Source organism: Erpetoichthys calabaricus, chromosome 7 (assembly GCF_900747795.2).
Source record: "Erpetoichthys calabaricus chromosome 7, fErpCal1.3, whole genome shotgun sequence".
In the NCBI taxonomy this organism is placed as follows: Eukaryota; Metazoa; Chordata; class Cladistia; order Polypteriformes; family Polypteridae; genus Erpetoichthys; species Erpetoichthys calabaricus.
In genome coordinates this window covers 82,378,997-82,523,175 of record NC_041400.2, presented here as the reverse complement: position 1 = coordinate 82,523,175, position 144,179 = coordinate 82,378,997, and the positions used below count along the sequence as shown (strand labels likewise).

At 39.5% G+C, this 144,179-nt stretch overlaps 3 protein-coding genes across 4 annotated transcripts in view; 1 reads left to right on the top strand and 2 right to left on the bottom strand.

Moving 5' to 3' along the window:
• The window catches only part of rusc2 (RUN and SH3 domain containing 2), a 329,699-nt gene extending 292,054 nt beyond the window's left edge, over nucleotides 1-37,645 (top strand). The window contains exons 12-13 of the mRNA XM_051929450.1: nucleotides 15,018-15,173; nucleotides 33,601-37,645. Of these exons, the coding sequence (XP_051785410.1) occupies nucleotides 15,018-15,173; nucleotides 33,601-33,781 (337 nt within the window). The 3' untranslated portion in view covers nucleotides 33,782-37,645. The remainder of the gene's footprint in view (nucleotides 1-15,017; nucleotides 15,174-33,600) is intronic.
• Nucleotides 37,646-43,215: 5,570 nt separating this feature from the next.
• Nucleotides 43,216-104,799, bottom strand: fam166b (family with sequence similarity 166 member B). Of its 2 annotated transcripts, none has more exons than XM_028804612.2 (6): nucleotides 104,646-104,799; nucleotides 77,552-77,775; nucleotides 58,618-58,760; nucleotides 57,116-57,251; nucleotides 46,636-46,857; nucleotides 43,216-43,637 (listed from the first exon to the last, which is right to left on the bottom strand). In XM_028804612.2, the coding sequence occupies exons 1-6, from the start codon at nucleotides 104,711-104,713 to the stop codon at nucleotides 43,549-43,551; spliced, it is 882 nt and encodes a 293-aa protein (XP_028660445.1). In that variant the 5' UTR covers nucleotides 104,714-104,799; the 3' UTR covers nucleotides 43,216-43,548. The 2 variants fall into 2 exon arrangements, with proteins under 2 accessions (XP_028660445.1, XP_051786111.1); XM_051930151.1 differs by lacking the exon at nucleotides 43,216-43,637 and adding an exon at nucleotides 43,827-44,681 and having other exon boundaries at nucleotides 46,613-46,857.
• Nucleotides 104,800-120,816: 16,017 nt separating this feature from the next.
• LOC114655036 (uncharacterized protein F54H12.2-like) lies at nucleotides 120,817-122,118 on the bottom strand. Its single transcript, XM_028805945.2, has one exon. The coding sequence runs from the start codon at nucleotides 122,116-122,118 to the stop codon at nucleotides 120,817-120,819; it is 1,302 nt and encodes a 433-aa protein (XP_028661778.1).
• Nucleotides 122,119-144,179: the final 22,061 nt, after the last annotated feature.

The window sequence follows — 144,179 nt, the reverse complement described above, 5'->3', positions numbered from 1 at the left end:
ATTGCTGACTTAATCAGCTTGACACAAGTAGTCTGCAAAGCATCCTTTTTTCTCACTCTCACAGTGTCATAGGTCATGTCCACCAATGTTAGAATACTTTTAGTTTTGGTAAACTTGTTTGATATACAGTATTCTAATTTCAGAGCAGTAGTAAGTGGCAAACTATTGGAAAATATACAATTAGGAAGAAACACATTAATTTCAGTTGCTAATGTTCAGTAACACTCATCCTTCCTTTAAAAATAAATACAGGAACAGGCTGAACACAGAAGCAGAACTGGGAAGACAGTGAGCCAGCTCTGTCTTTACATTGACTTTTAACTATTTGAGTTATTTTTCTTGTATTTTGATCATAAGTTCTTTGTAACTTGTGAGTAACTTTTATCTTGCTCTTGATCTAGTTTTAAAATGTAGCTCTATACTTTTTATAAACATAAGGTATTAACAGGCCTGCTGTTTTTATATTAAAAATAGTTAATTAAAATGCATTTAGGATATACATGAAAAAAACTATCAAAAATCCCTTTTTAAAATTCCAAAATGCAATGGTTGAGTACCTGAGCCTAGAGCTATCACATGATATTTTAAAACATTAGAACAATTAAGATGAAAACAGGCCAGGCCGTTCATCCCAACAAAGTTCGGCAGTCGTATCCACTTAATTCTTCCAAAATAACATACATTTTAAAAGTCACTAAAGTCCTACATTCTACCACACTACTTGGTAGCTTATTCTATGTGTCTGTGGGTCTCCATGTGAAGAAAAGCTTCCTAATGTTTTTGTGAAATTTGTCCTTAACAAGTGTCCAACTTTACCCCCATGTTCTTGATGAACTCATTTTAAAGTTACAGTCTCTATCGACTGTGCTAAGTCCCTTCCTAATTTCAGATACTTAAGTCATTTCTCCTAATAATTTTCTTTGCTTAAATTGATAAAGCTCAGCTCTTTTAATATTTCCTTTTAACACATCCCCTGTACCTCTGGAGTCAGCCTTGTCATTCTTCTCTGGACTTTTCCCAGCTATTCTATGTCCTTATTTTAACCTCGAGACTAAAGCTCTACACATTACTCCAGGTGAGGTCTAAGCAGGGCATTATAGGCATAGGCATTATATCCTCCTTCGACTTACACTTAACACATCATGCTATATAACCTAACATTTTGTTAGCCTTCTTAGTGGCTTCTGAATGCTGCCTGGAAGATGATTTTCAGACCTCCCATTGTGTATTCAAAGCTAACATTTTTACTTCCAATGTGTAATACTTCACATTTACTTACATTAAATTTCATCTGCCACAAATCTGCCAGAGCCTGTATGTTGTCCAAGTCCCTCTGTAATGATTCAATGGATTCTAGATAAGGTTGGTATCATCTGTAAATTTAACCAGCTTGTTACTTATATTCCTTTCCAAATCATTTATAAATATTAAAAATAGCAGCTCCCTAACACTGACACATGTGGAACACCACTCTTAACAATTCTGATAGGGTTCCTTACACCATAAGCCTCCAGGGTTCCTTACACCATAAGCCTCTTCTTCCTGTGTGTGAGACAATTTTGCAGATATCTACAAACAACACCATGAGTTCTCACTTCTTTTAGTTGATTGGCCAACCTCTCATGTGGCACCTTGCCAAATGCTTTTGAAAGTCAAGATAAATTATACAGTATCATATGCTTTTTTTTATTATATCCTTTTCTTGATTCTTCACAGAATTCCAGCATGTTGGTACAACATGAAATTCCTCTTTTGAACCCATGTTGACTGTTCAATAAAAACCTGGTTCTTGCCATGTGTTGCTCAATCTTTCCCTTAATAATTTCCTTAGCGTTGCATTTAATTCCAAAAAAAATGTATAAAGCGTTGCATTTATTTTGCCATGTAAAATTGCATTTTTATTAAATCTCAAAAGTATAATAATGATACAAATAATAATAGTAATGGTGAATGAAAATAATAATATGAAATAAACAATAATAACAAAAAGAATCATAACAGTAATAATAGTACTACTAATGCCAAAACACTGTGTAATCTCAAAATGAGTCCTTTGTGTGGTAAATCTTAAAGCAAGGTGAAAGACACATTCCATCATCACAGTTGGGACAATAACACTGTTGTTTCGTTTTGGATTTTCTTTCCAGATTTATCAGTTTTTGAACAGCACACTGCACAGGTACAAGTTGGATTCTGTTTTTTTTCTGTTAGAGGTATATAATCAATAAAATGTCTACCAATAAGACCTTCTGGATTTATCCATGATGTGCTGGGTCGACCGCGTGTCTTTAGCGGCAGTGTGGACGGTGGATGTATGGCAGTGATTTGTTCTACAATTTGGCATGTAAAGTTTGCATTAGATACAGTCTTGCAGGCTTTTTGTTTGTATAAGACAAATGTATTCCAAATGTACTGTTCCAACAGATGACGAAATAAGATGTCAAATAGTTCTGGTGAAGTATAAAAATTGTCTATGGTTACATAGTAACCTTGATCCAGCAGAGCATATATCAAAGTCAGCACCAATGATGTAGCAACGCCATACTGATTGTATTTTGGACCTAACATTGTCCCTTTCCCTATGTACAGAACTAAATTCCAAATGTATCCCATTTTAGATTCACAAAGCTCATAAAACTTTCAGCCAAATCTTGCTGTTTTTGACGCGATGTACTGTATCTATGACAGTCTGTCCTTATAAGCTACAAGACTTTAATCGATGCTGACATCATAGTCCAGAATTTAAATGTTCCGAAATTTTGCTACAGTGGCCTGGTATATCTCCCAAGTTTTCTTCAGTGTGAGTGCTGGATGGGTATTCTGAAAAGTCTTCATTGTTGGTATAGTGCAGACATTTCATAAGTAATGAAAACCTACACTCAGACGTAATTTATCCATAGAAAAGCAGCACTAACAGCACTTTTACAGCCCGAGTGATTCTCGGTTGTAAAGCTTATGCAAGACGCATCTGTGCAGTTGCTTGACTGACACGCTTTTAGCACGGTTTTCGCAGCCCAAGTAACGCTCAGGTCTAAAGCTAAGGAGGTTAATTTACCTTTGATGTATTTGAAGCTTATTGGCCTATAGTTGCTTGGATTTGCTTGATCACCCTTTTTATATAACAGAATATATGCCATTTTCTGTCCTTTAGAATTTTCCCAGTACACAGTGACTTCCTAAAAAGTCTGTCAATGGTTTACAGTATATATGTTCTCACTAACCTCCTAGAACTCAAGGATAAATATAATCTGGTCCTGGTGATGTATTTAATCTAAACAGTACTTCTCCCTCTACAATTTACAAATCACTCAGTACCTCCTTAGTAGTCCCATTCACCACTGGGAGGTTATCTGCTTCTTCACATGAGAAGACCACAAAAAAATGAGAGATTAGAGCATTTGCTGTTTCACTGTATTTTTTAAAATACCCTTTCCTATTGTAACAATTCCCCTAAAGTCAAAGAGAGAAATACTACATTGACAATTAACTTGTTAACAGTAGAATTACCAAAGCCTACGAAAAAAACTCGTAATTCCGGCACACCTTAAATTCCTCCGGACCTCTCCGTCAGTGTCTTTTGTCTTGTAAATGTGTCAATAAGCACAAACAGCCTGCTATACCATCACCTCCACCGCCGCAGAAAGGGCAAGAAGTTCTCCCAGTTCAACCCTTGATTATCTTGGAGTGAACTGATGGAGTTTTAGAGGGGAAATAATAGATCGTTATTTGGAACACATGCATTTCATGTGTGTTCCTTGTCTACAACAATCTATGTAAACACATCGTTAAAACAGAAACGTTTTTCATGTTTTAGTAATAAATGACAACATGTAGACATAAACTGTATAATGTTTGAAGGCTGAAGTCCAAATATCAAATAAACACTTTCACAAAAGGTACACATGCAATACTAGCTTCCGTGGTGCAGTAGTAAGAACTGCTGACTTTGTAATCCAGAGGCCAAGGATTTGATCCTCGGTGCCGTGCAAATTCACCATCTTGAATAGTGAGCTGCTCTTATTGTTAATATCACACAATAAAAACATACATTTGATTTGCGTCTGTAATGGCCAGTGTAAATTTATAGTGCTTGTAAAAGTTTTTTCTTCCACTTTTATTTTCTCAGTCTCGATCGCGATACAGCTGCTCCATACCCCCTAACCCCCCACCATCACCCCAGATCTGACGCTGTTAGTTTTTATTTGAAACTGAGAATAACTATAGATGTGAGTGGTGATTTGAGACAATGGAACTGGAAATTCTCTGATCTGGGGGGATAAAAGCTGACACACAAATGCTGGTATATCATGCCTTCTTCATATCTCATTGTTAACAAACAGCGTCAGATCAGGTGTAACTTTATTGTACTTGTAAAAGTTAGTTTTTTTTCAGTTTTATTCTCTCAGTCAAGATTATGCTCTCCCTCCCTCACCCCCCTCCTGATCTGACCCTAACTAATAGCGCCAGCATAAATTTACACCCAATCTGATGCTGTTCGTTTTCAAATAATATCGCATTAGTGCGATGATGTTTTCTGATTGGTACTATTCAGGTCATAAAATGATTTCTTCAAAATGTCACATATATTTGTCTCTGTCTTTTTTTCCCTGGTGTTGCAGTGACATCATGCACCAGAAGGTGTGAGCTTATTCAGTGCAAGCAGGAGCATGCAGGTAGCTGGTTGCTGTGTGCTACAACATGCTTGACCTGGCAGCGATCAATGCACATGTACTGTGCAAGGTATGCACGGGTCCACTAAGAAAAGAAGAGTGCTCTTTGCTCACCTTGCAGAGGAACTTCGTTGTCACTTCTTACAAGAAAAAGCGATAGAAAAAGAAAAAGAGGCTGCAACATCGACAAGTTTCTATTCCAAGACAGCCTCTTCCCACAGGAAAGCAATCTCAGTCAGTGTCAGGCACCCCTTCAATGTATTAGGTACCACAGCATAGACAGAAGTGTGTACATTGCAACAGGTACACATGTCGTAAATGTAGGAAGGATGGTCCTTGGGTGTGTGGGAACTGTAACCATTTGAATTTGATGATTGTATATAGCACAAAACTGACCTCTCTGTACTATTCTTTCCTCTGCATGTCCTGGAGTAGAAAAAAACCACCATGCACCAAAATGTGGAGACTGGGCAAGATCGGAAAAAAAAACCCGGTCACTGACTACAACCGCAGGAAAGTTTGCGAATGAATATGAATAATATGAATAATGTTGCATCAGTGCCAAAATGTTTTCTGATATATAACTATACAGTACAAGTCATAAAATGAATAATTCCTAATATCATATATACCTATGCCTCTGTTTTTTGTCAATGTGGCTTTGACACTAATTCAGCGTGAGCAGGAACACTTAATAAAACTGAATAAAAAAAATTCAAGTGACAGTGACATACCAAAAAAGGCATGACACACCAGTGTTTGTGTGTCAGCTTTTATCCCCCCAGATCAGAGAATTTCCAGTTCCATTGTCTCAAAACACCACTCACATCTACAGTTATTCCCAGTTTCAAATAAAAACTAACAGCGTCACATCTGTGATGGTGGTGGTGGTGGTGGTGGGGGGTGTATCACGATTGTGACTGAGAGAATAAAAGTGGAAAAAAAAATGCTAACTTTTACAAGTACTATTAATTTACACCGGCTGTTACAGATGCAAATTAAATGTATGTTTTTATTGTATGATATTAACAATAACAGCAGCTCACTACTCAAAATGGTGAATTTGTGCAGCACCCAGGATTGAACCCTTGGCGTCTTGATTACAAGTCAGCAGATCTTACCACTGCACCACAGAACCTGTCGTGTTGCATTTGCACCTTTTGTGAAAGTGTTTATTTGATATTTGGACTTCAGCCTTCACACATTATACAGTTCATGTCTATATTTTGTCATTTATTACTAAAACATGAAAAATGTTTCTGTTTTAACGATGTGTTTACATAGATTGGTGTAGACACGGAACACACATGAAATGCCTGTGTTCCAAATAACAATCTATTATTTCCCCTCTAAAACTCCATCAGTTCACTCCAAGATAATCAAGGCTTGAACTGGGAGAACATCTTGCCCTTTCTGCGGTGGTGGGGGTGATGGTATAGCAGGCTACTTGTGCTTATCGACACATTTACAAGACAAAAGGTCCAGGTTTACAAGTTTTTTCGTAGGCTTTGGTAATTCTAGTGTTAAACTCTTGTTAGCACATTAGACTTGGTTTTTCTGCCACTCCTCCTTCCAAAGCCTGTGATTAAGCAAAGACAGAAAAGAAAAGGAAACAGTTATGGAACACCATATAAAGGAAAGATTTACATACATAGATATATTTTAACTTAACAAGTACAAACGTTTACTTCTTGCAAATGCACCAACCGAATACAGTCCCCTTTAGCTGTCTCTTGAGCAAATTCCCACCCCATATACATAGAAAAAACCCTCAAAACATACCAAATTCCCACTTTTAACTAGAAAGAATGGTCCGTCCCAGCAACACCCCATCCACACACACATATATATATATACATAAATATAAACAACACCCTCAATACAACTTATGGAACAAAAGACCCCACCCTCAGATCAGGTAAAACACATATTTATCTCTCTATTATAAAAAAAAAAAGCTTGGAAGGAGACAATACGTGATCTTCTTGGAAAATAATTTGACATCCCGCAAGACACATTTTAACATCATGTGAGACAAGGCAATGAGACAAAAGGACAGCTGTTGTACAGGCTTTTAAATGATCGATGGACAGCGTGACAAGCAGAACACGCAGCTCAGCAGCAGAAAGACAGCAGCTGATCAGACCGCATCTCCTCAGCGTGCGTTCAGCTCCCCCCTTGACAATGCGAGCACCCGAGACGAGAATTGGCTGGAGCGTAGAGTGCCCAGGGGGGGATGGGAGGGGGTGGGCAAGAGAAGCGTGCAGGGGGCAACACCCTCTTGTACACAAATATAAACAAAATACTAGAGCGAGATGTATATCCACTCGAGTCCGGCTTCAACAATCCAATGCATTATTGTCCGTGAGGACAGGAGGAACATGGGAAGATGGGAGGAAGATTTGAACAGATGAAAGGAAAATTGATGACAGTGCTATCCCGAAATAAAAATATGTCTCAAATCTCACACTGTGAAATTGGCAAGCCAGAACGTATGGACAGTCTTAAGAAAGAAAAAAAGGCATGTAGGTGGCCACCTCACTAACTTTGTCCAGGCATCAGTGTGAGTTGTTTCTACCATTTTCTTCGGTTTTGATAGTGTTTGTCACTCCTTCCCTTGGTTTAAGTTTCAACTGCCATGCAGATCGACCATTCCTGATTAATTACTTCTTGCTGGTTTTGATTTCAATGCCCTGACCCTTCGTTGGCAACAGTTTCTGATGGACCTTTCCAGATCCTGCCCATGAAGGCAATGCCGTCATTTACCGCCTCGCGGCTCACAGTCCTGAAATTTTGAAAGGTTCCTCTACCTGAAACTTTGTGGAAGCCCCCCTGCCAGTGATGAGCAGCACACAAAAACAGACAAGGTATAATACTTAATAATATAATTTGTGAATTTCCCCTTGGGATTAATAAAGTATCTATCTATCTATCTATCTATCTATCTATCTATCTATCTATCTATCTATCTATCTATCTATCTATCTATCTACAATGCACATAAGAAGTTTATAGTAGTAATATTTTACTTATGTGGCAGTGTTACACTATTCCTGATGCACATTCACCTCCTCCTTGATTGTTGTTTTACTACTAAAATACCAAAAGAATCTATTTGGGTCATCTTCTGTCTCATCTGCTGTATTCCTCTCAAACTGCCATTTAGCCTCCCTAATACCCTTCTTATTGGTTGCCCTCATTTTCTCATGGTCCCTACAATTCACATTGGTGTTATTAATCTTATACACCTTATACAGCTGTTGTTTCCTTTGCAGCTTCTCTTTGAGCTCTTTATGAGCAGTTTATTTTTTTAATTTCCTAGTAATTCCAAATTTATGTATATTCCTGTCATGCATTATATGTACAATATTTTAAAACAATGTTTTTCCACTGCTTCTCAACTGTCCCCACACTTAAAAGCTTATCCCATTCCATCCTCCTTAGATTTTGCCTCCTCAGGGTGGCACTTAACTCTTAGTTTGGATTGCAGAACTGAGAGACTATCCTTATGTATGTCATTTGTTCCAACATGGACAATGGCAACTGGGTCCACCCCCTACTCTGACCAAGGGCCTATCAACCCTTCCAGTGAGGTTTCTCACCTACGCACCTGGAATGCAATACACTTTGCAAGACTCTCTGTCTCTGGAGCCAACCTGCACTGCAGTCTCCTAATGAATGAGTCCCCAACTATTGCTACCTTTTTCTTTCTGGGAACTGGTTTTGATAAACCATCCAGCTCCACAAGGACCTGAAAACGGTTTGACAGTTCGAATTCTGGAGTTGATGCCCCTGGACAGTTTGCACCCATTACCTTCAGCCTTGTGACCATGACCCAGCTATCTCTACCTGTCCAATCTGGAGTCTCTTCTCGTGTCACCTTAAGGGTGCACACTATGTAAAGGACACCTGGGCCAGGTCTGCCAGTTTTCCACTACAATGCATGTCAGTCAACTCCTCCTCCAGTTCAGCGACCCTGAGCTCGAAGTGCTGGATCAGCTAGCATTTCTTGCAGATGCATCCCTCATGGAAAACTGATTCCTCCAATCCATCTTCTAAAGAGTCCAACATCCAACAGGACTTCCATTGCACTGGCCTCATTATTAAAATTTGGCTTTGTATTACTAAAACTACTTTTTATAATTAAAATTAAATGACTTAGCTTAAATAATAAAACTAAAAAATTTAAGCCAAAAAAATTAAAGAACTGATGCAGTTATATGTTCCTCCTTTTGGCCCCTTAAGCTCCTGACTGTAATATTCTTCCCCTTGACTTCCTGCTGTTTGTCTTTCTATGAAGTTTACTTTTCTGTGTCTGTTCTCCTAACCTTGCACCCCTCTTACTCGTTACTTAAAAGTTCACCACTCACACCATTTGTAATCCTTCGTATTAACCTCCTTAGCGTTAGTCATTTGGGCAGTATTATAGACGCTTCTCATGCAAGACCTGAGGTTTTGTCAGGCTTCAAAGGTGCCAACAGCATTAGTGGCTAGTGTTACTCGGGCAACGGTATAGGCATGTCTTGCGTAAGCATCAGGCCCAAGCGTTACCCAGGCAATGGTATAGACGTGTCTTCTCCTAGCCTCATTATGGTGTCTCATAAGAAACGTCTCTCATCAGCAGTGAAGACAAAGTTAATCTGTCTTCAGGCAGTGAAATTGAATCAGTCAGTGAAGCCAAAAGTGTTTCTGGGAATCTGAAAGTGACACTTGTGTCACTCGCATATGTTCAGTGTGCTGTTCATATAATTATTATGATTATTATTATACATTCAACACTTCTATGTACTTTTACTGTTTTGTAAATTTTACAGTAGAAAGATGACATTTAATAAAAGTGTAGTTTTTCAAGCCAAGAAATGCAATTCTTTTTACATGTTTTTTGAGAAAAAATGTTAACACTAAAGAGGTTAATGAACCCTTAACTCTGCTACCCTATTAATTGTTATACTGTACTTTCCTGGCTGCGAAGACCTGTTCAGTCTAATTAATTTTTTTACACACGTTTTCACTCTTCTGACACCAGTTTGAATACAAATAACAAACTCAAATAAAAGTACAAGTAACAAGTTAATTTTTGAGGGCATTGGCTTAAAACATTTGGGACAGGATTCTTGACCAATGAAAGAGGGAGAGAGAGGTCTCCAATTTAATAAGAAGCCTCCCATAATGCTTTACTTTCTTCTTTATATGTGCTGAATATTCTAGAAGTTTAAAATATTTTAGCAAAAAAGCATGTATTTTGTATGTTTTGTGCATACAACTGGATAAACTGTCATATAGATTATGAGATATGGATGTTTTTCACATTGTTTGCCATTGTGCAGCATTAGTTGCTAATGGCTTTCATTACATCATAAACATTTTTCTGTACATTATGCATTAAAATATGAGATTACAATTTTTTGTCACTCACCAAAAGAATGTGCTTGCAATAAGTATCAGGTCATGTCAGGCTGGGGAGCATGCACTAGTACAGCGCGTTGCCGCACCTACCACACAATGAAACAGCTCAGAATCCTGGTTGGCAACCCCCCAGGCAAACACGTGTTCCAGTCCCACCCTCCGGAAATGATCCTCTTTCTGCCGCAGTCAAGGGTTTCGTGAGCATCCCCTTGGCCTAGTCCAGCCACTGGGGTCCTCAACTATGAGGATCCTGTGAGCTGGATAACCCTCGGGGAATTGCGACACATGGCTGTAGTGCCGTAACTGACGCTTTCTCATAATACAGGTTAAGTGCCTCATTCGGGATTCTATGAGCGACCGCTCATTAGACACAAAGTCAAACCATTGGAACCCAAGGATTCTCCGAAGAGACACAATACCAAAGGAGTTCAGTCTTCATGTCAGATCAATGGATAACGTCCATGTCTCGCAACCATATAGCAAGACAGGAAGCACCAGAACTCGAGACTTGGACCTTTGACCTTTTGCATAGATATCAGGAGTGCCACACACCCCTTTCCAGCGACCCCATTACCCTCCCATTCTCTCCCAATCCGTCTACTGACTTCATAGGAACAGTCACCAGAGACATGAATGTCACTGCTGAGGTAAGTAAACCTCTCAACAAGGTCGACACTTTCTCCACAGACAGACACACTGCTGATGGCTGTGTCCAAGAGGTCATTAAAGGCCTGGATCATGATTTTATCCAGGACACTTGCAAACCAAGACACTCAGACTCCTCGCTCACCCTCTCGAGAGCCCTGATCAGAACCTCCATTGTCTCTGCGAAGATCACAGCATCATCAACAAAGTCAAGATCAGTGAATCTTTCTTCACCAATAGATGCCTCAGAGCCAGTGGACCCCTTGCCCAACACCCAGTCCATGCAAGCATTGAACAGAGTAGGAGCAAGAACACACCCTTGATGAACCCCAGAATCAACTGGGAAAAACACAAAGGTTTTGCCTCCACTCTGCACAGCATTCACATTACCAGTGTACAGGCCGGCCATGATATCCCGGAACCTTGAGTGGATCCCGCGAACCCTCTTATGTCCCACAGGGCAACTCGATCAACTGAGTCAAGTGCTTTACGAAAATTGACAAAGGATGCAAAGAAACTGCTAATATCCGCGTTTGCGCTCCATGAGAACCCTCAGTGCCAGGATGCGGTCGATGGTAGACTTCTTTGGCGTAAAACCAGACTGTTTCAGTTGCTGGTTGGTGAGCAAGTGATCACAGATCAAATTGAGGATGATCCTAGCAAGGACCTTACCCGGCACCGAGAACAGTGTTATCCCCCTGTAGTTTCCGCAATCCAGGTGATCACCCTTCCCTTTTCAGATAGGGAAGACAAGTCCCGTTTTCCAGTAATTTGGGATGATGCCAGTCTCCCAAATGGAAATAACGATTGCTTGCAATGCCAGGAGGACAGCCTGGAGAAGTTCACCACCTGTGCAATCTCAGTAAGACAGGGTGGTTCACTGCTAATTGGAGGATCAGCTTTGAACAGATGCTCAAAGTAGCCAACCCAGTGGGTCACAACTAGTGTCATCCTTAAGGACCATTCCATCAGCTTACGGGGTGGGGTGGTGGGCGTGAGGTAAGTAACATATAAAAAAAATATATTTTTGGTTGGAGTATTTCTTTAACATAAACTCTCAAAGTAACCTGACCAAACAGAAATCCCCACAACATAAAATAATAACAAATATATGGTTCATTCAGAAAAGTGTTTAGACCCATTCATGTTTTTGTCATTTTCTTATGTTGAAGTCGTATACTAAAAACATCTGCATTATTTTTTTTCCCTCATCAAACAATACCCAATATCCTAGAATGACAATGTGAAAATAAAATTTTAGACATTTTTGTAAATTTATTAAAAATAAAAAGCTGAAATATCACACTGACTCAAATATTCATACACTTTGCTATGACACTTCAAATGTATAATCAGGTTCATCCCATTTTATTGATTATCGTTGAGATGTTTGTTCACCTTGAAGTCCACCAGTGATTACGTCAGTTGATTGCTCATGATTAGGAAAGACATGCACCTGTCTATATACAGTAAGATCCCACAGTTGATAATATGTTTCAGTGCAAAAACTAAGCTGTGCGTTTGAAGTAAATGGGCAAGGCTATGCAAAATTTCTCAAGTTCCCAAGAACATATCGGTCCCCTAAATTCTTAAGTGGAAAGTGTTTGGAACAACCATGACTCTTTTTAAAGCTGGCTACCCAGCCAAACTGAGCAACCAGAGGAAAAGGGCTTTGGTAAAAAAAAAGGCTACAAAGAGCCTGATGCTCATTCTGGCTGAGCTCCAGAAAACCTGTGTTGAGATGGATGAAATTTCCAGAATTACAACCACCATTACAACAACTCCACTAATCTGGTCTTTATGACAGAATGGGTAAATAGCACATGAAAGCACATGTGGAGTTTGCAAAAATGTACCTTATGGACTCTCAGACTGTGAGAAACAAGATTTTCTGCTCTGATGAGATCAAGATTGGCCTCAGTTCTAGGAGGTTTGTCTGGAGGAAACCAGAGACCACTCTTCACCTGTGCAATACAATTCCAGTGGTGATGCATGATGGTGGCTTGTTTTTCAGTGTCAGTGATGGTGAGGCAAGTCAGGATTGAGGGAAAGCTTAATGAAGCAAAGTACTTAGATATTATAAATGAAAACTCTGGATCACCAAAGGTTCACCTTCCAGTATGTTACTGATAGATGTACTGTATATCACTTGCTTCTCTCTGCATGATACACTTCCAACAGTACCCTTTGGTCAGATATATGATCATCACTCCTTACCCGGTACATCTCCTGATTGCGGAGCAGGGGCATAAATGTCTCCCTGCCACCCAATGCAGCTGGCCTTTGGGTGAAATGTCACCAGCCCAGCTCCTATCCTTCCTCCTGACCCACAGCCACCCACCCTTCTCTGCCTCTTCTGCCAACTCTCTCCTGTCAGCCTCGTTGCACTTGGCGGTCAGCACAGAATACTTGGCCTCTATTTTTTCCTCTTATGAGTGGTTTCTGCTCCCTCCACCATGGAACAGTTAGCTCTATGAAATATACTGCTTTGGTAATAGTTAATAAGGCCTGATCACAAACATAATATGAATATATCCCTGGGGGAACTGGAGTTGAAGCCCATGTTTGACTCTCATCTTCCACTCCTTACAAGGAGTCATGTTCGAGCTTTTGAAGTATTGCCTTCATCTCTTCTCCTGCCTCAAGAACTGGATGTGCTGTCCTGATGATGGTTGCATACCTCTATTTGCCTCCTACCTACTTGTCTTCAGTACTTCAGCCAACTTCTTCAGAACATGGTTGTGTCACCACCTGTACCATGCCTGTGATAACACAGTCTTACAGCCTGTGCGCACGTGTTGGAGCCTTGTGTTTGGGACTTCACAGGAGCAGCCATTTTCTGAACCAAAGCAGTGGTACAAGTTGTGTGGACAAGGTTGTAGGTGGATCTTATTAGAAAGCTGAGCCAGGTTTGTGGGATTTCTCACAGGTGAGACCAACTAACTGACCAATTAGCAATGGATTCCCAAAGGACAATGACCTTAAGCACAAATCATAGACAACACAGGAGTGGCTTAGGGACAAACCTAGCAAAGTTCTTGTGCTGAGCCAGAGCCCAGACTTGAATCCAATCGAACATCCCAGGAGAGACCTGAAAAAATCTGTCCACTGACAGTCTTCATCCAGCTCTTGAGAGGATTTGCAGAGAAATATGGCAGTAAATAGCCAAATCCAGGGGTGTGAATCTTGTTAAGTCATACTCAGGGAGACTCCAGGCCATAATCACTGTCAAAGGGTGCTTCAGCAAAGTCCTGAGTAAAGTCTGAATACTTATGTCAATGTGTTATTTCAGTTTATTTTTAATAAGTTTGTAAACATTTCTAAAATCTTGTTTTTGCTGTTTTTTCTGGCTGCAACGTAGGCTGTAGCATAACAAAGTGTGAAGAAGGTGAGGGGGTCTGAATACTTTCTAAAGGCACTGTATATAAAAGCCCAGCATATTTACAAAAGGCACATCTTCCCTCATAGTCCCACAGAATATTGTACAGCACAGAAGCAAATTAAGGAAAAAGTGCCTTTTTTTCCTAAATATCATGGAGCACACTGCATGTTTTTGTATCCGTGTTTTAGGTATCCTTTATCAGAAACTAGACAAAGAGCCCATTTCAACAACGTAAGATGAAACGGGCACGAGTGGAATAGTAGTAAGTATAAGCACCACAAACCTGATATAGGTGTATTGAATTAATGCATAATTGAATCAGAATGCGTAATTAGGCCTTGAGCTGTAGTCGAAATCGCCTTTCAGGCCTCTAGAGCTTTAATCGAAGTGGCCTTTCTCTTTGAATTTTTGCGGCCGTAAATCCGCCGCCTGCCGCGATGTCGGTCTCATAAGGTTTTTCGGGCAGCTGCGCAGAAGGCGACTGCGCATTCGGCTTCGGACGTTCTCAGAAGGCGACTGTGCATTCGGCTTCGGGCGGACGTGAGTGAGTGAGTGAGGAGGCTGGCGAATTATGTATTAAGATGTTCTCAAATGGAGCAGACATAGGATAATGTCAGTTATTTCAGAACACAAACCAAATTTAACAGGTTCATTATTTGGGATGACACTTCCACTACAAGGCACATTAAGTGTCACCATATTGACTGAGATTGACTCAGTATTGGGCAATCGACACTCTTCAGTTTTAACTAAAGCATATTATGCGAATGGCACAGTCACATTTTTCCACAGGTAAAATCAACTATTATAGCAAAAATATGTGAATTTTTTTAAAATCCTATTTACTTTGGAATGATGGCAGCTTCCTTTAATGTTTGTTTATGCCTATAATTAATATTTCCTGTGTTTTCTAGGTTACCTTCTGGATGGCTCAACCTGGAGAAATCTGTATTAGATTTCATGACAATAACAGTGGGGACAGGGAAACAAAAGAATAAGACATTTCCATGTTCAGAGGCACAACACTATGTGGAGCTACAAGACCATGTTGCAAAGCAAGAGATTTACTGGTGAGTGGGCCCTGTGGTTACATACTTAGATCTGGGAATGATAATAAGTCAGTGTGTAGTTATATTGTTTATGTCTTCTGCTATATCTTCTGAAACTTGCTAGCTTGTAGTCTTTTTACTTTGTTTCAAAATTCACAAAATACCAAAATATTAGTTGAGATGTTTTTGTTAAGTCAGTTTTTATTTCATGTAGTGCTTTTTACAGGGATCAGCATTATGATACTTAAAAGTCAAAACAGTATTCACTACTAAATCTTAAGGTGCCTCAAACTGTATCATATTTACCAGTCATGCTAATTAGTTGACATGTTGAGCGATTAGGTCTATGTGTAAGCAGTAAACTACTTGCCATATAGTGTTGCGTGTGCATACCTGATTTTGGTCAGGGAAAATAACTTGGCAGGAGCTTTGAAGGATTAGGGTTTTGTAGAAGAAAGCTGCTTCTTACCTTTTCATATTTATTATGAGAAAATATTTTTCAAAATATGCACCATTTTACTTAATCTTAACGCTGTGATACTGTTGTCAATATTTTTCTCAATTAACATGTTGGCATTATACAAATATTTTGTTTATTGCACTGTTTTCTGAAAATGATTACATATCTTCTGTAGGCACTAATTTACTTATAGTGCATAGTAACACAAAGCAGTGTAAAAATATCATTTTCGCTTTGTTTATCCTGATGAAAGTCACAGTAGCAACATGTTAGAATGGGCTGACAAAGCAACTTCATAGTAGCTTCTTCCTACAGCACCTGGAAAATTCCCAAGTGATTTCATTTCGGCTGATGGATATACAGTAATTGCTCCAGCATTTAATATGTCTGCACCTAGGCCTTCTCCTAATTGACCATGCCTTACACACCACATGAAGGGTATTCAAACTTCAAGCTCAAACCACCTTAATTGGCTTGCCTTTTTCTTGTGGTTCTACTACAAGTTCTTTCTACTTGTGGCTGAGTTATTCAGCCTATCATAGAGAATGAGCCCACCAGCCCTGAGTGGGAACTTCATTAAAACTGCTTTATGATATCATTCCTTCATTTACAACCTAAAGCGCCTGACCATAAGAAATGAGGATGCAGACCGACTGATAAATTGAAAGTTTACATTTTAACTTTATCTCACCACTGTGGTCCAGTACAATAGCTGCAAAACTGAGGCCACTGCATTTTTTCTTTTTTTATATATTTATTTATTGTATTAAGAAAATAACATTCAAAACAATCAAGTTGAACTTGTACCACAAATAACTTCATGGGCAAAAAAAGAACAAAATAATTCAGTAAGTTTAAAAAGGAAGCAGGAAGAAAAAAGACTAATAGGGAAATAAAGGGGAAAATGTCCTTTTCTCCTGATGTGAATGCTTATTCTAAAATTTTAGTAATTAAATCTTGCCATATTTTAAAAATGTTTTGAATAGATCTCCTAAGCGAGAATTTGATTTTCTCCAGTTTCAAATAATATGGAACATCAGTTACCCACTAACTTAAAAGAGGTGAATTTAGATTCTTTCAGTTAAGCAAAATAAATCTATGTGCTTGCACTGTGGTATAGGCTATTACAATCAAATTGTCCTTCTCCACTGTAAGTCCATTTGGATATTGTGAAGAAGGGGGCTGAACGCACCCCAAGAAGATGCAGTCGCTCCTCCAAAACCCCCTATTAAACGCTGATACAATGGAAACAAATACAGTGGGTACAGAAAGTATTCAGACCCCCTTCAATTTTTCACTCTTTGTTATATTGCAGCCATTTGCTAAAATCATTTAAGTTAATTTTTTTCCTCATTAATGTACACACAGCACCACATATTGACAGACAAAAAAAAGAATTTTTGTAATTGTTGCAGATTTATTAAAAAAGAAAAACTGAAATATCACATGGTCCTAAGTATTCAGACCCTTTGCTCAGTATTTAGTAGAAGCACCCTTTTGAGCTAATACAGCCATGAGTCTTCTTGGGAAAGATGCAACAAGTTTTTCACACCTGGATTTGGGGATCCTCTGCCATTCCTCCTTGCAGATCCTCTCCAGTTCTGTCAGGTTGGATGGTAAACGTTGGTGGACAGCCATTTTTAGGTCTCTCCAGAGATGCTCAATTGGGTTTAAGTCAGAGCCCTGGCTGGGCCATTCAAGAACAGTCACAGAGTTGTTGTGAAGCCACTCCTTCGTTATTTTAGCTGTGTGCTTAGGGTCATTGTCTTGTTGGAAGGTAAACCTTCGTCCCAGTCTGAGGTCCTTAGCACTCTGGAGAAGGTTTTTGTCCAGGATATCCCTGTACTTGGCCGCATTCATCTTTCCCTCGATTGCAACCAGTCGTCCTGTCCCTGCAGCTGAAAAACAGCATGATGCTGCCACCGCCATGCTTCACTGTGGGGACTGTATTGGACAAGTGATGAGCAGTGCCTGGTTGTCTCCACACATACCGCTTAGAATTAAGGCCAAAAAGTTCTATCTTGGTCTCATCAGACCAGAGAATCTTATTTCTCACCATCTCAGAGTCCTTCAGGTGTCTTTTAGCAAACTCCATGTGGTCTGTCATGTGTCTTGCACTGAGGAGAGGCTTCCGACAGGCCACTCTGCCATAAAGCCCTGACTGGTGGAGGGCTTCAGTGATGGTTGACTTTCTACAACTTTCTCCCATCTCCTGACTGCATCTCTGGAGCTCAGCCAAAGTGATGTTTGGGTTCTTCTTTACCTCTCTCACCAAGGCTCTTCTCCCTCAGTAGCTCAGCTTGGCCGGACGGCCAGCTCTAGGAAGGGTTCTGGTCGTCCCAAACGTCTTCCATTTAAGGATTATGAAGGCCACTGTGCTCTTGGGAACCTTAAGTGCAGCAGAAATTTTTTTGTAACCTTGGCCAGATCTGTGCCTTGCCACAATTCTGTCTCTGAGCTCTTCAGGCAGTTCCTTTGACCTCATGATTCTCATTTGCTCTGACATGCATTGTGAGCTGTAAGGTCTTATATAGACAGGTGTGTGGCTTTCCTAATCAAGTCCAATCAGTATAATCAAACACAGCTGGACTCAAATGAAGGTAATCTCAAGGATGATCAGAAGAAATGGAAAGCACCTGAGTTAAATATATGAGTGTCACAGCAAAGGGTCTGAATACTTAGGACCATGTGATATTTCAGTTTTTCTTTTTTAATAAATCTGCAACAATTTCAAAAATTCTTTTTTTTGTCTGTCAATATGGGGTGCTGTGTGTACATTAATGAGGAAAAAAATTAATTTAAATGATTTTAGCAAATGGCTGCAATATAACAAAGAGTGAAAAATTGAAGGGGGTCTGAATACTTTCCGTACCCACTGTATAGTTTTTTTTTTACCTCCTCTTTGCTTCGTTAGCTGCTGGCCTGCTGCTGCTGTGTCGCGTGATATGCTTCTCGCGCAACACTTCATACATTTAAAAGCCTGTACAGCACCTGTCCTTCTTGCTCATTGCTTTGTCTCTCTCTCCTCCACCAGACATCCTCTGCTGCTACTGGGGGTCCCGCTCCCGATGCGCACCCCTATGAAGGAGGAGATGTTTTTCTATTCTTTTAATTGAGAGACAGAACTGTCCCCTCTGTCTATACACGGAGCTCGTTTTACTTCTGAAAGAAGCATATGTTTGTTTGAAGTGTTTGAATAAAGTATCTGTCTCTACAGTCTCCTGTGTTTCTGTGCAATTCTGTGACCCAAGCATGACAATATACACTAAACACACCTCTTACTAGGTTAGGAAGCAAGGTTATTATAGTTAACGAAAACTAAAATCAAAACTGAAACTATTATTAAAAAAACATTTTCGTAAACTGAAATAAAATAATTAACAGAACTTAAATGGAAAACTAAACAAAACTATTAAAGTAGCTGGAAAGACTAACTGAAATAAAATAACTGAAATAAAATAATAATTTACTAAAACTATTTTTAGTTTTCGTTTAGAATGAATATTCTTGCCGTTAGTCTTTAACCCTTATAACTTTAAACTGTAAAACAGAAAGTAATCCACCACGAGCCGCCCACATACATTGAACCAGTGAACAGAGGCTGGTGAAGGATGGTGTTCACACAGCATTTGTGGTGATAGAGTAAGCTGAATACGAGCATGTAAAGCTTGTGAATTAGAAAGCAATTTACTTTGCCGCCTTTCTTCGTGCTTGTTGTATATCAAGATGTAATTTAAAACCCTGAAATCAGAATGTGGTGGTCAAAACCTTTACCATATGGACAGAAAAATCACAAGTGAATAATGTTTCAGTTTACTTCACAGGTGCCTGCGATTTGTTGACAATAATTCACCTGCCAATTCGTACAGGAGAAATCCTTTTTGAAAATAAAACTGCACTGATCGAGAGACTGAGTAGGTCATCGTATAAGATCAGCATATTGTTAATGTGTTTTTGGGTTTATTCATTTACCTTTTTTTAGTTTACATTCACAGCTCAAAATACTTGATATTGTGAAAATAATCCAGTAGCAGAATTGTGTTTTTAAATATATGTCCCCCTTTTTACAGCTTCTCTCTCTCTCTCTCAAAATAGATAGTTGAAATATCATAACATCAGCCATATCATGCATATGTACATATTGCATACCAGGGATTTTTCCTGCCTTGCATCTAAACCTGCTGGGGTAGACTCCAGGTTTTCTGTGATCCTGCTCTGTATAAACAGGTTTAGATCATGGATATATTATTGTTCCTAATCTCAAATGCTGTCTCTGTCGTTTTGTGCCTGTCCATACACCTATTACCTACTCTTGCTCTGCTCATTATACGTTCACTGTTCTTATGCATGGGCTATTCCAGTCTCACTGTTTCTAACCTTGACACTACATGCTTGTTTTTATTGTTTCCCTCAATACAGCTAGGTGGGGTCTGCACAGTGATTCAAGTTTAAGAACCCTGTTCTTCCTAAGCCCCCATGATTTTCATGATCACACCAGTCAGAACACAGTAAACTCTGTTTTCTGATCTTTCCAGTCCTGCAGGTGGCAACATTCTGTCTATAAATTTTATGTACCTGAGACGGAATCAGAGATCAGTATGGCTGGTAGATAAATAACAAAGTGCAGTATGGGAGATTTTTGAATGCAATATTGAAGGCATTTATTATAAGCACATTGTTTTGTGTGCTGTAGACATTTAAGAGTAAAAAACCCACAAACCTTAAAACTCACCTAAATTTCATTACAAATTGGCCCATTCTGGGCAATAAAAGGAAAAGAAGAAAAGTGTCGAAGTCAACGCACATTTGTTCAGCACAAATGACAGAAAATATTTTAAAAAAGGTAAAATTGTATAAAATTATTCATACTCAGTATCTGGTTTTGATTATGCTTGTTTTAATTAGACAAAAACAAAATCAGATAGTAAACCATGTAGTAGTAAGCTTCCACAAACATTAAACTATTATATCCAGAACCATCAAGTGTACAGTTCTGATTGATTCATAATTACTAAAACTAAAACTGAAACTAATAGAAATAAAAATAAAATAGAAATTTTTTTGTGAAATAAAAACTAAATTAAAAGTGAAAATATATGATGAAGAAAAATGAAAACTAAACTGAACTTCCAAGTAAGGTCAGAAAAAATATAGAAATAAAAACTAATATATTAAAGCAGAACTATAATAACCTTGGTTAGGAGTGATTGTAACAACAAGGCTGTTTGATAAAAAATCAAAGTTTGAGTGCAATGATTGCTGAAATGATTGTTTTGCTTACCAATACATGTCAAACTTAACCTTTGTGGTAGATGGCCAGAACTTTTACCTGGCCGGGATGCTTTCATGAAGGACGGACCAGGGCAGAGAACAGCCCCCCTGAGTTGCAGCGGTGCCTCAGATTTGCACAGAGCTCCATGGGAGATGGAGTTCAACACAGCCGCCAGAGGGTGCTGCAGGGACTGGAGCTCTACTTTTTTGGGCTCCCACCTCACCTGGAAGTGTTTCCGGACCACGCTAACAGGTCAACAGAAGAACACATTGGTGCAGGGTAAAAGAAGCCCACTGCCACTGTTCCAGAATCCAGAGTCAAAAGGTGGAGGACCAAGCTTGCTGCAGCAGAAGTGGAGGCAGAGAACAAAGAGAGAGAGAAGAGAAGGCAAAGACAAAGTGCTTGTTGCTTTACTATTGTGCTTATTTGTGCATTGTACTGTGCTGGAAGGTGGGAAATGGTTGAAAAGCGTTTCCCACAAGAAAATAAAAAAATGTGTGCTGCTGAACTTGTCTCCTGTGTCTATCTTTGTCGGGTTTGGCCCTGCAGGCCACACTTTCTGAATTGTATGAATTTTGTGCAAAGAAATCCAACAGCCTCTCTGCAGCTTTGCTACCATTCTCTGCAGAGTCTATCCAACATAAGCAGTGGAATGATGACTCTTTGAAGCATGCACAGTTGTCTTCATAAACAGGCAGCCTACTGATAGCTCCACAGTCCTCATGCCTCACTTCTTTCTTGACAATGATCTTTTGTACCAGGTGATAAATTACCTGGGTAAGACACTTAGCCAACTCCTCTTCCCGCAGTTCCCACAAATCTGTGAGATCTGTGATCTGGCTCATGCCTACCTGCTAGGGGAACACTTGTGCACAGAAAAAACCCTGGAGCAGATTACTGCCGATTTTATTGTCCCAGTGTGCACAAGGAAATGTGTTGCTTTTGCAGGTCCTGTCCAGAGTATCAGTTGGACCACACACCCCTTGTCCTGCTTCCACTCATTGATACTCCCTTTGAGCAGATTGGAAAGGAAATCATTGGCACACTTGATCCTTCTGCCTGGGAGAATAAATATATTCCAATCCTGATGGATTATGTTACCCAGTACCCAGAGGATATATACGTATACCTGAAGAAGGTAATCCGGGCAGATGGAAGATACTGGGACCAGTTACTACCACTAATCTTGTCTGCATTCCTGGAGGCGCCACAAGCTTCAACTGTGTTTTCTCCCTTTGAGTTGCTATATGGCCGGCAGCACATAGGTTTGCTCGATCTGATCCAAGAGGGATGGGAGGAAGAACCAGCCCCTCCCTCTCATAAGATACTGGATTGCATCGGTGGACTGTGCAAACGGTTTGCGCAGCTCTGCCACTTTGTGAAGGAACATCTTCATGGTGCACAGCAGACACAGCCCCAGCTGTACAACAGTGGCTTCCGCCTTCGAGAGTTCCTTACGGGTGACAGGGTTATGGTCCTAATTCCCACATCCCACTCTAAGCTCCTGGCACACTGGCAGGGGTCCTATGAAGTTTGAGAGTGTAAGGGGCTTATGGACTATCTGGTCTACCAACCCAGCCGACGTCCGAGAGAGCTTGTGTACCACATCAACCTCCTGAAACCATGGACTGATCATTATCCCAGGATCACAGTGGTCACTCCCACTCTGTTGGCTGCTAGACAGCTAAACCTTGGGGATACCCTTAGCCTCTGGTAGAGTAATGAGTTGGGAGCTGTCTTTGCCTCCGTCACTGTGCTCTTGGTGCTCAGGTTAGGCCATACGTTGTAGTTTGCAAATGGCCATATTGCCTCCCGGAGGCAAATAAGGCGGAGGTTGTGTTAGAAATATGTCAGATGCTGGAGCACTGAGTAATTGAGGATAGTCACAGCCTCTGATTCAGTCTGATCGGGTTAGTCCCAAAGCCGAACGAAGGTTGGTCCTTTTGCAGTGACTTCAGTCCGGCTAAACCAGGTCTTTCAATTCGACGCCTATCCCATGCCCAGTGTGGACGACCTCTTAGAACATCTGGGTAATGCTTGGTATCTGCCCTCCCTTGACGTAACAAAGAGCTACTTGCAAATCCCCCTGACAGATGCAAAGAAAAAAACTGCGTTCAGCACCCCTTGCGGTCACTGGCAGTATCGTGTCTTACCCTTCGGGCTACATGCAGCCCCACCGAACTTCAGACATCTGGTGGACAGACTGGTATGGCCCCATAATGTATATATTGCTGTTTATCTGGATGACATGGGCTGAACACATATGCCATGTTTCGTATGTCCTCCAAACCATCTGCAATGCCGGCCTCCGGATCATCCCCCAAAAAATGCTATTTCGGGCTGACCGAGGCTAAATATCTAGGGTACTTAGTGAACATTACAAACTCCAGTGCTCCAAACTTGCTGCCATATGCGTCTTGCCCTGACTGCAAACCAAGAGACAGGTACAGGCCTTTTCAGATTAGCAGGCTACAATTCTCCACTTCTTGAAAAGGGCCACACCTCTCACAACCACTGACAAAGAAGAAGGCATCCAATATGGTGACATAGGATCCCCTTAACTGAAGCCTCATTTACAGGCAGGTTTAAGCTGAAAGGGGGGTGGGTGGGGCATGACATGCACGCGTGTCAGAGGACCTCCTCATGGGTTCAGTCGAGGTATGTGATAATATGCCAGGGCGATCGGCGGCTCAGCCACTAGCATTGTCGTCTTCTTCTCTCTCTGCAGCTCAGAGAAACTGCCCACCTCAGGCACTTAGCCCAGCCCCTTCTGGCATGGTCATGTATTGAAGCAGAGAGCTTCTGTTGTTTTTTGCCCATGTGGCTAATTTTCTTTTGGCCTTAAAGGTGCATTTTGAGTTTGGACTTCATACAGTTAAACAGGACGACCCAGTTTCAGTGTTGTCCTCCTGTCATTTATGCACTCAGCCACTATATATATATATATATATATATATATATATATATATATGGTGTTATATTAAAATGATATCTGTGTAGACTTTATGCATGCTTTTGTTTTTTGCTTAACCTGTGCAGTACTCTGCAATTCCTATTATATGGGTTGCTATTCAGTATAATTTTTTTTATTGTTTTTTACTTTATGTTTGTGTTGTTTTTAGATTTTTCTAATATAAGCACTATTTTATCATTATTTAAATTAAGTCTTGAATGTCATTCTTTTTTATGATCACCCATCATAAACTAAAGCAGTATGAGTGAAAATTAACATTGTTTTCTAATGATATATCCCAGTAGAAACATGTAAAGTGAAAACAGTAAAGGTCCCAGTACTGAACCTTTCGGGACACCATATCTCATTTCTTTGTATAATGATGGAGTACTGTCAGTACATTTCTGTACGTACTGGAATCGATTTGGTAAATTATAACTAAATCAGGCAAGGACATTTGCCTGTAAGACCAACATCATTTTCCAGGCTGTGCAGTAAAGCAGAGTGGTCAATAGTGTCAAACGCTGCACTTAAGTCTAACAACATAATTACATTTGATATTATTTCATAAGAAGATATCAGAATGTAGTTTACAACACACGTTAGTGCTGTTTCTGTACTATGACCAGTGTGGAGGCCAGACAGGAATTTCTCAAATAAATTGTGATATTAGTTGATATTAATAGGATATTAATTGTAGCTTACTAAAGAGATTAATGGAAACAACAGTTAAGGAAAACAGGTCTTATTTTTTTTTACTTAAAACTGAAGTAAAATAACAAAAAACATTAAAATGACCACAGTATTACAGAGATCAAACCAGTGCAAATATGAGTAAGCCATTTCAAAGTGGTCTACAGGATTTACACATCAAACTGCACTAAGACCAAAAAAACTGTCTTAATGAGAGCATTTTAAACAGACACTTAACCTTAATGTCAACAAGATATGAATCCAAAGGAAATAAAATTCTAATCATAATTGAACTACATGGTATGAACATTATAGTCTGGATGAACATAAACTGCTTTGCTATAAGGTGAATTATGCAGCATACAAGTGAGAACAAAAATCTAACATATTACACTGTAGTGTAAAAATCCAAGGTTCTGTTAAATACTGCACAGACTCATTCAAACTTCTTTTAATGCACTTCAGTCACAGAGATCCCTTTAAATACTGCATAACATACTCAAAGTCACTTAAACTGTCTTTTAACACATTTAAACTCATTCAAGTTTTATTTTTTCTAGTATTCACTATTTAAAGCATTTACACACTCCTTTCTCTCATGCTTACATTTACTTTCTCTTAATTCTCTGAACATTAAGATATCTATCTGCTCACACACAGTATTTGGAAACAAATCAATGCACAAAAAGAAACTGAAAAAATAAACTGTGAAGACTACTTTACCTTTATACTCCACTCACACTCACATTACCGATCAAGACAAACAAACACCCGACAACCTCTAATGATGCAACCCCTGATTGCTGCTAGTGAACACAGCGGCAAGATCTACTGAAATACGCTCAGCTCCACACGGTGCTGGTCTCCCAGTCAAGGAAACTGTGCTGGAAAACTGAGTCTGTGATAACATGGAAGAAATTTAACCACTAGGAAACCACACACCAAGAAAGCATTCCCAGGAAATCCTGCATAGATGCAGAGTGAACATACAAACTCTTACACAGAAAATATTCAGACATTTATTTTTTATTGCCAAGCAGTAGTGCTAATCACTGTGCCACCATACTACTCCTTAATAATTCTCATGTTGGAACTATCCATCCATCCATCCATTTTCCAACCCGCTGAATCCGAACACAGGGTCACGGGGGTCTGCTGGAGCCAATCCCAGCCAACACAGGGCACAAGGCAGGAACCAATCCCGGGCAGGGTGCCAACCCACCGCAGGACACACACAAACACACCAAGCATACACTAGGGCCAATTTAGAATTGCCAACCACCTAACCAGCATGTCTTTGGACTGTGGGAGGAAACCGGAGTGCCCGGTAGAAATCCACGCAGACACGGGGAGAACATGCAAACTCCACGCAGGGGGGACCCGGGAAGCGAACCCAGGTCCCCAGGTCTCACAACTGCGAGGCAGCAGTGCTACCAACTGCGCCACCGTGCCGCCCATGTTGAAACTATTTAAAACAATATCAATATCCTATCAATAATATATCAATAGCGCGTGAAGCGTCCTTCACTTTTGGGTCCTATTTAATTAGTCCACAGACACACACTCAACTCATATTATCTATGCTCAATACACATTCTGCATTCTCTAAAAGCATCACAGTATACTCAACCACACACACATACACCAGTAGTATTTTTACTCTTGAAAGAAATTGTCTCATTTGTATTTTATAATTATTAAGTTTTTACTTAAAACTTGATCAGGGTTTGAAGGAAAGATGTTTTGCATGTTTATAAACATTTTTATAAGCAGAAGTGGAGCATTTTCATTTTACCAAATAGTACACATTTTCAAGACTCATATTTTAACCCATATTAGCTCTGAGCTCTGGAAAGCTATACTAGATATTATAAAATTTGTGTGCACCATACATATTTTGAGCAAATGTTTGAACAATCAGTTTAATACTAGTATGTTTAATACAAATATCCCATTCGCACATCATTTCTTAGGCATAATACAAAATTTTCAGACAAACTAAGCATTTCTTTAACACATTTTAACCACTCGCAACATTTTTCCTCAAACATGTCACCCTATAAAACAAAGCATTATACAACTTTCATTCTTTTCAAACATCTTCTCAACACTCAGTCCCACACTTGTGCTTTTTTTTCTCGCTAATACAACTTCGCAGTGCATTTATTCTGTTATAAGTGTTCAGCTGGTCAATCCAATAACAGATCTCCCCTGCTTTATCCTCAGTAGATTCTGCTCTTTTGATGCGTAGTAATTGTCATTTTCAGTAGCTCCTGGTTGTATTATTATGAGGATGTTTTTCCCTTGAATTGTATTTTTTTTTTCTTTATCTGAGCACTCTGTTAACATTGGGTACTGTCCTTACTAAGTAGAATTCTCTGGAAGCCCTTGATTTCCAGATTAAACCAAAACTATGGGTTTGTTGGTCCAAAAGCAGGCTGCTGCTGGTACTGATTTTCCTGGTTCCACTTTTGGGAAAACTGTCCACTATTCTGTGCTGACTGATTACAACCTTGATGCCGTGCGTTTAATAAACAGTTTCTTGTGATATGTCCTGGCTGACCACATCCACAACACACTCCAAGTGAATTCACTGCCACTCCAAGTGAATTTTTTGGTGTCAAATTATTTCTACCTTTTTTCATATCTTTTCAACTGTCCTTTATTCCAATTTAGTTGCTTGACATATACACATGCTGTAATCCATTTCCCTCCATCCTCATGTATGTTGGGGATACTAGCTGCTAGGCCCTCTTGCATCTTCCATGGAACATATTGTGCTCTTTTCCCCATAATGTTATTATCTCCTCTAAACTTGCACTCTCTGGTCTTTTTTTTAACAGTTATTACACTCTTTGAGTGACCTGTTAATTCAACCCTCCCTAATTAGATGCGTCCTTGGTATTTCTGTCAATTCTGCTTTCCACCAAGACCATTCAGCGCTTCACTTAGAGCATCCTAGGGATAACCCGCCAAAGTGATCTGGTTCATTTGAAGTAAAATCTCAACCCCAGGCCAGTATCTGCTATACTGGAATAATGGAGCCCTTCCTAGATAATCTACAATATGCAATAGCCATTCACCAAAATTAACCTAATGACTCAAGACCTTTGTGTCAGAGCAGTATTACAGGATTTTCACCTGCTCTTCACTCAATCCGATGAAAGTACTTGGTATAATTCACTAAGGCCTTCCAACTTGGCTAGGTGTGGAGTTATTCCAAAGTGATCAGTTCAAAATCACCTCACCAAGGGCTTGGCTTAATACTAGAATCCCTGAAGCCTAAGAAAAACCTTGTAATCCCGGGCCACTTTAAATTCCTTCGCATTTCTCCATTAGCGTCTTTTGTTTTGCAAATGTGTTGATCAGCACAATTAGCAAGCAGACTGCTATCCCATCCCCCCCATCGCCGCAGCTCAAGTTGGACAAAACTTTCTGTTTATCTGGGTGTGAGGTGCCTGGAGTTGTATAGGTAAATAATATATTGTTATTTGGAACACATGCGTGTTCATGTGTGTTCCGTGTCTACAACGATCTGGGTAAATGTAGGATGACAGGAAATGCGAGGCAAGAAATATTGAATACATACCTAAAACAGAAACTTTTTTCATGTTATAGTACCGATGACAAAATTTTGACATGAAGTGTATAATGTGTGAAGACTGAAGTCCAAATAAGCACGCTGACAAAGTACATGTGCAATGCCACTCCTTATTTAGGAAAAGATCAGTAACAAAAAGTTAAATGGCAATTTCCACCTGTAGCTATAGACACTTCATGTACTGAAGTGTCAGCATGGCACTGCCAGATCTAAACACTAGCATGGAGAGTTGCTTGTGAACTGAAAAACCAGATCATGTCTGTAACTCTGAGAGTGAGTGTTAGTAGTAGGTTGTTCAGACCGTTCCTGCTTTTCTGCTTTAGACTTGAGTAAGTGAAGCCTTTGTAGGATTCTGTCAAGTTCTGGCTATTCAAGTGTAACTGTTGATGAAGATGCTGGTGCCGCAACACTTAGCTGTGATGACAAGATGCTTTTACTATCGAGAACACGCTTCATCTGAGAGATTGGCGGAACTCAGGATTCTGTGAGATCTCGATCTTAAAGTTTCATGTCTCTGAATTGATTAACAAATTGTTTGTTAGGTTGACTTGTTAGAAAATGCTTAGTATCAGTAAGCCAAGCTGATGTAGTATGACTAAATTCGTTCTAAATGTTAAGAGTTTTCTGCAAGCACCGTTTTCTGTTTTTTAATTGTGCTTTTTTTACTTAGCATAGATGTTACTCTTTCATACAGCAGCTCAGCCTGGCTACACGTCTTGCGAAAAGTTTCAATCAGCAGTGCTGTGTCGGTGAAATTTTCAGGAGTGTCTTTAAGGCTTTTGATTTCAGCCATAAGTCAATCATAAGTTGAAAGTCAATCTTGCCTTTTCGTCATATGATCTTTAAGATCCTTAAGCACATTCCCTGGATTTGAGTCTGTACTCTGATCACTCCCTGTAACTCCACTTGAGCTATGCTTGGACATTAACATCTTCTCAACAGCACGAGATAGCATGTACCCAGGCAGGTTGCTTGTTAGCAACAGGTATATCACAATTGAAACGCTCCAACAATACGGATGAGTCAGGCTTTCTTAACTCAGGCAAAAGCACAAGCGATCATCCATGATGCATTTATATTTTATCACAGTTTCTTAAATCTTCTGAAATTCAGATACAGCGACCTTGCTTTTAGCAGTTGCTCAGCTATTTTTCTTTCATTGATGGGTCCTGGAGCACAAGTGTCCATTCCTTTCGTTTCGTTTCAGATGAGTTTTCTGAAAAAAAATTGTAGCAGCTTTAGTTTGATTCAGGCAATAACTTGAAATGTTGAAATGATTCCACAGACAAAATATCCTCGTTTTCAAAAGCTTTAGTAAAACTTCAAAATAAAAAAATTCACACAAAAATAGAGAAAAATTGATATAGTAAAGAAAACAAAGTTCTTGTTTAAGAAAAGTTCTGTTTATATATCTTGTTTCATTCTTTAAGTTTGCTCATACAGTTGAACCATTTCTAAATAGTGTAGCGTGCAGGCGGGGCCTTTTCCCGGCTGGGATGCCTCCATGCTGGAATGACCGGGGGAGCAAGCATGGCCAGAGTGTTATCTCCCCAGGGACACAACATGGCAGCCTCTTTGGGTTGCAGCGGTACCTCCCTCAGGGCTATCCACGGGCGCCACCAGAAGAATCTGCTAAACCCGTTTTGGCAGTTCTTCCACCACACATGGAAGTGCTCCCGGAATCTAGCACCTGGAGCACTTCTGGGTGCCATGTAAAAGGAGCCAGCAACCACTACTCGAGGAGCCAGAGTCAGGAGGAGGAAGATGAAGCTTGACAAGAAGAGTGGAGGAGAAGGAAGAGAAAGAGAGAAGGAAGAGTATTGTTTTGCATTGTGCTTGTGAGATTGTGCTGTACTCGTGGGAAACAGGGGAAGGCATTTCCCACGAGGTAAAAGGGATGATAAAAGTTACGTGTGTGCCTTGAACTTGTGTCTCACGCTTGTCTGTGTCAGGTTGAGGCGGCAGTGCCAGCCTTGTGGTCCACTATGGTCAGAAAACTGGAACATCCAACTGAAAGATATCACAGCTACAGTTCAGAAAAACATTATAAAAAAATCAAAAACAAGACATACTGAGATTAATAAGGATCACCCCCCAATGTCAATACATAGTATTGTTGAACCACCTTTTGCTTTACTGACAGCCTTGAGTCTGTTGGGATACTTCTGTATCAGCTATGTACATCTAGATTGAGCAATATTTGCCCACTCTTCTTTACAGAACTTTTCAAGTTCGGTCAAATTGGATGGTGAGCATTGGACTGCTATCTTCAAATCTTTCCACAGATTTTCAATGAGATTTAGGTCTGGGCTCTAACTGGGCCACATGAGGACATTCACTTTTTTCTCCTTCAGCCACTGTGTGGCCAATTTTGCTATGTGCTTCGAGTCGTAGTCGTGTTAAAAGGAAAACATTCTGCCCATCTTCAACTTTCTGGCAAAGGGTAGAAGGTTTTCCTCAAGAATGTGACGGTATTTTGTCCCATCCATTTTTCCTTCTACCCTAACGATAGCCCCAGGCCCTGCAGCAGAGAAACACCCCCACAACAGGATGCTGACACCTCCATTCTTTACTGTAGGTATGATATGTTGTGGATGGTGAGCTGCATTGGATTTCCGCCAGGTGTACCGTTTGGTATTGAGGCCAGATAGTTTGATTTTGGTCTCATCTGACCATAAGACCTTTTTCCAATTGGCATCAGAATCTTGAAGGTGCATTTTGGTAAAGCTCAAACAAACCTTAATATGGCCTTTCTATCTTTTTCCTTGCGACACTCCCGAACAAGCCAGAATTGTGGAGCACTTATGAAATTGTTGTCACATGCACACAATGACCTATAACTCCTTCAAAATGGCCATTGGCCGTTTGGAGGGACAGCCAGATCCAGGGAGGGTCCTAGTAGTACCAAATACTTGTCACTTCTTTATTATGGACTTTACTGTGCTCCTTGGGATTCATAAAGCCTTTGAGATTTTTTTGTATCCATCTCCTGCCTTATGTATGTCAACAACTCTATCCCTGAGATCTTTTGAAAGTGGCTTGCCACCCATAGCCAGTTGTTTGCTGTCAGTTGCACTACCAAGCAAGGGAATGCTCCAGGAACAGCTGTTTTTATGCTTCACTAGTCACACTGATTACAATTGATCACAAGCCAGTAACCATGGTCTATAATTGAAATGGTGGTTACTTACACCTGATTGAGTTTACAAATATTGTTTAAGAGGGGGGTGATCCTTTATTAATCTCAGTATTTCTTGTTTTTTATTTTTTAAAATTCTTCTGAACTAGCTGTGATATCTTTCACTTGGACGTTATAGATTGCATTGAGTAAGTAAAGCTGGAAAAAATATTGGTTTGTGTGTTTTCATTTAAGGCTGTAAAGCAAAAAAATGGGAATATTTCGAGGGGGGGTGATTGTTTTCTTTACCCACTGTATATGCCTGCATATTATCACAGTGACTGTAAAAGCCAAGTCACAAGTTTTCTTTATTTTTCATTTTTTTCTTTTTAGTCATTTGGATGTGTGTTTAGACCATATTGTGTGTGCATATTTATTTATTTATTTAAAGAGCTTCTGGAAAAAGCACATTTCCCACTAGAGACCAATAAAGTTCCAGTTAGAGCAGTGAAAACATGATAGCGTCCAGAGTTTAAAAAATGTGATTAGATTTTGGTGGTTGTTCTACATAAATTATTGGAAATTAAATATGTAATAGTATAACCCTATAAATAAGTGAATAACAGAGGATTGTTGAAAGCTGGAATGAGGTTGAGGTTATGCAAGTGTTTCATTATGCAGTGATGAGGACAACTGGCAAAATGAGAATACTGTGGGTAGAGGTGGAAACCATTCTACTCTTTTTTAGGCAAAACCAATAATAAATCTTTATAAATATGTAAAGCATGTTTAAATGCATTAGTAGCATTTCGAAGTGTAGCCACCATCATAAAACAAGACTTTTTGTCTTATACATTGGAAGTCTTAAGTACAGAGCAGATACATCTTAAATGAAGGAACTGTGATATAGGTAAATTTTAAGCAACATGTCCAGGATGAAAACTCTACATGTAATAGTGTATTTCTGCTGTTGGTTTGCAAAATGGAGTACATTGAAATGTATTATTTTTCACAATAGTAGAAATAACTAGAATCATTTGAGGTAATGATAGATAAGAGTGGCAGTTATTTAAATATTGATGAAAAGCCAGTAACGACAAGGAATCACCATATCAAACCGTGAAAATACCAACAGTACATTTACACCATTTAATAATATGTGTATAAAACTGAATTTGTTTCGTTAATACAATAAGTACAGTATTTTAAAATTTCAAAGTTTACAAAATTAGCAGCTCTCTGGCTAAAAGCAGCTCCAATTGCAACTGCTTCATGTTAGTAATAAAAACCATTATTAAACACAAAGTAATTACAGTTAAGACACTTCTTTATATGTGAAAAGCATTTTAATTACACAGGTGAGTTTCTATAGCTACGAATTTTGATATTACAAACTGTGGAGTCACCAGTTATGTATGAGCTGTTTATCTTCAGCAACAGCAGAGTTCTTAAAACCTATTGAGAGTCCAGATTTTATGATTTGCAATCTTTATTTTTTGCCTAAGGAATCTAGATCTGCTGTTAGTTTTTTCAGTCCCTGCCTTATTTTAAAGTTAATTTTTAACATCATTTTCTGTTTCATTAAAGAACGTCGCCATTATTGAAGTTTACCATACTGTGTTATCATGGCAATTTCCCATGATCCTTTGGGGTATGTCCAATTCATGATGGCATGTTGAAGAACAGTATAATGGATCAACACAGGACTTTACTCACTATACAGGACTGGATAAAAACTTAATAGATTCAGGAAATTTTCTTTCTCTGCGGTGGGTTGGCACTCTGCCCAGGATTGGTTCCTGCCTTGTGCCCTGTGTTGGCTGGGATTGGCTCCAGCAGACCCCCGTGACCCTGTGTTCGGATTCAGCGGGTTGGAAAATGGATGGATGGAATTTTCTTTCTGACTATTACTGACCTCTGTAACTCTCTTTTGATTACTATTCTTTCCATTTGCGTTTTGGTTTTGACAATCATTTTTCTTTGATCTTACAGTATCAACCTTTGTTCTCCTAACTACAGTTATCTCCTGGTCCTTTAATAAAAAAATAATAGTGACGAGCTGCTAAGTCAGTACAGCAATACAACTTCAAAGTGCATAATGCAAGCTTAATTTTAAAGTATAATAATAACCTAGTGAGTCAGAAGGGTATAAAAAAACATCTGTATCACCATCATTGTTCCCTGATAACGTTTAATAACAATAGGTAAACATTTTAGGTCATGAGGGAAAGTGAGATCCGGATTAAGAATGCATACACATGAAAACTAAAGAAGTTGCAGTGGATTGATATGCTTTGGTTAGTAACAGGATACCACTTTTTTGATCATTATTGTATTCTTTCTTTCCACAGGGAGGTAAGGGCTCTTTGTCATCACATTGCCACTGAACCAGGACAGCTGAGCTTCAAAAAAGGAGATGTGCTACAAGTTCTGGGCAAAGCAGACCATGAATGGCTCCATTGCAGGCTGGGAAGTCTTTCTGGTTTAGTACCCATAATCTATGTAACATTACCGGAAGAGCAGGACAGCTGAAAACAGACAAGAGCTGGAGATGTGAATGGAGGAGGGGACTTTGTCAGGTCTGCACTGCTATATAAGTGAATTTCATACAAGGGTTGTTGCACATCGGCAAGACTTCACATAACTTAGAGTAAACTATCACGAAGGAAGCAGACACTTACAGATTAGAATACCCAAAAGAGCTATTGCTCCTTCAACTAAACTTCAACTTCACAACACTTGCACTTTGGATAAGTTTGCCTTTGGTGGCCCAGATTTGAATATAAAAGGATGCATAATGTTAATTTGCTGAACAGCATTCTTTGCAACAGGAGCTGTACACTACTTACCACACAAAACTTAAGCTTTTAACACAAAATGATCACGAGCACATAATACTTGGTGGAGAATATCAACTTCAATCTAATAGAAACATCTATATTGTTATCAATGAAGTCTAACCTGAAGCCACTTGCTTTTATTCATTTCAAAGGGAGTACAAATGTAAAACTGAAAAAATAAAATGAAGGAAACTGTGACAAATGGTCTCCTGTGCACATATTCGAGGCTATTTGCATTCTCCATTTCAAGATCAGAGCAGATGGAGTGGATCTACAACATGAAGAGCATATATTATTGATGTGGAAATCCTCAAAAGCTGAACTTGGATTTATCACTGAAAAACTTAATAGGAACCTTGTGCATGTGTCCATGCTTCCTGCATCCCATTATTGCTATAATGAGGACTTACACACTCTGCTTGGGGGTTCAAGGAAAAGTAGCAAATACACAAAATTGTGTGTTGCATTTACAGTATTAATTCCTTAACAAAGTGTAGTTATGAGCAATACAAAAGTCAAGGTTGTAAACAAAGATGTCAAGCAAAGGTTTGTTAATCTTAGGGCAGAGAAATTATACAATAAATAATAATAATACAAGGCAAGTAACAGGTAATGAACTTCACTAAATGATTGGATGGATAGATATATACACTGATCAACTACAAAATTAAGACCACAAATATTGTGACAGTCCACCTTGTGCTGCCAAAACAGCTCTGACCCATCAAGACATGGACTATACATGATCTCTGATGGTGTCCTGTGGTATCTGGCACCAAGATGTTAGCACCAGATCACTTAATGTAATGAATTATTATTATTATTAAGTCCTCTGAGTTGTGTAGTGGGTGCTCCATTGTTTAGACTTGTTTTTACAGCACATCCCATAGTTGCTCAATCGGATTGAGATCTGGGGAATCTGGAGGCAAAGTTAACACCTCTGTCATGTTTCTCAAACCATTCTTAATCAATTTTTGCAGTGTGGCAGGACATATTATACTGCTGAACTAGGCATCTACCATTAGGGAATACCATTGCCATGAACGGGTTTATGTTATCTGCAGCAATCTATAGGTAGGTAGTATATGTCAAAGTAACATCCAAATGAATGGTAGGACCCAAGGTTTTCCAGCAGAACATTGCCCACAGCATCACACTGCCTCCACCGACTTGCCTTCCTCCCATAGTGCATCCTGCTGCCATCTCTTCTCCATGTAAATGACTACCACATATCTTCTTCCATTGCTCCTTAGTCCACATTAGATGCTCACATGCACATTGTAGGTGCTTTTGGTGGTGGAAAGGAGTCAACATGAACACTCTGACCAGTCTGTGGCTATACAGCCCCATGCACAGCAAGCTGCAATGCATTGTGTGTTCTGACATCTTTCTTTCATGCCCAGGATTACATGTTTCATCAGTTTGTCCTATAGTAGATCATCTGTGGGATCGGTCCAGACAGTCTAGCCTTTGCTACCCACAAGCATCAGAGAGCCCAATTTTCTTGCTTCTAATACATCACCTTCAAGAAGTGACTTTTCACTTGTTGGCTAATATGTCCCACCACTTGTCAGTTGCCATTGTAACGAGGTAATAATTGTTATTCATTGCACCTCTCAGTGGTTTTAATGTTGTGGCTGATCAGTGGAAACAGATTGCACTTCAATTATCCTCTAGGGGAAATTAAGACTTTACAGAAGCTCAAGTAAAATATAATTATTATGGCAAACCTCATCCCATCAAACACACACCAAACACACAGAAGAACTTTTCTTTTTGAGTAAGGATGAGAGCTGTTCCCTTCTAACATTAAGCTAACAAGTAAGAATAAGATGGATCAGGTTGTGGTCAGATCATGGAAGCTTGTCCTTGTTCCATCCAAAACAATGGTTGAAATCGTCCCCATTCCAGGGCCATAATGATTCATCATTAAGGCATTGGTAACAGAGTGAATCATGTCTGTTGCTGAGAGGAAGGAATACAAACATTAATTGGGGTGATGTAAACTTTCTTCCTAGGCAGTAGCATGTACAAATTTGGACAAACAGTATTTCAAAGTCTGGAATATATAATTTACTTATAATTGTAATGTGCTTGCTTTTGCACCACTGCTCATTCACAGAGATGGTCAGTCCCTCTCCTGCCTTTTTCCACTGAATTTGATCATAGATGATGATATCCATCCAGCATTAAAATAGCATCTGCAGTAATTTGTTTAAACTAGTTCTCCGCAATACACAAAATGCAACAGTACTTGAAAATTTTGTGACTCGCCATGAGATCTTATAGGTTATCCAACTTTTTTGAAAGTGATTGAACATTCATCGTTACATGGAAGCAGGCCAGATCTGAAACCTTTCCTTCTTACATTTGTCCTCGTTTGTGGCTGTTCGCCCTTTCCATTTTCAGATAAGCAGTTCTTCTAATAAAGTGCAACAAGAGTTTCTTACACACTAGCAATCTCAGTGCTACTAGTTGGCTAAAGGAATACATAACATACCCCACTTTACTTCTCAGAGTCTCTTACTTTCTAAAATGTTTCAAACATAAGGTAGTCTTCAAAGCCCCTTTACTCTCCCTGTGACTTCTCCCAAGTTTGCAGCTTTTCCAAAAGCTAGTTGATAAGGCGATGCTCGGATTTGTGATGACAGCGGCATATCTTCAATTTAATATGCCCTTCTAAATTTATAATGACAAGCTGGATGCCAGATTACATCTAATCTTAACTTTAAATAGTGTTAAATGAAAATGTGTATCATAAGCTAGCAAGTACAAAGGAAAACAGAGCTTCTGTAAATGCTGCTGTTTGTATGGCTCCCAGAAGTGAGAATGAAGAATGATTGTGTAAGAATGACCCTTGAGTTTATCCTGAAGGGAAGAAGGTTACAGGTTATGAATTTTAGCAGACTCAAGCACAGACTAATGTATCACCCACGTTTGTGTGGTATGGCCTTCGCATTGTTGTTTAAATTAAGTAAATTCTTACGCTGTTGACAAATATATCAGAACTCTAACCAGGTGGTGGATGTCAGTATTTACGAACATAGGTGGCAATACTTTAGTCTTTAAGTACAAGCTGTATAGTCACTTAATTAAAATATATAGCAAAGCAGGTTCCAATAGCAAACTGTTTACTTTGTCTGTTGCACATACATTAGTGACACCCCAGTGGATTTCAGTTTTAGGTAGGAAATTGAATTTTGCACAGCTTTTATTGTATTCAAAAGTAGGAAATAGAACTTGGGTCTGTTGTTTAAAATTTATTGTTGTAAAATATTGGACATACTGTTTAGTCAAGTCATTTGAAGGCCGAGGATATTTACCTTTCCAGATTGTACAAGTAATGTTGAGTGAGAGCTTCTTGGTGATTTTTTGTTTTCCTATTACATTCTTGGCAGTTATGACAGGCAGTGTTAGACAAAAAGAACTGATAATTATTGGTGCCTTTTGGAAGAACAGTTCTTTTGAGATGGATTACTGCCTAGACCTGCACATACACAAAATCAGCCCTATATGGATTACAGCACTTAGTCAAGATGTTTCAATTCTATATGTTTTGTAAACAAATATATACAGCAACAGTAAATCATGTCTTTGCACATACAGAGAGAGTACCTCAGAATGCACTTTTGTAATGTGTCTTTCAGCTGAAAATAACACAATAGGATGTGATGTGATTCATTTGGCCATGCTCACAAGAAAACATTTGTTTCTGCTGTTTTTTTTTTTTCACGTTAAAACTTTAGTATTCAAAATTTTGACTTCTCTGCATTGTACAATAGTTCATTATGCCATTTGAAGGAAATGAAAACCACTTCATTTTTTTATTTTTGCTGTTAAGAATTTTGTATTAAGATATAATTTACAGGCTAAGTATACTAAAATATCAGGAGGGTTAACCTTTCTTAGTATTATTGAAACTAAAGCATCATGAAAAAGTTAATTGAAAGACAATGGAAGGTACAGTGCTGAGATCAATATTGGTAGTACTAACTAGACAAAGAGCTCACCTTTGGTTGTTTATAAACATTTTTATCAAATATAAAATAGGACATAGAGTATGTAAAGTTATTAATTTAGCAGTGAGTAAAACACACAGAAACACTTAGTCTGGTTTTATCAAACTAGACATGTCAACATTCAGGCATTTGTAGTTTCAGCTTCAAACTGAAAGTCATTGAAATATTTCTGACTGGTCTTGAGACAAACCTTAAGTGACCCGAGTATGAATACATTTCACAAAATATGCCTTTTCACAGCTGGAGTTGTGAGATGGATTAGCATACATATGCAGAAGAAATTAATAGTTCCAACAATGAATGTATTATTGTTATATACTGTTAGGTCCATAAATATTTGGACAGAGACAACTTTTTTCTAATTTTGGTTCTGTCCATTACCACAATGAATTTTAAATGAAATAACTCAGATGCAGTTGAAGTGCAGACTTTCAGCTTTAATTCAGTGGGGTGAACAAAACGATTGCATAAAAATGTGAGGCAACTAAAGCATTTTTTTAACATAATCCCTTCATTTCAGGGGCTCAACACTAATTCGACAAATTAAGTAACTGGAAATAAAATGTTCATTTCTAATACTTGGTTGAAAACCCTTTGCTGGCAATGACAGCCTGAAGTCTTGAACTCATGGACATCACCAGATGCTGGGTTTCCTCCTTTTTAGATAGATAGATAGATACTTTATTAATCCCAATGGGAAATTCAAATTTATTTTTTTTTTTATTTTTTTTTAGATTAGATTTAGATTTTAATGCTCTGCCAGGCCTTTACTGCAGTGGCTTTCAGTTGCTGCTTGTTTGTGGGCCTTTCTGTCCGAAGTTTAGTCTTCAACAAGTGAAATGCATGCTCAATTGGGTGAAGATCAGGTGACTGACTTGGCCATTCAAGAATTTTCCACTTCTTTGCTTTAATAAACTCCTGGGTTGCTTTGGCTGTATGTTTTGGGTCATTGTCCATCTGTATCATGAAACGCCGCCCAATCAATTTGACTGCATTTAGCTGGATTTGAGCAGATAGTATGTCTCTGAACACCTCAGAATTCATTCGGCTGCTTCTGTCCTGTGTCACATCATCAATAAACACTAGTGTCCCAGTGCCACTGGTAGCCATGCACGCCCAAGCCATCGCACTGCCTCCACCGTGTTTTACAGATGATGTGGAATGCTTTGGATAATGAGCTGTTCTACACCTTCTCCATACTTTTTTCTTGCCATCATTCTGGTAGAGGTTGATCTTGGTTTCATCTGTCCAAAGGATGTTTTTCCAGAACTGTGCTAGCTTTTTTAGATGTTCCTTAGCAAAGTCCAATCTAGCCTTTCTATTCTTGAGGCTTATGAGTGGCTTGCATCTTGCAGTGCACCCTCTGTATTTACTTTCATGCAGTCTTCTCTTTATGGCAGACTTGGATATCGATACGCCTACCCCATGGAGAGTATTGTTCACTTGGTTGGCTGTTGTGAAGGGGTTTCTCTTCACCATGGAAATGATTCTGCGATCATCCACCACTGTTGTCTTCCGTGGATGTCCAGGTCTTTTTGCGTTGCTAAGTTCACCAGTGCTTGCTTTCTTTCTCAGGATGTACCATACTGTAGATTTTGCCACTCGTAATATTGTAGCAATTTTTCGGATAGGTTTTTTCTGTTTTCGCAGCTTAAGGATGGCTTGTTTCACCTGCATGGAGAGCTCCTTTGACTGCATGTTGTCTGTTCACAGCAAAATCTTCCACATGCAAGCACCAAACCTCAAATCAACTCCAGGCCTTTTATCTGCTTAATTGATAATGACATAATGACGGACTTGCTCACAGCTGCCCATGAAATAGCCTTTGAGTCAATTGTCCAATTACTTTTGAGCCCCTGAAATGAAGGGATTGTGTTAAAAAAATGCTTTAGTTGCCTCATATTTTTATGCAATCGTTTTGTTCACCCCACTGAATTAAAGCTGAAAGTCTGCACTTCAAATGCATCTGAGTTGTTTCGATTAAAATTCATTGTGGTAATGTACAGAACCAAAATTAGAAAAAAGTTGTCTCTGTCCAAATATTTATGGACCTAACTGTATGCCACAAATGACTGCAGTTTTTTTATTTATTAGAATAATTCATTTAGTTACTTTAAAATGTAAAGTCTGATTTACAGCTTGGTTGACTTATTACAAAATAATCAACTTGTTTTTTAAATACGTTGGCATTAATCTAGAAATTAATTATATGTATTTCACAATTTGTTTAACTTCTATGTAAGGAAAACTTTAACCTTTGATACACATAAGTCTACTTGACTGAGAAAACTGTAGATAAGTAAGTTGTACAGTGAGCCCTTTTAGCATGTTTTACTCCTAGATGTTTTCAGTAAGAAAAGACAGTAAAAAAAAAACTGCATTCACACATTTGATAATGTTTGCAGTTTATTACTAAGTTTACCACAATAGGAATAACTCACCTATATTCACCTATATAACGTCTCTGAATTATAGCACGAGTTGGAAGCGTGCCACAGTGGGTTTTAGTGCTATATCTTGCTAAGATGTAATGGGTTCATTTCATTGTTCTACTCTTTAATAAATGTGTATATACAGTGACACAGATGGACACTTGTTATATGTAAATTTCACACAAACGTTAGAAGGTTTTACATCAGACATCAGACAGAGAATCATAGAGAAGTGGAATAAGTTAAATTGCCAAGTAGAATGGAAGAGCATAGGATTTCAGAAACGTTCAAAACTTGACTTGGTATTATTTTGTCAAATTAGGTGAATAGTTTTGTTCAGTTGAATGGCCTGTTCTCAAAATATGTTGTGGTGTTTTAAAAATAAAATTCAACAACCACGATAAGATCACTTCCAACCGAAAGTATACATTAAACTTTTTGTTTTCAAAACATTTGTTGATTTGTGTTGGCAGAAAGTGCTGCTTCAGATTTTTGTCTGGGCTTTTGATTTCAGATTAAACAAAATCCGTAATCTTAATAAAATTGACTTAATTTTACAGAGGCAGTGCAAAATATATGCATATTCATTATAAATGTCTAATATAAATGTCTGATTTACAGCTTGTTGACTTACGAAAAAATAAACAACTTGTTTTTTTAATACTTTGGCATCATTGAAAAAAATACACTCTCATGGGGCTATTATTTTAAGATATACTCTAGGTTTGTTCTTGGTCCTTATCATGTCCCTGTATATTACTAGCCTTGTTTTACTGGTAACTCAAAAATACGCTACTTTGGTTTAGGTCTTATGTGTCTAAGTATGTTATTCAACAAAATATTATGTAAACTCTTTTTTACCACACTGAAATGTTGCTATGCAGAAACATAGATAAAACAATCTATATTTCTTAGTTATTAGGGCCTTTATTACACTCATTCCTTCCAGATCTCTTCTCTTCAAAATATGTACAAAGCCAAATTAGGCATAAATTAGGTGTTTCCCCTTCTGCCTACAGAAAAAAAAACAATTGCTGCAAAAGTTTAAAGTTTGTTAAAAAAACACGTGACTTGTCTGGTAAGTTTATTTTAATGTAGCAGTTTACAAATAACCTTAAAGTTTGCTTGAAGTGATTCAAATGTTTTTTTTTTTTAATTTCCACAATAAGCAACCAATTTATCTAATTGTTTTGTCACTCAACTGTTGGGACAGTTGTATATGAAGTCCGAAGACTAAAGGAGAACATTAAGGCAGAAAGCCCCTGCTTTGTCCCGAAAATCAGTATGCTAAATAGGCTGGACAGTGATTAGCATTTACCAAAAAAATAAAATTTTAAAATAATGTCTACTATATTTAGACTATCACATTACAAAATGTTTTTTTACAATGTAAAAGAAGTATTATACTAGTGACTAGGGTGTATTTTACTAAACTATAAACTTTTAAAAGTGTACTTTTCTTTGTATCTTGCAAATCTGTCTAATCTGAAGTGGTGGCCATGTGTTCAAGGCTATTATTTAACTTGCCAGTAGTTAATCATGAACTATTAAACCAGGAGCTTTACAACAATTCAGTTAATTTTTAGGTTTGATCTATAAAATAATGACAGATATACATCATTGACATTCATGATCACACACTAAAACAGCAATTTACAGCACAGTAAATTCATTTGTGTTCTGTTGTCAGAAGGATAATGTATTTTGTAGCACTGCTATTAGGAGATGGACATTGATGTTGGTAAAAGAGTGACTGAGAGAACTAAGTGCAACACATATTAAATTGTTTGTGGCGCCAAGGCAATGATTAAAAATGTTTTTTTTTCTATGGAACCTCCGTGTGGCATAATAACACATGCATTCTGAAGTGCTGAAGCATCTGTATGTATTTTTATAAAATACAAACACACACTACAAATGAACTAATCTCATGTTGTACCCGTTTTGTATGTTTATGGCTTAAATTTTTGTTTTATCCATTCTGTATATTAATGCCTTGATCTATTGTTTTACCCATTACATATATTTATGAGAATTACATGGTGCTTATGTGAACATTGAAAATGCCTTACTGTGTCTGATTTTATCGTGTATTTTTTGTCTTTGAATGCAGTGAAGTGCAACTCCATGGTTATTTTCCAAATAAGCAAAACTGCCCCTTCAACAATGTATATTACTGCAGCCTCTGTAACTATACCTACTCAGAATGTGGAAGGCTGAAAGACCCTGGACAGAATTTAGCAGCTTTAATTTACCATTATATATAATACATACTTTGTCTGCCAGTTTTCCACATTTTTTACCAATAATATTGTATTATTTATATTTACCCCTAAAACATGCTGATGAAAAATGCACTGCTTAATTAATACAAGGCCACAGATACATTATTGATGTGGATTACAAGAGGAGACTGGAAACAATTTTTTGGCATCATTATTGGACATGAATACAATGGAACAACTGGGAGACACTTTATTGAATAACTAGCTATGCTATCAGTCTAAGACAGGTTGAAATCTAAGTAACCAATGTTAATGTTTGCAGTGCACCATGTGCAGTACATGTGTCTCTGTTATATACCATTTGGTATTAAATTCAGAAAAGTAATGTTATGTTTATGATGCACCATCTTTTGGAATGACGGAGACATAGCAACCAGATGGACACACAAATAGGCACTCATCCTTTTATTATATTGAATAATATTTATAGCAGCATAAACACACATCTACCTAGATATAATATGATTTATGTCCATATAAATTTAATGTTATTAAACAGTAACTCACTTCATATAATTTCTTATCTCCTGTAAGTTAATAAACATTTGATCAGATAAACTAACAAAACTTTAATAATCTCATAATTATGTTGGCACTGGGGTAAAATCTTGAGCCGAGCCTCTGCTGCCTGTTCGTCATGAAACACAGGCACATGCTTCATTTCCCATTTTTCATCCATAAATCAGATTGCATGCTTTTTTGTGCATTTTGTGGTTCCTTTCTTCATGCAGCCATTTGTTTCTCATTATTACTTCTCCCAAGAGAATTGTGGGTGAGCTGACCAAATGTATGTCCATACTGGTATTTATAACCTAAAATGAAAAGATTAATCAGAACTTTACAAATGTAGATAATTTGGTAGTATCAGTTTCTAATGCACTTGATTTTAGAAGAAAATCCTTTTTGTTTTATAACTACTGTAATGGCCCCCATTATCATGTCATTTTAAGTGGCTCTAAATGTTGAACAACCAAATGATACACTACAATTTTCATTCACAGTTGCCTGGTCACAATAACAGTATAATCATTTATTTCCAGTAATGTACTCTTTTATAATAATACAAACTGTATTTTTTTTGGCATTTACTATATCTTTTGTATCAGTGGGGTAAGACAGAGTAAGGTTAGTCTTGTGATTTTCAAGTATTTGAAGTGGACCCAAAGTGTCACCAAAGGCAAAAACCACATGGATCATGTATTGTGAAACTGTTAATACTTCTTCAAAAATATTGAGACCACTCAGACATTGATATTAGGAGTTGCACAAGTAAACATCCCACTAGTAAGAGCTATAGCAGAACATGAATATTCAACCTCACATAAAGAACTACTAAAAGATTTTAAGCCCTTGCAGACTAGAAATATATAATGCATTAGATCAGAAGAAAGAGATATATCTCTCAACTTTATCTCTTCACTTAATAAAGGTGCAACTGAGGTGTCCAACCATTTTTTTTTACATCAACGCAAAACATGTTCAGTGTTTTATTATTTTATTGTCAGGACTCTTGGGACATGAAACAATGGTTTACCAACTTGTAAAATGCCGTCTAAATGGCAATTGCACATCAAAAGTAATAATGGAACGTAATCATTGGAGTCATAAATATATCCTTGCTTAAATGCACTTAATCTAATTGAAGGTCATGGGGGACCAATGCAAAGCAATACGAGCCTATCACAGAGCTTGCCTCGCACTTTGACATCCAGTCAGAGTGAAGACAATTTAGTGTCACTTATAGCACTAACATATACATTTGTAGGGATTTAAAACACATATTGTACAGAACACAAGTAGGTAGTATAGGAATCAAGCCCTGGGACACTGCCTATGTGAAGCAACTACATTAACCTCTGCACCACCCTGCCACCCCAAGTCTTAATTCAAGCAACATTGTTATCCTAGTAATTGTGCATCATCATTTAGATTAGATTATATTGACTTAATCTTAAAGAGTAATTTAGATTTTATCCTATTATTGAAGAACTGACTTTTTCTATCTTTTTACACTGTGCTGATTATTATTCATTGTTGTATATTCCCTTTGTAAGAAATATAAAGTGAATATTAAGAATCTGGGAAGAAAATACTGTATTAAGAATGCCCATTTGATAATAAAGTGCACAAATCTACTTTATCTCTTAAACTGTACATTAGCAACTAATAAAGCTTCCAAGCAAAACAGAAAAAAAATCCTTGAAAACTTTTAAAAATCTCATATTTCAGAGAAAAAACAGGAAGGGGCAGAGTGTTTTTCCATTATGTCTGCTAAACAATCAAATATTGTATTTGAGTAAAAAGGGTGCCATGGAAGACAGATTGAAATACAAGATTATTAGATGCCAGTAGTATTAATAAACATGAATAAATACATTAGGCAGGAGTCAAGTAATGGGTCAGATTTTGTATATCATATGAACCTTTAGCATGGGAGTGTAAAGTATTGCATTAAGGAGGACTTGGACCAGTGTTAGGAGAAAGTGGACCATCTAGTATAGATCTGTATGAATGAATACACTTGACGACTGAAAACTGTCTTTACTAACATTTCGAGACATTACACTATGTAGTTAAGCAGTGTAGAGAGTGCCGTCTTACTTTCTTTTCTGCACGGTAACAATGCTGGCATGTTTAAAAGTTGTGTCATAACAGATAATAACTATTTAAAGAGTTAGTTTTTTTTAAAAAAGAGTTCTTAAGTTGGTCTTTTTTTAGAGTTACAAGTATCTAACAAGCTCAGTTGACTTCAGCTTCTCTGGGGGTGAAGGATTACTGAATTTTGAAAACTGGTGTCAAGAATTTCATTTTAAATGTTAAATAAACTCAGGCTTGTCATTGATTTTTTTAATGTAAAGAACTCAGTAAGTTATTAAACAGTAATGTTCTTTACTGTCCTCATTACAGTCTCCTTAGTTACATATTTTAAGAGCTCTTCTGTTCAGAAAGATTGTAGTTACATAGACACTGCAAATCCCAGGGACTAACCCCAAGTGGCATCGATTTTCAAAGCAATAACCAAAAAGATCAGTTTGCTCAGTGCTACATGCACTAGCATGGCACACACTTTGCTGTCAGCACTATTTAAATTGATGTACACTCTCTGCCCTGGTGTTTTTACATATGCCAACACTCTTTCAAAGAGAGTGCCAGTAGTGAATAGGCTTTATGCATAATAGCAGATACACGCTTCATATGAATGTTGTAATGTACAGTTCATCATTTAAAATTTCTAGGTTGTCCCCAAAGTGTGATTAGTTATGCAATGAATGTATAATTTGAGAGTTGTGAAAATACACCAAAAAAAATAATACTTGTTTTGTGTCCCATACAAATGTTTGTACAATGGGGAAGTAAAGACAACTGGAAAAATAAAGAATATAATGCCAGCATTCTAATTATAAATACTAACTTGCCAAATTACCAACATAACAATGTTACTATAATTCAGGGTTTACTATTCATTATCTATTTTGTGTGTGTTTGCTATTCAGAAAACAGCCCCTATTAAAAACCTGTGTGCTATTGTTAACTGTGCCAAGAGACATGACATTCCCAAAACATGGTGATACAGACACTTACTGTCACTCAGTGCAAGTGTGCTTGAACAGAAGCAGTTCACTATGCACCACACTCTTGCACTGAAAATGCTGCCATAATCATGTGACATCATAGTAAGGTTTGGAAGGTGAGGACTTCACAAAAATCAAGAAAAAACAGCATACCCTCAAAACCCAACACTTGAGATAAAAAAAAAAACTGACCACTGAATGAAAGGCCTGTTAACTTGATCTTAATAAACGTGCTCACCTGGTACATGGCCAGTGTAGTTGGGCAAGAGCCCTAGGTTGTTTGGGTAAATACAGGAGATACAGGGAAAGCTTTGATCCACTTTGCAATTGCTTTGATGTCCACTTTCTTCTAACTCACCTTGTTGTATTTCTTTATTTAAAAGAATAAGGGCATGATTGGTGGTTGCAGGATAGCCACTGCCTATGAGAAAACGAGCTCTGGGGACATAGCCTGTGTAACCTGTTAGACAGTAAAAGATTATTAATGCTTGAATCCCAAATTTTTATATAGCTCCCAGAATATGATCAAATTCTGGGTATTAAGCTAAAATGTACAGTTCAAATTAACAAAATAATATAATCTCGGGGCAGCACGGTGGCGCAGTGGTAGCGCTGCTGCCTCGCAGTTAGGAGACCTGGGTTCACTTCCCGGGTCCTCCCTGCGTGGAGTTTGCATGTTCTCCCCGTGTCTGCGTGGGTTTCCTCCCTCAGTCCAAAGACATGCAGGTTAGGTGGATTGGCGATTCTAAATTGGCCCTAGGGTGTGCTTGGTGTGTGGATGTGTTTGTGTGTGTCCTGTGGTGGGTTGGCTCCCTGCCCGGGATTGGTTCCTGCCTTGTGCCCTGTGTTGGCTGGGATTGGCTCCAGCAGACCCCCGTGACCCTGTGTTTGGATTCAGCGGGTTGGAAAATGGATGGATGGATATAATCTCATACAGAAAATGCATAAGTGAAATGGTGAGTTTTATATTAGGATTTACTTATTCCACGAATAGAGTATCACAAACAAACAGTGAGGGAAATAAGTATTGAACGTACCAACATTTTCTAGTAAATATATTTTCAATTGGGCTCTTCATATGAAATTCTCACCAGACGTTGGTATTAACTCAAGAAATCCAGAAATATAAAGAATTCACAACATTAAACACCATAAATAAAGAAATGTGTGTGCAATGACTTGGAATGACACAGGGAAAAAGTATTGTACACACTAATTTAGTAGAGAAGCCTTTGTTCATAACGACAGCTTTAAGACACTCCCTGTATGAACAAACAATTGCCTGCCCATTCTTCTAAAGTGATTCTCTTTAAATCTTGAAGAATCTGGGGAACCCTACTGTGCACCCTGATCTTTAGTTCCTTCCACAAAATGTTCTATTGGATTTAAGTCAGGTGACTGACTGGGCCATTCTATCAACTTGATTTTCTTCCTTTGAAACCAACTGAGTTTCCTTTGCCCAATGTTTTTGATCATTGTCCAGCTGGAAGATCCACCCACATCTCATCCTCATCATCCTGGTGGATGGCAGCAGATTCATTTCAAGAATCTCTCGGTATATTACCCCATTCATCATCCTTTCAACTTAATAATAATAATAATAAAAATAACTTGCAGTCTACCAGTACCATAACATGAGAAACAGCCCCACACCATGATGCTTCATTGTTGGTAATAGTGTTTTTTGGGTGATGTGCCATGCCATTTCTCTTCCAAACATGGTTTGTAGAATGACAGACAAAAAGTTCAGGTTTGGTCCAAATATTGTGTAGCAAATTTTAAACAAGCTTCAACATACCTTTTCTACAGTAATGGAGTCTTGCAGGTTGAGTGTGCATAGAGGCCATGCCGGTGGAGCGCATTGCCTATTTTCTCTGCAACAATTGTACTGCTGCCTCCATGTCTTTCTGGAGTTCTTACCGAATGGTCCTTGGCTCTTCAGCACCCTTCATACTATACTTCTGACTCCCTGGTCAGAAATATTGCAAGGAGCTCCTGTGCATGGCTGGTTGATGGTAGAGTGATGTTCCTTATACTTGTGGGTAATGGTCCCAATGGTGTTTACTGGAAGATTCAGAAGTTTTGAAATACATCTGTAACCAGTTCCATTGATAGGGTGTGCAACAATGACGTTGCGAAGGTCTTGGGAGAGCTCTTTGCTTTTACCCATCATGAAATGTTTTTTTGTATGACATCTTAGTAACACAACACATTTTATAGCCCATCAATATGTACTAATCCAGATTATATCAATTTGCACAGATAGCAGATAGAATTACTTCGTAACTACTTACGGATTTTAGCTGGTTCCTTGCCTTTCCTTGCCTTGGTGTAGTGCTTTTTCTTAGTGTGTTCAACAGATTTTCCCTATATCATTCCACTTTATTACACATATATTTATTTATGGTCTTTAATGTTGTGAATTCTTTAGATCTGTGGGTTTCTTGAGTTAATAACAATGTCTAGTAAGAATTTCATGTGAATAGCCTTGTTGGAAATACATCTCTCTATTATAAAAAAAAATCTTGGGAGGGAGACTAGGGAGATGAGATGTGATCTTCTTGGAAGACGATTTGATGTCTCGCGAGAGACATTTTTAACGTCACACGAGACATGGCAGTGAGACAACATTTAAAACAAGTTCACAGACATCTAACCTAGCAGTTGTTGGAATGCTTTTGGCAGACACACTTCATATGCTCCCAGCTCAGCAGCAGCAAGCCAGCAGATGATCTGACCACTTACCCTTAGCGTGCGATCAGCCCTCCACACTATCCAAACTAACGCCACCAAACCCCCACCCCCACTCACAATGTAAGTGGCAGAGACACGCAGTGGCAAAAGGACAGCTGCTGTACAGGCTTTTAAATGATCGACGCGCATCAAACAGAACACGCAGCTCGGCAGCAGACAGCTGCTGATCCAATGGCATCTCTTTAGCGTGCGTTCAGCCCCCACCTTCACAACACGAGTAGCGTTATACGTCCTGCGAGAAAGAGATTTAACCGCGTCCAGGGCCAGAAATAGAGGACAAGTATTGTTTTTACAAACGTTTTAAAGTAAAAGTGAAAATAATGCATATGTAACAATTCCCATGAAAATAACAATCTCTTTAAATTGTATATCCAGTAAACCAAACCTGGAGGTGGGTGAGTAGAGCTACTGAAAAAAATGTTTATGTATTCAATAATTATTTCCCCCACTGTGTATAGGTAGAGACTTCCTATAATTAAATATGGATTGGCTAAGATATGCTTCAAGTGATAAGGGAGTGAAATATCATTGGCATTCAGAAAGTTATTTGAAAAGTTAAACACTCTTCTGTAGTGCACTGTGTTAAGCCTATTATCTGCAAACTTCACTGATAAGCATAATCCACACATCAGTTATTCAACATGATTGCCAGATTTTGACAGGTTTAAAAAGTGGTAAACTTAATGCCAGAGACACTTGTCTAGACTAATTAATATCTAGTAAAAGGTTGTAAATCCAACATGACAGTCAAATAATTCTGGTATTCTTTAAAAGCAAAATTTTAGGATAATGTGGTTCAGATTTACTTGGTAAAAGTATTAGATACACATTTACAAGTAAACGTTTTTGTTTAACATGAGCGGAACATCTGCATATTTGCTTTTTAGATTCTCTGGAAGGAATAATGGTGGAGTCCAGTGCAGTCAGTCCATGCAGTTATGTTGTTCAGACTATAAAGATCCTAGACAGGTAGTTGACTTTGCATTCACAAAGCTTTTCACATTTTTTGAAACTGAAGCACAATCTCACCAATCTGAACAGATACATTGGTGTGAACAAGAAAGAAAACCTGACAGTTTAAATAAAAATGCTGTGCACAATAACATAATATCAATTAAAGCATTGTGTTTCAAATGTATCTGAAGACAAAAATGAAGAATCTGTGTGCTTACTTTTTTCCTTTTACCGCAGTTAATCCTTAAGTCAGTTAAGCCCTCCACCCCCTGGCTTTCATAAGTAAATTAAAGATATTTTTATTGTGGCCATTATACCTTTGACTCGGTTAGCCGTCAAACCATCTACAAAGGATCTACAAATAAGAGCAAACAGTACTTAAAGATTTTATTTCTTTAGACCCATAACACTCATAATAACTCATATCAGCCTAATGAAACCAGCAACTCATGCAATGTGAAAGTCGTTTAAGAGAAAGCCCACACAAACCTAGGTAGAATGTAGAGCTGCCACATATATTAAGAAAAATATGTGTGGTGGGTCATTCAGAGTGTAAAGGCGACCTACATTTTTCTCCACAGAATCTGTATCAAAGAATAGGCGACCATTATCTCCATCAATAGTTTTGTTATTATCCTGGCTAACTTGTGCAATTGAACTACTTGACTTGATGGCGTGTTTCACATTGCCATAGTGGCTGTTTTGTGTAAGGTAGCTCTTCTTGGTTTGAATCTTTAACACACTTCCCAACAAATTTCAACAATATACTAACAATGTGCACTGACCAGCCACTTTATTAGGTACACCTTGCTAGTACCAGGTTTGACCCCTTTTTGCCTTCAGAACTGCTGTATTTCTGTGGCATAGACTCAACAAGGTGCTAGAAACATTCCTAGGGAATTTTGGTATATACTGACATGATTGCATCATGCAGTTGCTGCAGATTTGTCAGCTGCACTTCCATGATGCAAATCTCCTGTCCCACCACATCCCAAAGGTGGTCTATTGGATTGAGATCTTTTGAATGTGGAGGCCATTTGAGTACAGTGAACCCATTGTCATCTTCAAGAAACCAGTTCGAGATGATTTAAGCTTTGTAACATGGCACGTTATCCTGCTGGAAGTAGCCATCAGAAGATGTGTGCACTGTGGTCATAAGAGGATGGACATGGTCAACAACAATACTCGGGTCGGCTATGGCATTTAAAACGATGCTCAATTGGTACTAAGGGGCCAAAAGTGTGCCAAGAAAATATCCACCACACCATTACATCACCACCACCAGCCTGAACCAACAGAACAGCAGAAAATTAGAACAATCTAGATGAGAACAGGCCATTCAGCCAAACAAAGCTTGCCAGTCCTATCCACTTAATTCTTCTAAAAAACAACATGTCTAGTTTTGAATGTTCCTAAATTCTTACTATCTACCACGCTATTCGGTAGCTTATTCCAAGTGTCTATGGTTCTCTGTGTAAAGAAAAACTTCCTAATGTTTGTGTGAAATTTTATCCTTAACAAGTTTCCAACTGTGTCCCCATGTTCTTGATGAACTTGTTTTAAAATAACAGTCTCAATCCACTGTACTAAAACCCTTCATAATTTTAAACGTCATGTCACCTCTTAATCTTCTTTTGCTTAAACTGAAAAGGCTCAGCTCTTTTAATCTTTTTTCATATTTCATCCCCTTTAGCCCTGGAATCAGCCTAGTTGCTCTTAACCTTACATTTTTACTTCCTATGTGTAATACTTTATATTTACTGACATTAAATTTCATATGTCACAAATCTGCCCAGCCTGTATACTGCCCAAGTCCTTCTGTAATAATTTAACGGATTCCAAGTTATCGGCCAATCCACCTATCTTGGTATCATCTGCAAATTTAACTAGCTTGTTAGTTATAGTCAGGGTTGGGGCGGCTAGTGCGCCCCCTGGTGGTCCGCACTATCCCTCTTAAAAAATGCGTACTCCTCTATGTTACACTCATCCCCATCTTTGTTATTTAGCCAGATTTCTGTTACAGTGATCCCTCGCTATATCGCGCTTCGCCTTTCGCGGCTTCACTCTATCGCGGATTTTATATGTAAGCATATTTAAATATATATCGCGGATTTTTTGCTGGTTCGCGGATTTCTGAGGACAATGGGTCTTTTAATTTCTGGTACATGCTTCCTCAGTTGGTTTGCCCAGTTGATTTCATACAAGGGACGCTATTGGCAGATGGCTGAGAAGCTACCCAACTTACTTTTCTTTCTCTCTCTCTTGCGCTGACTATCTGTGATCCTGACGTAGGGGGTGTGAGCAGGGGGGCTGTTCGCACACCTAGACGATACGATATGGACGCTCGTCTAAAAATGCTGAAAGATTATCTTCACGTTGCTACCTTCTGTGTGCAGCTTTTAAGTATGCTGCACGGTGCTTCGCATACTTAAAAGCTCAAAGGGCACGTATTGATTTTTGACTTTGTTTCTCTCTCTCTCTCTCTCTCCCCCTGCTCCTGACGGAGGGGGTGTGAGCTGCCGCCTTCAACAGCTTTGTACCGGCGGTGCTTCGCATACTTAAAAGCAGCCCTATTGATTTGTTTGCTTTACTCTCTGTTTCCTTTGAAGAGGAAGATATGTTTGCATTCTTTTAATTGTGAGACAGAACTGTCATCTCTGTCTTGTCATGAAGCACAGTTTAAACTTTTGAAAAAGAGACAAATGTTTGTTTGCAGTGTTTGAATAACGTTCCTGTCTCTCTACAACCTCCTGTGTTTCTGCGCAAATCTGTGACCCAAGCATGACAATATAAAAATAACCATATAAACATATGGTTTCTACTTCGCGGATTTTCTTATTTCGCGGGTGGCTCTGGAACGTAACCCCCGCGATGGAGGAGGGATTACTGTATTGCTATAATATCATAATTATGCTGTGCTACATACAGTTCCAACTTCCCTTATTTTTGATACTTCTTGCATTAAGGCAATCTATTTTTAATGTGTTACTCCTTCTATATTTAAATGTTGGGTTAGAATTTATATTACTACACAATTTTAATTTTACAGTGTTGTTTGCTCCTCCACGTATAGTTCTAAACCTGGCCTGTCCTAAACTCCCTGCCCCCCAATTCCTTTGTTTAAACAATTTGACTAGTCTACTCATATGCCTCCCCAACACACCGTTGCCTTTCCGGTTCAGATGTAACCCGTCACAGCGGACCAGGTCCCATCTGTTCCAAAAGGAACCTCAATGCCCCATAAACCTATAACCTTGTACCCTACACTTAAGATTTGAGCCACAGTTCTAATCTCCTCGATCTCACCTGACTGGTGTGTGGCACAAGCAGAACTTCGGAGATGACTAACTCGTCAGTTCTGCTCCTCATCCTGGCACCTAACTCTTTGAATTTGGATCACAGAACTAACAGACTACCCTTATCTATGTCGGTTGTTCCAACATGGACAACAACAACAGGATCCGTCCCCACTCTGGCCAAGAGCCTATCCACCCTTCCAGGGAAGTCCCCTACCTATATACCCAGAAGGCAACACACTGTGTAAGACTCTGTCTCTACAGCAATTCAATTCCCCCTTATGATTGAGTCCCCAACTATCACTAGCTCTTTATTTCTCTGAACTGGTTTTGAGGTGGCCCGTTGGGGCTCCTCATCCCTGCCTAACGCATCAGAATTTTCACCATCCAGCCCCACATGGACCTGAAAACAGTTTGACACTTCTGATTCTGAAGTTGATGCCCCCCGACAGTGTGCACCCTTTATCTTACGCCTTATGACCATTACCCACCTATCTCTACGTGTCTGGTCTGGAATCTCCTCCCATGCCACCTTAGGGGTGCACATGAACTCTCTAAAGGACACCTGGACCATGTCCATGAATTTTCTATTACAACACAGGCCAGACAACGCCTCCTCCTGTTCAGCAACCCTGAGCTCAAGGTACTGGATCAGTTGGCATCTCCTGCAAATGTAGCTCTCACAGATGACTGGCTCCTCCAAGCAATCATCTGAAAAAATCCAGCATTCAACAGGACCTGCATTGCACTGGCCTCATTGTTAAAATTTGATTCAGCGTTATTAAAACTACCTTAACTTTTTTATTTAAAATTAAAATGATTTAACTTAAATGGTAAAACTAAACAGTTTAACCAAATAAAACAGATTATAGAACTGCTACAGCTATTTTACACCTTCTGTATCCTTAAGCTCCTGTACTATTCTCCCTCTCAACTGCCTGCTGCTTGTCCTTCTATGAGGTTAACTTTACTTTTCTCTGTCTGGTTTTCTAACTTTGTGCTCCTCTTATTCCTTACATACTCCTTATTCCACTTATACTGTTTGCATTCCCCCATATTAATGAACCCTTACGCTGTTGCCCACTCAACTGTTCTACCTCAGGACCACTAACAACTGTTCAATTTAAAATAAATAAAACTTGCTTAGTGAATATCGTCTGCTAGTTAACTTATTACTACAGTAATCCCTCTTCCATCGTGGGGGTTGTGTTCCAGAACCTCCCGCGAAAGGTGAAAATCCGCGAAGTAGAAGCCATATGTTCATATGGTTCTTTTTATATATTTTAATCCCTTATAAACTCTCCCACACTATTATAAACATTTCCGCACAATTATACAGCATAAACCCTTTGTATTCTCTTAGATATTAGGTAAGATTCATTGAAATTATGTATGTAAACACAGTTTATATACAGTAAAACCTAAATATTATTTTAAAGATATCAAGCGTCTCCGATATCACATATGTTACAGCCATTACGACAGACAGGCCACCAGCAATAAATACGTACAATGCAAGAAAAATTGTATACAGTAAAATGTGTGTACAGTGACACTAAACTATGTACATGTAATAAGTACTGTACGTAGATAATTAATTATGGTTACTCACCAACAATGACACAACGACTTGTCCGATAACGATGAGTTTAATTTTACTGCACAACAAAGGATAGCGTTACAGCTCTTCTTAAAGGATCCTCTTCAGGCGACTGTGTAGCACCGCCGTTGTTCTTCTTCCGGCAGTCTTCAATCCAAATCCCTAAAGCAGATTCCATCCAGACTACTGCCTTATCACGTCCACTTGCAACTCGTTTTGCGCCCTGGTTAAAGGACACTGTGGCCGTAGATCTTATATGCTTTTCCTCCTTTTTTAAATAAAAACAATCGAGGACTCATTGATGCCGTAATGGTGTCCTGCAGCGGTGTAGCTGTTCCCTTCCTTCAACATATCTAAAACTTTTACCTTTTCTGCAATCATTTGCATCTTCTGTTGGCGCTTGGACACGGCCCCTGAAGCAGTAGCAGGAGCACATTAATGCTGAATGAGTGAGATGAGACTTCCTGGTTAATGCAGCACTCCGTCGCTGAGCCAATCAGCACACAGGAACTTAACTGTGTGCTCTGATTAGGTAGCTTCTCAGCCATCCGCCAATAGCGTCCCTTGTATGAAATCAACTGGGCAAACCAACTGAGGAAGCATGTACCAGAAGTAAAAAGACCCATTGTCCGCAGAAACCCGCGAAGCAGTGAAAAATCTGCGTTATATATTTAGATATGTTTACATATAAAATCCGCGATAGAGTGAAGCCGCGAAACTCGAAGCGCGATATAGCGAGGGATTACTGTATCTCATCTGCTTCTGCAGCCCCTTGTGCCTGATCTGGCTGCTTACCTACACACTGCTGAGCCTTAGCCTTTATTGCTTTGAAGTCAGCTGTGGCCTTTTTTAAACTAAGGAAACCGTTGATACAAGGCAGTACGGATCCATGCTTTCATGTTGTTGACATCCAAATTCTGACCCTACCATCCTAATGTTGCAGCAGAAAACATTTTTTTCAATTTCTGTTAGTCTATGCGAATTGTAGCCTCAGTTTCCTATTCTTAACTGACTGTTGTGGCACCCGGTGTGTTCTCCTGGTTCTGTAGCCCATCTGCTTCAAGGTTCGATGTGTTGTGCATTCGGAGATGTTCCTCTGCATAATTTGTTTGTAACGAGTGGTTATTTGAGTTACTGTTGCCTTTCTTTTAGCTTGAACCAGTCTGGTCATTCTCCTCTGACCTCTGGCATCAACAAAGCATTTTCACCCACAGAACTACCACTCACTGGATATTTTCCCTTTTTTGGGCCATTCTCTGCAAACCCTAGAGATGGTTGTGCATGAATGCAGCCGTTTCTGAAATACTCAGACTAGCCCGTCTTGCACCAACAACCGTGCTACATTCAAAATCACTTAAATCACCTTTCTTCCCATTTGTGATGCTCGATCTGAACTTCAGCAGGTCATCTTGACAATGTGTACATGCCTAAATACAAGGAATTGCTTAATTGTGATTGGCTGATTAGATATTTGTATTAACACCCAGTGGAACAGATGTACCTAATAAAGTGGCTGGTGAATGTATCTTTCACTATTCAGCTGAAAGAATTTTTGCCTTTGAATTTTTTGAAGAAATGAATTAAATCTTTTATGAACTTCTCTGTTTAAAATGAAAGATTTATTCACTTTTGTCTGTCAGTGTAAGATATGCACCTTAATTCACTGTATCTCATGGTTGGTATCCTCTGCATAGCTTCTTGTGTTCCTACACTAAGATTGTTTTGTTTTGTAATGAACAAAAGTGCAACTACTGTTTAAAATATTTTTATGGATACTTTAATGAAAAGTAACTTGGAAATAAGAAACTAATGCATATTCTCATATTTCTATAGTCATAGCATTTTGCAAAATTCATAATCTCATGGTCTACACTTTCATACTCTGGCCACAAAATTATACTGCCACAAAGAAATGTGATCTATGATGACATGAGTCCATAACCTCTCACTAATTAACCCTTCCAGAGAATGTAAAAATGTGCAATTTATCCTTGTAAAATAAACAAAATACCGCCCAGCAATGAATTTGAATGATTTTTCAAAGAAATAATATGTAGCCACCATTAAAACAATTCCAGTTAAATGCTTTGTACCTTCTACCTTTGTATATTTACCTGATACAAAGTATTTATTTGGGTCTTCATCATCCATGAAGTAAGGAGATCGCTGTGCATACCATTCCTTAAGAGAACGGTAAGGATGAACATTCTTCTGAATGGAAGCCAATGAGCTGTCATGCTGATCCAACTGCTATGAGGAGATCAATCACTTATTAATACAACCATTTATTACTAGTCATGTGACTTATACATTCTTGTCAACGCATACTCATTAAAATATTTAGACATGATTTGAAAACATGACATAGCACATTAATCTGTTCTTTGATATCACTTGCATGTACAATGTCACTGACTGAAGAATGATATCACTGTGTTTTCATCATCTTAAGACACAACTCCTCATACAATTCTACAGATGCCAAGCCAACTGTTGTTGTTTTTAAGGCTGAGAAATCCTGATCAGCCAGAGCATCATAATTACTTCAGTTTTTCATCGGTGCTATACAGGCTATGTTCTTCCAATGTCTCAATCAACATGAATTATTCTAAGAGGTTAGTTGGATTTCTTTTAGAGTTCTGATTTCCTTATAAAATGCAAAGGAATGTCTGTTATATTAGCCACCATATACTGTACTGTTGCAGAAAATGTTATCAGATGCATCCCTTCGTAATGCTCTAAGCTTTGCCTCAATTTTACAGTATTTGTCAGGATTGATAATACAGTATATATACCTGGGATTGCCTTTCAGCCTCAAAAATTTCACTACAGTGCTCAGATCCTGTGTCACGACATATGACACTTTCCTCCCCTCTTCCTCAGACTCTGCTTTCTACAAGACATTGTCCTTATACACAAAGTGGCAATCTAATCTCACATCTTTCATTGCTCTGTCTGGGAACACCATCTTTAAGAATGTCACTCTGCCCTCTAGGAACCTCAATCATCAGCACAATCAGTTTCATTTGTCCTTTGCTTGAAGCTAAATGATTTTTTTGTTTTGTAATGGGTTTATCTACTGACATCCTTTGTCACATATACTCCTTAAATTTTTCCAAAACCACATTCTACATGTTGGGGTACTTTCCCACTGTCACTCCCTATCCCTCTCTTCCATCCTGTCTGTCTAAATTCCTCTCTCACTTCCTATTTTCCTTCTTCTGAACCTTTCCAAACTCTCTCAGTCCAGTTCAGCAGAGGTTTTTCTCTCTGGGTACTATTACTGCCAAACTTGCACTGCCCTCTCACTGAAAAGACCCATTTTCTCTCTCTGTAGACTCTTGAAACTCTTTGTATAACATGATTTTTCTTCAGCTCTCGAGATTGAGGGTAAACGGAGTTTCAGTTCCCAATATCAGGAAAAGTAATTTTCCTTTAAGTCAGGCTCCATTTTCTCATTTCTCAATGTTTGTATATTATTGTTACTCACAGGGTTGGGGTGTAGGTGGGATGAGGGGGTTCATGCTATTTCACACATTCCATTTCTTAATGTTTTTACATAAGTAAAATTTAAAATTAAGTAAAACAGCAAAACTGAAAAAAGAAAATTACGTACTTGGAGGCTTTGCTGAGAGGCATTTCTAATAGCAGAATTCGTCTCATTTCTCCGATGTCGATCCTTCTCAAATTCCATTAGAGCATCCCGGCAGGTTTCCGCATATGTTTTGGAAAAATGGTTTTGGCTTTTAGGAACAAAACCTGTATTTTAGACACCAAAGCATAAAGAAAACAGCTCAGTGTTTTAGGTTCAAAATGTTTCTACATTAAGGTGTAAGATGAAAAATGAACATTACTAGAAACTGGATCTGAGCTGATGCTCAATATATAGCACAGCAGTCTAGAACAGAGATTTTCAACTGGGGGACCACAGCCCACTGCGAAATTGTAAAAATTTAGACTGCGGTCGAGCGGTGGAAGGACAGATTGGAAACAGTCGAAATGCTGGGACGCCAACTGGGTCATCCCTTTTAATTGTCACGAGACGAATCAAGCAAAATAAAGAAAGTTAACGAAAAACAGTGCCACTGTGCTATCCTGATCAGGGATTTCTTCCTTCTAAAGGATTTTTCGAAAGTCACATGCTCCACCGTGTGGCTCGTTCCAGTCTCCTGGCAAAAGATGCCTTTTTCTTCGCCAGTGCAACTATCGGAATTGGCGCGGTTAAGTGCCCTTACCAGGCAGCTTCTCATTGCTGTGAGGGAAGAAGAACAACAGGACAAAGTCAGCGGTAGCCCCCACTCTCGTCTCGGTGGGTTATTGCGTACCTTTCCACGGCCCTTAGAGGAGTTCTCCGACGCCCATGTGTGACAAGATGAATGAAAATAATTTAAAACATTAAATATAGTAAACATTTAGACAAATCAGTTTGGGGACCAAAGTAGCATTAAGATCTGGGTTATATTCAGGGAAACCTAAATGTTGTTCATGCCAAAGACAATAAGTCCCCATGTGAATTACTAATTTGACTGGCATTGTAGGCATCACTGATACATTCAAAAATTCTGGGAATTGTTAAAAAAAAAAGTTCTGTACTTACAGCAGTTCCATTTTAGAAACTGTTAAAATACTCCCTTTGAGATGCAATACACTTGTCCCAATGTTTCTGCCACATTGATTTTGGTCATAAATTTTTTCACTGACAACGAGGTGTGTGCAGGTGCACTGTCATGGTGCAAATGAAGCTTTATATGCAGAAGCTTCAGCAAATCAGTGTAATATTGCTAATTAACAGTCTGTGTACAGGAAAGAATCATTGTTGTCTTGATGTTCAATATGACATGACATGCTTTTTTATGCTTGTAGAAAAAAAATGCAGAAGTCACATGCACAATTGTAGAATGTCAGAAATACACACTTGATTAACTCAGCATGATGCCTACAACACCTAGTGGCATACAATAACTATACAATATTTCTGTGCTTTTGACTAATTACAGGAATTTTTGGTCCCTCCCCCAGTGTTTGAAGTGCAACCAAAGTACTGGTGGCATTCTGTTTATGGCAATACACTAGCATTCAATCGAAGAGCAGGGTTTTTTCCCCTCGAGTACCGCGGTATAGTAACATTTGTTTGAAGGGCCTGGTAGGGCTGGTTAAGTTTAGGGCACATCAAAATGCCCCGTTTAACATATAAAGCCTTAAATGGCCAAGGTCTGGCTTACTTGTCTGAACTTATCATGACTTGCAAACCAAAACATACATTAAGATGTCAAGATGCTGGTCTGCTTATTATTCCAAGGATTAATAAAATAACAGTGGGAGGTTGTCCTTTTAGTTACAGGACCCCTAAACTATGGAATGGTCTGCCTGCTACTATAAGAGTTGCCCCTTCAGTCTCTTCTTTCAAATCCTGGCTGAAGACTCACTACTTCAGTTTAGCATATCCTGACTAGAGCTGCTGATTAACTGTACAGACTGCATCTTTGTTAGTCATTAGCACTAAAGCATAAGTAATATGATAGTTATAATTAGTTACTAACCCTTACCTATTCTGTTTCTCTTCTCTGTACTCAAATGTGGCACTTGGGTGCCACTGCCCACCTGCCAAGTTGTTTTGCCTGCCTAAGGAAAAGTCATCTCTGATGGAGGATCGCTGGAATCATTGGGCAGATGGCTTCTTTCATTGGATTGGCTTGTCCCACACCTAGCTGTGGAATGACCAATATGGGGAGGCAGCCTGATGGCCAAGATCTCCAGGACTCTAAACAAGTCCAAATCGTATTATATGATATCATCTACTGTTGAATTCTGCACTGTACTTGTAATATTTTTATTGCACTATTATATTGAGGATTACTTGTGTTATGTGTATTGTATTGTATTGTACTTACCCCCTTTTTTTTTTTTTTAATATTTTTATTTTATTAATTTTCATTGTAATCATTCCATACAAACAGATCAATTTATAACCCAACAAATTTGAAGACAAATCAAACCCCACCCCTGAGAAGGAGAGCTTAGCTAAAGGAAAATTTCTTTAAGCTTTTTAATAAGGCAACATTAGACAAAAGAAGGGGAGAAGTAAATATCTATATAAATAAGAGATGGAGAAGGGAGTTAAATGCAATAATAGTTAATTCTCTTATTCTAAAATAATATTGATTAAATCCTGCCATGTTTTGAAAAAATTTTGTACAGATCCTCTAACTGAAAATTTGATTTTTTCCAATTTCAAATAATATAAAACATCGGTTTCCCACTGACTTATAAGAGGAGAATTAGGATTCTTCCAATTTAACAAAATAAGTCTGCGTGCCAAGAGTGTAGTGAATGCAATCACCGTTTGCTTGTCCTTCTCCAATTCCAGTCCTTCTGGAAGGACACCAAACACAGCTGTTAATGGGTTAGGAGGGATTGTGATACTAAGGCTGTCCGAGAGGCACTTAAAAATTTTTGTCCCAAATGATGTTAGTTTGGTGCAGGCCCAGAACATGTGACCCAGTGAGGCAGGAGCTTGGTTGCAGCGCTCGCAGGTTGGATCCTGGCCTGGAAACATTTTGGACAGTTTTAAGCGAGACAGATGAGCTCGATATATAATTTTTAGTTGAATAATTCTATGCTTTGCGCATATAGAACTTGAGTGAATTCTCTGCTTTGCTACCTTCCACTCCTTTTCTGATATATTGATTAAGAGATCTTCTTCCCAATGTCCTCTTGGATCTTTGAAAGGTAGGGACTCTAATAAGATTTTATATATTGCGGAAATAGTGTTTGTTTCCTCGGAATTGAGCAGTATTTTTTCCAGCATTGTGGAGGGTGCAAGGTGGGGGAAATCGGGCAATTTATGTTTAACAAAATTTCTAATTTGAAGATAGTAAAAGAAATGTGTAGCTGGGAGGTTAAATTTTGAACGTAATTGTTCAAAAGATGTAAATATGTTGTCTATATAAAGATCTCTGAGCATTTTAATCCCAAAACTTTTCCAGGTATTAAAAACTGGATATACTTGCGAAGGTTGAAAGAGGTGGTTCTCTTGCAGAGGTGCCACTGATAAAAGATTTTCCATCTTAAAATGCTTCCTAATTTGGTTCCATATTCTGAGTGAGTAAAGCACAATTGGGTTATTAGTATATTTGCGATAACTTTCATTTATTGGAGAGCAGAGCAGGGAATATAAAGAAGTACTACAGGATTTTACTTCTATTGCGGACCAAGCCTGTGTATGTTCATTTATTTGTGTCCAGGTTTTTATGGCTTGTATGTTTGCTGCCCAGTAATAAAACTGAAAATTAGGTAAAGCCATGCCACCTTCTGCCTGAGGTCTTTGTAGGGTCGCTCTTCGGATACGTGGGTGTTTTGAGTTCCAAATGAATGAGGTTATTATTGAATCTAACTGTTTAAAAAACGATTTATTGATATATATTGAAATGTTTTGAAATAAAAAGAGAAGTTTAGGAAGGATATTCATCTTAACAATGTTAATTCTTCCGGCTAGAGTGAGATGAAGGGTTGACCATCTATGCAAGTCTTGCTTAATTTTTTCCATACAGACGCCAAAATTTTGTTGATAAAGAGCTTTATGTTTACTTGTGATATTTACCCCTAGGTATTTAAACTGATCTGCTATGGTAAAAGGTAGGGTGTCTAATCTAATATTATATGCTTGTGAATTCACTGGAAAGAGTATACTTTTATTCAGATTAATTCTAAGACCAGATATCTTTTGAAATTCTGTTAGAGCTGTTAAAACAGCAGGGACAGTGTTTTCTGGGTCCGATATATATAAGACCATATCATCTGCATATAGAGAAATTTTCTGTTCCAGTCCTTCTCTGACAATCCCCTTTATCTGATAAGAATTTCGGCAGTGAACCGCCAGTGGTTCAATAGCGATTGCAAACAACAGTGGCGACAAGGGACATCCTTGTCTGGTACCACGTTCTAGTTTAAAGTAGTCTGAGCAAATGTTATTAATACAAACTGAAGCTTCTGGACTGGTATACAGTAGTTTGATCCAAGCACAAATATTCGGGCCAAACCCAAATTTCTCCAATGCAGTGAAAAGGTAATTCCATTCGATCATGTCAAATGCCTTTTCTGCGTCTAATGATAGTAATATCTCTGGGGTGTTTGATTTTGCTGGTGAATATATAACATTAAACAAGCGTCGGAGATTTGAAGATAGATGTCGGCCTTTAATAAATCCAGTTTGATCTTGTGATATTACCGAGGGCAGCACTTTCTCCATCCTTCTAGCTAGGATTTTTGAGAGTATCTTAACATCATTATTCAGGAGTGAAATTGGTCTATATGATGCACATTGTAACAAGTCCTTATTTTGTTTAGGAAAGACGGTGATTAATGCTTGTCGAAATGTTTGAGGTAGTATTTGGTGGTCTTTAGCTTCTGTAAATGTTGCCAATAAGAGTGGAGCTAGCTGAGTGGAGAATTTCTTATAAAACTCTACGGGGTAACCATCAGGGCCTGATGATTTCCCGCTTTGTAGTGACTTTATAGCGTCTAGTAATTCTGTTAGCGTTAGAGGTTTATCCAGTTCCTCAGCACTTAAAGCATCTATTTGTGGTATTTGTGAATTATCCAGAAATGCATTAGATTGCGTGTTGTCTTCTTTGGGCTCAGTGGAATATAAAGACTTATAGTAATCTCTAAATGTGTGCATTATTTTATTATGGTCGATGATTTCTTCTCCATTCTTGTTGGTGATTACTGGTATTGCATTGTGAACTTCTTGTTTATGAATTTGTTGAGCTAAAAGCTTATTAGCTTTTTCTCCGTGTTCATAGTAATGCTGTCTAGACTTATAAATAAGTTGTTCAGTTTCTTTAGTTGTTAAGATGTTAAGTTCTGTATGCAGGGCCTGCCTTTTCCTGTGAAGAGCTTCACTTGGACGCCTGGCTTGTTCTTCACCCCCTTTTTTTGACACCCACTGCACGCCCAACCTACCTGGAAAGTTGTCTGTCTTTGAACTGCCTTTCCCAAGGTTTTTTCCATTTTTTCCTACAAGGATTTATTTTTGGGAGTTTTTCCTTGTCTTCTTAGAAAGTCAAGGCTGGGGGCTGTCAAAAGGCAGGGACTGTTAAAGCCCATTGGGGCAATTCTTGTGTGATTTCTGGGCTATATAAAATAAATTGTATTGTATAGAATTTTATGAATAGGCCGTGAAGCTTTGAGCGCCGCAGGCATAGTGTACCATGTCACACATGTCCGCATGGGGAGGCAGCTAAAGGGCTTGAATTATATGCCAGACCAGAGGGTGGCGGAGTGCACTAACTCTCTCACTTCTCTGCAGACCAGTTACAGGAAATTTCGCCTGGCCCCGATAACATCACTTCTGATCCCGGCCTCAATGACACCACTTCCGGTTCCAGAAACCCATGATGATGTCTCTTCCTCCACTCTCCTTTAAAGACACCATCTTTGTGTCAGCAAATCAGTTCTGTCTTGGACTCAAACCTGTACACAACTGTACACTATTTAAACTTAATTTTGCACCCAGTAAAAAATATAATGATAGCTACGCCAAAACTTTTTATGACTCCAGTCAATTCTTGCGACACTGGCATAGTCGGCAGAATGGATGACTCCCAGAAGAACCAGGAGCAGGACCTGATATATAACCAGGTGGGAAAGTACTGAGTGCTGAGTTTCCAAGTGAGGAGTTCATCCTGTGGTTCGGAAAGACCCAGTGCAGGCTCCGCTGTTCAGGAGGGTCATACAGGATTGGGCTGGTCCAGACGGGGGAAGCAAACAGGCTTATTATATGCTCTCTCGGAGGAGAGTGCCTTTCTCCCCACCAAGGCTGAGACCTTGGCTAAACGCAGGAGTGCCCTGGACCAGCAGGTGAGAAAAATAAAAGAGTGGAGTTAGGACCCAGAGCGGCCAACCCACAAGCAGGGCTTCTCCTTGTGGGCAAAAATAGGGCACTGGCTAAGGCCTGATAAAAATACCGCCCTGCAAATAGTGGAGCAGGTTGCCTGCTACATACTATTACTGAACCTTCCTGAATACGTCACCCTCATGGAGCTGACTGAAACAACTAGGACAGCCTCACAATCTGGGATGGCAGAACGGTTGTTTAGTCAAACCCAGATGGATTATGTCCCAAAATTTTGACCCCGAGTCCATGGATGTGCAACCTAGTCGGGAATGAGGAGGAATGCAGATGGAGAGTGAAGGAAGGATGGTGTGCACTTACAAATCCCCTGGATTTACTGCATACAGGAGTGGTAATTATAAATGGATTTAAAACCGAGGCCTTATTTCATTCTGACAGCAACATTTACATTGTTGCCCACCAATATGTGCTACAGCAACAATGGCTAAAAATTAAGACTAGTCTAACCTGCGTCCATAGAGAAACCCGCTGGTACAGGTCCGCCACCTGTGTCATCAGTTGCAAAGGATCGCTAAAAAGGTCCTCCGAATCCACCATTCCCGGTGATACTGGGGCAGGATTTGGGCCTAATTATACATGGAGATGATCAGTCCCCAGCTGCCTCCACACCGTGTAACTAGCCGGCAGAGAGAGACGATGCGGCCAATCAGTGTGACATGGCAATTCCTGGGCCGTTGCGGACAGAAACGTCATCAACCAACGCCACAACAAAACGGGAAGAAACCATGCCCTTTGAGGTCAGTCCTGTCCCTCTCTCTGTCTGTGTTACAGTATCAGTTTAAAGAGACAATGGCTTCTTTTAAAAGGGAACAGTGGAATGATGATTCCCTTAACTTTGCAAAAAATGCAGTTGTTTTTGTTAATGGCCAACGTACTCATCAACCCATGCCACAGGGTCATCACTTTGTTTTAGAAAACGACCTTTTGTATTGGGTAGTACAGCATGAGGTAGAGGTGCGCAAGTTGCTGCTAATACCATGGACCTTCCGGCAGCAGGTTTGTGAATTAGCACACGGCCACCTCTTAAGAGGCCATTTGGGCCCCGAAAAACTTAGGAGCGAATTGAGCTTTGATTTCATTGGCTGGGAATTAATGAGGAGGTACATGGCTTTTGCACGTCTTGCCCAGAGTTTGCGACAAATTCCTAGGAGGGACCGAGCTCCTTTCATTCCCATTTCTCTAATTGATGTCCTGTTTGAAAAAATTCGGGTGGACTTAGTGGGACCCCTGGAACCCTCTGCTATAGGACATATATTTTAGTCCTCATGGATTATGCTATCCAATATCCAGAAGCTATTCCATTGTGCCCAGCCATGTCTAAAGCCATCGCACGGGAATTGGTAGTGGTCTTTGCTCGTGTCGGTATCCCTAAGGAAGTCCTGATGGATCAAGGGACACCTTTCACCTCTGAGACATTCAGGTAATTGGCCAGGTTACTTAAAATAAAGCATCTAAAGACTAATGTGCATCATCCTCAAAATGATGGTCTAGTGGAGAGGTTTAATCAGACTCTCAAACAAATCTTCATAAGGTGGTCAGGGAGGACAGAAGGAACTGGGATCAGATCCTCCCCCTCGTCCTTTTTGCATATCGAGAAGACCCACAAGCCTCTCCGGGGTTGTCACCTTTTGAATTATTGTACGGACAACAACCCCGGGGCATGTTAGATATCTTAAAAGAAGGATGGGAAGAAGAGGCTCTTCCCTCTACAAACAAATTAGAATACATTGCGCAATAGATTTGGGAAAATTCGTCCCCTACTTAAAAGTCACATGGAAGAGGCAAAGCAGCACAGGCCCGATATTACGACCGAGGCACATCTCTCCGTTAACTCCACCAAGGAGATCAGGTCATGGTTCTTGTTCCTACCTCCCATTCTAAGTTACTATCCCACTCGCAAGGTCCATATGAAGTTAAGGAGAGGAAAAGACTCTTCGACTATTTGATGAAACAACCCAATCATTGGCCAAGAGAGCGGGTATATTATGTAAATCTGCTGAAGCTGTGGAAGGATAGGGATCCCGGTCCCTCCTCCGGTCAGCCCCTCTCACTCTTTGCTCACAAGAATAACCTTAACCCTTAAACTGCCACATACAGGTAAAATTCAGTTACAACAAACTGCCAGCGACTAAAAAAATATTTTGTTGTAATGAAAATTTCGTAGTAATGAGATTCTGTATTTGTCACTATAGTGCATTCTTTAACTTGCGCCCAGGCCTTTGCAATCATTTCAATAGCTTCTTTCGTGTTAGTTTTAATCTCCTCCTGTCTACAAGTTATGCTGATGAGAATTTTTCTCAGCATTTCCTTGTGATAATACAATTTCAGTGTGAGAATGATGCCCAAATCCAATGGCTGAAGCACTGCTGTGCAACTGGGTGGGAGGAATTCAACACAAACATTATCTAAATGTAGAAGCATGTTGTGGGTAGCACAGTTATCAATCAGAAGCCAAATCCTTTTCTTCTTCTTTATATTGTGAGGTTTCTGAACTTTTTTGGGATCCCCCACCCAACAGGAACAACACATTGAAGTGCATCCCGAAGCACAGTTGCCGCTACTGCGGAAGATTGTTTGTCTGTTGCAGTGAAGCACCACAGAAGTAAATCCTAAAAGATCATGGTTGCGCTATAAGTCCCTGTATTGCACCCCCAAACACGAAGCTGAGTCTCAGTACTTTAGCAAAACCAGCTTTATTCAGCTTGAAACAGGAACAGCATGGTTATTTCTTGTAGCATGATCTGCCACTCTCCTATACACAGACACAGCAGTCAGGCAGGGTTGTGGCTAGGTTAGTAGCCAAGCAATGCTGTTCCCTGCATTTACAATGTTCCTTGCATCACCCATCAAGATCTTTTCTGTTTGCTTCAGTGAAGAGCCACAGCAGAGCTGTGAGCCTGCTGTTGCCCCGGCAATGGATAAACAGTCTTCCACAGACGCAGACTCTTCAGCGCGTTGTCCTGTTGGGGGAGGTTCCAAGAGAGTTTAGAAACCTCACATTTTCTTCAATGAGTGGCGCATTAATAGGAATGTTTCTTAAACGAGCATCACTGAACCGCATAAAAACTGCTTTATCTACGTCTTCAAATGCAGCAGTTCGCATACGTTTGCAACCCGATATTTTTCTTCTTTTTTTGCTCGGTCTTTCAAGATAGTTGACAGAGTCAATGGCGAAATTCCAAATTCACTGGCAGCATCTTTTTTCTTTTTGCTGGAATCGAGAGCCATAAAAATGTAAAGTTTTTTATTCTAATATGAACTGTTATCGTTTTTGCGTCTCTGCCGTTTCTATAGGAGGGTGACAATAAGATAAATTCCAATGGATGTTTTTCAAATGTTCATGAGCAATAAGCAAAAGGAATCATTGAAAACAACAGGAAATAAAAACAGCAAAAAAACAGTACAAGGAAAGTTTGAAGAAAGAAAAAAAATTTACAATATTTCTGTTTGTGGGATCATTGTGTACAACTGAGTTGCGACCACAGAACTAACTGCTGTGTGGATGATTCATTCAGGCATTTCAAGGTCTTTTGGGCGCTTTGTTGTAATGAAAGTATCTGCTGAATGTATTTCGTAGTAACGAGATTTCGATAGATAGATAGATAGATAGATAGATAGATAGATAGATAGATAGATAGATAGATAGATAGATAGATAGATAGATAGATAGATAGATAGATAGATAGATAGATAGATAGATAGATAGATACTTTATTAATCCCAAGGGGAAATTCAGACTCATATATATATATACAGTGGTGTGAAAAACTATTTGCCCCCTTCCTGATTTCTTATTCTTTTGCATGTTTGTCACACAAAATGTTTCTGATCATCAAACACATTTAACCATTAGTCAAATATAACACAAGTAAACACAAAATGCAGTTTGTAAATGGTGGTTTTTATTATTTAGGGAGAAAAAAAAATCCAAACCTACATGGCCCTGTGTGAAAAAGTAATTGCCCCCTGAACCTAATAACTGGTTGGGCCACCCTTAGCAGCAATAACTGCAATCAAGCGTTTGCGATAACTTGCAATGAGTCTTTTACAGCGCTCTGGAGGAATTTTGGCCCACTCATCTTTGCAAAATTGTTGTAATTCAGCTTTATTTGAGGGTTTTCTAGCATGAACCGCCTTTTTAAGGTCATGCCATAGCATCTCAATTGGATTCAGGTCAGGACTTTGACTAGGCCACTCCAAAGTCTTCATTTTGTTTTTCTTCAGCCATTCAGAGGTGGATTTGCTGGTGTGTTTTGGGTCATTGTCCTGTTGCAGCACCCAAGATCGCTTCAGCTTGAGTTGACGAACAGATGGCCGGACATTCTCCTTCAGGATTTTTTGGTAGACAGTAGAATTCATGGTTCCATCTATCACAGCAAGCCTTCCAGGTCCTGAAGCAGCAAAACAACCCCAGACCATCACACTACCACCACCATATTTTACTGTTGGTATGATGTTCTTTTTCTGAAATGCTGTGTTCCTTTTACGCCAGATGTAACGGGACATTTGCCTTCCAAAAAGTTCAACTTTTGTCTCATCAGTCCACAAGGTATTTTCCCAAAAGTCTTGGCAATCATTGAGATGTTTCTTAGCAAAATTGAGACGAGCCCTAGTGTTCTTTTTGCTTAACAGTGGTTTGTGTCTTGGACATCTGCCATGCAGGCCGTTTTTGCCCAGTCTCTTTCTTATGGTGGAGTCGTGAACACTGACCTTAATTGAGGCAAGTGAGGCCTGCAGTTCTTTAGACGTTGTCCTGGGGTCTTTTGTGACCTCTCGGATGAGTCATCTCTGCGCTCTTGGGGTAATTTTGGTCGGCCGGCTACTCCTGGGAAGGTTCACCACTGTTCCATGTTTTTGCCATTTGTGGATAATGGCTCTCACTGTGGTTCGCTGGAGTCCCAAAGCTTTAGAAATGGCTTTATAACCTTTACCAGACTGATAGATCTCAATTACTTCTGTTGTCATTTGTTCCTGAATTTCTTTGGATCTTGGCATGATGTCTAGCTTTTGAGGTGCTTTTGGTCTACTTCTCTGTGTCAGGCAGCTCCTATTTAAGTGATTTCTTGATTGAAACAGGTGTGGCAGTAATCAGGCCTGGGGGTGGCTACGGAAATTGAACTCAGGTGTGATACACCACAGTTAGGTTATTTTTTAACAAGGGGGCAATTACTTTTTCACACAGGGCCATGTAGGTTTGGATTTTTTTTCTCCCTAAATAATAAAAACCATCATTTAAAAACTGCATTTTGTGTTTACTTGTGTTATATTTGACTAATGGTTAAATGTGTTTGATGATCAGAAACATTTTGTGTGACAAACATGCAAAAGAATAAGAAATCAGGAAGGGGGCAAATAGTTTTTCACACCACTGTATAGACTCATGTCATATGGGGAAACTGTCAGGACCACAAAAATACTTCATTGAAATGAAAATTTCATTGTAAACATATTCGTTGTAACGGAATTTTACCTGTACTTGGAGGTTAATGCACCCTGGACGCCAAATACATTTTTGCTGCACTTTTTAAGTAAACGTCACAATTCACAAAGAAAATGTGAAATTTTAATGGAACACATTTTTTTTCATGCAAAGAGCATCACAATTACTGCAACAATGATCATTTTACACACTGCCAATGAACTGTAAAAACTATTAAAAAAAAATTACTGGAACAATATGTACAAGGTGTAACTGACACCATTGATGAAATTCAGTAAATCACCAAGGCAACTGCACTTGAACTGGCTGCACGCAAGCACACAGAGGTAAATGCTGATACTTGCAGGCTAGTCTAGTGCAGCGGCTGAATCCCAGGGACAGTGATGCTACAGTGCTGCAGGGGGCAGTAGTGGTCGTGAGCTGGCTGCTCAATGAATATACGGCACTGACTGATCAGCTCCGGCGTGCTAACAAATTGCACTGGGAAGTGACTATAGTTGGTTGTGCTGTTCAATGAATGTACGTCGCCGAATATACTCGATTCTGGGGTTCATCGGGGGAGTGTTCTTGCTCTATTCAATGCTTATATGGACTGAGTGTTGGGTAAGGTCTTGGGGTCCAGTGGCTGTGGGGCATCTGTTGGTAAAGAAAGTTTCACGGATCTTGACTTTGCTGACGATGCTGTGATCTTCGCGGAGTCAATGGAGGCTTTGATCGGGGCGCTCAAGAGACTGAGCGAGGAGTCTGAGTGTCTGGGCTTGCGAGTGTCCTGAATAAAAACCAAGATCCAGGTCTTTAATGATCTCTTGGGCTCAGCCATCAGCAGTGTGTCTGTTTGCAGAGAGAGTGTTGACCTTGTTGAGAGGTTTACTTACCTTGGCATTGACATTCATGTCTCTGGTGACTCTTTCTATGAAGTCAGTAGACGGATTGGGATAGCATGGGGGGTCATGAGGTCGCTGGAAAGGGGTGTGTGGTGCTCCCAATATCTATGCAAAAGGACGAAGGTCCAAGTCTTTAGAGTCCTGGTGCTTCCTGTCTTGCTATATGGTTGCGAGACATGGACGCTATCCAGTGACCTGAGTCAAAGACTGGACTCCTTTGGTACTGTGTCTCTTCGGAGAATCCTTGGGTACCGTTGGTTTGACTTTGTGTCGAATGAGCAGTTGCTCATGGAGTCCCGAATGAGGCACATTACCTGCATTGTGAGGGAGCGTCAATTACGGCACTACGGCCATGTGGCGCATTTCCACGAGGGTGATCCAGCTCGTAAGATACTCATTGTTGGGGACCCGAGTGGCTGGACCAGGCCAAGGAGCCGCCTACATAACACCTGGCTGCAGCAGATAGAGGGTCATTTCCGGAGGGTGGGACTGGACCGTGTGTTTGCCTGGGGGGTTGTCAACCGGGATCCTGAGTTGTTTGTTCGAGTAGTGGGTGCGGCAACACACTGTACCAATATATGCTCCCCAACTTGACGACTTGACTTGGCGTGCTGGCCAATTGTGCTGGGAAACAACTTTAGACGGTTGTGGAGTTCAATGAATGTATGTCGCCGAATGTATGTCACCGAATATATTCGGCTCTGGCAAACTGCACTGGAAATCTGACTTTAGCCTGTTGCAGCATTCAACAAATGTACGCTGCCGAATATACTCGGCTCCAGCGTGCTGGCAAATTGCATTGGGAACCAACTATAACAGGTTCCAGCAGTTTACGGGTTAACTTCAGTGCAGATTTAAGTCCCGAACAGAGGCAGGAGCTGGAAGTAGTTTTCCTGTTCGTCCTGGAGGTAGACCCAGAAGGACCTCTCTGATTGCGCACGATATTGTGACAGAACCCGGGTTTATACTTCAAGAATGCCCATATCGCCTTCCTGAGGCAAAAAAAGCAGAAGTGGAACTTGAGATCAAGAGCATGCTGGAACTAGGAGCGATAGAGGAAAGTCGTAGTTTCTGGTCCAGTACCATCGTCTTAGTCAGTAAGCCTGATGGAAGTTTTCGCAATGACTACTGTCAACTTAATCAAGTCTCCCAGTTTGATGCCTATCCAATATCACGAGTGGATGACTTGAGGCTAGGACAGGCTAAATATTTGACCACTCTTGACATGACAAAGGGGGTACTGGCAGGTTCCTTTAACAGACTCCACAAAGGTTAAGACTGCATTTAGCACCCCTAGCGGTCACTGGCAGTATCGTGTTCTTCCATTTGGGTTACATGGGGCTCCTCCAACTTTCCAGCACCTGGTGGATAAAATGCCCCGGCCTCATAACTCTTATAGTGCTGCCTACCTGGATGACATGGTCATCTATTCCAGCATGTGGGAGGAACACCTAAAGCAGGTCCAAGTGGTATTAAGGACACTTAAGATTAATCTGAAGTCCAGCCTCACTAAGAAATGCTTCTTAGGTATTTAGGCTACCTGGTGGGTTGGGGAACCGTGAAGCCACAGTGCTCCAAAGTACATGTCATATTGAAATGGCCCTGTCCACAAACCAAGAGGCAGGTCCAAGCCTTTCTCGGCTTAGCAGGGTACTACTGCCGGTTTGCACCTCAATTGTCTGAGAGAGCGGCACCCTTGACTGATCTGACAAACAAGAGGGCCCAAACAATGTGGTATGGACTGCTAAGATAGACATTGCATTTAGTGACTTGAAATAGGCCCTTACATCAGTACCAGTCTTGAAAGCTCCTAACTTTTCTTTACCTTTAATTCTCCAGACGGACACTTCAGACACAGGCCTGGGTGCCGTGCTGACCCAGAGTGTCGACTGCGTTGAAAACCCTGTTATCTTCCCAAGCCGGAAACTGCTGCAACGAGAGACCAGGTATGGTGGAAAGTGTAAAGAGAGGCTTTGGTGATCAAATGGGTGATTATACAATTGAAGTACTACCTCTTGGGCAACAAGTTCACCCTTGTTACAGATCATGCACCTTTACAGTGGATGGCCCTACACAAGGCATCGAATCCGCGGATCACCAAGTGGTTTCTTGACCTACAGCCGTACAAGTTTTCAGTTGTTCATCGTTGAAGCTCTCTCCATGCTAACACTGATGCACTTTCTTGGGTTTGCGACCTCTTGGTCAGGAATGCCTGACCCAATGTGTCTGGGCTGAGGGAGCTTATCACACATGTACGCATGGGAGGAAGCTAAAGGGCCTGAAAGAGAGTAATTCCATGCCAGACCAGTGCTGAGTGCACTAACTTTTTCTCTTGCTTCTCTGCAGATCAGTTACGGAAAATTGTCCCTGGCCTCGATGACATCACTTCCAGTCCCAGCCTCAATTACACCACGTCCTGTTCCGGACCCAAAGGTGACGTCACTTCCTCCGCTCTCCTTTAAAGCTGCCATCTTTATGGCAGCAAATCAGTTCTGTCTTGGACTCAAACCTGTACACCATTTCAACTAATTTTACACCCAGGAAACAATATACGGTTGGCTGCCCCAAACCTTTTTATGACTTCAGTCTATTCTTGTGACAACCAGTATGCTAAGAAAAGGTGCCAGTACTTTTGGTGTAAATTAGAAGAGGTGCTATACTGGCCCTCCTCATACTTATGTGGATAGTAGCTCTGTGTGTGAAGTTCAAATGAGTGACTCACAGTGGAGACATCACTCATAGATGCTTAAATGCATAGGATTTGTGTGTGTGTGTGTGTTAAGCTTAGGGTGCAAGAGTAAGCCAATCCAATAATGAATCTGATGAGTTCCACTAATCCTGTAATAATACCGACCCCCTTTAAAAATAATTTCACCTATACTGCAGCAGTACTTCTAATCTGTATTTAGAATAGGAATGGACTGCTCACAATGACCCATCAAGAAAAAGTGAAAAGAAAATAATATCCCACACTGCTATAGTACAGTGTTTTAGCATGATGCCAAAGATGTGACAGTCCAGTGAAGGAGATGAGGTCAACACGTGCCACTGCTACAGCTCCACTTACTTTTTAAAGCTAAAAAGGATTTACGGCTGGCCACTCTTCCTCAGCTTACCTTACTGCTGCCTCCGTCAACATGATTCTTTTGTCTTTTCTGCTGACTTGACTGTTTTATGTGGAGAGAAAATGCATTTGCACTTCCACTTGTATTAAATATCTCTATCACTGATGGAAATGCTCCTGTGCTGAATTTAGGGGTATAGCAAAGTAGTTTCTGTAATTAAGTTATTAAGAAATGTCTGCAGTAACAAATTCTGCATTGAAAAAAATTTTGATTCTTTGTTTTTAGAAATACTTAATCAGTTTTTGCTTAATTTGAAAATTCTTACTTAAGCCCAGTGATTAGCGATCACCTTTTGTTATCAACAATATCTGCAGTGACAAATTCAGTATTTGGGTAATTACTGGTTATTATTTATCATGAAATATTTCTACTCCTTTTATGTTATGATTAAGAAATTCAGGCATTAGTAAAATAATTTTTATTTCATGAAAAGACAAAAGCCATTTTTTCTAATTATGCATTATTATTTAAAAGCTGTTATGGAATTAGAAACAAATATGATTTTATTAATAAATGTATGTTTCAAAATGATCAACTTTGTCAAGACTGCAGCAAAAGTACAAAAGGGTAAATATAATGTGGGTGGGCACTCTCATTCACGTTATACTGAGGACCACGGAGGAATAAAATTTGAGAACTATTGTCTAGATGGGGCATTTTGAGTAATAAAATGACAATTTCACTTGTACCACCTTGTACAAAAATAACATGGGGACAATGGCTCTATATTCTAGCACACCAAGCAAAAAAGTGCTTTTAATTTATCCACTTGTTCACCTTCTAAATACCATGCAAGCTATTATTTCCCATTTCCTGTCTTTGTCTCTCATAAACCTATCCTCTTCCTCATAGTAGTGAGCCTTCATCCGAACTTCAAAACCCTTCTAGAGTTCACTTTTGTGAGAAGTAGTGACACTTGCTTCACTAAACTTACAATAGAATTGAACTCAATATGGCAGCCACTTGTGTCCCTGCAACGTCGATCTCTCAGTGTATTTAAAGGGCAGTGACTCCAAGGCATCTCAGCTGCTTCATACCCTCAAAGGCTAACACAATCCCATTTTCCCAACCTTGAATCGTGTACTACTTTCCAATCAGCAAAGAGGTTGTCTGTCCTCTCTCTCTCTCTCTCTCTCTCTCTCTCTCTCTCTCTCTCTCTCTCTCTCTCTCTCTCTCTCTCTCTCTCTCTCTCTCTCTCTCTCTCTCTCTCTCTCTCTCTCTCTCTCTCTCTCTCTCTCTCTCTCTCTCTCTCTCTCTCTCTCTCTCTCTCTCTCTCTCTCTCTCTCTCTTTCTGTGTTAGATGAAGCATCCTTTTGTGTAATATGGGTTCTCTTTGAGGAAAACTGCCCCCTTCGCCACCGGTCACTGTTGTCTATGCCTCTGTCACTCTTTCAGGTCTATATGAAACCTGTCTCAGTTGTATGCTGTAGCAGTATGAATGCTTCACACTTCACACATCAAATACAAACAAAACTTTACAGTAATCCCTCCTCCATCGCGGTGGTTGCGTTCCAGAACCCCCCGCAAAAGGTGAAAATCCGCGAAATAGAAACCATATGTTCATATGGTTCTTTTTATATATTTTAATCCCTTATAAACTCTCCCACACTATTATAAACATTTCCCGCACAATTATACAGCATAAACCCTTTGTATTCTCTTAGATATTAGGTAAGATTCGTTGAAATTATGTATGTAAATACAGTTTATATACAGTAAATCCTAAATATTATTTTAAAGATATCGAGCGTCTCCGATATCACATATGTTACAGCCATTACGACAGACAGGCCACCAGCAAGAAATACGTACAATGCAAGAAAAATTGTATACAGTAAAATGTGTGTACAGTGACACTAAACTATGTACATGTAATAAGTACTGTACGTAGATAATTAATTATGGTTACTCACCAACAATGACACGACGACTTGTCCGATAACGATGAGTTTAATTTTACTGCACAACAAAGGATAGCGTTACAGCTCTTCTAAAGGATCCTCTTCAAGCGACTGTGTAGCACCACCGTTATTCTTCTTCCGGCAGTCTTCAATCCAAATCCCTAAAGCAGATTCCATCCAGACTACTGCCTTATCACATCCACTTGCAACTCGTTTTGCGCCCTGGTTAAAGGACACTGCAGCTGTAGATCTTATATGCTTTTCCTCCTTTTTTAAATAAAAACAATCGTGGACTCATTGATGCCGTAATGGTGTCCTGCAGCGGTGTAGCTGTTCCCTTCCTTCAACATATCCAAAACTTTTACCTTTTCTGCAATCATTTGCATCTTCTGTTGGCGCTTGGACACGGCCCCTGAAGCAGTAGCAGGAGCACGTTAATGCTGAATGAGTGAGATGAGACTTCCTGGTTAATGCAGCACTCTGTCACTGAGCCAATCAGCACACAGGAACTTAACTGTGTGCTCTGATTAGGTAGCTTCTCAGCCATCCGCCAATAGCGTCCCTTGTTTGAAATCAACTGGGTAAACCAACTGAGGAAGCATGTACCAGAAGTAAAAAGACCCATTGTCCGCAAAAACCCGTGAAGCAGCGAAAAATCCGCGTTATATATTTAGATATGCTTACATATAAAATCCGCAATAGAGTGAAGCAGCGAAAGTCGAAGCGCGATATAGCGAGGGATTACTGTACTGCTTTTGTGACCAAATTGTTTCAATAAATTTAAAATAGAATTCCATGGCAAGGTATCAACATGTTATAGCAAGTTTATGTTACTACAAGGGATGAGACACATTAAATACATTAACGCTCAATTTTCCTCAGCTACACTGATATATTCAAAAAATTAACTAACCCATTCTATAACCAAAATTCAAATTTGTTTTTGCTGCAGCATTTATGATGATAGGGTAGCTTATAAATGAGGATTATTTTTAGAACACAATTTTATGATTGCACAAAAATGCATGGTGTCATTTAAAATTAGTTAATAAGTTAGTATTACATATTAATTAGTTAATAAGTAAATAAATTAAATCACCAGGTGCAATATACTGTGTGTTGAGTACATTAATCACAGACTAATTTTGATTATGACCTTGTCTCTGTTTCTACTTTGTAAATTAAGGCTAGTTTTCCTAAGAGTGTATATATGAAATGTTAAGTTAACCATTTGATTTCTTAATTGACAAACAGCTACTTATATTCTGGCCTTCTCCTACTGACCTGTATATCCGGGAATCAGCTTCAGGGAATACTTTTGTTTATTCTTCTGGTTGTTCCATATCTGTTCATGAGCTTTAGTTTCCAGTTCAGGAAGCTGGATTGGACTAGACTGCAGCACAAGGCGCTTAGAACGCCTGACCTCTGGACTTGTGAGAAGACGTGCAGTTAGTCTGCCATAAGTATTCCCCACTGTGTACTTCAGCTGTGGACAGTAGCCACCATACCTAAAATGACATTATACTCTTATCACTGAAAGTAAAAAGTAAAATACAGAGTTTGATCCAATACCACTCTTCCTAGTTTTGCAGCAAGCACCTGACAAACACAAAGTGAGATTTTCATTAGGATATACATAAAATATATTTCTGCTTGGAGACCACATTTTGAATATGATGTGCAACATTGGTCTTGGTATTGTAAAAGGAAAAAAATTGGCACAGTGAAGGCCTACTAAAAATATTCCAAACCTGACAGGTCTACATTTGTGCAGAGTAAGCAAACAAACTGTTAGGAAAATTGTTTTTTTTAATCTTTATCAATTAAGGAAATCTGAATTTCAGCATTTTACCTTAGGTAAATAAAACAATATCCAATCAGATATCACTTTTACAATATTGTCCTGTTGATTGGAATAACATATCAATGGGAAGAATTTTTTTCAGTAACAGGTAATTACAAAATCATGCTAACTCTCTTTCTAGTCAAATTGACACTTTGTATGTTTTTACTAATAGAATGCATGCAGCAAACTCTTTTCATTTGGCTGTGTGACTGAGCCCTGTAAAGGACCTGATATGTGTGCTTCTTGCCTTACACCCAGTGCTACCAGAATAAGATAAGTATTTTGTTAGGTTACTCATTACTAAGTAACAAGTTACTTTGGACACATTACCCTACTTTTCTTGAGATTATTTTGCTGAGTTTAGCACTGTACATTCAGATCATCAACATAAATTAAGTCAGTCAGTCAGTCATTGTCCAACCCGCTATATCCTAACACAGGGTCACAGGGGTCTGCTGGAGCCAATCCAGCCAACATAGATGATTTCTGAAATATTGAGACACATTATTTCTGCCAGGAGAAGGAATAATGGGATCGCCTGAACATTTGCTTCTGGAAATGTATTTTGTGGATGCTTCTACCTGTGGCTGCTGAAAGTGTGTGAAAAACAAATACATGCTCAGACTACAAAATCCTTAATGGTAACCTGGTTAAGGGTTTACATGGCCACATAAGTGGATTATTTGTGGAGATATCTGCCTCTGTTAATCAGGTTTCTGACAGGCCAATGACCTAGATTCTCTAAACAGAATAAAGGTTTACATGGCATTTTAGAAACCAGGATTCTGTGAATAACCAGATTATTGAGGCATGTGTAAACACACCTAATGAAAACAAAAGAACATTCTAAGCAATTCCATGAGACGATCATTAAAAAGAATAAGTTGGGATGGATGCAACAAAATATCCAAGTTAATTTACCTTGGAGTTCAGTTAAACCAATCATTAGGAAATTGAAAGAATGTGACACAGCTATAAATCTCATTCAAAAAGACTAGTGAGGAACGCCACCGATAGACCTACGAAAATCTGAAGGAATTACTAGCTATAGTAGCTGAGATTAGAGAGACTGCGCATACAACAACTGCTGCCCTGGTTCTTCACCAGTTGCAGTTTTATGGGAGATTGGCACAGCGAAAGCCACTGTTAAAAAGAAAAACATATGACATATTGGCTAGAGTTTGCCAGAAGGTACCTGGGAGAATCTGAAATCAGCTGGAAAAAGTTTTTTTGGTCTAATGAGACCAAAATGTAACTTTTTAGCCATCAGACCAAACACCATGTTTGGTGTAAGCCAAACACTACACAGCATCAAAAGCACACCACCTTCACTGTGAAGCATAACGAAGACCGCATCATGTTGTGAGGATACATCTCTGCAGCAGACCCTTGAAGACCTGTGAGAGTACAGGGTAAAGTGAATACAGAAAAATACAAGGAAATCTTGGGAGAAAACATGATGTAGTTTACAAGAAATCTGTACCTTGGGAGGTTTGTTTTCCAGCAAGACACCAATGTCCTAGAGTAGCCGAGTTAGAGTTCACATCTCAATATAGTTGACAATTTGTTGCTAGACTTTTAAAAGGCTGTTCACTCACAATGCTCATGCAACTTGACACAGACTGAAAAGTTTTGCAAAGAAAAATGGAGACGTGTGCACAGACTGTCATGGCTGTCAAAAGTACATTTACAAAATACTGGCTTGATGGTGATCAACACCTATGTGATCAATTAGTTTGTGTTATTTGTAATTAATTCAGGTCATTTAGCAGAGATCTAATTTCACTTTAACATTACATTTTTTTTTTCCTGTTGATCAATGTCATAAACCAAACTAAATCCACTTTAATTCAATGTTGTATAAAAATAAATTGTGAAAACTTGCAAGAGAGTAAATACTTTTTTACAGGCATTGTATATTTAAAAAGGGCAAAAACAAGAAATGAAGACAATTTTAAATGTAATAATTGGTAGTAAATGAGACATTCAGAAGAAGATCATGTTTGACAATGAAATATTTTTGGGTACTTAATTAAATTTAAATTTTTTTGCTTTTAGAACTCTACTATTAAACTATCATAATGTGCTGTATAAATCAATAAGAGTATTACAATAAATAATTTGCACTGAATATGCTCAGAGTAGCACATTAATAAGAATACAAACTGTTACTGTATGTCAAAAATATACATTAAACATGAGTATATACTCAAATAATATATAAGGTAGAATCCAAATATTAGCCAATACTGTCAGATTATGAAAATATATCAGGTTATTCTGTTAATTTAAAGCAAAATTCACTACTGCAAATAGGTGAAGAGGCACATTTACATTCAAAATGTAAATTAATGTATTAAGCGTATTAAGTGTCCAGAAATGTATCTGAAGAACTGATTTTATGGTGATACAGATGGTGATACAGATCTGGCATAACGTAATGCCCAGAATGTAATATCAACAATATTTATTGTACAAATCTTATGATTAAAATGTAGTCATACTTAAAAGATGCAACCATCAGATATAAGACATGGACATCTCCTGGCCCAGGTTGTGAAAATCAACCCTTATTCTGACAGACCTGACCAGAAGGCAACATCTGTTGTTTTGTTTAAGATGATGTAAAAATAGAACAAATAAAATAATTATATTCAATGTATTATTATTTAAGACTGTCTCCATTTATAAGCTATGAGTACTGCACACATTTATAAATATAAACTAGTTAAAAATTAATCTCATATGTGCAGCACATGACCTCTACATGAAGTTGCAATTTCAACATTTGACAATACCTTCCCTATATACAGTGCATCGTGTGTGTGTGTGCGCGTGTGTACATGCGTGTGTTTGTGTGTGTGCGTGCATGAACAGGCCTTGCAATGCATTAGCATTTCCTATCTTAGTGTCCAGTACTGCAAGAACAGGATTTTGGCCCCCAAGAATATATATACACACACCTATATATTTAATTTACCTATATATTGAAGTCTACTGGTGCTCAAAATCAAACTTCTAGCATTTTACAATAACAGTGTCAAATTTCAAAACAGTTGGAGTGATTTGGTTTTAGACATCACTCCAAATATACTGAAATTTGTTCAGAAATGGCTAAATTAATTGATTGCAACTAGTGCAGAATGCAGCTGCCAGAATTTTAACTAGGAAAAGAGAATCAGAGCACATCTGTCCAGTTTTGATGTCACTACATTGGTTACACATGTCATTTAGAATTGACTTTAAAATACTGCTTATGGTTTAAAAGCCTTAAATAATCTCACTCCATCTTATATTTCAGAATGTCTTTCACCTTACACTACAAATTGTAACCTTAGATCTTCAAATGAGTGTCTGCTTATAATTCCAAGAGCTAAAATTAAAAGAAGTGGTGAGGCAGCCTTCTTCTGTTATGCACCTAAAATCTGGAATAGTTTACCGATAGAAATTCGCAAAGCTAATACAGTGGAACACTTTAAAAAACTGCTAAAAACCCATTACTTTAACATGGTTTTCTCATAGCTTCATTTTAGTGTAACCCTGATGTTCTGTATATGCATTTAATTATCTTTTTTCATAGCTCCAAAATTCGTACTAACCCCTACATTCTCTGCTGTTCTTTTTCCTGTTTTCTGTGGTGGCGATCCATGCCACTACCACCTGATCAAAGCACTGTGCAGTCCCTACATTAATGGATTGAAGGCCAGAGGTCCACATGACTATCATCGTCTTATTGTTCCACATGAAAACTGAAAACCACGAAGACTGATTTAGATAATTTATTTTAGGTAGAATGCCTAGTGGGGGTTAGGCGGTCTCATGGCCTTGGAACCCCTGCAGATTGTTTTTTTATCCGGCCCTCTGGAGTTTTATCTTTTATTTTTTCTGTCCTCCCTGGCCATCGAACCTTAATTTATTTGTTGTTAATTAGTTTTGCGTAATTTTTATATTTTTTCTTTCTTCATCTTGTAAAGCACTTTGAGCTACATCATTTGTATGAAAATGTTGTTGTTGTTAAAAACTTGTAAATCCATTAAAAGGTCAAAGTTTAAATTTTGATCCCATCACAATGCTATCACTAATTATACACCTGTGTGTATGTTTATAAAGTAATAAAAAATATTAAAATAAAAACAAAAGACATCACATACTGTATAGAAATACCTATATCAGTGGTCCTCAATCACAGTCCTGGAGGGCCACAGTGACTGCAAGTTTTTGTTCTAACTTGGTGACTTAATTATAAAGTAATTCTTGACAATAATTTAATTTTATGGCTTGTTAGTGCTTTAACTCTGCTATGTCAGGTAATTCTCATATCCTAGATTTTATTCCCCTTTCTAAGGATATCATCCAAATGATTTGAAGGCCAAAATGGATGAGTAATTCTCAGTCCTACACTTTCTCTTCACTTTCCTTCCAAGTATTTAATTAAACCCAACAGTGCATGATAAATACACACAGGTGTAAATGGTAACAAGCTAAATGGAGAAATGTTGGTCTCTTTTGTCATTTGCATGTTATTGCAAATTAGGAGCAATTAAAAAAACAAGAATACAGCTGTTTAGGACTAAAATAAGCAATAAAGGTTCAAAATCTTAACAAGCGAAACAACTAAAGTGAAGCAGAAGTGTTACTTGAGCAATAAGTGCTTCTTATTAAGCAGTTGGGTTGAAGCAAAAACCAAGACCATGATTGAGGACCCCGACCTATATAATAGGCTAAAAATGTTGCCACTTTTAGGTAAAGGTGAAGAAATAAAGCTGTATGAAATAAGCAATGCAGATACAAATTGCATTTCATACTTCTAAACTGGAACTCCATAATCTTCTTTTTGTTACAATTTTACACTGTATTTACTCTACAGTGATCCCCCGCCTATCTCGGAAGTTACATTCCAGACCCACCCGCGATAGGTGAAAATCCGCGATATAGGAAGACCACATTTTTTTATAGTTTAAGCCTTAAAATCCCCCTCCCAAACGCTTTAAACACATGTAAACTTATTAAAACACACTTTGGATACAAATATGATGCACGGATGTCGGGCTAAAGATATGAGTAACATAATAATAATCGTCATCAGTTTTACCTTCTCCTGTATGGTCAAGGTCTTCCTCTGGCACTTAGGCTCACTGCTACCAGAAGGCTTATAAGATGCAGGACGCTTGGGAGCCATCATAGGGCTTAAAACAAAACAAAAAGTTCACAAAAGTTTGCTCAGAACAGTCGGACCACAAGAAAGGTACACGATACGCGATTCGTCGGGGACCCACGCTCGCTGTTCTTGCAAGATTACACCATGTTAACAGCAGCTAATCCGAGCCCAAGAGAATAAAATCTGCTCTGATTGGTTGAGTCTCCTCTTTCAGCCAATAACGGGCTTTGTAAGAAATCATCTGGGTGCTGTAACGTGAAACTCTTTGTCTGCTGAAAACCATATGCTTTAATATGAATTGGCTGCAAAGTACACTACAGGTAGGATGTACTTATTGAATTTTTCCGCATTATAGCGGGGGCGCAATAGCTGAACCGCAATAGAGTGGGGGACTACTGTACATGCAAACAATAAAATAAACACTGCCTACTAGGCCTGGGTGACCTCCTAGGCTCAACATTTAGCATTAAATCATTTCTGTCAATTATTAAGTTAAAAATATTGTAATAGGTCAGTCATGTTATAACTGGGGCGGCACGGTGGCGCAGTGGTAGCGCTGCTGCCTCGCAGTTAGGAGACCCGGGTTCGCTTCCCGGGTCCACCCTGCGTGGAGTTTGCATGTTCTCCCCGTGTCTGCGTGGGTTTCCTCCGGGCACTCCGGTTTCCTCCCACAGTCCAAAGACATCCAGGTTAGGTGGATTGGTGATTCTAACTTGGCCCTAGTGTGTGCTTGGTGTGTTTGTGTGTGTCCTGCGGTGGGTTGGCACCCTGCCCGGGATTGGTTCCCTGCCTTGTGCCCTGTGTTGGCTGGGATTGGCTCCAGCAGACCCCCGTGACCCTGTGTTCGGATTCAGCGGGTTGGAAAATGGATGGATGGATGTTATAACTGATACTAAACAACTAAAAACATTATTGTGGATAGCAGTTTCCTCACATTGACCATTCAGGCTTGCATGGTAGGGTAATCTGCATGATGGTCTCACACTGGCTGACACTCCTTACATTTATGACTGATGTCCCAATGCAAATGTCACTTCTTGTTAACATTTGGGAATTTACTTCTGAAATTTTTAAACAACCAGAAACCACTGAAAAACTATTGTGTCTGGTTAAGAAAAGATAATGTCAATAAGTCAACATATACAGGTAATGGAAACTGTCGCATTTCTCAAGTTAGTAAAACAGAATGGCAATGAAATCAGACAGACAGACAGACAGACAGACAGACAGACAGACAGACAGACAGACAGACAGACAGACAGACAGACAGACAGACAGACAGACAGATAGATAGATAGATAGATAGATAGATAGATAGATAGATAGATAGATAGATAGATAGATAGATAGATAGATAGATAGATAGATAGATACTTTATTAATCCCAAGGGGAAATTCAAAAAAACTAAAAACAAAACAAAAAAAGTAAACTCTTGTCTTGCTTTGAACCTAGAAATTTGACAATCTCTTTAGAAGTGCCATTCATTTTTTTAACCCCGCTTATGCAGGTCTGGGTCGTGGGGAAGTTGGAGCCTTTGTTATTATGCGTAGGGCGCAAGGCAGGAACAATCCCTGAACAGGGTGCCAGTCAATTGAAGAGTGAAAACACACACACAAGGGTCATTTAAACATCACCAGTTCACCTACCCTGCATGTTTTTGGACAGTGGAAGGAACCCACACAGGCACAAGGAGAATATGTAAACTCCCATTTTCTCCTTGTTTTCAGATGGCAGCACTACCACTATGCCACCCTCTTCAGAAAATGTGATACTATATTTTACTAATCCAAACTAATGGTGAATGCATTACCCAAAACTTGAATCCTGATGTCAGTTTAAAACAGGAGTACCTACTTCCATCAGTCTTAACAGCATTCCAACAATCCGGAAGACTCTTCCAAAGACCTCTTTCCCTTTAGACGGTCAAAGTGGTGTTTGGCAACATTCCAGGTTTTCTATAGCACCCATCTGTATTGAAACCTTGAAACTAAAAATAAATGTAATTACTACAGTCATTACCTTAAAATGGACTTTTCAAAAAAACCATAGGGATACAGCTGGAAACTTGTTTGAGACAAATTTCATAAAACTGTTAGAAGGTTTTTCCTCACATAGAGAACCATAGGCACATGGAATAAATTACAAAGTAGTGTGACAGACACTAGTTTTTTGGAGACCTTTGAAACTTTGCTTCTAATGATAGAATGCTCAGACATTGGTACATTAGATCTGGGAACCTAAGAGTTGCATTTCTGATGTCTGTAGACAGCGTGTCCACATATCCTCAAATGTGATCTCTGGGGTGTGCTGGAATGGCTCATAACTAATTGTCATGCAGACAGACTGAATAATTGCATCAATAAATTTCAGGCTATGGCCCTCTCCTAGAATGACTTGCTCTCTGCAGGTGTGAGAAAATTACCCAAGTAGAAGAGTTCAAGTACCATGTGGTCTTGTTCACATGTGAGTGAAGAAATGATGGTGAGTTTGACCAACAATGCAGTGAAGTAGCAGCAGTTTTACAAATGTACCAGACTGTGGTGGTGAAGTGGGACACAAGTCCATGGATGATGCTGCCATCCTCACCTGCACAGCAAATTTGCCAGTGTTAAATTTACTCTTACAGTACAATGTTAAAGTAACCTTTCAATGTATACAGTATATACTGCATGTAAACATTTTTTCACAATACTAGTTTAATTAAAATATAAAAAATAAATGTTAAATTTAATTTGATTGTACTGTTCTTTGTCACAAGAACCGAGTAATGACTAAAACAGTGAGATCACCGGTACAAGCAACCAGAATACTCAGGGATCACTCTCTGTGACAGGGTGAGAAGCTTGACAATACTGAACGAATCTGGAGTATAACCACTATTCTCCAAATCATGAGAAGCCAGTTTAGGTGATTTGGACATGTAGTTAGGATGCTGTTGTGATGTGAGATTTTACATATAACTTGATGAATATTTTGTACTGTATGTTTTTATTTGTAATTTAGACAAAGCAATGTAATTTAGTGTTTACCCCCCCTTAGGAATGGGTCTGTTTGAATTTTACGACAGGATTTGGGGGATGTGTGTTTTAAACCAGTTTGGCAAGTGTTTCTTTGCTAAAGTCATTTCTACCCCAGCAAATGGGCTAAGGTGTACTTTAACATATGGTTTGGGGGCAGGTGTTAAGATGTTCTATTTCCCCCATTGGTCTGAGGTATGGCTGTTTGGAATTGGCTTGTCTCAGAGGCCTTTAAGTACCATGATGTCCTATTGGCTCTCGGAGTTGGACAGAACATCTATAAATGTATGTGTTTAACCTCAGTATCTCCCTCTTACCAACCAACATGTGATGAAGAAGCATCACTCTTGCTAACCTGTGATGATGAAGAGAACACAATGAACAGCACAGCTCAGCAGCCATTTTGAACAGACATGTGGCTGAAAGCTGAGCATCAATGATGCCTTAACTAGAGACATTTAAGTAACCAGAAGACTGTGTGCCACCTGAACTACATATCACCATTTAATCAGGTTGTATGGTTGCCAATATTCAAATGTACTTTGCATTTTGTTATTATTTATGAATATTATCAATAATACATTGTTTAAACTGTAACTTAACTTCTGCTTGTTTTTTTACTACATCTAATTGCCTAAGGTTATAGATATAGAAGGGAAGGTGAGGATAAGTTATATACAATAGTACCTTATAAACAATGGTAAGTCTGTGAGATTAGGCATTCTAAGGCTACATATTAATAATACAATAGGGGAAAGTAGAGCAATATATATTACTCTACCAAGACAAAACAATTGGCGTAGTCGGGTAGGATTTGGGGTAACCATGTTTTGCACCCTGTTTGCAAATACTGTTGATGTATATGTGTGTTTATGTATGTGAATTTTAGGGCATCCAGTGTACAAATGCGGTGGAAGTAAAACATTGTTTGGTTGCTGAATGGAATATAACCAACAAAGTGTAGAGACTTCATGTGTGTCACGAGGACACCCGCATGTTTGTCAGTGCTGGTCGTAGTGAGTCCCTAATTAAAGTGCTAGGGAGTGGTGAGAAATGCATGCGTCATTCATACGGCATTTAAGTGGTTAAAGTGCTAGGGAGTGATGGGCCATGCATTCATCATTCATACGGTACTTATTCGTTTAGGATCTTTGTGTATGTACGTGTATGTTTGCTTACAGGGGCAAAAGTAGGCCAACCCATAACGAAGGTGTCAAACTGTATTAGATTAAAATTGTAGACTCAGAAATGCCTAAATTCATATTAAAGTCAGCCATCTTCCAGTGGAGTGGCAGAAGCAAGCAGACTAAAGCTAGGAAACCTGTTGTGCAGGTAGAGAAAGCAGAAGCTGAGCTGAGCATACCACAAAATGGAAGGGGGCTGGAAGGATTAAAAGCAGGAAAACAGAAATCAGGTATAAAGAAGACAGCTGCTGTTATAAGAGGTTTACTATATTGCATTATTGGTAATAAGGAAGATCAGTATAAGGAAGAAAATAGCAAAGTGAATGAAAGTGAAAATGGAATGTTGTGTGAAAGTTTTGAACGATGTAACAGTTGGTGTGAAAATTGTGAAGTGCCAGCATGTAGAACACCCACTGCTGAAGTGGAAAGCACAGAAAGCAGGGGAAACAAGGAGGGAAAACCACCCATGGTGAAAGTTAGAGCAATAGTAACGGGATCTTACTGGAACCCTAAAACATGGGTGGGTGACTTACATGAGACAGATGGATGCTCAGAAAAAGAGTGGGAATGTGAGTGTGAGGAAAAGGAGAGGAATGAAAGGAAGGGAAAACAGCAAGGATGTTTTCTTCCATTATTATTTTCCACTGCACCACAATCTCGAGGTGATTCTGAGCTCTGTCCAGTAGTTAAAGAACATGCTACACCGATAGATATTTCACCACTGTTAAGAAAGGTAACCAGTGCTGTGCTGAAATTTGATTTAGGACAAAGAAATCAGATAGAAGGCAGAGAAGCTGGTGAGTGTGAATGGCAATTGTTGACTAGAGGGCATGAAATGGGTAATGGTTTAAAGATAATGAGTAAAAAAAGTGTGGAATTAAAACAAAGAAGAATGGAAATTAATGGAATTCAAATGTTTGTGTGTGAAAGGTCTAAAAGTGCTAATGCAAGAATGGCTGAGTTGGAAACAAAGTGCACCAGTTTAGGATTTGGTTTGAATGAATCAGGACAAGGCAAAGAACAAAGGATGGGGAATGGTGCAGCAGGAAGGTTTCCAAGCTCAGACAGTAAGTCAGGAATGCACAGTGGTGCGAAAGTCTTAACAGCTGTGCTGGGGCCAGCAGTAATTAAAAAGCACACACACTTAGGTTCAGTAAATCGAAACCTGACTGACCAGTTGTTTAAAAAGACAGCCTATGAATCTCCCTGTAATAAAATGGAGAAAAGTGAGCTGGTCTTGGGTAAAGAACACAGGTCAGTTTTAGGAGAGATGCTGGATTTAGAATTGGGATTTTGGAGAGGATTTAGTCCACACTTTCAGGTAGCAGTTACCATACAAAAAAATTTAAAAAAGGACACACAGGCAATGAAAAAAGTAGAAGGGTAGCGCAGAAAGACAGGAAAGGGAAAATAGTTATTTCTGTTTCAATTTTCTGGTCTTTTGCAATAGTGCTACTTCTATTGTAAGGTTTTACGGACTTTGGGTTGGTGCATGTAACAAATAGTGAAGGCAATTAGCAGAGTAAAATCCATGCAGGAGATTGGGTTACAACTAGCACATTGGAGCAGAGTGGCAGTGTGGCCAAGCTGTTCCAATGAATGCCTGGAAGCAAAGTTTGAGTTTTGGCACCAGGTTTAAACAACCAAAAAGTTGAGACGGACAGAAACTGCTTTGTCACCTTCCATTTTGCAGACCTGCCTACATAGCAGAATGAAAAAAAGAGGAAAAGAAAGCAAGCAAAGACTAAAGACAAAGACATGAAGAAGAACCGAAGAGACAGCAAGAAAAAGACACTTACTGGGGTTTAAGTGAGTAACAAGTCCACAAGTCATGTAATAATAAGTCTAGTCAGAATAGCTATAGTTTAAAAGGAAAGGTTTGTTTATTACTGCAGAAAAGTTGTATTGCAAGGGGTGGAAAACTGAACAAACCAGTTAGGAATGCCAAAATAAGGGGATTAACTTTGGGCTCATAAAGTATACATTCTGGGTATTAATTAAGTGGGATAATTAATATAATTAATACTATTATTAAAGAGCGGTATACTGAGCAAATTTGTGAACTTTTTAGGAAAGCAGGTGCAGCTGGTACATTTGCAAGTCATATGGGCTCTGATGTTTAGGTATAGTCTAATTGGGAAAATACGGAAGCCCTGCTGAGGTTGTCAGCTGTGGTACAAGCAGAGGACCAGTGGGCCAATTCTGAACCAAGGTGTTTAGCACAATGAACATGCATATGGTGAGCAAACATCTCTAGGGGTGGCCTACAGGGGGAATGATGAGAGTTGCATACCTTGGATGTCTCATGGTGGTGATGCCAGCCTATACGGGTAAAGGCTGATGGCAGTCAAGAGTTGCACCATGGGTAGGAAAGCACAAGAGGCAACTAAATCAACCCCAAATGTGTGAAGAGGGGCCATAAAGGTTGGTTTGTGAACATTTAATGCAGTGGCACATGTGCTCGCACTTGGGCAAAACTGGTTGTACTGGCACCTGTGGCATGTTACCTTTCAAATTTTGATGTTAATTGTACAGCTGCATATGCTTAAATGAATAGTTTGGGACAGGGGTCTAATTAGCAGTTAGACACAAAACCAGTAAAGAACAAAGGTCAGTTTTAAGAATTCTTAAAGACTTAAATTGCAGTATGGTTAGTTTAGTGGAAGGTGTGGACTTGTCTCATTTTGAACTACCAGATCTGATGACATATGAAGACTGCAGAAAGCTAAAGGAACAGTTGAAGCAAGCCGGAGCAGATACAAGTCATCAGAAGCACATCCAAGTTCTTCAGATTGTCTTTGAAATAAAGAAGATATGTAATGGACAAACTATGGTCACGGACAACTTTTAACACTGGGACCGCAAATACTGCAAATCAAAGCACAAGTTACGCAACAGACTCTTTAAACAATTAAGACTGTTTATAAAGACATTGTACAAAACATTCATCGGGGTGGAGTGTTGTGATGTGAGATTTTACATATAACTTGATGAATATTTTGTACTGTATATCTTTATTTGTAATTTAGACAAAGCAATGTAATTTAGTGTTTACCCCCCCCTTAGGAATGGGTCTGTTTGAATTTTACGACAGGATTTGGGGGATGTGTGTTTTAAACCAGTTTGGCAAGTGTTTCTTTGCTAAAACAACAACAACAACAACATTTATTTATATAGCACATTTTCATACAAAAAGTAGCTCAAAGTGCTTTACATAATGAAGAGAAGAAAAATAAAAGACAAAATAAGAAATTAAAATAAGACAACATTAGTTAACATAGAAAGGAGTAAGGTCCGATGGCCAGGGTGGACAGAAAAAACAAAAAAAAACTCCAGAAGGCTGGAGAAAAAAATAAAATCTGTAGGGGTTCCAGGCCACGAGTCATTTCTACCCCCGCAAATGGGCTAAGGTGTACTTTAACATATGGTTTGGGGGCAGGTGTGAAGATTTTCTATTTCCCCCATTGGTCTGAGGTATGGTTGTTTGGAATTGGCTTGTCTCAGAGGCCTTTAAGTACCATGATGTCCTATTGGCTCTCGGGGTTGGACAGAACATCTATAAATGTATGTGTTTAACCTCAGTATCTCTCTCTTACCAACCAACATATGATGAAGAAGCATCTCTCTTGCTAACCTGTGATGATGAAGAGAACACAATGAACAGCACAGCTCAGCAGCCATTTTGAACAGACATGTGGCTGAAAGCTGAGCATCAATGATGCCTTAACTAGAGACATTTAAGTAACCAGAAGACTGTGTGCCGCCTGAACTACATATCACCATTTAATCAGGTTGTATGGTTGCCAATATTCAAATGTACTTTGCATTTTGTTATTATTTATGAATATTATCAATAATTCATTGTTTAAACTGTAATTCATTGTTTCCACTGTAATTATGTTGTTGGACTTAAGTGCAGCATTTGACACCATCGACCATTCTATTTTACTGCACAGGCTAGAAAATGATGTTGGGCTTACAGGCACCGTGCTCGCTTGGTTTAGTTCTTACTTATCAAATCGATTCCAATATGTACAGAAATGTGCTGACAGTACTCCATCATTATACACAGTAGTTCAATATGGTGTCCCGCAGGGCTCAGTACTGGGACCTTTACTGTTTTCACTGTACATGCTTCCACTGGGATCTATCATTAGGAAACATAATGTTAATTTTCACTCGTATGCAGATGACACCCAGTTATACCTTTCATTTAAATCAAATGAAGTTTCTCCAGTGTTGTCTTTAATTAGTTGTGTTAGTGAATTAAAGGAGTGGATGAATAAGAACTACTTGTCTTTAAATACAGATAAAACAGAGATGTTAATTGTTGGAGGGAATGATGCTGATCACAACAATATTTTGTCATCATTTAACTCAGTGGGAATCCCAGTCAATTTTACTGAATCAGCCCGCAATCTAGGAGTTCTCTTTGACTCTAGCATGTCATTTAAAGCACATATTACAAAGTTGTCCAAAACATGTTTCTTCCATCTTAAAAATGTTAGGAAATTAAGGCGCTTTTTAAATAAACAGGATTCTGAGAAACTAATTCATGCATTTATCTCTAGTAGGATTGACTACTGCAATGCGGTGTTCACTGGATGTTCAAACTGTTCTTTATACAGCCTCCAGTTAATCCAAAATGCGGCTGCGAGAATTATTACAAGAACAAGAAAATACGAACACATAACTCCAGTTCTTAAATCCTTACACTGGCTCCCGGTTAAGTTTAGGGCAGATTTCAAAATCCTTCTTTTAACATATAAAGCATTAAATGGTCGAGGTCCGGCTTACTTGTCTGAACTTATCATGACTTACAAACCAGAGCGCACATTAAGATCTCAAGATGCCGGTCTGCTTATGATTCCAAGGATTAATAAAATAACAGTGGGAGGTCGAGCTTTTAGTTATAGGGCCCCTAAACTGTGGAATGGTCTGCCTGCTACTATAAGAGATGCCCCTTCGGTCTCAGCTTTTAAATCCCGGCTGAAGACTCACTACTTCAGTTTAGCATATCCTGACTAGAGCTGCTGATTAACTGTACAGACTGCATCTCTGTTGTTAGTCATTAGCACTTAAACATAAGTAACATGACAGTTATAATTGTATACTAACCCTCACTTATTCTGTTTTTCTTCTCGGTACTCAAATGTGGCACTTGGTGCCATGGCCCACCTGCCAAGTTGTTTTGCCTGCCTAAGGAAAAGTCATCCCAGATGGAGGATCGCAGGAATCGTGGGAGAGAGGGGTCCTTTCATCGGATTGGCTGGTCCAGCACTGTTTCAGCTGTGGAATGGCCAAATGGGGGAGGCAGCTTGAAGGATGAGGTCTCCAGGACTCTATACAAATCCAAATCTTATTATGGGATATATCATCTACTGTTAAATTCTGCTCCGTACTTCTAAAATTTATATTTTTTATTTCTTACTATATTGAGAAATTGTTCTGTTCTGTGTACTGTACTGTACTGTATTGTATTGAATTGTATTGACCCCCTTCTTTTGACACCCACTGCACGCCCAATCTACCTGGAAAGGGGTCTCTCTTTGAACTGCCTTTCCCAAGGTTTCTTCCATTTTTCCCTACTAGGTTTTTTTGGGAGTTTTTCCTTGTCTTCTTAGAGAGTCAAGGCTGGGGGGCTGTCAAGAGGCAGGGCCTGTTAAAGCCCATTGCGGCACTTCCTGTGTGATTTTGGGCTATACAAAAATAAACTGTATTGTATTGTACTTAACTTCTACTTGTTTTTTTACTACATCTAATTGCCTAAGGTTATAGATATAGAAGGGAAGGTGAGGATAAGTTATATACAATAGTACCTTATAAACAGTGGTAAATCTGTGAGATTAGGCTTTCTAAGGCTACATATTAATAATACAATAGGGGAAAGTAGAGCAATATATATTACTCTACCAAGACAAAACAGATGCCCCCAGTGTGAAAAACCAAGGGGCAGGACCAAGGACACTGTAATAAGAGGTCCATGGCAAAGTGCAGTTTTAAATAAATAATCGAGTCCCCGAGAGTGAAGGCTCCTATCGGGTGTGGGTATGTGCTTTCTGGCTCTTGCTCTAAGGCTGATTGAGGTGCTTGGCTAATCGTGCACTCATCAGTCAAGTGCCTCATTCACACTTTGGAGTGAGCAGAGGATGACATCTGCACCCAATCAGGCAGGATAATATATACAGTATATATGGAGGTTACAGGAGAAGAGAGGCAGGATGGTGAGAAGCTTATGTTACCCAAAAAGAAGACCTGCACTCCAGTCTGGTGCTGGTGTGGGGGCACCCCTTAGAACAACTGAGGAAAGGAGTAGCAGCAGCCCATTGTGCAGCATCTCCTGAGTGACTCTGATGGACTGGTTAAAGGAGACGTGCATGATGTTCAGAGAAGAGTTCTACTGGTGCAGACAGACTAGCAGTAGGACACCAAATCGAGGACAAAGGGAAGACTGTACCTGTCAGCGGGAGTCTCCTCATCGTAAGTCCTGATGGTATAAACTGAGGGGATGCCAGATTTTAGAGAAAGTACTTCCTTCGATATTGTCACAAGACAAAACTGGATTCATTAAAGGCAGACACTTAGCTTCCAATCTTCGACGGCTGTTTAATATAATACATTTACCCACAAAGTCTAACACCCTGGAGATATTATTATCGTTGGATGCAGAAAAAGCATTTGATATGGTTGAATGGAACTGCCTTTTCACTACATTGGAGAAATTTGGGTTTGGCCTAAACATTTGTGCATGGATCAAACTACTATATACCAGTCCAGGAGCTTCAGTTTGTATTAGCAATATTTCAGACTGGTTCTCTGCCGGAAAAGGGTGGAATGCTCTCTCCAAGTTGGGAACACATTACTGCCTCAAGTGGAGGAGTTCAAGTATCTCGAGGTCTTGTTCACAAGTGAGGGAAGAATGGAGCGGGAGGTTGACAGACGGATCGGTGCGGCATCCGCAGTAATGCGGGCTCTGCAACGGTCCGTCGTGGTGAGGAGAGAGCTGAGCCAAAAGGCGAGGCTGTTGATTTACCAGTCGATCTACATTCCTACCCTCACCTATGGCCACGAGCTTTGGGTAGTGACCTAGAGAGCAAGATCGCGGATACAGGCGGCCAAAATGAGTTTTCTCCGCAGGGTGGACTTTCCCTTAGAGATAGGGTGAGGAGTTCAGTTATCCGAGAGAGACTCGGAGTAGAGTAGCTGCTCCTCCGCATTGAGAGGAGTCAGTTGAGGTGGTTCAGGCATCTGGTCAGGATGCCCCCTGGACGCCTCCCTAGGGGGGTATTCCGAGCATGTCCCACTGGGAGAAGGCCACGGGGCAGACCCAGGACACGCTGGAGGGATTATATCTCCCGGCTGGCCTGGGAACACCTCGGGGTCCCCCCAGAGGAGCTGAAGGAGGTGGCCGGGGAGAGAGAGGTCTGGGCTTCCCTGCTTAGGATACTGCCCCGCGACTGACTTCGGATAAGCGGTGGACAATGGATGGATGGATTTCAGACTACTTCAAACTAGAACTTGGTACAGACAAGGATGTCCCTTGTTACCACTGCTTTCACCATTGAACCACTGTCGAAATGCTTATGAGATAATGGGGGTTATCTCATATCAGAAAAGGACTTGAACAGAAATTGCAATATATGCTGATGAAATGGTACTATATATACCTATCTATCCATCCATTCATTATCCAACCTGCTCTAACCCTAACTACAGCAGGGTCACAGGGGTCTACTGGAGCCAATCCCAACCAACACAGGGCGCAAGGCAGGAAACAAACCCCGGGCAGGGCACCAGCCCACCACAGTCTATCTATCTATATATATCAGATCCACAAAATTCTGTGCCTGCAGTCCTAACAGCACTAACAGACTTTTAAAAGATTTCTGGTCTGAGAATTAACTAGAATAAAAGTGTGCTCTTTCAAGTGAACTGTCTAGCACACAGTATTAGATTGGACATCTTCCCTTTTATCATTACAGATCAGTTTAAATACCTAAGGGTAAACATAACATGTAAACCTTTTTAATGAAGAAGCCCGGACCACAGACAGACATCACAACTTTGCCACACAACACGCCTTTTATTTGCAATTGGGGAGCGTTTCACCCTGCTCCCTACAGCACAGTAGATAAGCACCAGCACACAATACTCAGTCCCTTCTTCCTTTTTCTTGGCTGCCTCCACTCTTCTCCCAGCTAGCTCGGTCTTCCTTCTTCCCGCCTCTGGCTACCTGAGTGGTGGCAGCTGTCTCCTTTTATAGAAGACCTTGAAGTGCTCCAGCTGTTCTATGATCACCTTCCGGCTGCACTTCTGGGTGTGACAGCAGCCCTGCACAGGAGGGCACAGCTTTTCTCCACATGCCTCCGGCGGTGTCCATGGGCCACAGCAGGGTTGAGCTTCCCTGCTCCGTGGCTGTGCAGTGTAGCAAGCCAGGTGGGCTGCCCTCTGTCATCCCGGGGGAAGTATTGCCCCGTGCAAGCGCCTTCCCCCGGTCCTTCCCTTATGGAGGTGTTCCGGCCGGGTAAACATCCCGGCTGCCCATTACAATATACATAACATCTTTGCATCCTATGAACAATTACACTCCAAATTTAACTTTCCAACAACACATTTCTTTCACTACTTCCAAATTAGAAACTTTGTTAAACAAAACCTGCCCAGTTTTCCTCACCTCCCACCTACATCTAGTCCGGATAAAATATTGATCAGTCTTTAGAACTCGGATAGCATTCCTGTAATATATAAAAACATTTTAAAGTCCCTGCTTTTCAAAGATCCCAGAGTACAATGGGAAAAGGATCTCTCACTGGACATTTCAGAAAAGGAGTTGAAGGTAGCAATGCACAGAATTCACTCTAGCGCCATATGCACAAAGCATACAATTATTCAACTTAATCATAAATCGAGCGCATTTGTCTCGTTTAAAATTCTCCAAAATGTTTCCAGGGTAAGATCCAACATGCGAACATTGCAATCAATTTCCAGCCACATTGGGCCATATGTTTGGGCGTGCACCAAATTAACATAATTTTGGACCAAAATCTTTAAATGCCTTTCAGACAGCCTTAGTGTCACATTCTCTCCTAATCCACTAACAGCTGAGTTTGGTGTACTTCCAGATGGGCTTAAAGTGGAGAAGGACAAAAACTGTAATTGCCTTTACTTCACTGTTTCAACATAGACTTATCTTGCTCAACTGGAAGAATCCTAACTCACCTCTTTTAAGTCAGTGGATAACTGATGTTATATATTACTAGCCAACCCGCGCCGCATAATTATTTATTGATGTGTGAACACTTCCTGAAAGACACAGTTGTCCAAATGGGGTGGGTTTGAGGATACGACTGTGAGTGAATGAAAAGGTGGAACTCTGAAGAGAGCAACATACAATTGTCCGTGACTGAAAACTGATTTTGGCAGATACAGGCATATCTTTTTGAAAGTTTGTCCCTGTCCCTTATTAATTGTCATTGCAAAGGCCAATCTAACAGGAAATTGCCTGCGTGTAAAAGTAAAAGGCAAATTTGAATCTGATCGGGTCAGGGAAATCCAAGGAATATGAACAGTTTGTGAGGTAGCAGCTGCGATTGTTTTACACTCTAGTACATTGCAGTGAATGCTGGTAACAGTCAGTCTAGTGCCTTTACAGAGACTTCTTGCTGGCATGAAGTTTCTGAGAAGCATGACGACTGAACCAATTTTAAGTTTGAGTTTATGCGGAGGCATGCCAGTGGGAGTAAGACTGCTAAGAAATTCTTCGGGGAATGAAAGTTGATGTGACGATGGAGTCAACGCTGGTGAAAGTTACTTTGTCGTTACTTTCAGTACCTGTTCATTAAGGTGTAGCGAGTCTTCGTTGGTGGCGCTTAATATAGCTCGCGTACTGAGTTGTTCCGGAGTCACAGTTGAGAAGTCGATGTTGCCACATAGTTGTTGAATGGGATCAGAAATAAAAGGAAAACAATGTGAAGGTTATGTTGCAGGTGTTCCGTTTTTCCCGTCTTGCGAAATCTTGTTCGTGAGGAAGAGCTGTCATATTTGTCGTCAGTGTAAGTACATGCATGTGACGCCACAAAGGTTGCTTGTTAATGCAACCGGCAACAGTAAGTGCTAGAGTTGGCGGGCGGGGCTCTGTCTTGCGTGCGTGCGTACGGTGCATCCGGAAAGTATTCACAGCGCATCACTTTTTCCACATTTTGTTATGTTACAGCCTTATTCCAAAATGGATTAAATTAATTTTTTTCCTCAGAATTCTACACACAACACCCCATAATGACAACGTGAACAAAGTTTACTTGAGATTTTTGCAAATTTATTAAAAATAAAAAAATTGAGAAAGCACATGTACATAAGTATTCACAGCCTTTGCCATGAAGCTCAAAATTGAGCTCAGGTGCATCCTGTTTCACCTGATCATCCTTGAAATGTTTCTGCAGCTTAATTGGAGTCCACCTGTGGTAAATTCAGTTGATTGGACATGATTTGGAAAGGCACACACCTGTCTATATAAGGTCCCACAGTTGATAGTTCATGTCAGAGCACAAACCAAGCATGAAGTCAAAGGAATTGTCTGTAGATGTCCAAGACAGGATTGTCTCGAGGCACGAATCTGGGGAAGGTTACAGAAAAATTTCTGCTGCTTTGAAGGTCCCAATGAGCACAGTGGCCTCCATCATCCGTAACTGGAAGAAGTTCGAAACCACCAGGACTCTTCCTAGAGCTGGCCGGCCATCTAAACTGAGCGATCGGGGGAGAAGGGCCTTAGTCAGGGAGGTGACCAAGAACCCGATGGTCACTCTGTCAGAGCTCCGGAGGTCCTCTGTGGAGAGTGGAGAACCTTCCAGAAGGACAACCATCTCTGCAGCAATCCACCAATCAGGCCTGTATGGTAGAGTGGCCAGACGGAAGCAACTCCTTAGTAAAAGGCACATGGCAGCCCACCTGGGGTTTGTCAAATGGCACCTGAAGGACTCTCAGACCATGAGAAAGAAAATTCTCTGGTCTGATGAGACAAAGATTGAACTCTTTGGTGTGAATGCCAGGCGTCACATTTGGAGGAAACCAGGCACCGCTCATCACCAGGCCAATACCATCCCTACAGTGAAGCATGGTGGTGTGGGGATCATGCTGTGGGGATGTTTTTCAGCAGCAGGGACTGGGAGACTAGTCAGGATAAAGGGAAAGATGACTGCAGCAATGCACAGAGACATCCTGGATGAAAACCTGCTCCAGGGTGCTCTTGACCTCAGACTGGGGCGATGGTTCATCTTTCAGCAGGACAACGACCCTAAGCACACAGCCAAGATATCAAAGGAGTGGCTTCAGGACAACTCTGTGAATGTCCTTGAGTGGCCCAGCCAGAGCCCAGACTTGAATCCGATTGAACATCTCTGGAGAGATCTTAAAATGGCTGAGCATCCAACCTGATGGAGCTTGAGAGGTGCTGCAAAGAAGAATGGGCGAAACTGGCCAAGGATAGGTGTGCCAAGCTTGTGGCATCATATTCAAAAAGACTTGAGGCTGTAATTGCTGCCAAAGGTGCATCGACAAAGTATTGAGTATTTTATTTTTAATAAATTTGCAAAAACCTCAAGTAAACTTTTTTCACGTTGTCATTATGGGGTGTTGTGTGTAGAATTCTGAGGAAAAAAATGAATTCAATCCATTTTGGAATAAGGCTGTAACATAACAAAATGTGGAAAAAGTGATGCGCTGTGAATACTTTCCGGATGCACTGTATCCCATGGTCGGGCAACTTGGTGGATTATATATAAAAAAGCAGCCAGAACCGAAAAGAACAATGAAAAGTCAACGTGGCTCAGAGGTGCATGTGGACTGTAGCAGAGACGAAAGTGAGTGAGGCAGTGTTTGGTGAGGTGTTGCGTGCTGGCACATGAGGGTCTGTTGTGCGTACCCCATGACGCGGGAGGAGGGTTAGATTTGGCGGGCGGGGCTCTGTCTTGCGTGTGTGTGTATCCCATAGTCGGGCGACTTGGTGGATTATAAATAGAAAAGCAGCCAGAACCGAAAAGAACAATGAAAAGTCAACGTGGCTCAGAGATGCATGTGGACTGTAGCAGAGATGAAAGCGACTGAGGCGGTGTTTGGTGAGGTGCTGCATGCCTCAAGAGCGAGGGTGGACTCGGGTAGAGGGTTAGAGTTGCCGGGGGGGGCTCTGTCATGCATATCCTGTGGTCTTAGAGTTGGTGAGTGGGGCTCTGTGAGTTAGCAGGCGTGGCTCTGTCTTGCGTGCGTCTTGCTTGCCATGTCTTGTGTGCGTCTTGCTTGCCATGGTCTTAGTGAATTATATATATATATATATATATATATATATAGATTTGAAATTGAAATAAAATCAAAGTCTTACTTAGAGGATCTGTGCAAAACATTTTTAAAACCTGGCAGGATCTAATCAATAACATTTTAGAATAAGCATTTAAATTGAGGAAGGTGATTCTCTTCCCTTTTTTATTCTTTTTATTTATTTACTTATTTTTCCTACTATTAAAGTTTTACTCTGTTGACCTAGCTCACTTTCTCATGGGTGGGGGTTGATTTGATTCAAACCTAGCTTTGTAAAATTTTTCTTTCTTGTATGGAATGTTATTTGATGTTAATAAATCCAATAAAATTTTTTAAAAAAGTAATTGACAGTCTCATTCTGTTTATGTTGTTTTTGCTCTTCAAAAGAACAGAACACAATACTCTATACACAATTCTTTTTCACTTATTTAAAGTTAGAGCTTCCACAATGTATAAGTTAAATACATTTGTATGGTGTATCTCTTTTTTTTCTTCTTCTTCTTCTTCCTAAGATTTTTAGACAATGTTGCCCAAAGCCCATTAAGAGTTTCAGTACTTTGAAATGAAAATTTCACTGAAAGCAAAATTTCAGGTTAAAATTTCATATTCAGTCAAAGAAAATTGATACAATTCAGAATACTCTGCAAAGCAGTATATATGCAGAAATACACCTAAAAAGTGACATTCTTTACTTTTACTTTGTATCATCTGAATGTATGAATGAACATGTATGATCATGTATGTATGAAAGAACAATAAAATGACTTTACCTTCCCTACTTCTACTTGGGCCTACTTGGGTATCTGTATGCAATACAAGAAACCTTTTCAGTAATATCATACTGCTGAAGTAAACAGTTGTACTGACCCTAAACATTTCACTAACATTATAACAGACAGTATGTTAGCGTTAACAGATACTGACAGCAAACAACCTGTACTTCGCCGACTGCCTGCTGCTCGTGAGATTTACTTATTGCTTCTTTTTTCACTGTTATATATATTTTTAATGACAATGGTTCTGGCACAACAATACATTCAATATACATCATTGACCAACTGCAAAACACATTAATAATATAAAATTATGCTAATACGTAAGGGGGGGGGGGGGGTGTTTTACTTTGATTAAAGTCTCGAAGACTCGTTAGTTTCATCGATTTGTTCAGAGGGAAACGTTATGTTACTGTGAATACACTATTAAATAAATAGCGCTTTTACCTTCTGTCGTCCTTACTTGTTCATCCACTCTTTCATCGATTTGTTCAGAGGGAAACGTTATGTTAATGTGAATACACTATTAAATAAATAGCGCTTTTACCTTCTGTCGTCCTTACTTGTTCATCCACTCGCTCACTCGCTGCTCAATTCACAGTTGGAACTCACCACTTAATCTACAGTAGGAAAAATTTTGTAAGTAACAGAAGCTGAATGTGACAGAATTAACAAGAGGCAGCAGTGGGTGCGGTCCCAGTCGGTTTTCCCGTTAATTTCTCAAATGTAAAATCCATCTATATTTCAGTCAGTGAAATCCCCTTGCAAAGTGTGGGGCAAGAATCTAGCGCCACCATTTGAGGGGACACACGCATTTGCTTTTCACTCATCTCAAATAAATAGTCAGTGATGTCTATGGGTCCGAAAAGCTCGGGTTTGGTTTAACTGCCGATTCCAAACTCATCCCGTGGACGTGGGTCCTGCAATGCAGTGTAGACTTGAACAGACCCCGTTTCTTGCTTTTCTTCTACAGCTGCCGGATACAGGCCGGCAAACAGCCCTGAATTGGGGTGCCAGATCATCGAAATGCCCAGTCACACACCCGTAAATAGCCAGCATGGAATCGCCAGTACCTACTCATCATTAGCCTACTTATTAGAGTCTAAGCCACTTCCGCGTTTGTAGCTACATGCGCAGTTCTGGCATGCGATTGATACTTGTTATTCATTACCCTAGCAACCACTCACGTGCTGGGTCGCTTAGGCCATAGACATAGAATTACTAGACGCCTCATGACCAGCAGCATCGTACGTCAACGTCACCACCATATTGCGTGTGGCACTGCTGTGGAGTGAAGTAATGGATAAAGATGCCTCACGCATGTGCTGCTTGGGAATGTACAAACCGCTGTACACTCCAAACCAGATCACAGGGATTACATTTCATAGGTAACGCTGAACAATTGTTTTGGTTATATTTGGCCATTAGAAAATCCCGTTTTATAATCTTAACTTTAGCTACGCCAGGCTAAGCTAGCAAAACTATGCATTTATGTGCTCAAGTGAGCCCTCAAACAACGTTTTGGCTAAACGTATTTAGTCACTAACTATGTAGATTGTTGTCAGCTGATAACATTTCTCAAACTTTGAAAGTTTCCCAAAGAAATCCACCTCAGGAAGCAGTGAGAGGTAGCCCTTAGACAGGATTTTGAGAAAGCTGTCCTGTGATGTGTGCCGTGCTAGTTTGGTAACAGATGCTGTACCGGCATCACATGATCAAAGCCACCACTTGCTCACATTAAAAAAACAAAGGAGGTTTGATGATTCCTTCTGAGGGTACAGTCAAGGTGGTCAAAGTAGCTGAGCGTGTTAACCGATAGTCGACATTAGGCAAGCTGTCAGTGGATCTTTGATCAATCAGTTTGTTCGGGCTGAGATTGGTTCAGATGATGTGTTAGTTTCTCAAGGAGCACATTGGGGAAACACAGTTTGAAATTGACAACCATCATTTTATGCTCATGTCTTTAGTTGTGTCTGTCTTCCACAAACTAAGGCTGCACCATATTGACAGACTGAATTCTCAAATTACTGAGTGGCAACACACAGAAAAAGCTATGTAAGACAGTTCTGTTTCAAGGATTTTAGATCCTATCCTGTAATAACAGTATTTAAGTAACCACATTGTGTGTGTGTGCTTGTGTGTGTGTGAGAGAGAGAGAGATTGAGAGAAGAATGAGTGAAATGTTTTTGGAAATTATTAAGCCAATTTGTATACAATAAAATTGTTTATTTTTGTCATTGAGTGTATCATTTCACTGTTAAAAGAAAGACAAAGAAAGATAACTGGCAGTAACAGTGCAAAATTCACAATTAGTATACCTGTTTGAAAAGATACGTTTTGAGCGTAGTTTTAAATTGTGTTATTGAATCGAGCTGACGTATATGAGAGGGAAGAGGATTCCAGAGTTGAGGAGCACTATGAGAGATGCTCGCGCTCCCATAAAACAGAGTTTGATGTGCAGTACAGAAAGTAGAGCTGCAGATGAGGATCTGAGTGAGCGAGAGGGAGTGTAAGTCTGTTGGAGATCAGTGAGGTTGTGGAGAGCTTTAAATGTTAAAAGCAGTATTTTGTACTGTATTCTGTAGTTAACAGGGAGCCAGTGAAGTTGGGAGAGAATAGGTGTAATATGTTCAGCGGATTTAGAACAGCAGGTTATTATCCTGGCAGCAGAATTTTGAAGAAGTTGTAAGCGATGGATAAGTTTTTGTGGGATGCCAGATAGAATAGCATTACAGTAATCTATACGTGAGGTGACTAGGGCATTAATCAATACTTCAGTACTGTGTTGCATAAGAACAGGACAAAGTTTAGAAATGTTTCGGAGATGGAAGAAGGCAGTCCGAGAAATGTTAATTATATGGGAGGAATTATTTAATAATAATTATTTTTTAATAAGTGCCATTATTAGTGTATAAATGGATATAAATAATTGCATTTAAACGATTCGCCAAAATCTGTTGTATGTAAACGATACTGTTTTAAATGTTATTGTTTCTTCGTCAGAAAGCCCGGTTTCCACGTTTACCTGTATTAGTTTAAATGGCACTTTTGCCACTCGCAATATGGCGTACGCGCTGACGTATCGTGTCGACTGGGCAATACAGTGAATGCGGTGTCTCTCTATATATGTCTATGGCTTAGGCTACATGAATTGAGTAGATAATACGCAGGGAGGACAAACAGGCAGACAGATAAATTGTTGCTTTTCATTTCAGAATGAGACACTGATATCAATGTGTCCGAAAAGCGCGTGTTTAGTATACAATTCCAAACGGACACCGTGTAAGTGGGTGCTACGATGTTGTGTAGACCCGTACAGTCCTTCTTTTTTGCCGTCTGCCGAAAATGAGGCTCGTTTTTCCGTAACCCTCAGTTGAATTGCTGCGGATTATAATTATAATTTAATGAATAATTCTCTCCTTTTCTTACAGGACTATTTATTTAGCGTTTCCTTTTCTTTTTTGCAAACAAAGATGGTGCTACAGGCACTAATAATATGTGCTGCCCTAGCCATATGTTTACTGAACCTATTTCCTTCTCCCAGTACGCGCACGGCGGCTTAATTTGACTATCTATGCATACCGACTGTCTTTTAAATCACCAGTGAAGACCGCCAACTCCTTACACCCGTACTCTAATACTACGTGAGCATGTCTGTTTTCTCTGCAATTTCCGGGTTTTTCATACAGTCCTATAACTGGCGACACCTAATTAATTCCATAATCCCAGCCCCCCGCATCCCCTTTTAGACTTAATCCACAAAAACAAAAGTGATTTGCTATTGCTAGGCTCGTGTAATACAAAAGGAAAAGATTTTACACAGAACAATCTTTAAACTTAAACTTTCAAAGTAGCTGGTAAAATCCCTCCATATCAGGACGAAATTGCATCTTTTCTACATTACTCGAATGTACAACCAGCAAGTAATCCTTTAATTTTCAAATTGACGTAGTCTTTCTGGCTGGACCCTATCCAGCCTAGCCGGTAAACTAGGGACAGGGAAGGAACCAACTCTCGACACCAGTACATCGCAGGATAAGTTTCTGTTTTAACTCTAATCTAGATCTCTTAGTATTAAAATCGAAGTATTTACCCTGGAATGTAGTGGGGGTCTGCCGTCATAAGCACGGTGCTGATTTTAGGTGGAAAGCTGTACTCCATTCTTCGGCACACTGATCCTGGCTGTTTGTTTCTCGTCTCCCTGGAATCCCTCGCTCCACCTTTGAAGTGATGTCATCAGGTACCTGCTGGCTCTACTAGAATCTGCCGTTTGACGGCTCCTCAGCAGAAGGACGGGGGTGCGTTTCAGTGCTGCCGAATGGCGCCCTGCCCCGAGTTGATTTCTACCTTGTGGGTCAGTCCACAGTCAACTGTAAAAATGTACCAAACTAAATTGTACTGAATAAACAGAAAATTTAACTCTTTATTGGGCAGATATGGGATACTACTACTACTACTAATAATAATAATAATAATAATAATAATAATAATAAAATTTATAAAAATAGCATACAATTAATTATTTAACAAGTTCAACAGACAATATTTTGAATGAAATAATAAGCTGTTTGTTCAAGAAATTAGTTATCTATTACATCAAGAAGATCAACAAGAGTAAATATAGATGCTCTTTGACAGACATTAACTTGCAGGCTGTGATGAGAATCTCAACAAGCAATCTCACTCCTGATTTCAAAAAAATTGTAGAAAAGTGTGATAGGGTACATTTGTCTCATTAAACTGATTCTAAAATTAAATGTGCTTGCAACTGTAGATGATATGAAATTAGCACAATAAATAAATTGAATAAAACTGCCACTATTTTATTTAATTTATATTTATTGATTTTTATGGTACAATTTATACCTGTTCTGAAATGCAAAGTTAACTAATGAATGCAATCATTTTAAAAGGTGCGGCCTTCCGCTAACCTCCACTTCCACAAAGTGGCCCCTGAGCCAAAACAATTGCCCACCCCTGCTATTGTATAACGGCAAATAAACAATAAAGCACTTCCGTATTCTGTAAGTAGTAAAGGAGCGTCACTTTTATCCATCATAAATTTTTGACAGGTGTTTGTCCCGCCCCCCTTGGCATTTCCGGTACCCACCGTATGCCACCTGAGTTAATTTGGGTGTTTCCCTGCGCTCTGATCCCTGCCAGTTGTCGGGTGCGCTGTTTGACCGGCATCGGGCTTTTGTCAGTCGTGCGTATGGAAAATGGTTGGCTGCTCTTAGCCTTGATCCTAAAAACTGGGTCTGTTCATCTTTGTGATCCGAACCGGTCCTTCGGGGCCCCTGTAAGGTGTCAAAAGGTAAGTCAGCGATTTTGGGCGGAGCAGGCATCCTGCTTGTGGCTGCGCACAGCGCCGGGTGTGTACAGAGAGTACAGAGAGCTTGAGTGACAGACCCCTGCAGGAGGATGGAAAAGAAAACTTTAGAGAGACTCTGTTTACACACCCAAGGAGCCTGGCTGTGCATCCCAAACACGTCCAGAGCATACCGTTACCTTGACAGCCATGTAAAACCATGCCCTTTATAAAGCAAGGCATATCGTAGATACCAAAGTGATTTAAAGCAGTGCATCCCAAACAGCCATGTAAAAACATGCCCTTTATAAAGCAAGGTGTAAAGTAGATACCAAAGTGATTTAAAACAACAAGTTTTATTGAATGAATCAAAAAGATACCAAAAAAAGTGCTTTAAACAATTTTTATTGAAGCAAAATTCCAAACATAGCAAAATAACATGTTGTCTTCACTTTCCAGGTTACACACTGTTATACATTAATTGCTTAAAAGTATGAATAAAAGCAGGTTAAACAGTTGTAAAATAGTCACACAAGCTTGTTTGAATACGATTAGCAATTCAATTTAAAAAGAAGTGAAAATACAAGAATTGTATACACTGTTGAAAACATAAATCAAATTGCAAACCAGGTCCCAACCCATCAGTGAGCCGGTAATACATCTAAATAAAATGTTTAAGCCAACACATTTTTAATATATTTGTATTTCACTAAATTATGTAAGCCTATTTTCTCTGTTTGGAACAGAGCCGACCACATAAAGCTGGTCTTCACTGCAGGCTGGATTAGCTGTGCGTAAGCATCAATGGGTATCTCTCCCTTCTCAAACTCTGCTATAATATCATCCACATCATTCTTGATAGCTTTACGAAAACAAGGCAAGTTATACATTTTTAGCAAAGCACGCACACAGGACACAAGTCTATCCTTTCTAGCCCTTTCGAGCATAAATAAGCTCTGTTTATATGCAATAAATGGTTTAGTGAACCAGATATTACAAATGTGTCCATCTGGTATACATTTGTTCTCTTGACATTCATCACATTTTTCCCCTAAATGTTCAACAGAGCTAAAAACATAAGCCCAGACGACTGAGCGACCGATTATGGTCATAATGAATCTTTTTCTAGCAGATATAATATAAGAAGAATATGTTCTATAGGTATTACGTGTCACGATGGGTTGGGACCTGGTTTTCCTTGTTCTAGCTGCCGAGTCTTGGTTCCTCTGACAACAAAACAAAACAAAATACAACAGTTAGTTAACAGAAAATATAACACAAGCAGGTCTTGTTTAGCATGGATAAGGCCTTTTGATTAGATTTCTGTAAATCGATGTTGGCTTTAAAAAATAACTGTAATGGTGATTAGAGACAAGTTGAAAAGCAGCTGCCCGAATCTTGGGTTTTGTTGCATGATGCATCTTTTGTATAAGCTGAAAAGTGTTTACTACGGCAACAAACTGTTTCAGACAGTTAAGAATATAAATTTTAGTCGGTTGCACAATTTTTAATCCACACAAAGGTTTAACCATAGAAAACACCGTTTGAATTAATCTTTTAATACTGATCTGTTGACAGATGCTGGAAACACAAGGGTACATTTCCTCAGAATCAGATTCTAGTAAAAGACAAGTGTGACCATCCTGAGATTCGTCACCCAAATGGCATGCTAAACAAGACCCCATTAATACATCTCTTACACAGGTGCTAACCACGGAAGCTACAAAAGCGTTCACACAATGCTTCATTAAAATCAATCCGGCTCTATGACTGCGATGGCTGTCAAGTGTTTGGGAAATTACACACAGGTCTTGAGACTTCAGACTTGAAGTTGAACAATCTTGTTCAACGTGTTTAAAGACCTCACCGGCCATCTTAAAGTCACTCTAATATAGGGAAAAAGAAAAGTTATATTCCCACACGAAAAACGCATATTCCTAACGGGATATCAGTAAAACATAACAGAATTCTGGACAATATACAGTATCAGAAGCCATCTGGATAGCCTTCTCAACACAATTGTCCTCAGTGTTGGAACAGATATGGGCTATGCGGCTTAAAAGACACAAAAATGTAACACGTGTCATTACAGGAACGCTATTCCCTATTGATCTATAGATACATCTAGTCACGCGTGAAATAGCCGGTATGCTTTTTACATCGGCCCTTCTATCCGAAAAAAGGAAACACTCCACTAAGCCAGGCATTCATTCAGTAAGCCTTTCAATGTCACGCATTAATTCTTTAACATCAGGGTTTAAATCATCTTTCTTTTTAGCGATAAGACCTTTCAATGTTGCAGAAATTACTTCTTTTGCTTAATACTTGGGCTCCGCAAATGCAATCTGTCAAGTTAAAATAAAATAAAATGAGAACCTATTTTTGTACTGCCATGTAGATAGGGTTAACAGAAAATTTCTTAAACCCAGACTCCAGACTCACCATGTCCAAGGTCTTGTTGTCTAGGACAGGTGCATCAGTCTTTTTCACGCCAGATGTCGTCGGGCCTCCAGCAGATGATTCAGTCTTTTTCACGGACTGGCAAGTTTCTCTTTTGGGCTGCTCCTTTAAAAAGAAAAAAGTAATACAACTGTGTAAGCCAAGAAAAGCAATACAACTGTGTAAGCCAAGAAAAAAACAATACATTCAAAATTACCCATTTAGATTTCTCTGGTTCACCATCTATAGGCTGGTATTCTTCTACAATGATGAGCTTGGTCTCTGCTTTAACGGTCGCTTTTGTTGCTTCAGAATCCATGTCTTGCTTCTTAAAAGAAAACAGATGATGGTGTGTCGCCGAGATGGATAGATAGATACTTAATTAATCCCCAGACAGATAGATACTTTCTTAATCCCCAGACAGACAGATACTTTATTAAAACCCAGACAGATACTTTATTAATCCCCAGACAGATAGATACTTTATTAAAACCCAGACAGATAGATACTTTATTAATCCCCAGCAAGAACGCTTGACTGGCCAAGCAACACGGGTAAACGGCCTGCAGCAAGCGGCGATGCCGCGACGGACCGTCGAGAACGCTCGACTGGCCAAGCAACACGGGTAAACGGCCTGCAGCAAGCGGCGATGCCGCGACGGACCGTCGAACGCTCGACTGGCCCCAGCAACACAGGGACACTGGTAAGCGGTCGGTTAAAACAATGCAAAGCGGCGGTCTCAGCCAGCCAGCAATCGCTCGGTCAGAAGAATGGTTAGCTGTAAACAAGTGTTAGTGTCTCCATTCTGACCTTAATAGCGGTGGACGATGCCAACCTGCCAGTCATAACGGAGTGGACACCTTCGCTCATCACAACATACCCAATTCTTGTTATTGAGGAGGCCTGAGGCTTTCGGTGCAAAAACCTTTGTTTAAATATGCTTTTGGGCGAAGCTTTTTACAACGCTCGGCCAATCAAAGCATTTAAAGACAAGATTTTTTTAGATAACCCGCCAGCATATTTTTAACCAATCAACAAACACAAGCCTCATGTTAAGCTAGCCAATGGCATTACACAAGGCTGGTTCGGGCATGCGCTGGCTGCATCGAGCTCTTCTCATGTTCATGCCAGCCAATCAGGATACAGACCTGTTGGCGGGAGTGTGAAATGTCTATGGATTGAAGGCAACATGGCGTTGCTGTCAAAAAAGCATGAAAGACTCTGTCAATGGAAAATGTATTAGCATATGGATTAAACAGCAACAGACAAAAATATCGTAACACATACAATAATGCTTCGGGTATTCGGGCGGTTGTTTTTCTAAGCCAGGAGATTTCACGGCGCATCCGAGCAGAAGTGCAAAGTAAGACATGTACTTTTAAATTGTGTATATTATTATGATTGTGCATAACGTTGTGATATGCTATTATAGAGCCATAATTTAAAGGTAAAATGAAATGCTCTTGTTGTTATTCTTAATACGCGCCATTTAATTTATAATAGGTCTAGAAGTTGGTAAAACAGGCCGGGCAGACGGTCTTGTATGATAAATAAAAAATCCGGTAACGCGTTAATATTTATATATAAGTCATGATGGTGTGTACACGTTTCATTAGTCTTTTTATCCCATGGTATGATGAACTTGTGCCTTAAAATTAAAAAAAAAAGAACCGGCGCATTTGATACGTATGTTGCCGGTGACGCGGCACACATAGAGCTGTCATTTTCTAACCCAGGAGATCAGGGTTCGCATCCGAGCAGAAGTGCAAATGTAAGACATGTGCTTTTAAATTCTGTATATTATTATGATATGATATGTGATAAATGAAATGGTTAAATGGAATTCTAGGTTTCTTTATAAAATTAACATCTGTTGCTGATCGTTGAGATAAGACGCTTGTACTTGACCCCGGGGACCTAGTAACACATTTTTAAATATGATCAGAAAGATCAAAAATAAATACAAACGTGTCTGCTTATCAGAAAAGGCGATTGAAATGTACCAGGGGTCCTAGGGCTAATAGAACAAGAGACCAAACAGATTCTTCGGCTCTTAATGCACATGTTGAAATTGTAAGGGAATCTGAAAGACAGATGAAAAGGTTTAGAGCTACAGAGCATAACTATGAATTCCGTTTTATCGATTTGGATAGGATTAAGTCATATACACAGGCCATAAACATTGACCATTAAAGTATTCAGGGTCTTTTAGATGCATTATCCCCGAATATTGCACCATGTGACTTTGTTCAATTGCGACTTATTTCCCCGAGTTTGCAAAACAATCTTTATTCCCCAAAAAAGAATCTAGACAGCTTTGACGCCACAGGCTTTTTGAATTACGTGTCTCAGATGCTGCAAAGTAATACAGAGATTATTACAGATTCTTCTCTCCGATTTGTAGTAACCATTGTGAAAAACATGCGTGATGGTGCAAGACTTAGAATTAACACATTACTCTTCAGTAAAATTATTAATACTAAACGACGTCTATTAGTAGATTTCTCATATCGGGGTAATTTATGTTTTGCAGGCGCTGTCATCCGCTTACTCAGTCAGAAAGCCAAACCGGATAGCTGCATTCTGCAAAAAGCTAGACAAATGCATAAACAATTGGGGTTTTCGGGTGACAAGAAAATATCTTTTTCAGATGTAGAAAAATTTGAGCGTCTATTAGATGTTTCTATAAAGGTACTATACATGCATGTGAGTACGTGGAAATACTTCACAACGGGTCCTACGCCTCCAGACTCTAAAGTGATTTTCCTACTCTTACAAAATGAGCATTATTATGGGATTTTAAACGTGAAGAAATTTATCGGGGCTAATTATTTTTGCGAAATTTGCCATGCTGCTTAAGATCGCCATGTTTGTGCCAATACATGCAGGGCCTGCCATGATGCTTCCTGCATTGAAGTAACAGGCTGTTTAATCAGATTCCGGATATGCAAAATCATCTGCCAATCAAACGATTGCCATGAGAGACACCAAAACAAAAAAACATGCCAGTGGAAAGAATACTGTACTAGCTGTCAGTGTTACACAGAGCTTACCCACCGTTGCAAACCGAGGCTATGTCCTCATTGTAAAGAAACAATCACAAGCTGCGACAATCACTTATGTTATATACAACCGTTATTAAAGAGTCCGGTGTCAAAAAAATATATACTTTATGATTTTGAATGTCGGCAAGACACGGGTACACACGAACCGAATTACATATACGCTTTACACATGGATGGTAACACAAGCTGGGAATTTGCCGGAAACGATTGTGCACTGTAAAAAATGAATCATGAGGCTTGTAATTTTCATTAAAAAAATTGATGTAATCATTAAAAATAATGTGCATATTTAATTAAAAAAATAGGTTTTCTGTTTTTCTTATAATATATTGAGAGCATTTCACTACTAAAATTAAGAAATAAATTGTACCTATTTTTTTAAGGAAATGAGTGCAATTTTTAGGCTTAATTTGAGGAACCATTTAGGCTAAAATTTTAAGGAAAAAAGGCTTCATATTTATTTTAAGAGAATTGGTCCAATTACCCGGGTTTGATTGAGTCACCTTCATTTGAATCTCAACGGCAGTGATCAGACGGCGTTTTGAAGGAGCAGACGAACAGTGGAAAATATTAAGAGGTAAGTTATAAGCCCCTTACTAATTTTTACATTTTATTTTGATTTCTTAAATAAGCTCCTCAGGACACCGCTTATTCACGCTAGTACAGGAATTGTTTTACACTTATTTTTGAATCTGAACGACAGTGATCATTTTGGCATGTGAAACAGTGACTATGTTGAACCAGGCGTTTTAAAATAAAGGTTTACAATTATGCGATGTTATTTGATGTGAAAATCTGAACTCGAGCTCATTAGTCATAACTCCTCACATGCACGTGCTGAGGCTATAATGGACACGTTGGTCGCTAAAGCAAAAATAATTATGGCCATGCATCGAGCTTGATAGATGGGGCAGTTTCTATGATTTTACTTAAAAACTTTTAAGAGTGTTGATGTGTTTATATATTCGCTTCAAATTGTAAAGATGTATTAAATTAGCTTTTAATCATTTCACGCAATATATGCATTTTTTTCATTCATCCTCTACGTTAGAGGGCGCCCTCTTAAAAAAAAAAAAACAAGTCACAAACACCATAGAAGCAACACGATGACGTTCCAGGAATTGATATGGACATAACCATGCTTTTGACTAGTTGAAGAATACAAACATCTTTGCAATAATTAAGGCATTATCAGTCTCCACAAAGAGTAAGATATATCTATAGCAATTTACATTTTCTCTTTGATTAATCTATGTAAAATTCGATATGAGTGAAGTTATTTGAACACATTTGAGATTTACTATAATGCAAATTTATTTAAAATTAGTCTTTAACAGTATTTAAAAATGTTTAGACTTGTTTAGCATTATTGGGTGTCTAGGCTTAAACCATTCCAATTTCATGATTTTGGTGATTAGGTTGAATTGTGCCTGACAGTTGCAGAATTTAAAGATCGCTGGCCTGCTCTGTTTGACATTCTCCAGGTAGGGATTTTACATTTTGTCATTAAATACCATCACAGATAATAATGTGGTTGTCAACTGAACATAATTATAATCAGTGTTTGTGTGTTTCATTTTTTAGATTAATGAAGAGTTTAGGAGAATTACTACTCTGCACCTTGAGCCAACATTTATTAAGATGTTGGATTACTACACTCCTAAACTTTTCACAATATTTTCCTGCAAAGGAGGAGCACTCGCACAGATTTTGAAGAAGAAAATGGGTGCCATACAGCAGGTATTTTAATTGGTATTTTTTATTATTATTTGATTGGTATCCATCCATCCATTTTCCAACCCGCTGAATCCGAACACAGAGTCACGGGGGTCTGCTGGAGCCAATCCCAGCCAACACAGGGCACAAGGCAGGAAACAATCCCGGGCAGGGTGCCAACCCTCCACAGGACACACACAAACACAACCGCACACCACCCACACACTAGGGCCAATTTAGAATCGCCAATTCAACTAACCTGCATGTCTTTGGACTGTGGGAGGAAACCGGAGCGCCCGGAGGAAACCCATGCAGACACGGGGAGAACATGCAAACTCCACGCAGGGAGGATCCGGGAAGTGAACCCAGGTCCCCCAACTGCGAGGCAGCAGCGCTACCCACTGCGCCACCGTGCCGCCTTGATTGATATTTGCTTCATTATTATTGGGTACTATTACTAATTTCTACACTTTTGGTGCCTTAGACCTCACATCAAAACATAGAACAGACAAGAGATGTTGTCCTCCGTTGCTTGGTCAATTACTTGGGTGAAAAGGAGGAAGACCTCATCCAGGAGTACAATGTAAGTGTCTAAAACTATTTCAGATATTTATTGTTTTCAGAAAACTGCATTTAGCATTTGTTTTCCTTTACAAAAACAGAAATACATCTTAAACATAAGTATGTTCCTCATGTAAAAAAATTCTTGCACTAGTGTCAGCAATATAAATGAAATAAATTAAACAATGTCAACATTTCTGAAAACATCCTGTCCGCCATTAGCCATAGTATACTTGAGTTTGTTGTAGTGTCAGTCTCCATAGTCCACTGAAACAAGTTTTGGGGAGTTAGTGTTTTACAATGTTACAAAGATATGAACCTAGAAATGGTTTATTGTACTTCCTTGAGGTATCTGCATTTTAAGTTCTTACGAGGAAAAACTTGTTTGAACATCTTACACAAATTAACTACATAAATAACAGATCTTCATAATAAAATATGTTATGTTTGTTTTACAGTATGAAAATGAGGATGTGCAGCAAAGTCTACTGCAGCAGGTAATGAAAATTGCTGTCTGCAAGAAGGATGACCAGGAGGACTTTAGCATTGTCTTGGAGGGTGTGCAAGTCATGACTGGCTTGGGAAATCTGACTAGAGCCTGCACAATTCTTCTTGGATTCACATATGCACTAAACCTCACCTATCCCAAACAACTGAGGAACACGTTTGAGGCCTTTCAGAAGCTCTTCTTGGAACTGGATGTTTGCAGGTTTTCCCCCAAATTACAATCTCTCAAAAACAAACTTGTGTATTAGATTGTGAGAGACACATTCCATTGTTACCAAGTTTTGGTGAAAATGCCCAGGTTGAGGTTTGAGATTGTTCTGCAGCTTGTTCTACAACAGTTTATCTGGTTTGATGTTAAACAGTTGATTTCAATGACATAAATTGTGAGTTACAAACTGTTTTACAAATTGTTTTTGTTTTTTCTTAAAAATGCTGTAAATGTTATATACACTATTTTACAAAGTGTTTAATATTTTGATACCAGTGTAACATGGAATAAAAGCATGTTTAACACCAAAATGCATTATGTATTCATTTCATTATAAAATGTTTTTTATATTATTAAGTAATTTTCCTTAATACATATGAGTACATTTTGTTTTATGTGATTAAACTAAAAACAATTATTCCACTAATAATGCTAAAATCATCATGTCTCTGGCTAAATAATTTGGGATGCTTTACATGATTTATTCAAGTAAATTCTTCTAAAAAAATCAAGCCTTAAAAACTGCTTAAAAATAATATGTGCAATATTGTTACCATATTTTTTTAAGTAGATAGCACATAAGATTTTTTACAGTGTGTTGAAAGATTTATATCAACGTTTATAGATAGTAAGTTTAAGAATTACACTTTTATTGCACACAATGCAAAATCCTATGAAAGTTATTTTGTAATTAGACAATTAATAAAAGAAAAAATGAAAATGGATTTGTTAACGATCGGTGGAAAAATCATGTCGATAACAGTGAAAGGTTTAAACATCAGATTCATAGACTCTTTGAACTTTTTAGTATCAAAATTGTCTAAATAACCGCAGGCTTTGGGTTTTAAAGGGGCTAAAGGATACTTTCCTCATTTTTTTAACACGATTGAGAACCAAAATTATGTCGGGCCTAGACCGGCTGTAGAATTTTATGGTGCGGAAAGTATGATGCCAGACGAAAAAAAAGAATTTCTTTTATAGTATTCTAATCACAAGAATGACGCATTTGATTTTCAAAAGGAATTAAAAATGTACTGTCGCTTAGATGTAGAGATTCTAAGGTCGGCTTGTATTTTGTTCAGACAAGAGGTTATGGAGATCACCAAAACGACACAGGTGTATTTAGACGAGCAGTTTCAGATCAAATACAAAATATTATCGATTGATCCTTTCAATATGTTACTTTAGAGAGTGTTTGTATGGCAATGTTTAGACTTAAATTTTTGCGTGAGCAAACCATAGCTTTGCTATTACAAGACAGTTATCACAAAATACAGAAGCGCCACTCTACACCGGCTATTCAATGGCTCATGTATTTAGAGGCCGAAGATAAACTAGATATTCGGCACGCGCTAAAACCCGGAGGTGAAATGCGTATTGGAAAATATTATCTAGACGGGTTTGCCGAAAATAACGGCATAAAGATGGCATTTGAATTTAACGGTTGCTTTTTCCACGGGTGTAATATCTGTTATAATGAAAAATCATGGAATAGTGTAACAAACACATCATTCGGTTCGCTTTATTCAAGAACTATGGAAAAAGTTCACTACTTAAAAATGCAGGGTTTTCAGGTGCATCAAATCTGGGAACATAATTGGCGACAAATGGTTCGTGAAAACATCCGTGTGCAGAATTTCCTGAAAACCGCACGACTCCCAGAGGCTTTGAACCCTCGGGAATCTCTCTTTGGCGGCCGAACAAATGCAGCACGTTTATATTACAAGGTTTGCGCTGGTGAAAAAATCCATTACTATGATTTTACGAGTTTATATCCATATGTGAATACAACCAAAAGATATCCAATCGGTCATCCAAAAATTATTTATGAGGACTTTGGACCGTTAGAAACGTTTTTCGGATTAGCCTGGGTGAGGGTGTATCCACCCAGAAATCTTCTATTCCCTGTTTTGCCATGCAAAATAAACAAAAAATTATATTTTACGCTTTGTCACACTTGTGCTGTGTAACAGCAGCAGAGCCCCTGCACACACTCTCACGAGGAAAGAGCGATTACCGGTTGCTGGACAACACCGGAATTGTTTGCAGCCGTACAGCAGGGTTACACAATTGAAAGCATTTATGAGATATGGCACTTTGAACAAAGCTCTACTGAACTTTTTTCAAAGTATATTAATGCCCATTTAAAAGCTAAGCAAGAATCTTCGGGTTATCCTGAGAGCTGTCTAAACACAGAACAGTGTAAACAGTATGTGTCCATGTTTTATGAAAAGGAAGGTGTACAATTAAGCGAGCACCTGATTAAAAAAAATCCGGCCCGAAGACAGATTGCAAAACTTTTTTTAAATTCCTTGTGGGGTAAGTTTGCACAAAGACCTAATTTGCCACGGACATCTGTAGTTTCGGATCCGGAAACACTGTTTGAATTACTTTTCGCTCCAAACTATGAGGTATCTACTTGTGATTTTATCGATGATGAATGTGCGTGTGTGACTTGGACATATGATAAAGATCGTTACAGTACACCTTCCAATGTTAACATTTTTATTGCGAGTTTTACTACAGCTTATGCAAGATTAGAATTGTATAATCTTTTAAACAAACTAAACGAAAGAATACTATACTATGACACGGATTCAATTCTTTATGTATTTCCAGAGCAAACGAGTGGGACCCAGAAACCGGTTGCTATTTAGGAGAATTGACGAGCGAGCTTCCAACAAATGAATACATTACAGAATTTGTAAGCAGTGGCCCGAAAAGTTATGCTTACAAGTTAACCAATGGTGAAACCTGTCTAAACGTTAAAGGTATAACATTGAATGTTAAGAACTGTGAAAAGGTGAATTTTTAAAGCTTGAAAGAACTGGTTTTTGAGTATGCAGAAAATATAAATGGGTGTTCACAACATAAAAATATTAAAATCGAAGATATTGGCATTGTCAGGGTGAAACGCAACTGGCAAATAGAAACCAGAAAAATAAAAAAAAAACACAAGTTGTATATGACAAGCGTGTATTAACTAAACATTTTACGTCGTTACCTTTTGGCTATTGATACTGAGAAAAAAAATAATAATAGTAAAATAAAATAATAATGGACATTCGTTTACAACACCCATTTTCCTGTATCTTAAGTGGGCCGAGCAACTATGGGAAATCTTTTTTTGTGAAAACATTGTTAGAATCCGGGACGGAGATGATGTCTCACAAACCTCAAAATATCCTGTATTGTTATTCCGTTTGGCAACCTCTCTATACAGAATTGATGAAAAAATTTAGATGTATAAAATTTATTGAAGGTCTCCCGGACTCTCTAAATGACGACACGTTGTTGCCCCGTGCTAAGATAAACTTAGTGGTTGTCGATGACCTCATGCAATCTGCCTGTAAAAGTAATGAGTTGGAATTGGCATTCACAGAGTATGTTCATCATAGAAATCTGAGCGTAATCTATATTGTGCAGAATCTTTTTTGCCAGGGAAAACAGAGCCGTACTATAGCTTTAAATGCAAAATACATTATTTTGTTTAAGAACCCCAGTGACAGTCAACAGATATCAATATTGGCCCGTCAGATGTACCCCAGAAGGTGGCACTACTTCCTGGAAGCTTATGAGGATGCAACTAAGTCAGCCTTTGGCTTTCTACTGGTAGATTTAAATACTAATACGCCCGACGAGTTTTGTCTCAGAGCATCCATATACCCGTCGCAGCGCCCGGTGGCTTACGTGTTTAAAAACCCAAAGGATAAAAAAATGTGATTTTATTGGCCCCTGTGTCATTTTATAAAAGACATCATCCCGAACACCATGTCCTCCAGGATTAAACGAAATTTACAACTCATGCAATTGCTTATAAAGGCAAAACCAAAGCAGAGAAAGTCCAGTTTGTGTGCAGCTTCTGATGATTTAATTCTGGCTATTTGTGAAATTGCACTAAATGCAATTAAGGGTAGCCTACCATTAAATTCCAGACAGATCGGCATTCTTAAAAAGAAACGCATTATTATAAAAAATCTGAGCAATAAAAAAGTTGCCATTAAACGAAAGAAACGTATTATAAATCAGTCTGGTGGATTTATCGGCCAACTACTTGGCATAGCGATTCCTTTACTCACCGGTCTAATTGCAAATCAGTAAAATGGAGCACGCTGAGAAAATGTACCTTGTACCAGAAAAACAACTGGAGCAGATCAAAACATATGCCGGTGAAGAAACAGATATGACAAGAAACACTATGCAAACGCTTGACCATGAGATGAGAAGTATTTTACAAAATAGTGCCCTATCATCGAATGAAAAACTGGAACTGTATTTTCATACTTTGCAGCGCTATCTGAGTCTATTGAGACAACGGGAATCACAGAAGTCTACATTGACTCTCATCCTACCAGAAACTGAAGCGCCACACCAGACCCCCTCGTTGCAACCGACCACAGCCAGGGTTGATATTGTCATAAGAGACGTTTTGGATGCCGTCTCTCAGAGACACCGTAAAAATACGGAAATGCTAATTCGGAAAATGACACAAAACTCGACCACAACGTCCTGGAATGAAAGAGGAGAATTTTTATATAAAGGCACAGCCGTTATTGGCACAAATATGGTTGATCTGATCAAGTTCGCCACGCAGACAGGGACACTAAATAAGAGTGGAAAACCAAAAGGTTGGGATTTATTCTTTAACGCTATGGCCGAAATTAACGTGCCCGGGTCCATTTTTCCGAACTTGGGTGTTCGGGCTTTATTTCAAGAGATTAAAAATGACCCCAATGCGCTTCAAACCAGCAGTAAACAGCTTCGTCCACCTGTATCACGTGATTTTCCAACAATGCAGGACAGGGCCTCTGCTCCTCTAGCTGAAACACCCAGGCTGGTTAGACAGATCAGAAAACGCCCAGTCTTTAGAAAAAGTCAACTATTAAAAAAACACACATGGCTCACAGTATGAATAAAAGTGTTTTAAAAATAAATGTAGAAAAATAGTGTTTTAATATGGCTGTTTATTAGTATGTATTATTGCTATTATTGTTATTATCATTTAGATCATTTTGTTTGTTTGATTGTATCATGAAGCTGTGAAAATACTTTTACACCCTGTATTAAGGCTTTGAAAGATAAGGAAGCTGCTTATATTATATACAGTTTTATTAGTGTGTATTATCACTATTATTTTCATTTAGATGATTTCGTTTGTTTGATTGTATCATGATTCTGTTAACTGTGTGAAAAATGCTTTTACACCTTGTGTTATTACCGTGTGAACATTTAGATAGATAGATAGATACTTTATTAATCCCAATGGGAAATTCACAATTCACATTTTAAAATAAATAAATAAATAAATAAATAATATATATATATATATATATATATATATATATATATATATATATATATATATATATATGGGCGGCACGGTGGCGCAGTGGGTATCGCTGCTGCCTCGCAGTTGAGGGACCTGGGTTTGCTTCCCGGGTCCTCCCTGCGTGGAGTTTGCATGTTCTCCCCGTGTCTGTGTGGGTTTCCTCCGGGCGCTCCGGTTTCCTCCCACAGTCCAAAGACATGCAGGTTAGGTGGATTGGCGATTCTAAATTGGCCCTAGTGTGTGCTTGGTGTGTGGGTGTGTTTGTGTGTGTCCTGCGGTGGGTTGGCACCCTGCCCGGGATTGTTTCCTGCCTTGTGCCCTGTGTTGGCTGGGATTGGCTCCAGCAGACCCCCGTGACCCTGTGTTCAGATTCAGAGGGTTAGACAATGGATGGATGGATATATATATATATACAAACAGACCCTATTATTTTTTTATCTGTCTGATTATTGGATTATTCACTATAATGACCACAGACACGTTTTATGTGGGTTAATATCTCATTTATTTATTTATTTTCAAATAACGAGATACAGATAGTTGCAACATCTTTTTTTTTTCTGCATATAATATTTTGCATATAATGTTTTGCATATAATATTCAGCAAAAGCAAACACACGACTGACTTATTTCTGATTTCTGGGTAAACATATCCAGTTTCATATTTTCAGTTTGTCCCCTTTTTATTTGATGAAAATATCTAACAACCATCTGGTCATTTAGACGAACATCTCCTGGGTACAAGTCCAATATTTGGTTCATGGTAACCACAACTGGTTGAGAAAAACTCCTGTAACTGAATACTGTTATAAGTGATGCAGTTAGCATTAATCTTCAAAAATTTCATAATAACTTTGGGAAATATTTCAGAATCTGGGGGGATTCCATACGAGTCAAAAAATTCAGCTTTTCCATGATTTGCAAGGTAAATGTCAATCCAGTGCTTTCCGGGTTTATCATGGGGATCTGTGTGTACGATCATAAACAGAGGTCTGGCAACCAACTTCTCCATGGGCAGTTGATCTGAAGGGAATACATCCAGAAAATGGATGCGTGTCAATGGCCCAGATGCAAGGGCAGTCCTGAGCTGCTCAGTGTCCAGAGGCTGCATGTCTGAACATGACTATGGTTTAACTGTAGTCGTAAATAACTTGCCGACGCATGTTAATTTCAATGATGTTGTCAAAAACTGCATACACAATCATATTCACTGTATCTTGCAGCGGTTGAGCAAATCTTATTTCGGCCCTGAGGTTGCCTGTTTTGATGAGTGAATAGTGTCCTGTTGATTCCATATCAGGGCTTAGGTTGAATGCAAAAAGTGAATAGCCTTTAGCAAACTCTTCACGATCAACTAACAGGGCCTTATCTTTCATCCTCTTGTCAGCGGTCTCCACCAGTTGAAAATATTCTCTGACACAGTGTCCATTACCAAAATCAGGCTGCAGAGGCTTGCTGGGTATCTGCTCTCCATCCAGGTAAAGAGCCATGAAGTTGATGTTGTTATGTTTAAAATTAAAGGGGTTGTGTGTAAAGTTGCCACTGAAAGCTGCATTGTCAACAAATCCCAAAACAACCAATTTTGGCAGCTGTCCCAGAAACAGGTTTTCCTGGTTGCAGACACGACTACCGGTAGGTATGCTGAACACTTGCATTTGAACCCGGTCGATTGGGTATTTTGCGTTGCTGGTCATCAAGGCCTCAGCATGACCCAGTCTGACTGCTGGATTGACTTGAACTCTTTTCACAAATAATGATGCTGATAATATGTTGACCTTAAATTCATCACCATTGCTCATCAGACAAAAGTCATCCTTATTTCGCACCAACTTTATTTTTACATCAACCCCATTAATTAATAATTTCTCTTGAAAGAAGAGATCTGCATGGATGTGACCCAATAAGTCAACCCTGTGGCTTCTGGACGTGTAAGCAGCCCTTTTATTGAACCCCAAATTTGGGCCATCCAGTGCAGTGGCTTCGTGGTGACCGGGTGTGTCTTTATAGAACAGTCCAGCTGAAAACTGTGTTTTCAGGGTCTCGTCTCCGTAATTTAGTACGGTTTCGATAAACGCTCGATATGGGTAACAGTTATTGCTCTGGCTGATCAATCTGTCCCCGATGGTGATGTCCACCTGACTGAACAAAGAAGCAATCGGGTAGTTTACAAGGGCAACACGTGAATCGGCGGCCAGAGTTGTTCCATCATTTTTATGTATTTTACAGCTTAAGTAGAGGAGTGTGTTGTTGAGGTCCAGGTATTGATCATTTCCGGCAATCGAAAAGTCAAGTGGAGCACTTTCTGACAATGCTGTGAGAGGCGGCACTTCGACATAGTAGCTTTTTTCAATGCTGGTTTGTGTTGGTGACAGCTGAAATACGTCCAGTTCCAATTTTGCACATTCATCTGACGCACAGTGTACAAAGGCCATGTTTAGAATATATAACTAGAATTTTGCTTAGTTCTGGATGTTCTCTTGGTTGACTTTCTTTTTCTTTTGACAGAGTGTCGAGCTTTTTTCCTCTTTGCTCTCTTCCTGGGCCGTGCAGGTGGCCCGAGCAGTGCTAGATGGGGTGTGTGTCATTTTCTTTTAACACCTCTCTTTATAACAATCATACCAGAACCTTCTTGTTGGGGTGTTGCAACTTTATTTGTTACAGCACCTGCCACGTGACTCATGACATCATTAGCAATGCTTTTCGCTGCAGACTTGACATGAGGTTTAGCAATTTCTAGCCCACGCCTAAACAGAGGCACTGCTTTTCTGAAGAAAGCTTTAAAAATACCACCAATACCACCACCGTACTGGACAGGGAGACCATGAAATCCTGGTAGACCATTGCCAGCTTGTATCTTGTAATAAGATGCGTAGGTGCGTGGATCTCCATAGTTTTTTGTTACAAGCATGTTTAAAAATTGATAGATCTTGCTGGACGAAAATGCAACTTGATTATTACTTTACCATACTGGAACGGAACTGGTTTATTCTGGTCCGTCTTAATTTCAATCCTTATAGTATTGAAGCTTTGCACGGCGAGAGGTAGGTAGTGTGGCTTTTCAAAAAATATGGTGACATTTGCACCGTCTTCACCTTTTATGTTTACACATCTCAGTAACGGCGCATGCGTATCTCCAACAAGTTGTGGTTCGATAATATCTGTGTACACGAACATGGTGGAAAAACCACCTGTGATATCTGCGAGTTAGGTGACTTGTGAGACGGCTTATCATGATCAAACCCGAGAATGTAAGACAGCTCCCCGAACACTTGGAGCAAAATGCTTTTATCACTAATCAGGCGAACGGTTCTACTGGCAGGATTGTATTTAAGTATTGCCTTAGGTGATGACGGGTTGGTATTAATGACATGATTCATTTCCGACAACAATGCTTCAATATTCCTGAAATAGCCTTTGTTTAAAGTGTATGTCCATTTTGTTGATCTTGTTTCCTCATTCATTAGCGTAAATTGTGTTGGTTGAGTGATGGAATTGAACGTTTTTGGGTATGTCAGTTCCACCAATGCCACTTCCCAGTCTCTGGACAGTTCTATTGTCTTGGCTAGCTGAACGGTGAATGATGCTATCGTGTTGTTGGGAAAAGTCCAGGCCGATGAATTACTCGGCAGTGTCACATAAAAGCCATTTCTGAATGTAGACATTTTTTTTTCTTGCTTTGTCAACTCCTTATGTCTTTCACTTCTGAAGCCTTGACCCAACTGTTAAATTTCTTGTCCCAGCAAAGCCATTTTACCAATACATGCTTGTTTCTACCACGCCCACGACTGGCTAGAATTTTCTGGATGCGGTACACCTGGTTAGCATTGGGGTTTATTTTTTGTAACTCTTCTGCATAAAACGACCCTTGAATTTCATCACCTGCATAATCTTTTAGTTTATAGACAGGTTTGATCCATTTAAAACAATCCACGATAATAAATATTTCATCTGTAAACGACTGCTCATAGCCTTTTTCGAATACACCTTTTAATTTTGAAACACGGACATGATCCCCTATTTTCAAAGTGCACGGAGTAGATTTTCTTTGCCCTGACTTGCCATAGACTGTTTTCCAAACACTCAGAGCATTTTCTGGAGTCACATCTACAGGGCTTGTTTTAATCGTGGCGTGAAAACTGTGGTTATAACTCTTCAGAAAGTCTGACAGGACATCTATATACCGAAAAGTATTGGCATATGTAAAATATTTCCACATTTTGGACTTTAAGGTTCTATTGAACCGTTCTACTATGCTGGCCTTTTCATCGCTGTTCGTGACAAAATGTACAATATTGTTCTGTTTTAGTACTTTTTGGACCAATGTGTTATGAAATTCTTTGCCTTGATCTGTCTGTAGCTTCTTAGGAACTCGGCCCTGTCTAAAGGTTAAACTAAAACCCCGAGAAACTTCTTTCCCTGTCTTGGCCTTTGATGGCACAGCCCAAGCATATTTTGACAGCACATCGATACACGTGAGGATAAATTTATATCCATCATTGAATCTTGAGTAATAAGACATCTCTACTAAATCGGCTTGCCACTGGTCATCGACCGTTGAAATAATTGTTCTGTTTCTCTTGAACCTAAGCCGTGCTGGTTTGTACACGCTGTAAGTGTATTGACCAGTCATCCATTCCAACACATTTTTTCGCTTAACATTTTTCCGACGACTTGATACATTTCTCAAGAAGCTGTTAATACCACCGAAACTGCCAGGCTCCTTGGGTGTGTAATAGAGTCTCTGTAAAGTTTTCTTTTCCATCCTTCTGCAGGGGTCTGTCGCTCAAGCTCTCTGTACACTCCGTACAGACACCCCGGCGCTGTAAGCAGATAAGAGCAGGCTCACTCAAGCTCTCTGTACACACCCGGCGCTGTGCGCAGCCACGAGCAGGATGCCTGCTCTGCCCAAAATCGCTGACTTACCTTTTGACACCTTACAGGGGCCCCGAAGGACCGGTTCGGATCACAAAGATGAACAGACCCAGTTTTTAGGATCAAGGCTATGAGCAGCCAACCATTTTCCATACGCACGACTTACAAAAGCCCGATGCCGGTCAAACAGCGCACCCGACAACAGGCAGAGATCAGAGCGCAGGGAAACACCCAAATTAACTCAGGTGGCATACGGTGGGTACCGGAAATGCCAAGGGGGGCGGGACAAACACCTGTCAAAAATTTATGATGGATAAAAGTGACGCTCCTTTACTACTTCTGTATGTTTTGGTGTTTCATCCAGGGTACATTGTAGTTCTACCTACTGGTTTTACTATAGGTTACCAGTAGCTACCTTAAAGCACAAACCAATTAAGGTGATAGGTGGCCAGGCATGGTATTTGTACTGCTTTTGTTATTTTAAGGCACTGATGTACTCTAAATGCATGTTTTAAAATTTAATATATAAAGCACAAGGAGATTACAAAGCACAATAATTCACCACTCCCAAACACATTCAATTCAGATGCAAAGAACTGTGGGTTACCCTGCCTTTATAAGATTGAGACCAGTCCCTTTCAGTGATAGGCAGGTGACAGCAGTAGGAGGAACCCTGGCTGAAATATAATATCACCCTTGGATTTTGTGATTGCTATTGAAGCACTAGCTATCCATCGCTGTCAGCAGTCACAGATAAAATTAATCATAAGAGAAGGGTTTTGTAGAAATATCTATTTATCCCAATAGAATTGCACTTTGTATCTCAGACTCATACTTACATTTCCCAATAGTGTTAGGTTTACTTAACACTAAGTTTCATAAGATCCATAGATGCAAAATTAGTTTGAAAAGACTGTGGTATCTCCCCTGAATTATTCTGTATGCCAGACCATGCTGGATTACATGTTACTGATTTTATCACAAGAATTTAAATACATGGAACTTATTATCACAAGCAAACAAAAATATCTCTTTGAACATAATTTTAGTAATGCAATGTAGAGAAAAGCCAAGCAAAATGACACCTTTTATTGGCTAACTAGAAAGATTACAATATGCAAGCTTTCAAGATGTAATCTTGCCTGAAGAAGGGGGCCTGAGTTGCCTCGAAAGCTTGCATATTGTAATCTTTCTAGTTAGCCAATAAAAGGTGTCATTTTGCTTGGCTTTTTCTCTACATTCATAATGGCTAACACGGTACAACACCCTAGTACTACAGTAATGCAATGGAAACCATTAAATACAATTATTAATTCTTACTTTAGCTGAGAATTAATATTTTCAAAATGATTATCCTTACAAAGCTAATACATACAGTATCTTTTAGAGCACCCATATATGCACAATACATCCTTTGTTAAGAATTTAGCTTCAATTGTAATCCCAATTTATCTGGAATTGAAAGTGGCCAAAAATTAAAAAGGTAACTCTAGAAAGGGCTAAAGTTGAAAGTAGTATGATACTACCAAACTTTCAGTACTGTTCCTGGGAAGCAAATATTGATATAAATTTTTAAAATTTCAAGAAGTCCCAAAACCACACCTGACTGCTTGGCTATGGAAAGGAAATCTTGCTCAATATCCAATCTGTATGCTTTACTCTTTGCTCCAATCAGCACTAATTTCATTGATTGATTTACCAGCAACCTGAGAGTGCATTTATTAAATACTATCCAAAATATCTGGCATTGTCCAGGTATATATACAAAATGGATTAAGGTAAGAAAGCAAATCTTTATGGGTTTTTTAAATGTTGACATTCTTGTCAATGCTGTCTGAAATGCACATGTGCAAATAAAGGATCGTTCTGCATTTTCATCTGTTCTCCAAGAATGACTTCTTTGAAAATAGAGGAAAGTTTTTTCCACAATATAACCTGGCAAGTGGGTAGGAGAAAAAGAGGCTCGAGTTTCCAGAAAGCAGGGCAGTGCTCTGAGAACTGACACAAAAGTGGTATCTCTTTAAGGTAAGCATTTTTGCTATTAAATTGTGTCAGTTTCATGGGGATTTCAACCTGCCAATGGAGATGTGGTCAGAAGATTCTCTTTTTGAACTAAAAATTGCGGAAAGAACAGAGAAGGTGCAAAATGGATGGATCCATTGAGGGATTATTATGAATAAGTTTGTAAGTGACGGAAAGCCTATAGAGTACTTATAGGTTGCTATGTTACTGCCCAATATAGTAGAAGTGTAATATTGGGGGGACCCAGTAAGTAGATGAAAGTCCTCAAAGTACCATCTCGATATAGGCTTATTCTTCTAGTAAACCTAGTGAGGGGCGGAGTTAGAAACAAAAAAAAAATCCCATTTTAATCCTGCTCCAGTGGGTTACTTGGGTCATCGGTTCATATTTATAAGGTGGAATAGATTAACACTTGGCCTAGGTGAAAGGCCGCCTTACTGAATTATACTGCAGAATTCACTTGGAGTGAGTGGAGAGTACCGCTCTGATGTGAAGGTTTAGGGTTGTGCAGGTATTTTTGGTAACAGCTATTGTAATAATAGATTACTCAGGACATGCTCCGATAAGCGGAAACCAGCATTATGAATGTTTAGTTCAAGACGAGACAGCACATTTTGGTGAGGTTATCTCGGGATAGTGGATGCTGGCCTAGGGATTGACTGGTTACTACAAAAAGAACCAACTCATTTTGTATAAGGTTATCCCTAGGAGGCTCCAGGAAGAGTGTTGAATGGCCTTAGCTGAACAACGCTTTGGCAGAGATGACAAGGAACCATTCAATTAAGGACAGCAGAATTAATAGGTCACTTATAGGAGGAGAGTAGATTTAGTAAAAAAAAAAAAAACACTGAAAAGGTTCTTTGTATTTATACATGTGTTTCTAAGAAGAAGAATATGACTTGTAAGATTTTTGTCATTGGTATAGATTGTATGGTTCTCTCTTTGTGTGGCAGAATGGGCAGTGTGGAGCTGCTCTTTGCTGGAATCCACAGCAGCGATCGAGGTAATCAGAGGTTGTTGTATGTTTGCTCATTTGTCCAGATTGGTAAAGTTAATGAGAGAGAGCAGTTAACTCGATCTTCTTCATTAAAACCTGCTTCTGTCTGTTTCTTTTTGTACATTGATTTGTAAATACATAGATGTATTAACATGCAGTGAATTGAAAGAAAGTAAATGTGTGATTTTTACAACTGATATATTGTATTGTGTAAATTGAGGTCATAGGTCTGGAAAAAACAGTAAAAAGTCTACTGTATGTAGAGCAAAAGATAAGTCTTAAATTTGAGAATGAATGTATTTAAGTGGGGCAGTACGGTCGCACAGTGGTATCGCTGCTGCCTCGCAGTAAGGAGACGTGGGTTCGCTTCTCGGGTCCTCCCTGTGTGGAGTTTGCATGTTCTCCCCGTGTCTGCATGGGTTTCTTCCGGGTGCTCCGGTTTCCTCCCACTGTCCAAAGACATGCAAGTTAGGTGCATTGGTGATCCTAAATAGTCCCTAGTGTGTGCTTGGTGTGTGTGTGTGTGTGTGTGTGTGTGCGGGTGTGTGTGTGTGTGTGTGTGCGCTGGCGCCCTGCCCGGGGATTTGTTCCTGCCTTGCACCCTGTGTTGGCTAGGATTGGCTCCAGCAGACCCCCGTGACCCTGAGTTAGGATGTAGCGGGTTGGAAAATGGCGGACTGACTGTATTTAAGTGGTATAAATAGAGTAATGGCCTATGGCCGAAAGAAGGTTCAGGATGCAAAGATGTTGTGGTGATATTGATGGCTAGTGTTCAGAACATGAGAGGAAGCGGACTGATGGTGGAGTAGGAAGTATGACGAGATTGAAGATACTATTAACATACTATAATGACCCTGCTTAAAATAAATATTAAAAAAAAAAAGAATTAAATACGCTGCAAAGTTGCACAAGTGAGGGAAGAGCGCAAGCGAGAGACTGAAAGTTGTAAGAGAAATCGAGAGGATGTATGAAAGGTAAAAAGTAATGCTTTAGTTATTATAGATTGTTGAGGGAAAATGTTGCAAGTGATTAGAATGTTGTGAAAGATTACTTGGTGTGTTTTAAAATGCTGTTCTATGACTAAGAAATGACGTGTGAATGGGACTTCATTGTCTGAAATGTATTAATATTAAAATTAATGTTCAGAGTGTCTGCTAAAAATATATTGTGAACACAAATTTTGAAAAATCTAATATAAATTTTCATTTCCCATCAAGCCGTGCACTGTGACTCCTCTTGATGATATCCAGAGTACCCTGCCAGGTGAAAGACGTCATTCTGGGAACACTGGTAACACCAACAAAACCCTCAGAAACCTTCAGGGTCTAGTCACGGAAGGTCTCCCACATCACATTAGGATCAGCAGTCACACCCAAGTCCATAAGTTCCTCACACAAACTGTGTGCAAACTCGCCAGAAACAGCCTGATCATGGAGCCTGGCCAGGTCCAGCCTCATTTTCCTACTAGGTGGTAGCCAACTGGACCTAAGCTGGATCTTCAGAGCAGCAACAACAAGTCTGTGGTCTCAATTCACAAACTGAGCACTTCTCTAGACCCTGCAATTTTGTAAGAGCCTCCACAAGGACTTGTTCGATCTCCTTTACCTCACAACCAGTATGTATTAGAGTACCAAGTCCAGCAATGCGGCTCAGGGCGCTGGAACCAGCATCCAGAGATCCACAGCCCCTGATCTTTCACAAAGTCAAGGAACATGGAGCCACTTTCACCACAGTCACCAGATCCATGGGGACCGAGACAATCCTCATAGCCAGCCCAGTCAGTGCCGGTGGCTGCATTGAAGTCACCCATGACCAGAGGAGTGTCACCTCGTAGGCACACATCAACTGCCGAGCGAAGTTGCGAATAAAATGTCTCCTTCACCAAGATATCACTCACCGCAGTTGGAGCATATACTGAGACAACAGACAAGAAACCTAGAGAGTGCCTTAATCTGAGTCTCATAATACGCTCGTTGAAAGGAGAGACATCAGACACCCTTGGAAGGAGCTGATCTGCTACAGCAACAACTATTCCCTGAGTATGACAACCAACAGAGCAAAATGACCAATAAAAGGTGTACCCATCTACAGAGATCTGGACAGTCCCAGCAATCTTTGCTTCCATTTCCAACTGACTGGAAAACAGGACTTGTTGTCCCTACCTGGAAAGGGAAGAGTGGTCTGCCTTCGACCGCATTCTGGCGCTGAGGGTTCTCATGGAGTGCAAACGCAGATATCGGCAGAGATTCTTTGCAGTCTTTGATGATTTTCATAAAGCGTTCGACTCAGCTGATCAAGATGCCCTGTGGAACATTCTGTGACTTTGCATGATCCCCTTAAGTTTGCAGGATATGGCTGGCCTGTATACTGGTACTGTGAGTGCTGTGCAAAGTGAAGGCAGAACCTCTGCATTTTTCCCAGTTGATTCTGGGGTTTGTCAGGGTTGTGTCCTTGCTCCCACTCTGTTCAATGTTTGCATGGATTGGGTGTTGGGCAAGGTCATGGGATCCAGTGGCTGTGGGGCATCTGTTGGTGAAAAAAGGTTCACTGATCTTGACTTTGCTGATGATGCTGTATTCTTTGCGGAGTCAATGGTGGCTCTGATCGTGGCTCTTAAGGGACTGAGTGAGGAGTCTGAGTGTCTGGGCTTGCGTTGTGTCCTGGATAAAAACCAAGATCTAGGCCCTTAATGGACCCCTTAGGCACAGCCAACAACAGTGTGTTTGTCCTTGTCGAGAGGTTTACTTACCTCAGCAGTGACATTCATGTATCTGGTGATTCTTCCTATGAAGTAAGTAGACAGATTGGGAGAGCATGGCGGGTCATCAAGTCGCTGGAAAGGGTGTGTGGCGCTCCTGATATCTATGCCAAAAGACAAAAGTCCAAATCTTTGGAGTCCTGGTGCTTCCTGTCTTGCTATATTGTTGCGAGATTTGGACGCTATCCAGTGACCTGAGACAAAGACTGGACTCCATCGGTACTGTGTCTCCTTGGAGAATCGTTGGGTACTGCTGATTTGACTTTATGTCGAATGAGCAGTTGCTCATGGAGTCCCAAATGAGGCACATTACCTGCATTGTGAGGGAGCATCAGTTATGGCACTATGGCCATGTGGCGCGATTCCCCAAAGGTGATCCAGTTCTCAGCTCTCATTGTTGAGAGCTTGTTGAGAGCTTGGTTGTACCAAGCCAAGGGGACGACCACGTAACACCTGGCTGCAGCAGATAGAGGTGGGACTGGACCGCGTGTCTGCCTTGGGGTTGAGGCGAACCAAAATCCTGAGATGTTCCATCATGTGGTGGGTGTGGCAACATGCTGCACCAGTGCATTCACCCCAACATGACCTGACCTAATATAAATTTCAAGGGCTCTTTGTAAATCTGGGTTAAATGAGTTTTGAACATGTGTAATATTTGGCAAAATGAAAATGTTTTCACTTCTTGCTTATAAAAATGTTTATAAATATGCAAAACATCTTTTCATGAGACCCTGATAAAATCTTAAGTGAAAATGTTCTTTTGATAATTATAAAATATAACGGGGCGGCACGGTGGCGCAGTGGGTAGCGCTGCTGCCTCGCAGTTGGGACACCTGGGGACCTGGGTTCGATTCCGGGTCCTCCCTGCGTGGAGTTTGCATGTTCTCCCCCGTGTCTGCGTGGGTTTCCTCCGGGCGCTCGGTTTCCTCCCACAGTCCAAAGACATGCAGGTTAGGTGGATTGGTGATTCTAAATTGGCCCTAGTGTGTTGCTTGGTGTGTGGTTGTGTTGGTGTGTGTCCTGCGGTGGGTTGGCACCCTGCCCGGGATTGGTTCCCTGCCTTGTGCCCTGTGTTGGCTGGGATTGGCTCCAGCAGACCCCCGTGACCCTGTGTTCGGATTCAGCGGGTTGGAAAATGGATGGATGGATGGATAAAATATAAAGGAGATAATTTCTTTCAAGAATAAAATGCTGCTGGTATGTGTGTGTGATACTGAGTGTGCTATGAATCTTTGGACAGTGCAGAATGAGCATCAAGCATAGATAATACTAGTGCGTGTCAGCTGACATGTTAAACAGGTTCTAAATGTGAAGGTGCATATGTATGTTATGGATACTGTTTTAAATGCTTTACATGAGTCATTAGGTAATTTAGCTAGGGGTAGTATGATGGTGCAGTGATTTGCACAGTTGCCCAGCAACAGAAAATGACTTGTACATTCTATTTGTGGAATGTAATAAATGTATACATGAGAGGAAAAGAGTGTAAATGCTTTTAATAGTAGATGCTAAACACTACTACTACTACTACTAATAATAATAATAATAATAATAAAAATTAAAATAATAAAAATAATAATATTTAAGTAAGTATAAAGGTGTAAAAGACAGTTTAGGTAAGTATGAGTATAAGATAGATAGATAGATAGATAGATAGATAGATAGATAGATAGATAGATAGATAGATAGATAGATACTTTATTAATCCCAATGTGCAATGTGAAAGAGATCACTGAGACTGAAGTGCATTTGAAGGAATTTAATTGAGTTTGGGAATATGTTTGGTTAAAGACAATGTGTAAAAATATGTATTGTTGTTTGAAATGATAAGGGAATTGATAAAGGTGTACATAAATATGTGTGTTTTGAATTTAAACTTAAATGAATATGATTCTGTCCAATAAAAAGGTTTCCAGATTTAGTATAAATATGTGTGCCCTTTTCCTTTGAGTACTGGCCATACTCAAATGGATGAAGGGTCCTTTAGTTCTTTAAGACAGCAAAGAAGCTGATGATGAGCACTGGCTTCAGTCTAGGTAGTGTTCCATACTAAGATATGCTGTACAAAAGGTGGGTTAACTAACAAAAACAATGTAAAAAAGGTAGGCTGTGCTTTTCTTTACAGAATCAACATTCTGGAAAAGATGGTAAAATATCAAGGGAGGATATCAATGTAAAAGAATGCAAGAACAACTTAACAGGAAGTTCTGGGTTAAAGAAATCAGTATTTTTAAGAACAGCTAAATTTTATATATCAGAATATTTTCTTTAAAGTACTGTATGCAATGATGTAAGGCACAAACTACTCTGTGAGCATTTAAATACTAATAGATTTTGAATTATAAGGCATTTGATACAATATGATGTTGATTTCCCATCCACTTCTTGTGTTATAAATAGTTTGTACACTTTAAATGTGAAATAGAATAGAATGTCATGTTTGAATGACTACATAGCTGATGGAAGGTTTAGCTTTATTCCCTATAATTTGATGTTCTAATGAAACATTCTGGGCACAAGTAGTAAAATATTAGCTTAAAGAAACATAGCTGGGAAATGTATAGAGAAACTGTTTAGTTTTAAGATTAAATGTTGAGAGGTAATAATAGATGTGTTTTGATATGATTTCTACTGATCTATAGTCAGTCATTATCCAACCTGTTATATCCTAACACAGGGGTCTGCTGGCACCAATCCCAGCCAACACAGGGCGCAAGGCAGAAACAAATCCCGGGCAGGGTGCCAGCCCACCACAGGGCACACACACACACCAGGGACAATTTAGGATCGACAATACACCTAACCTGCATGTCTTTGGACTGTGGGAGGAAACCCACGCAGACACGGGGAGAACATGCAAACTCCACGCAGGGAGGACCCGGGAAGCAAACCCAGGTCTCCTTACTGCGAGGCAGAAGTGCTACCACTGTGCCACCTGCTGATTTACATAACCATTGAAATAATATAAAGCACATAATGTGGGAAATGATAAGATATATTTTATATGAATTATCCTGTTAAAGATATATTTTATATGAATTATCCTGTTAGCCTTAGACGTAGTGGAAAATAAATTTCTTTTTTAAATGATTTAAATGCCACAACTGCATATGCTTGAACAATATTCTGCAATAAGAAAAAATTAAAAAGGGAATGTGGAGTTTAACTGTTTTAGCTTATTTTCAACTTATTTCTAAATTAATTAGGAATTTACCAGTCCAGAGTGTGAAATTCATTAATGTCTTGTCTACTGTGCAGACTGAGAGATGTTCTCTGGAGGATACTGGTTCTCTATTGTTATTCATTAATTGGTAGGGTACAGAGAACATGGAAACAAATACATTTCTAATTTAGAATAATCAAGTGGAATTTTCTTAATTTCTACAGGAACCTCCAGAGAACATGGCTCTTTAACTAATAATGTACATACCACTCTGCTTCCTCTTTTTCTTTGTTATTGTCTTTCATCTCTGGATGTATTAGTATCATCTGTAGAATTATAATATTTGACTCTTATTAAGTTGTCATATTAATAGGGTCAGTTTAAAGGTTCTTACTGACTGATACCATCTTGCTCCACATTTCCTCTAAACATCCATATTACTAACCGAGAATGGTAAACCGGATGGCATGGACGCAGGTTTACTAACTAAACCGGATGGCATGGACACAGGTACACGGCGATGGGACCATGAGACGTACTGCGCAGGAGCGTACAGCGCACGTCTCATAAACCGCAATCGAAGTCGTATCCACCGCGAACAAAGGACTCACGGCCCAAAAACAAAACAGCTCAACTGACGTGAATGAGAAATGAAGCAACAAGGCGCCCATAGCTAACGACTACCGACACAGCCACGCCAAAAAGAGGATTCTGCGCTGCAGCCCGGATTCAAACGGGAGAGGCTACGGAGGCCCCACAGGTCCACAAAGATAGTACGAAGGGCGTAGGCGTCACCACCATATTGTGAGTGGCACTACTGCGGAGTGAAGTTAGGAATAATGTGCTGCTTGGAATTGTACGAACCGCTGAACGCTTTACACCAAATACAAACACAATGCAGCTCCACTAACGGAAATAACAGATAAAACAACAAGCCCATACCTAACGACACGGCCACAGAGAACGGCTACAGAACAAACAAACACAACAGGATTCGGCGCTCCGTCCAAAGTCAAACCGGAGAGAGTACGGATGCTGCAAACATGCACACTACACAGCATAGTGAAGCAAAGTGGGCACAGCTCCAGAAAGAGACAGCTCGACTCACGGAGATACAAACACCAGCCCGCCTGCATGAAAACAATGCACCACGGTAAGCTCAATGAACGCATGCGCCTACAACGCGCGTCTGAAACTACGGAAGCACAGCAGGCACGAGTTCAAAACGAACGAGCTCGACTGACGGATATGAGCTCGACTAATGTATTGCAGGATACCCAACGCCGAGGGTAGGTGAGTGAAGCAAGCAGGGGGCAGAGCCCCCTTGTAAAATAATAATAGGAAATTGACACAAGTGTCAATAAGGGGGAGTTTATGATGTTTTATACTTTTATACTAAATTAATTTTAGATTTGTAACAGCAAATGTTATGTGCTAACAGTTTGAATATTGTGAGACAAATTTAATGTCTTTTCCCTTGGTATATATTGTCACACATGTCCGCATGGGGGACAGTTTACAGGCTCAAATAGTGTTATTTGTTAGTCAAACAGGGGATTGGTGCTCTCACCTTATCCTCTCTCCTCTTACCCTCTACTGCCTAGCCGAAGACCCTGACTCTTAATGACATCACCATTGATCCACCCACTGTTAACATCACTTCCAACCAACCCTGATCACATCATTTCTGCTATTCAGAATTCCCCTTCCTGACACATCAGTTCCGGTTCCGGCTGTCCTGACTCCACCTCTTCCTCCTACCCACCATATTTAAAGAGCAGTCTCAGTCTGTTACTGAGTTCAATTGTGAACTCCACTTTGTAAAACATGTTTTCTTTGCACTGATGTTTTTTCATTATATGGGGGGTTGGCCATCCCCAAACCTTTTTTTGGTCTACTGGCTTGTATTTTATTACAATATATTCAGATTGACTTTATTTTATATTGTGATGATTTACTTGTTATAATGAAAATGCTTTTAACTGAGTGAAGTCCACAACAATGGCCAAACTGGGTACAAATATAGAGGAAAATTGTTTTTTGAACATAATTGATACAATGAATGGAAACTTTTGCTTACCAGATGCACAATTCATTTTTGACTGTTAAAATTAAGTGGCCAAAATACAAGCACACAATACAAAAAACTGGATTACAATGACCATATGTTTTACCACTAGTGTTATTTCAGTAATGGGTACCCTCAACGAAACAGGCCTAACACCTCATGAGACACTATTTAAACATAAAGTATTGTAATAGTGACTAATACTGTATTGAACAAAACTCCTAAGTCCTTACAACTGCAGGTAAAAGCATATTGGAAATAACAGCACTTGAATCTGGAGACTGAACTGCAACAAAGGTCTGTAAACGGACGAATTACCCGAGTCCAGGGAGAAAAAAGCCATGCCAGAGAGGGGCTCAAGCTGTGGACAAGGCCATCAACCAACTGACTACTGTACAAAGCAGTCCTGTATGGTTCGATGGGCACTGCCAGGGGATACTGAAGGAGTCTGTGATCTCTACTTTGTTCGTATTCCGCCTAACTCAAAGTGCTTTCTACTGGTAATGTCCCGGCACCGAAAGTACTCACGGGTCTGAAAGAATAGAAGCCATTCTGCCTCACCCAAGCGAGTTGGAGTCTGGTGTTGAAGGACAGACAAAGCTCAACTGAGAGGAGTGAAGGAAAAGAAAGAGAAGGGAGAGAGAACAGTAGTTGTGCAAACTATGTTAAGAAGCCTTTTGTAAGGTATTGTACAAAATAAACCTTTTAAATGAACCGGGACTTTGTCTGTTCAGTTGTGTCTTGAGATTGGGGTGCTAACTGGCCACAATATACTAAAAGGTTCCTAAACTCTTTTGAGATTCCCCCCAATGGGACAACACGCCAAACAGTGTCCCAAAGCATGATCACCGCATCTGGGGAAGAAAGTTTATCAGTTGCCAGGGCAACTGTGGGCTCCCAACGCTGTAGCAGCTCACAGCTAAAGCAGATCCGAGTTATCGTTACATCCGGCGCCGCCTTTTCAGCAGCTCCGTGTATGACTGTATATGTATGTGTACTTTTCTACTTTTATTTTTCTATCTATCTATCTATCTATCTATCTATCTATCTATCTATCTATCTATCTATCTATCTATCTATCTATCTATCTATCTATCTATCTATCTATCTATCACAGTCACGCTATTAGGGCTTGCCATTGATGGCTGATGCAAGGAACATTATAAATTCAGGGAACAGGATTACTTGGCCACTAACCTGGCCACAACCCTACCTGATTGCTGTGTCTGTGTATAGGAGAGTGGTAGATCCCACTACAATAAATAACCATGCTGTTCTTATTTCAAGTTGAAAAAAGTTGGTTTTGCTAAAGTACTGAGACTCAGCCTTGTGTTTTGGGGTGCAAGACAGGGACTCACATGTCACAATATACATAAGAGAGTTTTGAACTCTTTTGAGACCCAAGGGGCGTGACATGCCAAAAAGGGGGGCACATGCCAAAATGCGATTGACGCCTCTGTCAAGAACTGCCTGTCCGTCGCAGTGTTACAGTGTGAGATGAGCATAATGGCTGACACTGGGGAAGAGATATTCAAGCTGCACAAAAAGGGCTAGTTTATGTGTGCTGGTGCCTTGGGTGCCCCGCCCCAGCTGCAGGCAGTCATATGTAAATTAATAGGGGTGCAGACAGCATGGGGGCATTCTTCCTGTAATAGAGGGACCCAGACTGTCGCCACACCCCAGAGTATGAGAAAGACCTGGAAAAGGGAGACTGGGTCTTCTAACAGTGTAAAATGTTAACCACTCTCAGGCGGTGAGTGGCCTCTCTCCAGTAGGGGTGGGAATATGCCAACCTCAGCTGGCAGAGAGGCTGATCAGGCCTATCCATGTCTGCAAGGCTTGCGCTCAAAAAGGGGGAAAGCATTGTTTTGACTGCCACTGTCTGGGTCATGGCTTGAAGCCTCCCCTTTCTTGTTCTGTTGTTTTCAGGGTAGAGTCGTGGACCTGGCTCTCTTGAATCCCCAGCCTGGAGAAGACCATCCTTAGCGGCACCTAGACGCCTCTACATTGGAAGAACCAGAGGATGTAGCGTGCTAGAGGGCAGCGTGGAAGCTCAACCCTCTCGTTGGCCAGCGCCGAGTGGTTGGGCTTGAGGGGTATGGTGGTGTTGGGCATCTGTAATAAAAAATAAAATAAATCTGTAATAAAAATTTACTTCAAATTAAAACAAAAAATATATCAGCAGTTCAGAAAGAACCATGCAGTTTTAAATGCTGCTTATTGAACATTTGCTCTCTTGGCACTAAAGCTGTTTTGGTAAATGATATTATATTAAGTACAAAATCTGATCTGTGTCTACTCACTGAAACCTGGATTAGTAAATTTGACACTGTCCCCCTAGCTGAGGCATCACCAGATGGCTACTCGTTCCTTCATAAGTCTAGAGATTTTGGTCGAGGAGGAGGCCTTGGAATAATTCATTGTAACAAAATGCAAATCACTTCTAAAAATTTAGGCATCTTTACATCCTTTGAGGCATTCATTTTAAATATTAAAACAGATTCCAGCACAATTATAGTGCTAGTCTACAGACCACCAGGGCCGTATTCATTGTTCATGACTGAATTTAGCAACCTTCTATCTGATTTGGCTATAAATTATGATCACGTAGTACTGATGGGGGATTTTAATGTACACATTGATGTGGAAACTGACACTTTTAGCAAATGTTTTACTTATTTGTTAAATTCAGTAGGATTTTGTCAGATTGTCAAAGGTCCAACTCATAATCATAACCACACATTTAATTATAACTTACAAAGTTGAAATTCAAAATTTAAATATCACTCCATTAAATGAAGTTATTCCGATCACTACATAATTACATTTGAATTAGTCCTGCCCTTGTCAACACACTCCCAGATTAAAACAAAGACAGTGCGACATCTAGATTGTAATTCTGCTTCAAAATTTATAGATACTTTGAGTAAGTCGAGTGTAACTGCGGAAAACCATTCAGATCAGTTAACATCAAATGTAAACGTGGAAAACAATTTAGATCAGCTAACATCACATTATAATGTGACCTTGAGATATGCTCTGGACACAGTGGCTCCCCTTAAAACAAAAGTGATCAAAGCACATAGAAACTCTCCCTGGTTTAATGAAAACACTCGAGCTCTTAAATTAGAGTGTCGAAAACTGGAGCACAGATGGAGAACAACAAAGCTACATGTCTTTCAAATTGCATGGACAGAGAGTGTTAATAAATATAAAAAAGCCCTCTTTAAAGCTCGCTCAGAATACTATTCTACATTAATAAATAACAATAATAAAAATCCTTGGGTACTGTTTAGAACAGTGGCTAAATTAACAAATGGAAATTCAAATCAACAGTGCAAAATACCAACAGATATTAGCAGTACAGACTTTATGAACTTCTTCAATGAGAAAATTAAAAATATAAGATCCCAGATCTCTGCATCACACTACAAACCAAATACTGGCTTAGCAGACCCTGTCTCACATTGCACTCAGCACTTCAGTAATTTTAATCCTGTAACTGAGCAGGAAGTCTTAACTTTAATTTCTAAAATGAAGCCCACTACTTGTTCCCTAGATCCAGTGCCAACAAAACTAGTAAAAAGTGCAATAAATGTTCTTGCAGCGCCTATTCTAAACATTATCAGTAGTTCATTATTGCATGGCACAGTACCTGATGCACTAAAACTGTCAGTCATTAAACCATTACTTAAAAAGTCAGACCTAGACCCACACATACTAAATAATTATAGGCCTATTTCAAATCTACCGTTTTTCTCTAAAATACTAGAAAAAGTAGTCGCCAATCAGCTTCAGTCACACCTTATGCATTACAATTTATTTGAGAAATTCCAGTCTGGTTTTCGCAACTGGTCATAGTACAGAAACAGTACTAACGCGGGTTGCAAACGACATTCTGATATCCTCCGATGAAGGAAACTCCACTGTAATTATGTTGTTGGACTTAAGTGCAGCATTTGACACCATCGACCATTCTATTTTACTACACAGGCTAGAAAATGATGTTGAGCTTACAGGCACCGTGCTCGCTTGGTTTAGTTCTTATTTATCAAATCGATTCCAATATGTACAGAAATGTGCTGACAGTACTCCATCACTATACACAGAAGTTCAATATGGTGTCCCGCAGGGCTCAGTACTGGGACCTCTACTGTTTTCACTTTACATGCTTCCACTGGGATCTATCATTAGGAAACATAATGTTAATTTTCACTCGTATGCAGATGACACCCAGTTATACCTTTCATTTAAATCAGATGAAGTTTCTCCAATGTTGTCTTTAATTAGTTGTGGTAGTGAATTAAAGGAGTGGATGAATGAGAACTACTTGTCTTTAAATACAGATAAAACAGAGATGTTAATTGTTGGAGGGAATGACGCTGATCATAACAATATTTTGTCATCTTTTAACTCAGTTGGAATCCCAATTAATTTTACTGAATCAGCCCACAATCTAGGAGTTATCTTTGACTCTAGCATGTCATTTGAAGTGCATATTACAAAGTTGTCCAAAACATGTTTCTTCCATCTTAAAAATGTTAGGAAATTAAGGCACTTTCTAAATAAACAAGATTCTGAGAAATTAATTCATGCATTTATCTCTAGTAGGATTGACTACTGCAATGCGGTTTTCATTGGATGTTCAAACTGTTCTCTATACAGCCTCCAGTTAATCCAAAATGCGGCTGCAAGAATTATTACAAGAACAAGAAAATACGAACACATAACTCCAGTTCTTAAATCCTTACACTGGCTCCCGGTTAAGTTTATGGCAGATTTCAAAATCCTCCTTTTAACATATAAAGCATTAATGGCCAAGGTCCGGCTTACTTGTCTGAACTTATCATGACTTACAAACACATTAAGATCTCAAAGTTTTTTTTTGGGAGTTTTTCCTTGTCTTCTTAGAGAGTCAAGGCTGGGGGGCTGTTAAGAGGCAGGGCCTGTTAAAGCCCATTGCTGCACTTCCTGTGTGATTTTAGGCTATACAAAAATAAACTATATTCTATTGAATTGTAATGGGTGTTTGAAAGTTTAGCCTTTTCTGTGCACTCCATTTATGTACATATAGCATAATCTCTCTGAATATTGTGATCCACAGAATAGCTGGAGGAGCTATTCACAAGAAGCTCTAAGTTAGCATTAGTCAATACTGTGTCTCATAGATCTGTACAAAGAGTAGTTAGGTGAAAAATCATCCACACAATCATGAGAATCTACATCCACTACATCATGACATCAAGTGATGAGGGTAAAATTGTAGATGGATTTATCTGAGAACAATGCTGTACATTAGGAGCACCTAAAATGGACAACTCATATTTCCTTAATCTACAAGCTGTCAAGTGCTGAGTAGCTGTTTTAGTGGCCACTGCATTTGGAACATGAGTGTAACATTATGCCATAACACTAAAGGCTGTGCAGCCTCTGAAGCCAGATATGCTGCTGTGACAGCTCTACGAGATGTCGAAAGAGCTGCAGCCACTGGATCTAAAGCCTTAGAATAATAAGCAATTGGACGATGCCCTGGAATTATGTTCCTGAGAAAGTACAAACTGAGAAAATCCCTGTTTTTCACAAACAAATAAAAATAATTGTTTTTGAAAGTTAGAAAGACCTAAGGCTGCAGCTCGAGACAGAAGTAGTTTTATTTGACAAATGTCACATAGCGGCTGCATTATAAACGCATATTTTAAAATCCACTGCCTGCAGTGACCACACCTCCCTAAAAACTTGTGCATTTGTTTGTGAGTTATTGGCCGAGGTGTGTTTTGAATAGCAGTTATACTCTCTGGAGATATTGCTTGTGTAGTACCATACAGGTCATGACCCAAGTATCTGACTTTTGCTTGGCAAAGCTGCAATTCAGATAACAATGCTTTGTGACATTTTTCAGCTAGTGCTTGAAGTAAATTTAAACTGTCCTCTACACACACTTTGAGAACAGGAGGACAAAGCAAAAGGTCACCAATATACTGAATTAGTGTTGAATTTATGAATTTCACTCCATCCATGTCTCATTTTAGACTTTGTGAAAAAAATTAAGGACTTTTGTAGAGACTCTGCAGAATCACTGTCAAAATGTACTGATTTGCCTCATATTTAAAAGCAAAGAAGTAATAACTATCTGGGTGTACTGGGACAAGAAAGAATACACTATATAAATCTAAAACTGTATAAAACATTGTCTCTGGTGGTGTAGATGTCAAAATAGTGGATGGATCCGGAACTACTGGGAAACGTGGAATAACACACGCATGAATTGCTCATAATTTTGTATAAACCTCCACGCACCTCTCTGTGCTTTCTGAATAGGGAAAATAGAAGTGTTACAAGAGCTTGTGTATAGAATTATAACACCCTGCTTTAATAATGCAGTTTTCACAGGATGTATGGCATCTTTTGCTTCAGGTCTCATAGGGTATTGGGGAACATGAGGAAGAGGTTTAGAAGAATCCACTGTAACATGGACAAGGTCCACAGACAGTATATAAATTACCTCATTTTTAACTTGTGCCCACAAAAATGCAGGGCCTTGAGTTAATAGGGAGTGAGGTAAAGAGACAGGCAAAGGAGCAGTATCTAATGTGTCATAAGAACTTTGCCCTTTAGATGTCTCTATAAAGTGTCAGAAATTGTAAACCCGCACAAATTACCTAATTTCTGGTTTAGGATTTCTTGAACCATGCTAAGGGCTTCTAAATAGATACCATCAGAGGTACATTTTAAAGTACAGTATATCACCATTTACAAAGCAGGTCCCTTCCTAATAGATTGACGGGTATTCCGATGGAAAGCAGGAAGGTGTGTTTATCTTTTAATGGTTCCACTGCACATATAAGTCTGAAGTAACTGAAGTTGAGGCTGGAGTGCCTTCAACCCCTATTAGTGTAAAATGTTTAACTGACAGCAGAACATTGTTAAAAGCAACTGCCTTAATGGTAGATTTTGTTGCACCCATTTATCCCTGTACTGCTAAAATTGTCTGAGGTTCATCTGAAGCATTATGACTAATGTATGGCATTAAATGAGTATTAGGTTCCACAGTAGAACTCGGATCCACAAATTCTTATGCTTGACTTGATTTAGCATAGTCCAAGACACAGTATTATGTGCTTTTGGAATATAATTTTGTAGCAAGGCTACATAACGGACAGTCGTGTTAGCCTTACTGGATTGTCCGTCACTTTATAATGTTGGCTGGGAGGGTGTTTTAAATAGCCCTTCAGGCACCTTTGGTGACGTCCCGGTCTGGTAGGATCCCGCCCGAGTTAATTTTCCAGCTGCCTGTTGCCGGCGTGAGGTTCCAATGACAACCGAGAGGGGCAAGGATTTTCGGCGGGAAACTTTTTCTTTTTAAGGGGAATGGCGGATCAAGGAGAGGGGAGGAAAAAGGAAGGATAAGGCTGAAGGCAACGCATTGACTATCCACGCTCAAAGAACTATTCCGGATCTTACTTCACCCAGGGACGTCTGCTATTCATGGGTGGCCACCTCGAAGAAATAATCAAATGACGAATCCCCGAGAAGAGGCCAGGTACTGGTGTTCTCCGGGTGCTCCCGGTCTGGTGAGTCGGATTCCTGAGTTTCATTCTTCGTGATAGTTCCGCGGAGAAGCCGTTTCGCCAAAGGACTGTTGTGCTTCCTCCTGCCTTACAGTAGGAACTGAACTGCAGGGTTTCTTGTTTTCCTATATTGGTGGACTAAGCTAAATCTTTCTTTTGCGTTCTCAAAGAACAGTTTTCTTATTATTTCTTTTTTCTTTTTATTGTCTGTGTCAAACCGGGGGTTAGGATTTGGGCGCTAGGGAGGGCGTCTGGGGAAGGGATTCACTAATGAGCACTCAGGCACCAGGCAAGTTAATGTAAACAACAACTGTTAATATATTTTTTCTGTCCCATTTCCTGTTGCGCTTTATTTTTTGCAAATTATTTAGAAGAGCTTAGTGGCAAGAGGGGACAAGGACCGAATATGGTTATGCTATTGTGCCTTCAAACATTGTCCACCCGCCTGTCGAGTTGTGAAGTGTAGTAATCGCATCCCGTATTTTGCGGTTGCTACAGAGTGGTGCCCTCTCTGAGGACGTATAATAAGCATCAGTCATATTTTGGTTCCCTTTAGTCCATTCTTTAAAAATAAATAAACAATTTAGTCATCCATGATGTCTTTAGGGCAATCGGGGCAGGCGATCGCCCCGCCGAGTGACTCCTTGTGTGAAGAAGTGGTAGCCGGTAGCCGCCACGTTACGGTGAGGGCACATTCGGCTGTCCGAGAGAGAGCGAGCCTGCTTCAATCGATGTACCTGAGTGATTCGCCCGGACCTGATAACGATGGCACTCCGCCCCTGCTTGCTGAGATTACAGAGCGGATCGAAGCACTTGACGAGCGGATCTCATCCATGGCTGACAGCACCCTATCTCGCGAAGACGCTTTGTGAAATTATATAGATGACTCGATGGAAAAACTGCGAGAATATGTGGAGGAGCAGATTATTGGGCTGGAGCGGGATGTTGTGCAATGCCTGGAGAGGCGCGATCAGCTATGGAAGGAACATCTTCGGCGCGAAGTGCGGAATAATCTGAGTTCATTTGGATCAGTGAACGCGCATTC

Coding starts and splice junctions, on each gene's coding strand:
- fam166b (XM_028804612.2), bottom strand. CDS start 104,713: ATGGAGTACAGCTTTCCACCTAAAATCAGCACCGTGCTTATGACGGCA. Junction 46,858..57,115: donor AAATAAATACTTTGTATCAG/GTAAATATACAA, acceptor ACTGTCTAACAG/GTTACACAGGCTATGTCCCC. Junction 43,638..46,635: donor CTACACTGGCCATGTACCAG/GTGAGCACGTTT, acceptor TTTTCATTTTAG/GTTATAAATACCAGTATGGA.
- LOC114655036 (XM_028805945.2), bottom strand. CDS start 122,118: ATGGCCTTTGTACACTGTGCGTCAGATGAATGTGCAAAATTGGAACTG.